This window comes from Pogona vitticeps, chromosome 2 (assembly GCF_051106095.1).
Source record: "Pogona vitticeps strain Pit_001003342236 chromosome 2, PviZW2.1, whole genome shotgun sequence".
Classification (NCBI taxonomy): Eukaryota; Metazoa; Chordata; class Lepidosauria; order Squamata; family Agamidae; genus Pogona; species Pogona vitticeps.
The window spans coordinates 304,214,818-304,334,427 of record NC_135784.1 but is presented as its reverse complement, the minus strand read 5'-3'; the positions used below and the strand labels follow the sequence as shown (position 1 = coordinate 304,334,427).

General features: G+C 45.5%; 3 protein-coding genes across 5 annotated transcripts in view; 2 read left to right on the top strand and 1 right to left on the bottom strand.

The window, feature by feature from the left end:
• Positions 1-6,550, top strand: part of SLC14A1 (solute carrier family 14 member 1 (Kidd blood group)) — a 41,726-nt gene extending 35,176 nt beyond the window's left edge. For both annotated transcript variants that reach the window (XM_072992981.2, XM_072992980.2), the window contains 2 exons: positions 3,723-3,772; positions 6,024-6,550. In XM_072992981.2, the coding sequence (XP_072849082.2) occupies positions 3,723-3,772; positions 6,024-6,203 (230 nt within the window). In that variant the 3' untranslated portion in view covers positions 6,204-6,550. The remainder of the gene's footprint in view (positions 1-3,722; positions 3,773-6,023) is intronic.
• A 16,024-nt stretch (positions 6,551-22,574) lies between these two features.
• SIGLEC15 (sialic acid binding Ig like lectin 15) lies at positions 22,575-31,495 on the top strand. The gene is made up of 4 exons (XM_078384164.1): positions 22,575-24,990; positions 26,417-26,776; positions 27,897-27,927; positions 31,295-31,495. The coding sequence occupies exons 1-4, from the start codon at positions 24,546-24,548 to the stop codon at positions 31,374-31,376; spliced, it is 918 nt and encodes a 305-aa protein (XP_078240290.1). The 5' UTR covers positions 22,575-24,545; the 3' UTR covers positions 31,377-31,495.
• A 4,332-nt stretch (positions 31,496-35,827) lies between these two features.
• Positions 35,828-115,741, bottom strand: EPG5 (ectopic P-granules 5 autophagy tethering factor). 2 transcript variants are annotated; one of them, XM_078384163.1, is made up of 44 exons: positions 115,493-115,741; positions 107,680-108,534; positions 104,986-105,229; positions 103,916-104,052; positions 100,602-100,709; positions 99,183-99,256; positions 90,813-90,921; positions 89,081-89,195; positions 88,388-88,538; positions 86,874-87,029; positions 85,380-85,537; positions 83,849-84,003; positions 82,020-82,160; positions 80,937-81,101; positions 80,195-80,314; positions 77,515-77,774; positions 75,775-75,915; positions 74,812-74,956; positions 73,028-73,225; positions 71,540-71,650; positions 71,241-71,360; positions 70,300-70,466; positions 69,000-69,227; positions 67,849-67,972; positions 66,621-66,765; positions 65,111-65,339; positions 64,168-64,330; positions 62,579-62,721; positions 61,179-61,335; positions 59,687-59,881; positions 58,528-58,741; positions 56,602-56,759; positions 54,939-55,146; positions 52,700-52,775; positions 51,556-51,659; positions 49,114-49,289; positions 48,197-48,382; positions 46,668-46,877; positions 46,394-46,538; positions 44,832-45,074; positions 43,183-43,402; positions 39,955-40,170; positions 38,928-39,042; positions 35,828-38,589 (listed from the first exon to the last, which is right to left on the bottom strand). In XM_078384163.1, exons 1-44 carry the CDS (start codon positions 115,547-115,549, stop codon positions 38,407-38,409), a joined length of 7,725 nt encoding a protein of 2,574 aa, XP_078240289.1. In that variant the 5' UTR covers positions 115,550-115,741; the 3' UTR covers positions 35,828-38,406. The 2 variants fall into 2 exon arrangements, with proteins under 2 accessions (XP_078240289.1, XP_072849080.2); XM_072992979.2 differs by having other exon boundaries at positions 65,111-65,282; positions 115,493-115,681.
• Positions 115,742-119,610: the final 3,869 nt, after the last annotated feature.

Below are 119,610 nucleotides of genomic sequence, written 5' to 3'. Positions count from 1 at the left end.
GCAGGAATCCAAATCAAAGCAGATCTGACAGACGGTGGACCCCGTTTCTCTTGAATGCCTCCAGCACTGGAGTGCTCAGTAACTCTCAGGGTAATTGATTCCATTGTCATACTGCTCTAACAGTTAGGAAGTTTTTCCTTATGTTCAGCCAAAATCTGGCTTCCTGTAACTTGAGCCCATTGTCGTGTGTCCTGCACTCTGGAATGGTAGAGAAGAGATCCTGCCCCTTCTCTGGATGACTACCTCTCAAGTATTTGAAAGGTAGTCATACAGTCATATACCACCCCACTTAGTGGCAAGCCACTACTCTGAGTGGTGAACAAGGAAGGGAGAAGATAAAACCACATCCGTCCGTCCGTCCGTCCGTCCGTCCGTCTGTCTGTCTGTCTGTCTGTCTGCGTTTTTGTTTGTTAGATTTTTATAGCAAACCAGCTACTCTGAGCAGTTTGCAGCAGTATACCTAGGGGAAATAGTTACACAATCAACCGGCTACAAACGAGTGCTATAAATAACTATAACTACTACTCAGCAGAACAAGCCACAGTCTATTGACAACAAGGCATTTTAATTCTTCTTCCTTTTCCTTCTTCCCTCCCCTCTCCCATTGCCTGAGGGGGGGCCTCCCCAAATGCTTCTCTCAAGAGTCCTAGTTTTAGGGGCTTCTTAAAGGTTCAGCGGGGGGGGGGGGGCACCTGGCCTATTTCCAGCAGGAGGGCATTCCGAAGGGGGGGGTGCCAATGCAGAGAATCCTGTGAGCGGCAAGATGAATTTAGGACCACAATACAAAAACAGAAAGAAATGATCTAGCCACATCTGGATACAGGTCCATAACTCTTTCCTCAGAGATAGCATGTTTTTAAAGGCTTCTTTGTAGAGTTCCGTCTTAACAGATTTTCTTAAAATATAGAGGAAGAGGGCCTGGTGACCTCTGGTGGAGGAGCATTCCACAATGGTGGAGTCACCAGCCCTGCATTCCGGAAGAGAAGCCTTCATTCTAAATTCTGTTCTCGGCTTTCCCTTCTGCCTTTCCCGTTCTTCAACTTGACAGAGTTCTCCGCAGAGCCCAATAAACAGAGCAAAAAGGAATCATTTACATTTTTAACACTTAATCAGCCTATAAACTGCTTTATAGCCTTTATCAGGGACTCGTCTTGTTCTGCGGACTTTTACTGACTAAGCATTTTATACCCAGATAGAGACAGGGTGCGCCTACATGGCCCATATATGGGTGTGAAAGCTGAACAGTGAAGAAAACTGTCAGGAAAAAAAATGGATTGGTTTGAAATGTGGTGCTGGAGGAGATCTTTGGGGATACTCTGGATGGCCAGAAAGCTGAACAAGTGGGTCTTAGATCAAATCAAGCCTGAACTGTGTCTGGAGGCAAAAGAAAAAAAGAAAAAAAAGTGAAACTGAGGCTGTATTACTTTGGGCACATCATGAGAAGGCAGGATTCCCTGGAAAAGACAATAATGCTAGGAAAGGTGGAAGGCAGCAGGAGAAGAGGAAAGCCGAATACAAGATGGGCTGACTCTCTAAAACAGCGGTCCCCAACCTTTTTGGGACCTCAAGTGTGACACGCCCCTCCACGAGCATGACACACCCCTCCGCAAGTGTGACACGCCCACCGTGTGTGCATGGGGCAGGGTTACGTCTCTGTGACCCAGTTCCGGCAAGCCCACAGACTGGCACTGGGCTGCAGACCAGGGTTTGGGGACCCCTGCTCTAAAGGAAGCCACAGGCTTGAGCTTGCAAGAGCTGAAGAGAGCAGTTGAAGAGAGGATCTTGTGAAGTTCACTGTTTCCTAGGGTCGCCAGGAGTTGGAGGGGACTTGACGGCACATAGCAACCATAGATGTCCCAATTATTCCTTCCTAGATAAGTCTAGAGTGTGCTAAACAGGGTTGCTTTCAGATGCAGGGTGATCCTTCCATCACCATGAAAGGACCAACCACATCACACCTCAAGTGGCGATGTTTAGCAACATCTAGAGGGATGGAAATGTCTCCTCCTGTCTCCTCCTCCATGCTTTGCCTAAGCCTCCTAACAAGCTTGAGAAATTGGAAGCTTTCCGTATCTTTGTCATTGCTGCTAACTAACACAAAGCCTCGGCGATGCACTGAAAGAGCTTTTTAACACTAGAAGAAATGCAAAACTTCTTCTCCCTTCCCCTACACAGGTGAGCGTCAAGGAAGCTTTCCATATCTCAAGGTTGTTAAGTGTTAAATCGTCTGTTGCCAGCCTATAGCTTCCCACACAGGTCAAAAATCTGTTTGGGAGGGCTGTGAAACTCCTCGGCTCCATGTATCAGGCAACACCGAGGGCTATGGGGAGGAAGGGGGAGAGATTTTCGTTGCACCACCAGTGTGACTTCTTTCGGTATCATCCCACAGTGACAGCAGATGATGGCAGTTTCATGGGACTGATGTGTCCACTCTGCATTTTGATCCAAACTTTGAAGAAGCTAACCAATGTGCTGAAATGATTTTTTTTTGGGGGGGGGGATACACTTCAGCACCTTGGTTAGCTCCAGGGAATTTCAGACAAAAGAAAAGAGCCAATTCACCTTCTCCATGAAATAAAAAATAATCATAATCTCTTCTAGGCTATGGACCCTAGCTCAGCTCTTCTTAGGTCTCATGGACCTGACTCTAATTCTTAAGCCCAAATACGTAGACTAGAGCCATTTGATTGATGAGGGCCTGGAAAGATTTATATAAGTTCCCTGATTAAATAGGTCCACTTCAGGCGAGGCGAAGTTGGAGTTGGCTGTGTTTGTCACATGTGTGAAAATCATTCCTTCCGAAATCAAACTGGACTTTAAAGTGTTGATCTTTAACTACATCATACCTCATGATTTTATTATTTTCTGAAGCAGTTGACTGGCGAATGAGCAGACTGAATGATTCGGGAGGGGGAAAAAACCTTCTTAAAAACCACATAAACATCAGTCATCATTGCCATCATCTGTTTTATTGCTTTGTCACGCAAGCTGTGGAAAACAACGTAATAAAGGATCACAATGACAAAGAGGGAAGGGGGAAATTCCAATAGGATTTCAGTTAAAAAATCCCCCAAAAGTTAAAATACGTTGCACCCTTGCATTATAATTAAACATAAAACTTTAACAAAAGTAATAAGAATGACAGTTGTTATGAACTAAATTAATAGTTCAATGTAGGTTTTTTAAAAATAACTGAAAATGTTCCCCTCATCCATTCTGATGACAATTTTAAAAATTCTTTTTATTGGGGCTTTGGGGGGAGCGAAAGGTGCTTCAGAGCCCAGGGCATGGCAGAATTGTCCCACACACCCCCTTAGAGCAGTGGTCCCCAACTTTTCCTAAACCGTGGACTGGTTGGGAGAGCGGGGTCCACATGAGAAGGTGCCCCCCATGCTCACGGGTGGGTGGGGGCGCTTGCGCTCATGCACGGGTGGGCGGGGCACCTGTTTGTGTGGGTGGACAGGCCGTGCGTGCATGCAGGTGTGCATGGGGGGTGCGCATGGGGGCGGGAGATCTGTCGCCACGGTCTGGGTTGTGGGGGCCCTGCCTTAGAGGACACACATGGAATTTCTGAGCAATAAAATTAGGTGTGTGGGCAAGATGGACTAATGGGGTAGGAGATACACGCAGACCGTGGCCCACGCTTTATACAATTTTGCTCTATACCCAAATCTCCCACCTTAAATTATGCAATGTTTTAATGGCCTTTCCTGTTTTCACAGGCCTGTTTACTGCCTATGTGGGAGAAACACTGGGAAATATGTTTTCTGTGGTAAGTTTTGCTGATTTTAAGGGTTGGAGTCACCACGTCTTGGGGAAGCAGGCCAAAGTCTTAGGGAATCGTTCTGTTTCGCTTTGTCTCCAAGGGAGGGGAAAATTTAAGTAGCCGTGAAGAAGGAGAATCAGAGAATAGTCAAGTTGGAAGGGGCATCCAAGGCCATGCAGTCCAACCCACTGCTCAAGGCAGGAATACAAATTGAAGGATATCTGTCAGGTGGTTGTCTAAGTTTCTTTTGAATGCCTTCAGCATTGGAGCACTCAGTACCTCTCAGGGTAATTGATTCCATTGTCGTATTGCTCTAACATTTCGGAAGTTTTTCCTGATATTCAACCAAAATCTGGCTCCCTTTAACTTGAGGCCATTGTTGTATGTCCTGCACTCTGGGATGATCGAGAAAGTCTGGTTTTTCTGTGCATGTGGTGGCTTTAATGCTTGGGTGCCCCACTCGGTCCATGCCTGTTGGCACCACAGATCCATGGCTCAGTTTTGAGAGGTGGTTTTAGGCATATTTTGCTTGTGCAAAAAAAAGGGCACCACCAATAAGCCCTGAATGGAGAGGCCCTGTTCCAGTCGAGTGAAATACAGGGCTGTGAAGATGTCTGACCATCTGACCTTGTCACTTGTAGCTTTTGAACACACTGGGACACTGATTGTGCTGCAGAGTTTTGAATTTCTGGTTAAATTTCTTTAGCCGCACAACAGAAGAGCAGGAGATTCACAGAACAGAATAGCTTCAAGATCCCCAGATTAGTCCACCCGTTTTCTCATCAACTGGCGCTTATGGTCTCAATAGCTCACTCTGAGACCTTCATAGGAGAAAGAATAAAAGGTTTCATTACTTACAGTTGAACAGATCAAACATCAAACTGACAAACGTGACTGCTTTCAGCAACAGACTCTCAAGAGAAAGAAAGCACTGAGCGGAGCGGTGGGATTCAGAGGCAGGAGGGAATGGCTGACTAGTGCTGGACAGGGACCCAGAGGGGTCCCTCCTAGCCAAACCTACTAAAGGCAGCATGCGAGGTTGGGGAAAAAACAACCCAAAAAGACCCTCCAACATTAAGGCAGGGAGTGGAAACACAGCAAATCTCACATGCTTTCTTCTTTCACAAGTGCTGTCAGTAGTAGTGCAAAGCCTGGGGGAGTGGAAATTTGCCCTTCCCAAACTATCCCTCATTGGGATCCAGCCTGTGGCATCAAAAATCTCAACCCCAGCCACCCATTCTTTGGTTTGGGTCCTGAAATTTCAGGGAACATGGTAGTGCCTGGCTGGCAACGCTAGCAAAGAGGTAGAAGAGGGATTGAATTTCTCAAGAAGCTTTCTTGCCAAAATGTTGGCCGTCACCTTTCAGAACGCTATAAAAGGCCAATAGGGAAATGGATGCATTGGGGAAAAAATGGAAGGAAAATTCTTGTGTTTATCTTGGCTATGAGTCTGGATGATCTCACTAAAAGAAAAGAAAGAAAAGAAAAAGGTCAAATAGGAATCACAGATGTAATCCAGACTAATCTAAACCAGCTGGAATACCAGGGAGCCAAATGGGAATTTTCACTGAGTCTAGGGTTCTTGTGTAGTCCAGGCTCGAGTTCAAAACTAGCTTTGACATCACTGGGCCTTCTACCTGCACACGCCGAATACCCCTGGTGGTCGTTCCTCTGAGGAGGAGATAAACCTGACTGGTTCAGCTTCCAAGAACCCATGAGACGGGGTGTTTCCAAGTCAAGCAAGCCTCTCAGATGAACCAGAAGGAGACGAATGTCACCACAGAAAATAAATGAACCGGACGGAAGAAATTAAAAGATAACTTTTCCGTCCTTCTCTTTTCCTCTACTTTCACCACTTACAGCCAGCTGAATGTACAGTAGGACTCCCCTTATCCACAGGAACAGTCTCCACTGATTCATTTATCCAAGGTCTAAAAATATTAAAAGAAAAATCCTAGAAATATATATTTCCATAGATGACATTTCTAGAACTGGCCACTATTGGGACCCAGACGCCATACTATGTGTAGCATTTGGTAGAGAAATATATTTCAACCTGGTCATTATCAGAACTGGCCACTAGAGGGGGGCAGAGACCATGCCATGTATAGCGTTTGATATTAAAAAGAGTGTTTCCTATCATCTACGTTTTTCAGCATCCATAGGGGAAGGGTGGGCTTAGAACCAATTCCCCGCAGATATGGGCGACCTGCTCTACTAATTCAACTAAGACATGGTCTGTTCTCTCCTCTTGCAGTTTGGCATGCCGCTGGGAACCTGGCCATTCTGTCTGTCTTCGCTCACCTTCCTGCTTCTAACCACCACCAACGAGGCCATCTACAGGCTGCCTCTCTCCAAAGTTACTTATCCAGAAGCTAACCGGACCTATTACTTGACCAGAAAGGAACAGTGCTCCAAATCCACTTGTGATGTGTAAGAGATTAAATCACGAGCACCTCTTTTCTCACCATGCTAGAGAAGCCATCTTGGCATTTCCTAGGGACGAGGAAGACTGTGAAACAGAAGGGGGGTGGGATCCATTCTGGCCGATGTTCACTGGGCATTTTTTTTGTCCATTTTACATTGTAAATACGTACCTTCACTGGGTTTCAGATAGCGTTGAAAGTCGCTCAATAGTTCAGTCAGAAGCTAGCACAATGTCTAGTTCCAGTTCCTTCGGAAAGGTGCATGAAGCTTGTGGAGTGAACCGAGGGGTGAGCAACAGGTTGGCTGTCTGTGCCCACCAGAGGCCAAAATGGGCCACTGGGGGAGCACAACTGGATTTTTAAAAAAAAATAAAAATAAAAACAGGATTTTTAAAAAATAAAAATAAAAACATGGGAGTGAACTTTACCCTCTAAGCTCCAAAGATGGGCCTGTGTGATTCTCAAACTTATGGAGATGGCCCTCCTCTGGTTTAGATCCAGAATGACCAGCTGGAGGAGATTCAGCTGGATCTGCCTTTGAAACATTTTTTATAAGATGTGGCCAGGTTTTCAATCAGGTCGGTTTAAGAACCTGCATGCCAGTCACTTAGAAAGACAGTCTGGGAGAATGTGACTGGGCTGGATCCATACTTAAAGCAGATACCCTGAAATGAATGGATTATCTGAATGATGATTATCATGTTTTGCACTTTATGGTCTGCTGATATAGCTACCTATAGATCCAGTCCAGTTAATCTACGGTGTTCGCATGAAGACTCACTGATTTAGATTTCGCATACAAAAGTCCAGCTCCGCTTGAGTGTATACGCTCCACTTGATTTGAAGCCCCACTGATGGATGATATTGACGTTATTATAATGCCTGAAAACTCGTAAGAGGTCAGTTTGTCTAAGAGAGAGCCCCAGTTCTAGAAACAGGTTCCAGACCTGAACAAAATTAAGCTCATCAGTTAAGGCTGGCTGCCGTTAATTTATTTAATCATTTATTTAGTCAAATTATACCCTACCCAACTAGTGATAAGCCACGAGTCTGGGTCGATACACAAATTCAAGCACAAGAAACAAATTAAAGCAATAATCCTATGAAAAATACTACCCCAACAAACCTAATTAACAATGCCTAAGTTACAAAATGAACAGAAACAAAACAGTTGATTAAACATGTAGCAATCAATGTAGGGGCATCACAAAAATACGAAGAAAATAACATTTTAAAGGGGGGAGGCTTTCAAAGACCTGGGTAAAAGCCAGGTTTTGATTTGTTTCCCAAAAGCTAAGGAGGGTCGGGGCCTGGCACACACCTCGGTGGAAAGTGAATTCCAAAATCAGGCGGCCACTACTGAAACGGTCCTGTTTCTAGTTGACAATTTCCAGGCCTCTCTTGGAGTGGCCACCCTAAACATCAAAGGCTGGAGAGACAGGAAGTCAACCTCAGAGAAAGATGCTCTATCAGTTAACAAGGTCCCAAACCATAAAGGACTTTATAAGAGAACATCAGCACCTTGAATTTGGCCTGGAAGCATACTGGAAGCTGTTGCAAAAACGCCAGCACAGGGAATATATATGGTCACATTTCAGTGTATCTGTGACCAACCCGGCCGCTGTGTTTTGCACTTTGCTGCAACTTCCGAACTGCCTTCAAGGGCAGCCCCACATACAGAGCATTGTGACACTCAATCCTTGAGACTGTTGTTGTTGTTTAGTCATTAAGTTGTGTCCGACTCTTCATGACCCCATGGACCAGAGCACGCCAGGCCCTCCTATCTTCCACTGCCTCCCGGAGTTGTGTCAAAGTCATGTTGGTTGCTTCGCAGACACTGTCCAGCCATCTCATCCTTGGTCGTCCCCTTCTCCTCTTGCCATCACACTTTCCCAACATCAGGGTCTTTTCCAGGGAGTCTTTTCTTCTCATGAGATGGCCAAAGTATTGGAGCCTCATCTTCAGGATCTGTCCTTCCAGTGAGCACTCAGGGTTGATTTCCTTCAAAATGGACAGGTTGGAACTCCTTGCAGTCCAGGGGACTTGAGACTACCCATGCTTGAATCAGTGTTATTGGGGATCTCCTATTGAGAAGTTGTTCTTCTTCTTCTTCTTCTTCTTCTTCTTCTTCTTCTTCTTCTTCTTCTTCTTCTTCTTCTTCTTCTTCTTCTTCTTCTTCTTCTTGCCTCTAATTCATGGCAACCCTATGAATGATTGCTCTCCAAAATGTCCTTGTCTTCAACAGCCCTGCTCAGCTCTTGCAGACTCGATTCTCTGGCTTCCTTTAGGGGGTCAATCCGTAAAGATAGGCTGTAAGTAAAACAAAATAGACACCACTTGCTTCAGCTTGTAAGAGGCAAAGGTGTGACCTTCCCCATGCCTCTGGAAGGCCACAGTTTGGGAACCTAAGAATAACCTTCTTGGATCAGACTAAAAAGTCTGCCTCGCCTAGCATTCTCCTCACACGGTAGCCCATCAGGGCTTCTTCTGACAGGGCAACAAAGTCCCACCTCCCCGGTGGTCACAAAGGAGCGTGTGTAGGGCTGGCAATCAGATCCAAACCTTCCTTTTAAGCAACACTTCTTTGAAAAGTGCTTCTAAGACCTTCTGACCTGGAGGGCTTCTGAGTGTGAAACTCAAAGCCTGGGACAAAATGAAACTAAAACTAAAACACACCGAAAGGAGGAACACCCCCCCCCCAAAAAAAAAGCATGGAACACCTTTTTTAGAGTTGCACAGAAAGGAACAAGAGAAGACTTAGTTGTACTACGGACAGCAGGAAAAATGCCAATAAAACCGGTGTGGAACTCAGTATTTCCACAAGGACCTTTGGAAGAGCCTGACGTTGCCACTGGGAAACCTATGAGTCAGACACGGCTGTAAAGCCATCTCCCTTGCTCAGCAAGTGATATACAGTACAACGCCTCTGACGCCCAAGGTGACGCACAGCCGTTGTGATTCGTTCTCCACTCCGCTTTTTGCCATGGGACTCAATATGATCTTGTTTCCCTTTATTTATCAGTACATAGGCTGTATCTGTAGCCCTTTTCGGTTGTATCTGGGGGCTCAGTCGAGGGCTAATCTCAAGTTCATGCTTCGGGTTCTTTTCTTCTTGCTCACTTCTGAGCTGTGGATTCCTTTCCTTTCCCCGTTTTCCCCTAACTGTAATAATTTCTCCTGACAGCTGTCCAAACCTGCAGATTCCAGGTAGTCCAGAGCTTGAAAGAATTTTGCTGGTTTAAAAAAAAAAACAAAAAAAAAACAGGAAAAGCAAAGGACAAAATATCACAGCACCCTAAAGACTTGCCAATATCTTTCAGGGTGCCTCAAGATCCACTTTCTCATCCAGGCAAAGATTTTTCTGAGTTCTCAGCTAAGAACAGCACTTGTCTATTCTAGAAATACCTCTCGGGCCTGTTGGTACATAAAAGGGGATTAACTGAGTAAAGAGGAGGTGGCAGGGCGTGCTTCTAGCTGTCCTCTGGCGTGCTCTGGTCCATGGAGTCACGAAGAGTCGGACACAAGTTAACGACTAAACAACAACAACATCTCGATGGGAGAGTGCAACCAAGAGGACAGCGATGAGAATGAAGAACAGCTATAGTGGCTAGAAACAGCTGGGGAATGATGGGAACTGCAGTTCCACAAAGCAAAGGCGTCTAAGCTCTTCAAGTTGCCATGTTATTACAGCTCGTGTCTCTAGCGTTTTCTGCTTGGGCACCAAGTAATTCATAGATGAAATTCCAGACTCGTGGCAGCTTCCTGCAATTTTTTTTCATCCAGTTGCAGCTACTGAGCAACTGGGAAATTGATGTTTTGTTCAAGAGGCTCGTCTTTCCCGTCCCTCTTCTGCACTCTGAGCTGTCCTCCGTGGATTTTCCTTCTGATGGAAAACATCTGCTAGAGAGCAGCTGAGAAACAAAATCAAACAAATACAAGGAACAGAAAGAAGGGCCCATTCGCTCCTAAGATATATTATTATCGAATCATAGACGAATGGAGTTGGAAGGGGCCTTTGAGACCATCAAGTCCAACCCCCTGCTCAAGGCAGGAATCCAAATCAAAGGATATCTGCCTGGTAGCTGTCAAAATTTCTCTTGAATGCCTCCAGTGTTGGAGCACTCACCATCTCCCGAGTTAATTGATTCCATTGTTGTACTGCTCTAACAGTTAGGAAGTTTTTCCTGATACTCAACCGAAATCTGGCTTCCTGTAAATTGAGCCCATGATTACGTGTCTTGCATGCTGGAGATAACAGAGAACAGATCCTGCCCCGCTTCTGTATGACTACCTTTCAAGTATTTGAAAAGTGCTATCAAACCGCCCCCGCCCCCAGTCTTCTTTTTTCTTTTTTGCAAGAAAACAAGAGAGAAAGGTCTCTCTTCCAGCAATCATACTCTGTGGTGGTAGAAAAGGCATAGAATAAGATCAAGACATGCAAGGATTCGCTCAGCAGCGCAGCACTATGGGTTAGGATTTTATAGTGTGATTTCGTACAGCGTAGCAACATCACACTGTTACTGGGGTTCAGAACAATGCCCTTTCTGTACCTTTGATTTAGCTTCTGCCAGCAGGAAGCCTGTTAAAGCAATTAATAGGAATTAGTTTCCAGCTACTGCAAGCATTATATGAAGAGGCTGCCAATTTCAACAGCAAGCAAAGAAAGATCATCTCCAGATGGTCAGTCACAGAATGTTGCAGGAGTGCATTGCTAGTCTAGCATATACAGGTCATACACTTGCGTGAGCATACAGTCATAGGAATCGTGTCATTATTGTGTCATTGCTAGAATATCTTGTATTAAAACTATGCAGCTATTTTTAACATTTGTCTTGCAACCAAACCTCTGAACCTGTGGCTAGAAGCAATGATGGGATGGATAAAGGTGAATAAACTAAAATAATCCAGACAATTTGGAGGGATTGTAGGTAGAGGATATTGATTAGCCTAAGTGGGCAGAATTGACTAGCTTAGGCTTGCAAGAGTCCTAGATGGGGTTGCCCCCCCCCCGAAGGACCAAGTACTGGACACAAGGGACTGAGCTTTCTCGGCACTGGCTCCCCACCTGTGGAACTCCCTTCCACTTGACATCCATCCCATCATTATAAGCCTCCACATTAGCCCCGAAGACTTACTTTGTCCTACAGCTAGATTAATCCTTTTTGGTATCCTTATATAAATGTTCAATTTTGTTATTTCAGTTGTACGATTTTCATGTTTTATTATTGTTTTACCATTGTTTTACTGTATTTTATTGGTTTTAATTTTGTACAGAGCCTAGGGAGCGTCCTCCCCCAAAAGGCAGCCTGTAAATCCTGTAAATAAATAATTGAAATTTAAGTTATCTATACATAAATTGCGTGTGTTGCTTCTCATACAACAAATCACACATGTTATAGAATACAGTGTGGGTTCCAAAGAGCTGATGAAAATATCTTTAACTGCAGACTAAATATAGAGTATCCTCAATCTGTTATGAGAAAACATTCATAGGGTTCAAAGTTAAGCAATTTTGAATAAATTGAGTGCAAAAAAAATGCCAGTGATGGGGGATTCCCGACAGATAGCAACAAGGAGCAAAAAGAGAGATTTGAAAGCGGAATTTCACAGCAGGTGTAGCAAACTTTTGTGTTCCGCACCCAAAAAGATCACAGAGATGATTAAATAGAATAATAATATCAAAGAATAGTGAAGTTAGAAGGGGCCTATAAAGCCATCAAGTCCAACCCCCTGCTCAATTCAGGAATACACATCAAAGAATATCGGCCAGGTGGTTGTCTAAATTTCTTTTGAAGGCCTCCACCTTTGGAGCATTCACCACTTCTTGAGGTCACAGGTTCTATTGTCGCACTGCTCTAACAGTTAGGAAGTTTTTCCTGATAGCCGAAATCTGACTTCCTGTAACTTGAGCCCATAGTTGCATGTCCTGCACTCTGGGGTGATCGAAAACAGATCAGCTATACTGACGTTCAATCCAGAATGGAAGGAGAATAAGTAAGTATTTCACCTTATTGCCCTAAATGAAACCTTCCAAGGTTGATGGATTCTTCCTAAAACTGAGACCTTAAGGTATTGGGTATGCTAAGCACAGTTTCTCCCAGTATCTTGGATTGGGGCATGACGCAGCTAAATTTAGAGTATGAATTTATAGAAACTTAGAATCATAGAATAACTGAGTGGGAAGGTGCCTATAAAGCCATTGAGTCCAACCCCCACTGTTCAAGGCAGGAATCCAAATCAAGACAGACCTGACCAGAGGGTGGTCGTGTTTTCTCTTGAATGCCTCCAGCGTTGGAGCGTTTGCCTAACATCATCTAACATATTCAACCAGAACGTTATCTCCAGGTTATGTTACAATGCAATGCACATTAAATGCTGTCAATTTCCTGTGTTGTGGTGCGTAGCCTCAAGTCACATACCGTTTCTAGTGACCCTAATAGGGTTTTTGATGTATGTGAGATATTTAAGGAGTATTTTTACCAGTTCCACTCCCTCAGTGAGTTTCCATGGTACTGCAGGGATTTGAACTTGGGGCTCCTGAGTTCTGACGTGGGGGCGCTGTGGGATAAACCCCAGAAGCGTCTGTGCTGCAAGGTCGGAAGGCCAGCCGTCGTAAGATCGAATCCACGTGATGGAGTGAGCTCCCATCGCTTGTCCCAGCTTCTGCCAACCTAGTAGTTCGAAAGCATGTAAAAATGCAAGTAGATAAATAGGTACCACCTCGGAGGGAAGGTCACAGCATTCTGTGTCTAGTCGTGCTGGCCACGTGACCACGGAAGATTGTCTTTGGACAAACGCTGGCTCTACGGCTTGGAGACAGAGATGAGCACCGCCCCCCTAGAGTTGGACACGACTGGACTCAATGTCAAGGGGAATCTTTACCTTACCTCCTGAGTTCTAGTCCAACACTCTGTCCACTACACCAGTGGTTGGGTCACCCAGGTGTTCTTGAACTGCAACTCCCAGAAACCCTGGCCAAGCAGAACTAGTGGCGAAGGCTTCTGGGAGTTGCCGTTCCTCCCAGTTGGGAACCACTGCATTATGCTACCGTGGATCTTGTAAATCTGCTACAGATCTCTTAAAAAGACAAAAGCACTGTGCCAAATAGAGGCAGAGAGGTCTACCTCTTTCTATCACACATTTTCCACCGCAATGTGAGAGCCAGAAATTAAGGAGGAGGTGCAGTGGCGATCAGCAGGAACGCGCAGCCAACAGAAAGCATTATTTCTTGCATTTATGCTCATCTGCTCTTCAGGCTCGTAAAAGCCTGCCAGGAAAGGACATTTGAAAGCAGAACGCAGCGTTACATTTTGCATTTAAAGCTTTGTACACATGCATTTTCTTTTAAGAAACAAAAGTCACGACGCTGATCTCAGAAGACTTGACACCGGTAACGGTTGCAACACAAAACCACTGCGAGAAACAGACCCCATAAGATTCCCGTCTTCTTCACAAGTTCCAGGACAACAATAAAGAGAGCAGAAAAGGGAAAAAAAGATGGCACATGGTAGTTCTGTCACCATGGCAACCAAGATCCCTGGATGGAATGCTGCCAAGCCTGGTAATCGTGAGCAAACTTTTCCGTTGGCCAAACCTTTCCAGTTCAACATTCAGCATTTCTCCAGCAGCGAGGGGATCAAATACACACAAAAAGGAAAGTTGGCAACGTGGCTTGCCAACGCTCCAGCTTCAGGGCGGCTCACAGCTCTGGTGGCTGGAATTTCCCCTGCTGGGAAAATTCCATTGCCCTTTAAAATATATATATATATTACCTCCTGCTGAACCACAAAAGGGCAGGACCAATTTTTATAGCACACAAAAACACCCAAGTCTACCTTTTCTGCGGCTTTGTACACGGGGCAGGTTGCTCTGTCAACAGGACTGCAATCTTTAAAATAGAAGATTGGTGGGGGGAGTGGGAAAGAACGCTAGGTAGATGAGGAAACCTTTGGTTTGGTCACCAAGGTCAAGGCGGGCCTCTATCGATGGATAAGTGTCCCAGTGATGCGTTCGGCTGAAGTACAACAGAGGGGAGAGGGGAGTGGTGTCATTGGGGTCTCGTAAGAGGTATCTGGGCAGATGTAACAACAATCTAAACACTTTTATTTCATGTGGAGGAGCTGGACTGTCTTTCAAGACAGGGAGCGACCAGAATGAAGTGCTGAGAAGAAGTAGCCACTGCTCTCTCTCTCTCTCTCTCTCAGCCTCTGCCAGTTGAGACAGGAAACGAGAGAAGGAAATTGGAGAAACAGCCTTGCTTGCAGCTTGTTAAGGTACCCTGTTTCCCCCAAAATAAGACAGAGTCTTATATTAATTTTTGTTTCAAAAAACACATTAGGGCTTATTTTCAGGGGATGTTTTATTTTTATTTTTCATGTACAACCATCTACATTTATTTTAATAGAGTCATGTCATCTTCTGGTTGCTGCACAGTGGTGGAGGGTGGGGTTTCACTTAACTGGGACTTATTTTTAGGGTAGGGCTTATATGACAAGCATCCTGAAAAATCATACTAGGGTTTATTTTAAGGTTAGGTCTTATTTTCGGGAAAACAGAGTAGTTCTCCTATAATCACACCTCCTGCAGGGCTGCAGAAGCTATGTTAACAAGCTGCAAACAAGGCTGTTGAGTTAATTTCCTCCTGTGGCCAGTTAATACAAAGAGACCTGGGGAAACACAAATTCCCCAGTGCAACTTCAGAGTGAGTGAATGTGCATGTCTCTCGCTGTGTAGTCACAACTTCACTTGGCCAAAAGAAGGGTGAGCCTTCCTGGGGAGAGTTCCCTACAGACATTATAATGAATCCACAGAAAAAGGCTGCTTTGTGTCTACATGTGGAGGAAGGAGCAGACCGGCAGACAAAGCTTGTCCTTGAAAAACAAACTTCATTAAACTTATTTCTGAATCAACTTACACAGGCAAGCATGAAGGATGAAAAACTATACATGATTAAGAAGGAAGGAAGCATAGAGATTGGATGTCTGAAGAAAATTCTCAATGAGTTTCTGTCTCTCTTTCTCTCTTACACACACAAGGTAGTATCCTGTTCAGAGCATAAGGGAAATCGCTTAAGGTTACCCTGTTCTTGCACACACACTCTACTGCAGAACTGATCACACCATGACTGCAAGAGTAAGCATGCAGGAGGGAGCAATGCCGGCATGTTTACACCATCGCCCTCCCACAATCATGGGATATTGGCTGTAATAAATATACCCAATACAAAAGTTATTTTACAATACAGTGGGGTCTCGACTTACGAACTTAATCCGTATTGGAAGGCAGTTCTCGAAAAGTTCTTAAGTCGAATCTGCATTTCCCATAGGAATGCATTGAAAACCATTTAATCCGTATCTGCTCTTTTCGTCCATAGAAACTAATGGGAAGCTGCTATTCCGCCTTCTGCCACTAGAGGGGTATATTTTTTTCTTTTTTCCTTTTAACCTAAGATGACTTAGCTTTTAAAAAAGGAAAAAAAGAGTTCGTAACTCGAATCTAAGTTCGTAAGTCGAGTCCACATATTCCTATGAGAGCGGTTCGTAAGTCGAAACGTTCATATGTCGAGCCGTTCGTAAGTCGAGACCCCACTGTAACATGTTGAAGGGATCCTGGCAAGTCAACTAAGATCAAACAGCCGACACAGACATGGAATGAAATGTTTGTGACCTTCAGTGCCACTGCAAAATCTCGTAATATACAAAATGCACGTGATATCTTCTGTATTGCTGTCAAGAGCTCAGAGTCGTTCCAACAAATTCAGCAAGTGCCCATTCAATTATTATGGATTAGGAGCTAAGGAAGACTCCTTGTTGCCTCTGAAGTGTTCTCTCTGCTCACAGCCTGAGTTCGATCGGACAGGTTCAGGTAGCTGGCTCATGGTTGACTTCCATCCTTTTGGGATCAGTAAATTGAGCAGCTAGCTTGCTTGGGGAAGGGAGGTATCAATGTGTATACTGCAGAATTAAATTCTAAAATGCCCAGAGAGAGAGAGAGAGCTTTAAAGTGCTACTTTTAACTCACTTTTCTCCTTAAAAGGACCTGAGGCAATTTACAATAATGGAAAGAGAGTATTGAAGATTAGTAACAACGAGTATTCCATACCAAGAGGATCAACAAATACAAAGCCAAAAAGCTGAAGTGACCACAAAACACATTGAAATGCCGTAAAGTACAACAATCCATTAAAAAAAGAAAAAGTAACAGTACACTTTGTATTTGCTTTGCTTACGTTATCATCCGGGCTATACGGCTTCATGTTGCTGGCGTTCTCTGCAATTGCTGAACGCCAATAAACCAGCAAAAATGCTCAGAACCTAGAAAAAAAATAAAAGCCTGGCATTTCATCCTGGCAGCTGTCTTAGCCTGTATTTCCAGTCTCAACTGGTGTCTGCCCTGACCCAGGTTTATCTCCTCAGTGACTACAAAGTCTGAGGGATGTCTCCTTAGCCCAATAAAGTCAGAACAGCTAACGAGCTTTGATGTAGGGGCCTTCTTCCTAGGTTATACCCTGTTTCCCCAAAAATATGACAGGGTCTTATATTCATTTTTGCTCCAAAAAACAAAAAAAGACACATTAGGGCTTATTTTCAGGGGTTTTTTTTCATATACAACCAATACATGAAAAAAATGTACATGTACAACCAATACAGACATATCATCATCTTCTGGCTGCTGCACAAGGGTGGAGGGCAGGGTTTCACTTAACTGGGGCTTATTTTGGAGGGTGGGGCTTATAAGACGAGCATCCTGAAAAAATCATACTAGGGCTTACAGTTGTGTTCAAAATTATTCAGCCCCCAATGCTGTAAAGGGGTTTAGGGACTATAGTGTACATTTGGAATTGTATTCAGAATGAAATCCTACAAGGACGTTTTAAAGAACCAAATGCAACTAAAATAACATCAATTGTTTATGTAATACAGTAGTACATGTTTCTTTTGTGGTTTCTTCATTGCCACAATTATTCAACCCCTTAAAGACTACCACTCTGAAGAAGAGAGGTTCATTGAGGTGTTTTCGATCAGGTATTGAAAACACCTGTGGATGTCACCGAGCACCAATCAAGCATAATAAGCACCAATTAGGCAGCTTTAAAATGACTGTGATACTCAGCTCCTTCTAGACATTTACTGGTGTGGTTACAAACATGGTGAAGTCAAGAGAATGGTCCAGGAAGACAAGAGAAGAGGTGATTTGTCTTCACAGGAAGGGCAATGGCTATAAGAAGATTGCAAAGAAGTTAAACATACCAAGAGACACCATAGGAAGCATCATTCGCAAATTCAAGGCAAAGGGCACTGTTGAAATGCTACCTGGTCGTGGAAGAAAGAAGATGCTGACTTCGACTGCTGTGCGCTACCTAAAGCGTAGAGTGGTGAAAAGTCCCCGTGTGACTGCTGAGGAACTGAAAAAAGATTTGTCAGATGTGGGTATAGAAGTTTCAGCTCAGACAATAAGGCGCACACTGCGTAATGAAGGTCTCCATGCCAGAACCCCCAGGCGCACCCCCTTGCTGTCTCCCAAGAATAAGAAGAGTCGACTGCAGTATGCCAAAAGTCATGTGGGCAAACCACAAAAGTTGTGGGATAGTGTTCTGTGGACTGATGAAACAAAATTAGAACTGTTTGGGCCCATGGATCAACGCTATGTTTGGAGGAGGAAGAACAAGGCATATGACGAAAAGAACACCTTGCCTACTGTGAAGCATGGCGGAGGGTCAATAACGCTTTGGGGCTGTTTTGCTTCTGCAGGTACAGGGAAGCTTCAGCGTGTACAAGGTACCATGAATTCTCTTCAGTACCAGGAGATATTGGATGAAAATGTGATGCAGTCCGTCACACACCTGAGGCTTGGGAGACGTTGGACCTTTCAACAGGACAATGATCCCAAGCATACCTCCAAGTCCACTAGAGCATGGTTGCAGAGGAAAGGCTGGAACATTTTGGAGTGGCCATCGCAGTCACCAGACTTAAATCCGATTGAGAACCTCTGGTGGGACTTAAAGAAAGCAGTTGCAGTGCGCAAGCCTAAGAATTTGACTGAACTGGAGGCTTTTGCCCATGAAGAATGGGCGAAGATACCCGTAGATCGCTGCAAGACACTTGTGTCAAGCTATGCTTCACGTTTAAAAGCTGTTATAACTAAAAGGATGTTGTACTAAGTACTAAGATTGAATGTCACTTGGGGGTTGAATAAAAACTAATAATGATGTGAGCACAGAAAAGACATTTGTGGTTATTTCATTATAAACTTAAGGTTATATTTCTCTGACCTACAAGTGCCTCTTTCATGTAAATGTAAGCAAGATGACTGAATGATCAAAATCAATGTCAAAATGGCCAAAACATTCAATTTCAGTGGGGGCTGAATAATTTTGAACACAACTGTATTTTCAGGTTAGGTCTTATTTTCGGGGAAACGGGGTATTACAGTATTAGACATGATTGTATGTTAGCGATGTGTCTTCCCCATCACATGCTATTGTTGCTCCATAAAATTTCTGAGACAGAGCTGGAAGACTGTTCTGTCTCTCTCTCTCTCTCTCCTTTGCTCTTCTTTTTCTTTTCTGTTGTTGTTGTTTTTGTTGTTGTTGTTTTTGTTGTTTTTGTTTTTGTTGTTGTTGTTGCTGCTGCTGCTGCTGATGATGATGATGATGACGACGACGACGACGACAATAATAATAATAATAATAATAATAATAATAATAATAATAATAATAATAATAATAATAATAATAATGATGATGATGATGATGATGATGATGATGATGATGATGATGATGATGATGATGATGATGATGATGATGATGATGATGTGGTGATTGTTAAAAAAATTCCAGGCACAGTCAATCAAAATTATAAAAACGCCGACCGGCATGATGTAACAGACGCAAGTTTTAACCAAAAACCAAAGTATCTGTTAAAGACGGACATCATTTATATGCTGTTCCTAATATGGCCGGGTGTGTTTTTTTTGTAGCTCTGTTGATGTCATCGTCGTGGTTGTTTGGCCTGCCAAACCCAATTGCTTGGGAAAAGCGGGGCTCAGATTCACCTTCTCTGTCTCTCCTCCAAGCACGGTTGCCCTCTTGTGGTGACAGGAAGCCTCTTTAAAAGCCATAACTTTGCTGAAATATGACCAAAGTCACCTATTTGTCCTCTTTTAAGAGCCCAAAGGAGTCTGTCAGAAGAAGAGGGGAAAACAAACAAACAGGGAGGGTAGCCGTGTAAGGATGTGTCCTCATTATTATGGGTTTTGTTTTTGTTTTTTAAAAGGGGGATTTTCCACAAGAAAAGGCTAAAATGTGCGATCTGTATTTCAAACAAAAATGGGATAAAATGGAAAGTTTTTTTATTGCAAAAGAAAACCACCCAAAAACACTGGCTGTACAATTTTGAGCCCATCAACAAGGAGGATTTCTTCAACTTTCCTTCCACCCGTGACCTAATAGGAGGTGGACGGACTCCCTAAATGAAGCCACAGGGTTGAGTTTACAACAGCAATGGAGGATAGGGCATTTTTCAGATCGGGCATTCATAGGGTCCATATAAGTGGGAAGCAACGTGATGGCCCAAAAGAGCAACCACAGGATCCCAGAACTGTCTCCTCGTCTCCGTGCAATGTACGAGTGAAAGTAAGGTCAAAAAAGTAGGATTTTTAAAGAAAACACCCTTTATGCTGGGGTGTTACACCACAGTCTGGTAATTGTGCTTTTTTGTTGTTGTTGTTCTGGTTTGCTCCAGTGCAAGTTCTGCTTATGTGGATGATCGTACTGCATTTCTGATCTCTGCACTTTGTGGGTGGATATAATTTGGTAGAATTTTTCTATGGGATGTTTAAGCTGGTTTCCAACGCTCTGCACCCCAGGGATGAGGTAAAACAAAGAAGGAAACATGAAGATAGTGAAGTGAGCAGAGGGAAGGTGGAGCAGAGACGCAAGACGGGAGAGTGATCTTGGCTGGGAGTGAAACATAGAATCGTGGAGTTGGAAAGGGACTATCCGGCCTTTGGATCGAACCCCCTGCTCAAGGCAAGGGCAGTTAGCGGAGCTGACAGACAGCTGTCCGGTTTTCTCTTGAAGGCCTCCAGCATTGGAGCGCTCACCACCTCCCAAGGTCATGGGTTTCATTATCGTACTGCTCTAACAGTTAAGAATTTTTCCTGATATTCAGCTTAAATCTGTCTTCCTGTAGCTTGAGCCCATTATTACATATACCGGGATGTAATTCAGGAAATACATGTGGACAGACAGTGCAAGGATGATCCAGAGCAGAATAAATCCTGCAGAAACACCATCCCCAAATGTAGGGGCAAATACTGGGGTGATCTATTCAAATCCTCAACAAACTAGAGACGACACCATGGCATGGATGAGCCCGTATTGAAACCTCAAGAAGCAATATTGTTGAAAGTAAAGAAGGCTGACCACCAAAGAATTGATGCTTTTGAATTGTGGTGCTGGAGGAGACTCTTGAGAGTCCCCTCGACTGCAAGGAGAACAAACCTATCCATTTTGAAGGAAATCAACCCTGAGTGCTCACTGGAAGGACACATCCTGAAGCTGAGGCTCCAATACTTTGACCACCTCATGAGAAGAGAAGACTCCCTGGAAAAGGCCCTGATGTTGGGAAGGGGTGAAGGGAAGAGGAGAAGGGGACGACAGAGGACGAGATGGTTGGACAGTGTCATTGAAGAGACCAACATGAATTTAACAAAACTCCGGGAGGCAGTGGAAGACAGGAGGGCCTGGCGTGCTCTGGTCCATGGGGTCACGAAGAGTCGGATATGACTTACCCACTAAACAACAACAACAAAGATGGCTGTCTTCCATATGGAGAACAGAAATCTTCTATAAAGGGTTGACCATCACACCTCGGAGCCACCGTACTGCTGGCTCTTAGGGCAAAGCTGAAAAGCAAAAGATAAAGGCATGATAGTACCTGGAAATGTGTACCCTGTGTAGCCTTGGGCAAGCTGATTAGTTCCAGACTGTCTGTAAAAGACTATCCGTAAACCTCTTCTGAGAACGTCATACTTACAAAAATGTAGAAAGGGCCACCATACATGAGAATCAAATTGATGGCACACTGTTATTAATGACTACTGGATCTATAGGTTCACATGCTCTCCCAGCCTTAGACACACCTCCAACAAAAGACAAAAATGTATACAAGGACAGTTTTCTTCTCATTGGTCTTGCAACTGAATTCATTCAATGTGAAACAGACTCGTGCCGTGTACTCTACAAGCAACCGGTTCTTGTGACATTGATCGTTGTGCTATTTCCAGTGCTGCATATTATCCATCAATGAAAGCAACCTGGAGTTGACTGCAGTTAAGCGAGGAGCACCGATCTTTAAAAAGAATCGCATCTCTTCGCCTCAGCCACAGTGGCTAAACAGACAAACAGGAACCAGATGACTCCTGGCTTTTCTACTCATCCCGGCGTGGAGGGTGAATCAGAAAAGCCACCAGTTTAGATCAGCTAAATGATCTCGTTTCTTCCAAGAGCACAGAAAGTCCCACTGCCTCTGAATTCTGCAAAGTGGAAAAGCTACGTAGGCATTTTAGTCTTACAGGATCCGGTCAAGTCAGGAGATAGCCTGGCTGGGGTCGATCTATTTAGATCGCCCGTTACGCAGAAGGAGTCCAGAAATGGGAGGTGCTGGCTTGCTTCTTACCTGCTTGCTTTGCATTGTGAAGGAAGGTGAGTTTTTCATGGATAACTTCCACCCTTCCTGCTTATGTTCAACCCCTCCTGCTTATGCTGCTTTCTTTCTAAGAATAGCTAAAATACCCACAGGCAGAGGGAGAACGGCTGGAAAGCTCGGTAGTTTCGGCATCTGGCTGTGGAGCCAGAGGCTGGGAGTTCGATTCCTGCCCCGGGCCTCCTTGACAGGGGCTGGACTGGGTGATCCAGAAGGTCCCTTCCAGCACTGCAGGTCTGCGATTATTTTTATAATTCCCAGTGCTGCTCTTGATCCAAAGCTCACTGCCTGAAGCCAAGTGTCAGGGCTTGATCTCGAGCACAGTGTTATCTGATGATCCAGAGATGGTCTCAGCCAATAGTCGGAAACAATCCAGGTGGGTTTCTTACTGTGAAATCCAGTGTTCAGAATGGCCTTTTTTGCATATGTGTGTCCAAAGTTCTTCTCAGAAGGAGGTCCTTTGACTGGGAGGCAGAGAAGGAGCGCTTCATCCTTTCCGAGCCAAATATTTCTCTTTGATACCTGCAGGCGACCCATCCCTGCCCATTGTTGATTTCATCTCCCTCCCCACCTATGTTCCAGATGGACAAAATTAGGTCAGAAAAATCATCCCCATTTGAAAGGAAGAAAAAAAAAAGTCATTGGATCTCTCTGCTATAATCAGGTTATGAGTTCAGGGTTTGACGTTAGGGGATGCACCATGAAATGGAAAAGCCCTAAGCGTGAGTGATTCTAGTTTGGGCCAGGTCACATCCCCGATGCCAATCTGATGAATAATACCCAGGTGCGCCATCACAAAAGGTTAAAGGCCATCTAGTGTCTCCCTACAAGCAATGGCGGAGATGCGGGGAAGCATGACTGTCACGCTTTTGATCCAGAACATAAACTAAAGCTATACAGATCTCCTGTGTGGAGAATTAGTGCAGGGAAATCGCCCCAGAGGGAGACCACAGCTGCGATACAAGGATATCTGCAAGCGGGATATGAAGGGCTTAGGAATGGACCTCAACAGATGGGAAACCTTGACCTCTGAGCGTTCAGTCTGGAGGCAGGCGGTGCATCACGGCCTCTCCCAGTTTGAAGAGACCCTTGTCCAGCAGGCCGAGGCGAAGAGGCAGTCCTGAAACCAGCAAAATCAGGGAGCTGGACAGGGGACAGATTGTATTTGTATATGGAAGGAATTGTCACTCTCGAATTGGCCTTCTCAGCCACACTAGACGCTGTTCCAAGACCTGCATACAGAGCACATTACCATAGTCTCTTGAGACTGAAGGATGCCTACTACTTTCTGAAATTACCTGCCATTGAATTTGGCAGCAGTTCTCTAATTTTTTTAAAGTATGCTTCATTGCATATCTAGGGGGGGAGAATTCATATTAAAATAGCTGCCATTTTGAGAACAATATTCGAAATGAACTCTGGTCAGAACATCCCTTAGGAGGGAAAAATCGCAGAAGTGGCAAAACTGTATATAAAAATGCAGGTATTGGGGTAACACATACAAAAGATGAAGGGTTTACATGGTTGGACTAGAATTCAAGGTGACACAGATTCACTTCCACATTCAGGTATGGAATTCAATGGGCGACCTACCTCACAGGGTTGTAGTGAAGCTAAAGTGTTAAGGACTGAAGCTGTGCAAGCTGGTGGACATTACCCATGTAGAAAAGAGGTGTTAAAAATGTAATAAATAATGAAGAGAAATCAAGAATGCCGAACAGTCCATCCCTATTCTTTGCCTCTGCCCCAGTTCAAACACTACCATACAATCTGCCCCACGATGTACTATGACCAGGATCTGCGGCCATTTTCAGCTCCTATACATGCATACTTGAAGAGAACCACTGCAAACACTTTGTACGAGAAAAGACCCTTGTCACAAACTCGTTTTCCAACTTTATATGTGTACCCATAAATTTGGTGCATAAAGCGTAGGAAGGACCATGCTGATACCCACTGAGGCACAGGCATTAAAAGTTATGTTTGCCTCGTTCTCCGTATAACATAGCTGGAGAGGAAACACGCCACGTCCCTTTTTGAACGATCACTTAAGCCTTTTATCTGAATAGATCTGCCTTTCTTAACAATTACAATAGTTAAATCCCCAAATTCTCATTTTGAGTACAACAGATCTCAGTTTCCTCATTTTAATCACATATTAAACAACGGCTTAATCTGTCTATTATCTGGAGACCCCGTTCCTAAATTAAAGGGAGGATCAAAAGCTAACAGCCTTTATCACTGGAACTGTGAGATCTATCTCCGTGGCCCGGTCCTGCCATGCCCACAGACTGGCACTGGATCATGGACCAGGGGTTGGGGACCCTTGGTTTACAGGATCCCCTCTTGTGCTGACTACCATTCACCAAGTGACTCCATGCAACGGAAAATCCCAGAAGCTGACTCCTTTTTTCATCAGTTAACTACCTCTTGTGCAAACACAAAAGACATTGAGTAGTCAGCTGACTAGATGGGCGGGGTAATAAATTCAATAACTAAATAAATAAATTGTTAGAGCTGTTTCTCAACAAGTGTGAAAGATTGCTCATGCAGATTCTCCTGCATCCTAGCCCATGTGGCCCAGAGTTAGAACTGATGGGAGCTATAGTCTAACAATATCAGGAAGGCTAGGTTTTCCTCTGCCTTATGGAGTGTTGGAACAAAAGAAGGCACCTCTGTCAACTGAAAAGCCCTGTTTTTTTCCTAGGCATTTCTTCCAAAGGCTGGTCAATGCATGTCCCCTCTGAGGTGACGGGAGAAATTGGCAAGACCGTCACCTTGCCGTGCACTTTTACACACCCGCACAACACGTTCGACAAGACTCTGACAGCTATTTGGCGGGTGAAGGAGCCGTACAACGGGACGGTGGTTTTCCAGTGCGTCGCCCACAGCTCCAGCGATCTCTGCAAAGCCACCGCTGGGACAAAGAACCGGTATAAGCTTCTGGGGAACCCAAGACAGAACAACCTCTCCCTCCAGATCGACAGCCTAGCGTGGAATGACAGCAACAGATACTTCTGCCGGGTTGAGTTCTCCGGGGACATCCATGACAAGTACGAAAGCCGGATGGGCCTCAGGCTGCGCCTCATCGGTAAGGGGATGCTGAAGCCAGTAAGGAAGATGGAAATTTAGTCCAGAGTCTGAAACTAGAAGTCAAGGGTTGGGTCCAGACTTTGTTGGACTTTCCTTTACAACCTCGCATGCTGCCTATAGTTTTGTTTGATTAGGAGGGTCTTTTCTGAGATGGGGGGGACGTCTATGTATCCAGCACTAACCAAACATTCCTTCTAGCCTTTGAATTCAGAGAGACCTCCGCCTCTCTGCTGAGTGCTCTTTTCCCTCTCTTTCATCTGTTGGAGGCCGTTGTTTGTTTGGTGTTGACCTGTTCAGTTGGTTGAGACTTTCAGTTAAGACTTTTAAGTGCCTGTTAATGGGAAAGGAGTGGACTCTGGGGACTTGTAGCTATTCCTCTTGGTGGGTCCTCTTGTGTGGCAAAGGGAATTTTACCAGAAATTCAAAACTTTGCAACAGGCTCAGCCACTGTGGCCTCCAGGCTGTATTGTTTTTAAACCACACACTTAGTTCATTTTAAAGCAATTCATTCATTTTAATCGTTTTTACAGCATGGCCTTTACTTAATATTATGGTTGAAATTATTTTTGTCACTGTTGTGTGGCATCAAGCTGACTCTACCATTGAGTCTTTCTTCCAGTGGGTTCAAGGCAATGTGGGTGACTCTCCTCAGACGACTGTTATCCTCAAAACAATCCTGAGGGGTAGGTAGATCAGGCTCACTCAAGAGGCTGGTGATTTGAACTCAAGTCTCCTGACTTGTAGGCCAACATTTCCCATCGAATCTAAGAAATGTATTTTCTAAGCTCTATTCCCTTGTATAATAATGTCTGGATTTCACATCTGGGCCTCTCTCTTTGCTAGAACTAGGGCCATAAGCAAAGCTCAAACAAGTCTCACCATTTTCTTTAGTCAGCAGGACTGCTTGAGAGGGTTCTGTTAAAGGTTTTTTATTTGTTTGTTTTGCAACCTCGCATGCTGCCTTTAGTAGGTTTGGCTGGGAGGCACTAACCAATTATTCCTTCCCTGCCTCTGATTCAAAGAAAGCTCAACCCCTCTGCTCCGCCTTTTCCCCTTTCCTTTGTCTGTCGGAAGTCCGTCTGTCGATGGCTGTTGCTGAAAAGCAGTCACGTTTGTTCTTAGTTTGCTGTTCTATCTGTTCTATTGTAAGGAAATGAAAAAATTTTTATTCTTTCTGCTCCTAATGTCTCAGTCTGAACCTTCAAGTGCGTTAAGTGCCAGTTTAATGAGCAAAAGGGGTGGAACAAACTGGAGGAATTGAAGCGATTCGGCTGTAGTCCGGGAAAAAAAGAGCTTTTCCAAGCTCTGCTTCCTGGCTCTCCTGAGATCATTGTACAGTGGGCAGTTGCTTTGGAGTGGGTGGGTTGGACAGGTTTTATCTTATTGCAAAATTTTATGAAGTTTTTTTTTTAAATTCCCGGTAGCTCCGCCCAGGATCGTGAACATCTCTGTCCAGACCGGGCAGGATCATGCCTTCCATGCCAGGTGCACAGCCGAAGGGGAGCCGCTCCCCACCCTGACATGGACTGGTCCCCAGTCCAGCAACCTCACGTCCGTCTCCAGTGCCGTTCACCAGGTCACCAGGGAACTCCAGCACCTGGCTCATGATGGAAAGTACACTTGCACCGCCGTTAACAGCCTTGGAGCAGCGGAAGGGGCGGTCTATTTTTACAAGTTCAAAGCCGGAGGGAGCTCCTGGCTCCTCGCCCTCTTGTTCGTGGCCCTGGGGATCAAATTGCTGGCCCTGGTGGTGATACTAGGGGTCGGCGCTTGCTGGAAGGGAGGTACGTCCTGCTCTTTTGTTCATCGAGAAACCACTGTGGTTAGAAAGCCGGGGAGAGGAAGAAAATGGGTCTTTTCTTTGCCATTAAATATGGGTGTGAAAGTTGGACCGTTAAGAAAGCTAAGAGGGGAAACCAATATTTGTTTTGAATGAGGGTGTTGGAGGAGAGCTTGATGGATCTCCTGGAGCGCTAGAAAGACCAACAAGTGGCTCCATAGAGCAAATCCAGCCTCAACTGGAGGCAAAAAATGCTGTCCTACTTGGGGCACATCGTGAGAAGGCAGGATTCTCCGGAAAATGCTGGGAATGGTGGAAGGCAGCAGGAAAAGAGGAAGACCAAATATGAGATGGGCTGGCTCCCTAAAAGAAGCCACAGGCTTGAGCTTGCAAGAGTGGAGGACAAGACATTTTGGAGGGTGGTCATAATTCGGAGGTGATTTCATGGCACAAAACCACAACAGACCAAAAAGAAAATTTTAGTCCTCCAGTATTTTGGGATTCGTTTCCTATCAATGCTAACCAGCATGGCCAGTAGTAACAGATGAAGGGCGGTAAAGTCCAAAGCATCCGATTCCCCATTCCTGAGCTGAAGTGGCTGTCAGGCAGCAGATTTGAGGGGAAGGGCAGCTTCAAAGTTTTGGAAAACAGACAGGCGTGTTCTTCACATCCTCTCTACGCTCTCTCCATGGAGACAAAACTAGCGCTGCCATTGATTCCAGGAAGCTCCACCTAGCTTCCTGTTCCGAAAGAAAACTCCCAGCTAACCCTGGGGCAGGAACAGGAAGCTTGGGTGGAGCTAGGCCTAGCTCAGCCAGTTTAGGCCTTTCCCCCAGGTGAGTCACAATTCCAGATCTCTAAGGTATGTGTTAAGTCCGGTAGAACGCCCAGGATAGGGGGTTATGGGATATGTAGTTCAAGAAATAAAATAAAAACCCTTCCTAGCACTCATACTTCGAAAGGGTTTGGTCCAGGTGTACAGTTTCTGCATAATTTCCTGTTCTAGTAAGGCTCTTGGCTTTTGTTTGGGTCACAGTTTTTGCTCACTTGAACATTACAGAATGGATCAGTGGGAAAAAAAAGTAATTCACTTCCCTCCATGTTTTTCTTCCTTTACCTTGCAGATAGCTTCATGGTGTCAAACAGCCTCTCACGGTAAGAAACCCCTGCAGCTGAGCTTCCACATTACAAATACAGTAGGACTCTGGTATAAGGTTCCAAGCACCCCACCCCGAGGATGCCGAAAAATGTGGAAGTATTTAATGTTCTCCATTGCGTGGTCTCTGACTTCCTCTAGTGGCCAGTTCTGGAAAATACACCCTGGAAATGCATATATGTATTTCTGGGATTTTAAAATTATTTTCAGGCAGCAGATAAGTGAATCAGTGGATACTGATCCCGTGGATAGGGTGGTCCTACGGTATGCTTTTTTTAAAAGTTCTGCTGATGTACAGATAGATCTCAAATTGTGCCAGCAGTTCTTGGCTTGAGTATCAGACCCCCTACCCTCTGAAGCCACAGAAAACATGCTTACTCCATCATCCACCGGAAATGTGATGGGCAGTGATGTGAGGCAGGGAGCAAGCTTGCTTTCTGCAGCCCCCGAAGAAAAGACCTGAATTGAAAGATGTAGATTACAAGAAGGGAAATTTCAAAGTTTGTTGAAGAACTTGTCAGTAAGAAATGGATGAAGCTTAGAACGTGGTGGACTTTTCTTAGTTGGAAGTTTCTAAACATCGGTTAGCTGTGGATTTCCTGACTCAGCCTGAGCTTGGATTTAGGTCAGTGTTGGGGTTCCTTCCAACTCTAAAATTCTATGGTTCCGTCAGAAACAAGATGATGTTTTCATGATTTTTGAGCAGCTCCATGTCTGCATCCTTGACAAAGTGTGTGACTACACTGGAAAATACTTTGCAGTTTGCTCTGGAATCGGCACTGGTGAATTTGAAGTATTTTTCAATGATCACACTACATAACGGTCAATGCAAATCAGCTTTTTAACCTTCCAATCCAGCCTTTTTTTTCCTCTGCCACTGGAGGGCTTTGGTTTTTTCTAACTGCATCGATTCAGGCGGTTTTTCCCTGTGCAACTGTTCGTTTTGTTCTGTCAAGGAACTGAGGAGAATGACTTTGGTTTTCTGGTGACATAGTAACTTGGGGTGTATGTGTTATTTTGGGACAGAAGGAATACCCACTCCTCTGATCTTTCCCTTTACTTGGTCCAAAGTATTTTGTGTTAATTTTTTTAAAAAAAAAAACAGCTATGGCGTATAGCACTAAATCACCTTATTGCTGCATATAGTTTAGCACTAGATCACCTACTCACAAACAAAAAGAAGATAAAAATTAATATAAGATCAAAACGTCTTCAACAAATTCCAGCAGACTAGAATCATGGAATAATAGAGTTGGGAGGGGCTCTAAGGCCACTGAGTCCAACCCCCTGCTCAAAGAAGGAATCTAACTCAAAGGAGATCTGGCAGAGGGTTGACCCATTTTCTCTTGAATGCTTCCCATGTTGGAGCGCTCTCCATCTTCCAAGATCATGGGTTCCATTGTCATGCTGCTCTAACACTTAAGATGTTTGCCTTGATATTCAGCCTACATCTGTCTTCCTGTCGCTTGAGCCCATTGTTGCGTGTTCTGCATTCTGGGATGATCGAGAACAGATCCTGTCCCTCAAGTATTTGAAATCTGATTATGTTTCCATGGTCTGTGCATATGTTCGTAGGTACAGTGGTGCCCCGCTAGACGATTACCTAGAAAATCAACGAATCTGCATAACAATGAGTTTTTGCGATCATTATAGCGCTTCGCAAAACAGTGTTTCCTATGGGCGATTTTCGCTATACGATGTTTCGGTCCATGCTTTGCAAGACAGTTTTTATCCCCGGTACTGATGCTTCGCAAGACGACAATTTTAACAGCTGATCGGCGCTTAGCAAAATGGCTTCCCTATGGGTGATTTTCGCAAAACAATGACTATTTCCCCCATTGGAACACATTAAATGGATTTCAATGCATTCCAATGGGGAATCACATTTCACAAGACTATGTTTTCGCTAAACAGCAATTTCAATAGAACGGATTAACATCGTCTTGTGGGGGACCACTGTATACGGCAAACTTTGCAAACTGTCCATTTTTTCTTGCTGCCATATAACCCTTCAAACAGCCTCAACAGCTTGACAGCATACCATAAAAGGGAGCTGGAGACTAGCAGGAAGGAAGTATCAAAGAAAGGGGGGGCATTGATCAAACTGCATCAAACGGAGGGACAGACCCTTATGGACAACCTAGACTCAAGGTTGGCAAACAGTGCTCTAGGAAAAACTGAGAATCATAGCGATAGAGCAGCAGAACAGAAAGGGATCTCCAGGGCCACCTTGTCCAGCTCCTGACAATAAAGGAAATCCACAGCTAAACCCAACAGATGGATATCTGTTTCAAAGCCTCCAACCAAGAACAACCATCATTTCCAATTCATTCCACCATTGAACAGCTCTTAACTGCCAGAAAAGTTTCCCCAACAGTTGGTCTAAATCAGTTTCCTTGTAATTTAAATGCATTCGTTCAGGTTCTACCATCTAGAGCAGTGGTCCCCAACTTGGGCCTCCAGATGTTCTTGGACTTCAACTCCCAGAAATCCTGGCCAGCAGAGGTGGTGGTGAAGGCTTCTGGGAATTGTAGTTCAAGAACATCTGGAGGCCCAAGGTTGGGGACCACTGATCTAGAGCGAAGGGACATGAGCCCGGTCCTTCATCCATGGGACTCGTGTCATATCCTTGTAGTGTTCTCTTCTTTAAATGAAACACACTCAGCAGAACACAGTGGGATCTTCTTTCCAGCCTCTCCTGTCTCCACCAGGTGGCATTTCCAGCATTATAGACACATGTATGGGGAATGACTGCTTTAATGGAGCAAACAATGCTTTAAACAAACAAGCAGCATTAGGTTCTGTACAGCTGAACCTAATGATTTGAACATCTCAAAAGTGAATATTTCCAGGACAATATCTTTTGTATCCTAAAAACTTTAGGGTTTGACTCATGTAGTTAGGCGTACATTTCTAGAGATACATTAAGGCCATGCTTAATTCTCATTGAAATCCATGGGACTTGCTGTATTTGTTCGTCTATAAGACGCCCCCAATGTATAAGACACACACATACGTTTCTAACACAAAGTTTAGAAATCTGAGTGGGGCTTAGCAAGTGGAGGGGGAAAGCAGGAATCAAAGTGCTTTGATGATTCCTGCATTCCCCCTCCACTTTCTTGCAAAGAAAGTCCCTGCTTCCCCCCCCGCTCAATTTTTAATCTAAAGATTTTAGACAACAGTATTGTCTTATACACGGAAAAATACGGTAAGCATCATGGGGGACAAAAGACTAAAACAGAATGTGAGTCAACACCACTCGTGAAGGCTCGCCAGCATTTTCTCCGTAATGACCTCTGGAAAAAAGCAACGTTCTCCACTTCCTCTCAGTCAGTATTAATGCAGTTAAGCCCTTTCCATTGGCAGGCAACCAACGCGGGAGTCTCCCTATGAAAACCTCAGTCGCAGGATCAACTCCATCAGTCAAAGTTTGCAGGAACGAATCTAGAGCAACCCAAGGGGGTTAAAGACCACGAGCCTTTTTCCATGTTATCCAGTAAAGGAGAAGGACTGCGCTGCATATGCCGGTCCCAGGGAGTTGAAAGACAACTCACAGCAGTGTGTAAAATCAGCAACAATCTGCACCGGGTGTCGCACAAAGTGAATGTGTACCTGTGTGGCCTGAGATCCCATAAAATGCTATGTTGATTCAAGCAAACTGAACTGTGTCCATCCTTTCTACGTGGCTACCCAGTTCTACTGTGAAGAGCTAACATGAACAATGTGTGTCCATACTGCAAATTTAAAACATTCCAGTTACTTAAGGAGCTCGTCCGTCAGAGCCAAGATTTGGAAACAATGCAATTCTTCCGTGTAACATGACCATCCAATGGGTGCCTCTAGAGCGTAATGGCATGAAAGTATTAAAATTTTGGTTTTAAATATTTTATTTTAAAACGTTTAGGTACATTCCTCTTAATAGCACAAAAATAGCCATTTTAGCACTGAACTATAAACATAGCTGCTTATTTTCAAGCTCTGGCCAATTTGATAGTGTCCCTACCAGTTTTCTGTACTGTATTGGCTAACAGGCAGCGACTGTGTTGATTTGGGAGCTGTTTCCCCATTTCTGCCCAGAGATGAAAAAGTGTTGAACGATTGCCATTTCCAAAAGCTACTACTTATAGGAGCCTAGTGGTTAAAGTGCAATACTGCAGTGAAGACTCTGGTCATGACGTGAGATTGATCCCAATGGGCTCAAGGAGTTGGCTCAGGGTTGACTCAGCCTTCCATCCTTCTGAGTTTGGTAAATACAGTATTCAGTTCATTGGAGAGGAAATGTGTAGCGTGCATAATGAAATTGTAAACCACCCTGAGTGTTTTTAAGTGCTATGGCACACTTGGTTTTTTTAAGGTAAAGGTAAAGGTTCCCCTTGACATTTAGTCCAGTCATGTCCGACTCTAGGGGGCGGTGCTCATCCCCGTTTCCAAGCCATAGAGCCAGCGTTTTGTCCTAAGACAATCTTCCGTGGTCACGTGACCAGCACGACTAGACACGGAACACTGTTTACCTTCCCACCGAGGTGGTACCTATTTATCGACTCGTATTTACATGCTTTCGAACTGCTAGGTTGGCAGGAGCTGGGACAAGCGACGGGAGCTCACTCCATCACGTAGATTCAATCTTACGACGGCTGGTCTTCTGACCCTGCAGCCCAGAGGCTTCTGCGGTTTAACCCACAGCGCCACCACGTCCCTGGTTTTTTTAACCAGTTTTTTTTTTTAAAAAATCCTTTAAAACCATTTTTCTCTCTCCCTGAAAGAGCTGCAAGAGACTTTGCCTCTTTTCTGAGCTATTTATTTTTTTGAAGAAATTGTTGAAAGCAAATAGCTATCTGCACCATCCTCCAGCAGGCTGTATGTTAGCAATGTAATGAGTAGCTGGATCACAGCTCTCAGCACAGCTGACCTCTGACCCAGCTGAGGCTGATAGGGGCTCGGGTTCATTTACGTCATTTGTATGCCATCTCCCCTCCAACAAGCTCAAGGTGGCATGTGACAGCTTTCGTGCTCTCCGTGTATCCTCAGAACAGTCCGGCGAGGTTGGTCTGGCTGAGGTGGGGTGGCTGGCTCAAGGTCACCCCAGAAAGATGAAGGGTCTGGTGGGTGACTGAAACCAGGATCACCCCTGTTGGAGGGCAAACCAGGTTTCAGTCTGTCTCTGATCGCTGTACTGCAACACTCAAGAAACCATAAGCTTGGCACGTATTGATTCAGGTCAGATTTTCATGGATGATGTGAACAGAGACGTATTTGTAAATTAATTCTGACATCAGTAACCGCTGAACTTGCACAAAGAGGGAAGCTCCCAATGCTTTAATCATCCTCACCATGAGCCATCAAGTCGATATTGACTCACGCTCATCCTTTTCTAGGGAGAGAGAGTATTCAGAAGTGCTTTACCATCCCCTGCCTCTAGGGGGAGCCTTGGGACGGTGCCATTGGCCCAAGGCTACACAGGCTGGCTCTTGTCCTGGGAGGCACAAGTGGGGAATCGAACTTCCAACCTAAGGCTTTGTGGCCGGGTCCTAAAATCATGGAGCTATCCAGCCACCTTGGTGTTGTTTTGTTGTTGTTTAGTCGTTTAGTCGTTTCCGACTCTTCATGACCCCATGGACCAGAGCACGCCAGGCCCCCCGGTCTTCCACTGCCTCCTGGAGTTGGGTCAAACTCATGTTGGTCTCTTCGATGACACTGTCCAACCACCTCGTCCTCTGTCGTCTCCTTCTCCTCCTTCCTTCACACTTTCCTAACATCAGGGTCTTTTCCAAGGAGTCTTCTCATGAGATGGCCAAAGTAGGTGTATTGGAGTTTCAGCTTCAGGATCTGTCCTTCCAGCTACCTTAATAACACCTAATTGCACAGCTTGTTCAACCGGTGCCACTGCAAAAGTGTTCATGGCCATGAAGAAAACCAGCCCACTTGTAAAAGCGACGGAGTCCCACATTACTACCACGGGAGAACTTCTGCGTCACAGCAGCTCCGACAGATACACTATTGGGGTTAAGTTTTTAATAAAGAGTTGGCAGTTTCTTTTTGCATATTTGGAGGAAGCTCTGTAGCAACTCTTTGCATGTATAAATACAGAGAAGCAAAACAAATAAAAAGATTGTTATCTGCTGGTTCTGGACATTTGCGCGTTTGGGTGTTCGATTTCTTTCAACAAATACCTGCACAAAATCAGTTCAGGTATTCTTTTAAAACAAAAGCCAGTGTTGCAGTGATAAACTGACTCATATACATATATAGATACATCTTTGCTGGAATACCAGGTGATTTCACTCTCAGTACAGTGGTGCCCCATATAGCGAGGTTAATCCGTTCCGGATTAACCTTCGCTATATGAAATCTTTGCTAAGCGGGAAGTAAAAAGCCATTGGAACGCATTAAACTTCATTTAATGCGTTCCAAATCGGCCCTAAACTTCCCACTTAGAGAAGTTTCCTGGCCCCGGGCAGCCATTTTCGCGCCCTCCCCTCGCTTGCCGAGGGCGCGAAAACACAGCGCGGGGCCATTTCGGGTCATCCGGCGCCCATTTTGGAGCCACCGAACGCGGCTCCAAAATGGCGGCCGGACTCCCCAATCGTCGCAATGCGAGGTGCGGCGATTGGGTGCTCCGTATAGCGATCCCAAAAAAGGGGATCGCTATACGGATTCTTCGTTATACGGTGCGCTCGCTAAGCGAGGCACCACTGTAGTTAAAACAGAATTGTTTAATTGCTTTTTGTTAGTGCTACTTACCTGTGACGCTGAATGGCAATTTTTAGAGTATATATTTTAATTGTATTTTAATTGTTTTATCTTTTTTACTATATTTTAATTGTAAGCCGCCCAGGGACCTTTGGTTATTGTGGGCAGCATATAAGTTAAATAAAATAAAATAAAATAAAATAAAATAAAATAAAATAAATAAATAAACAAACAAACAAACATTGTTTTAAATTGTTTGGTTATCTGGCGATGGGTTTGGCTGGTTGTGTAGTTTTGATTGATTGATTTTCTTGTTGGATGCTGTGTGTCTACGCACTGTGTTGTTTTCTACTCTTTTGTGTGCTTACGCTCTGAACGGCGCAGAGAGTGCTTTGCACGATGGGTCAGTATCTAAGTGCAAATAATGAATAAATAAATAAATAAATAAAAACTTGAGTTGCAAACCAGACTTTTGCTGGAAGTGCCTGCCAATTTTGGGCCCATCTTTAGTATTCCATCTTCTGTGTGATACAATTTTCAAAGAGGAAGCTGTGCAAGTCTATTTGGGGATAGCAGAATCCATGGCGTCAATATTTTAAAGACAAACAGAAGCCAGAATTGGCTATTGGCTCAGAGGCATTTAGCATAACCCAATCACACATACAAGTGACAAAAATGTTATGGCACTTTAAAGACTTACTGCTATGTTTTAATGTGACCTTAAATTACTTCAAAATTTGGCATAAACCAGTTACCTATCTATTGTCAGAACATTGTTATTATGCAACAAATTATCTGGAAGTTCATTACCCGTGTTAATAATTCTAAGGTTTTCTGCATCTCACTTCAGATCGATGGCCAGAACCCTACTGGGATTGATCAATGCATGAATTTTGTTTCAGCACCTGCCAGCCAGGTGCTATCTAGAAAACCAGAGTGGAACATGAAATCAGAGCTGGTGCAGAGATATAGAACATAAAACCATATTTTTTTTTTAACCTGAAACACCAGAAATCTTCCAGCCACCATGGTGAACCGTTCGCCAGGCTTGTGTTCTGACACCTCTTGGTCAGCTCAGAAGGGCCGACACTGGCTCCCCTTCAAACCTCAAACTGTCCACATACAGAGGCACCAGTTGGCCTCTCGCGTTGCTGGATATCCATCGTTTCAATGAGCATCCCCCCCAAAAAACAGAGCAGACAACTCTCCTTAGCACTCAGTGTTTTTCAGTGTTTTATTTCTGGTGCTCTTGGCAAACGCAAACCACTGTAAACAGATATTTTGAAAAATCCACACCCAAACCAATATTCCCTGTATTAAAAGGATTATGCTGGAAGCAGCCACATTTTTCTGCAGTTTCACAGGTTTGATTTGCTTGGGGCTTTTCCCCCCTAATACTGAGCCACGTAACATCTCAAAAGGGTTTTACGTCCTTGGCCCCTCCCTGTATAAAAAAATGAAGCAGCAATTCTTTCTCCAGTAATAAGTACAGAAAGTTCCTCTAAATCAAAGTTCCACTAATTCACTTACTCATTCACACTTTTACTCTCCCTCTCTCTCTCATTCTCTCTCTTACAAACGATGGTTTTCACCAATGCACTGAGCAGCCGAGGAAACATGAAATTTAATTCACAAAAAGGGAGTTCCGATGACTCCTCTCCCACCACCTCATTTGGCACAGGAAGAAACAGAAAAGTGGGCTGTGATGAGTTACTGCTCAATAATTCGGTTGAGATTCATTGGCATTTAATTCGTGGAAGGCGATTAACGTTTTTCTTGCCAGTGCGAGATGCTGGGAGAGTTGTGATACCATTTGTTAGGCAGGAGCTCTGAAGGTCAACAAAGCTAAGGTGTTGGTGTTGGTAAGGATGGAACTGGAAAAACTCCCAAAGATGCAATAAGGAAAACTCCCAAAATGTGCCAACAAGGAGCTTGCCAGGATTTGCTACAGCAAATAAAATCCCCACCAGGCAAGACAAGAACAATGTTATCATCTCAGTTGTCTCAGAGGCAGTACTTTTCAAGGACATCAAAGGTAACTGAGCATCTGTAGGATGGAAGTATGCGTTGAATGCACGCATGTATGTGTGTGTGTTTGCCAAAAGGGGAACAGGAAGAGAAAAATGCACTCAATTAAGGCAAAGATAATCAAATAGTCAGTAAGCCGTCCTCCCCAAAATATAGCTTTAAAATCTCAACACACAAGCCCGTAAGTATAAGCACCTCAAGCAGTTACTACAGCTCTGCATCCTATAAGATGCAGAGAGACCCTTCTGGAGGGTCATCTCAATCCAGTAACATGAACAGGAAAATCCACGTAGCTTTTTTCTTTCATATAACTGGAGCTGCCTCCAAAATACTACCTAAAAGAGTCCAACTGCTTTCTACAGAACTCACTTTCATGCGGAATCACAGCTTTCTCATCTCAATTTGCAAGATATGGGAGGTGTGGAATTCAAACTCATTTCGGGGTACCGAGAGAAAGAAATTATCCACATGATTTTTTGGTTGAAAAATAAGGCAGCGAGCTTTTGAGCTGCACAAAACTCTGTGCTACACAAGAAGAATCCTGTGATCCTTAAAAGCTTGCTACTCTAGCAGTATACACAGCATTCCTAATTATGTATCCTACCCCAATTAACATAATTGTTTTCTCCAAGCTGCTGAGATCCCGAAATCTTTGCTCAGTTTTGCCTTCTTGTAACTAAATCAAGATGAAAATAAATTATAGATGTATTCTAAACACATGATAAGGAAACAAACTTTATAACTTAGGTAAGGTCTCTCCCGCCAATGAACAAAGAAACCTAGGTTCTACCTATACAAATAAGGCAAAGTTGCATGAGGATTACCTAAGTAGGGAGAGCAGAGCTGGATTCATGTTTCAGATTAAACAGTCACAAAAAGTCCAGGACAGGAAGAAGGAAACGAATTAAGCCGAAGCAGAAGTTCAAGCATGGTCCAAAATTCTGAGTTGATGATACGGAAACAGGCCCACAAATTTCACAGTCAAAGGAAAAAGGCACAAAAGCAAACTTCAGTTCCCAAAAAGTGCCAGAAAATGCACACTCAAAGATACAAGGTATTATTATTATTATTTTTTAAAAAAGGTGACCATCAAGTTCTAAAGCTTGGAAACATCGCTACAACTTCCAGAATCTCCTGGCCACCATGGACTGTGGCTACACTGACGGGGGGATGCTAGCAAATTCTGGGCCGTGTACCCTTTTTTTTTTTTAAACTTTCCGAGTGCAGCCAAGATTCTCTCGAAAGCAGGTGTGGGCAAGCCAGCGGCCCTTCCAGATGTTCCGAGTCTGTACCATCCACCAGCCCGAGTTAGCCCGGCCAAGAGAGAGGGCTGTGAAGAGGACCAGTCCTGCCGTGTTGGGAGGGTTGCTCAACCCTATGTTCCAATCTTCATGTACGATGCCAAAGGAAGGTCTGGTGGGCAAGTTCCCTGTGGGATCAACAGGAATCCTGCCTCCCGTGGAACGTAGCCATCAAGGCTGGACGCTGAAAGGTCATCCTTTCAGCAATCCCTGCAGCTTTTAAAGCAGGACCCAAACTATGGAAATCCACATTTCCTTTCAAATGAGTCCGCCTGCTTTATTTCTATCCCTTCCCCAGCCACCCTGCACCACCGCCCCCCCCCTTGGATAGAGGGGGAGCCTATGAAAGACAGTGACCTGTGCAACATTGCGACTGAAAGTAAACTCAAACCAAGTCCATGATTGGAAGAAGAGGTGGGGGCGAGGACACACGCACACACACCCGGCCCTGGCGTGTTGCTATCGTATGGCATCCAGGTAATGCACGTCGGGGTACAGAGTGTTGAGCAGGATGGCCAGGAGGTGATTCCCATCATGAAGGGAATGGCAAGAGTCCTTGATGAACTGGGAAGCCTGGCAGATCTGCTCCTGGAATTCGGCATACTGTTTGTTCAAAGCGAGGGAGTCCAGAGTCTGCAGAGCCTGCAAAGAGAGAGGAAGGGAAGAGGACGCTCTGCCTCGTGAACTGAAGCACAGCATCCGTGTCTCAGGGGCTCCTATATAACATCTGTGTCAGGTTAGGAACCAGCCTTCTGCCTGTTCTACCAGGTGGAGCATTCCCCTGCTATTCAGTTCCCCCAAACCTCCACGAAAGTCAGATTTGACTTGCTCCTTGACCACTAATTCCACATCTGCTTTTTTCTTTTTCTTTTAAGGCACCCGGCAGGTTTTCCTTGCCCAAAATCTTGAGGCTGCTCTGACTCGGTGGCTACAGGTGATAACGTCTACAAGAAAAACAAGGGGGGGGGAGAAGCTCTTACCTGTTGAGCTTTGGCGGAGACCTGGAGTTCCACACCAGGCCTCAACCGGATCCGATTCTCCACAGGAATCTGTACCAAAAGAAAGGCCGACATACTCCGGGCGACCACCCGGAACCTAATGTGGGAAAACAGAAAGGGAAGCATCGGTATCGAACGGTCGTGCTTATCAACCTCCATCACAAGGGAAAACAGAAAATGTGTCCCTCACCGATACTGGGCTCCTCACAAACTCTACCACTGCACCACATTACACTGAATCAATTCCCTCATTTTACAGCTACAGAATACAGGGACGATCTGCGGCTGGTCGTTCGCTCTCAATCTCATCTATTCGATTAGAGTTAAAGGGAGGGAGGGAGGACCTCCTCTTCTCTAGTCTCCTTAGAGGAAGGATAGCATTTTAAAAAAATACAAAGACTTCAATAAGTTTAACTCTGGCATATTCCATCTTGGGTGACAAGTAAAACGAAAGAAAAGAAAGATACAGCGAATGGGAGACTTGGCTTCGTGAGACCAACGGGTGACTCTCTAGCTTTTATGAGGGCTAAGAAGGCCGATTTCTAACGTTGTGGGTGCCTTTGACAGCCAGTGGGGCAAAGAGGACAGGACGTTGGACTAGGAGATTTTTGGCTTCCGAGTTCCTGCTTAGCTGAGGGAAGTCACCGTGTGGGGGGAGGACAGCAGTAGCTAAAACATCCCGGGAATCTCTCACATGCTTTGAAGACTCTGTTGAAGTGGTCACAGATCAGAAGCCACTTGCCAGAACTCACCAACCGATGCGTTTAGATTGGAACTTGGAAAATTTAGGGTTTTTGACTCCCGGGATTTTACAGCCAGTATGGAAACAGGCCATATTAGCTAAGGCATTCAAGCCGCTGTCATTCAAAAAAAGGAGTTTTTTCCCCAAGCTCTGGTTGAGATTACAGGACTACTCTATACTCTCCCGTGAGCCTGAGGTCCTCTGTTTTTTTTTAAGCGCTGTTATCTCTAACCAGAGTGGCTTCTCCTTCCTCTGGGCTCCTCCTACCTGTTTGACAAAGGAGATCGGCGGCCCAGACCCAGAGCACCGAGGATCCCGGACGAGATCTTCTCTTCGGCCAGCACGCTCTGCCGGCCTTGCAGGGCGGTCAAGATCCGGATGACCGACTCCAGCAGGATGGCGTCGTCCTGCTCCACCTGGAGGAGGCACAGCTGGAGCACTTTGTGCCACCAAAGGAACAGCTTGGCCTCATCCTTGGCAGAGCTGCAACACGAAAGGGAGTGGGTTAGGGTTGGTTGGTTGGTAGGGCACGGGGAGCAACACACCAAAGCCAGCCACAGTTAGAAACAGGTTGTCTCTCGGACGTGGCTCCTTGTACGCCAGTATTGGAGCCTCAGCTTCAGGATCTGTACTTCCAGCGAGCACTCAAGGTTGATTTCCTTCAAAATGGAAAGATTACCCACCACATTTGACAGTGATATATATTTCCCTCTCGGGAAAATTGTACACCAACCCACATCAACACACTAGGATTTAAATAAAAAACCCACTTCTGTATTTTCCTTCTCCCTCCTCTTCCCTGTTTTCCTTTTGTGCCGTTTCTTTTTAGATGATAAGCTGGAGGGCAAAGGCTGGGTTTCCTTGCCTTGAGAGATATGCAGGCTGCCCAGAGAGCCAGCTGAAGGGCAGTGGAAGCATCAGACGAGGAAATACCTCATATAAGCCTGAAGCTGCCAAAAACACAAGAGGTCCTTCCATGGTCTATGCTTAGCCGGAGGCCGCAGGCTCTCCGTCGCCTCCTCTCCATGTCAGTGCAGGGGCCTCTTGCTGCTTTCCCCAACCCAGCAGGTGTTAAGGAGGCTGAGCTGCAACTCAGCCCACCTTCTTTGTCAAGGGGGGGGGGAAGAAAAAAAAGATGCTCTCTCTTCAGAAGGCCTCCAGGACAGCTGTACATCTTTGCAAACAAATTGAACCTGGTAGAGAAATTTGGAAAACTGAGTCCATTTGATCCTCCAATGTAATAACTAGATCATCTGCAAAAGCTTGCAGCTTAAAAGCTTTTTTTTACTTTCAGTCCTTTTATTTCCTTTTTATCTCTAATTTGTTCAGTTAATATTTCTAGAGTAAGCATGAATAGTAATGGAGAGAGAGGGCACCCCTGTCTTGTACCTTCCTGTGTTTGTATTTCTTTCGTCAACTCTCCATTGGTTTAAACTTTTGCCTTTCGCTGGGTATAGATGGCTTTAATTAATTTCAAAAATCTTTCTCCAACTTGTAGCACTTCCAACTGGTGTAGCATAAAATTCCAATTTAGATAATCAAAAGCTTTCTCTGCATCCAAGAATATCACAGCCATTTGCTTTTCCGGGTGAGCTTCATAGTTTTCCAAAGTGTTTGGAAATTTGGAAAATTTACTTTTCATTTTTTTTTTAAAAAAAAAAAGATAGCAAGTACATCCTGCAGCAGGTCCAGGATGGTGTGTGTGTGTGTGTGTGTGAGTGTGTGATTGTGTGAGTGTGCACAGGTGCAAAACAGGACCCTGGGCCCACCAAAGTTGACCACTCTGACGTAAAGGCTGTGTTTCAAAGCCATACACACATGAAGAGGGTAGGGACGGATGATCCAACGTGCTTTAACTACCAGCGCTTGAAAGAGAACGGTGCCCATGATCTGTGCCCTTGCAATCTTCCGCTTTCAATGGAAACCACAAGGCTGTACAATATGGGGAAGATGTTTCCTGGGGGACTATTTTTAAAGCCCTCCTAAAAATACCCTGTCTTGGTCAAAGCCACAACATCCAGGGGCCAGAGGAAGAAAGGCACATGAGATGGGCCTGCCTTACTCATTGTTGACTGCAAGAGAGGGTCCTTGAAAACCACATGCAGGTTTTAGACGTTGCATGCCTTTTTTGTAGGCATGCAACATCTTTTTCTGCTTAGAGCTCTGGAAGTAACTTTGAGAATGAAAGCTTCTATGGTTAAATGCTCAGCCTTTCAAGTTCTTGGAACTAGCCACATGCTATTTATTAAAGAATTTTTGTTGTTGTCTAGTCAGTAAGTCATGCCCGACTCTTCGTGACCCCCTGGACCAGGCCCTCCTGTCTTCCACTGTCTCCTGGAGTTGGGTCAAATTCATGTTGGTCGCTTCGATGACACTGTCCAACCATCTCGTCCTCTGTTGTCCCCTTCTCCTCTTGCCTTCACACTTTCCCAACATCAGGATCTTTTCCAAGGAGTCTTCTCATGAGATGGCCAAAGTATTGGAGCCTCATCTTCAGGATCTGTCCTTCCAGTCAGCACTCAGGGTTGATTTTCTTCAAAATGGAGAGATTATCCACTATATTTGACAGCGATATATATTTCTATTTTTAGCCCATGGAACAAGGCCTATATGGGACAAGGCCCCCAGACAGAGGACAAATGAATTTCATGCGATATATACTGCTGAGTTACAGTTGCCATGTGTGGGTGTGGAAGCTGGACAGTAAAGGACACTGACAGGGGGGGAAAATGACGCGTTGAAATGTGGTGCTGGAGGAGAACTTTGTGAATACTTTGGACTGCCAGAAACACTGACAAATGAGTCCTAGATCAAATTAAGCCTGAACTCTCTCTAGGAGCAAAAATTGAGGTTGTTATAATCTGGGCACATAATGAGAAGGCAGAATTTTCTGGAAAAGATAATAATGCTGGGCAAGGTTTGAACGCTATCACATGCCTCAACTCATGCAAGAAGGCCCATGTTTTAAAAAGTAGGAGCCACAATGGTGGAGGGGAGAAACTACGGACTCCGGGGTTGAAGGACTCCAGACTGATTCACATTTCCCTTTGTGTTGTGTGATCAACACTGGGGGGGGGGGGGGACGGGACAAATCAGTCTGCCCCAAACTTGTAGTAATTCCTGCATTTTTAAATCAATGCTCTCACCCTCTCAGGCTACCTGTCCATGGTAGGCCATGTGTGGCCCTCCTGGTGTTTCTGGAACCACAACCCTCATCCAGTCCTGTTTCTGAGCAGTGGCGGAGTTCATGGTGTACCCAGAAATGTGAGGGGAAGAAAACAGAATTTGGGGTAACTTTTTACACCCCAAATTCTCCAGACAGCATCGTCACGATTAAGTCATCTAAGCTCTCGGAGAAAAAGTGACCAGTCACGAGCACTTTTTTAGGACGGTAGAACCTAAGAAGGTGTCCAGCCATCCCTCAAGTTGAGGTCAAACCTGTTGGGGGTCCCTTCACGTTTTGTTGACACTGGAAAAGGAAAAGATGACTGTTACCTGGGGTACACCTGCTCCAGCCACTTGCTCAATGTCAGCAGCACTTTCATTTCATTGTTCAGGGTTTGCTCTGTGTTCAGCCGCTGTAGTGTGTAGACGTAGAGTGTGAGGTAACTGCCCAAGGACAGGCACTCCTGCAGAAAGTCTTCAGCGGTGAGTTCGGGGATTTGCAAGGAGGCCAGGATCGGTCCCCAACCCAAATCATGGCTGACTGGAGAGTCTTCGGGCAAAATGGGGTTAGAGGGAGGGAGGGAGAGAGAAGGAGAAGTCCTGTTAAGATAAATCAAGCTCTGAGCCTCTTTGGCAGATTCCTAGAGGGGCAGGATCTCTTCTTGATCATCTCAGAAGGGAGATACGTAATAGCTACAGGATGTTAGGCTGAATATCAGGAAAATGTTGCAATTGTTAGAGCAGTACGACAAGGGAACCAGTGACCGCAGGAGGTGGTGAGCTTTCGAACGTTGGAGGCATTCAAGAGATTATTGGACCACCCTCTGTCCGATCTGCTTGGACTTGGATTCCTGCCTCGAGCAGGGGGTTGGACCCGATGGCCTTACAGACCCCTCCCCACTCTATGATCCTAAGATTCTATAAATCTAAAACAGCTCCTCTGAATCTGTCAAAATCAACCAGTTCCAGAAGTGTAAAAAAAAAACAGGAGGAAAAATTACAAAGCGCTGACGCTACACAGGGCATCAAAAAGGCTCAAAATCTGTGTCCTGAATAAAGGATCTGTCTTTAAAATGACAAACTTTTTTGTGCACCAAAATATGTTTAATTGTGTGTGGTTTTGAAATTTTGTTGTCTAAATCAATTTTCTACCAAAAGAGAACAAGGAACTGTATAAAGCCCTGCTGCCTCCCATCATGGCCAGGAAAAACTGTGCTCGGCAACCCGGCTACTGTTTACATTTGGCAAGCTTATCTTCAAGAGTATAATGACTTGAAGTTAGAAACCTATTGGAAATTTAGACTTATGTAGGGGCAACTGTTTGAGTCTTAGTGGCAAATTGCTACTCGTTAATGAGGTACTGCTTGCATTCCTGGGTTAATGAGTCTTAATTAACCTTGTTAATGAGTAGCAGATGGCCACAATGACATACATGGTTTCTCTTATGCCAGCAAAAGCTATGAATAGGACTCAAGCCATGGAGGTCTCTCTCTCTCTCTCTCTCTCTCTCTCTCTCTTACTCTCTAAAGGCAATAGAATTTTCAGGATGGTGATATTCACAACTTGATTGAACACCACCAAGTCTCCCATGGCCTATAAGGTAAAGGTAAAACGTTCACGTGGACATTTAGTCCAGTCCTGTCTGACTCTAGGGGGCGGTGCTCATCCCCGTTTCCAGGCCATAGAGCCAGCATTTGTCTGAAGACAGTTTCTGTGGTCACGTGGCCAGCGCGACTAGACATGGAACGTCGTGACCTTCCCACCGAGGTGGTACCTATTTATCTACTCACATTTGCATGCTTTCGAATAGCTAGGTTGGCGGGAGCTGGGACAAGAGACGGCAGCTCACTCCGTCACGTGGATTCAATCTTACGACAGCTGGTCTTCTGACCTTGCAGTACAGAGGCTTTTGCGGTATACACGGCTCCCTCCCTGTGGCCCATAAGAAGCTACACATAAAAACAATGATTCTCCCTCACCTTCATTGAAGTAGGCCATGACACAGGCCTCTGTGGTCTCTGCCATATGCCGGACTGACGCTAGACTCTGGCATGCAGCCGTTAAGAGCGGCATCGCTCCTAAGCCATGCACCGTGGCATCAACCCAGCCTCGTAAAGTGACCCGGAGGGACTCTGCTGTTGACACGCTCGCGTGATTCAGCATCATCAGGGCTTCAGCAAAGAGGCTACTCAGGGCCAGGTGGCGAGCTTGCATTTCTGGGTCTGAGAAGGCAGAAAACAAAGCGAAATGTTGATCAGGAGAACTTCAAGATGACAGGAAGCAGAGAGGAAAACTTCCCTCCTTACATGAAGCCCACTTGGGAACAGCCAGTGGCCAACAGACCTTCTTTTAAATGCCGAGTGAGCAGTACACATTTACCTGAATGTCTAGCTCACTTATCTGTGAGGATTCTCAGTCATCCAGGTGTGGCTATCTGGAAGTTGACTCATGGCAACTGGACTTCTTTCTTATTTGGTTGAAACATTTCACTACTCGTCCAAGAAGCTTCTTCAGTCCGAAGAAGCTACTTGCGTGAGTAGCGAAACGTTTCAGCCTAACAAGAAAGAAGTCCAGTTGCCATGACTCAGCTTCCAGTCTAGCTCATTTACAACATTTGGAAATAAACTGGCCTCGTATTGCCCAGAGCTTGGTGGAAGACCCATTTTTTTGGACGACAGCCTCCAGAATCCCCCAACCAGTGCAGCTGCTCATGAAATGGGCTTGTATGGAGCTGCCTCCTACACAACTGGACATCATGGCTGCTTGGCTTGATTACACTGTTGTCGTTGCCACTTGAAACGCGTCTCTCTTCTCGTGAGCCTTTTCGGAAATCAAGATCAACTTCAGAAGTTCTTCTTCAAGTGACCTGACTATCTGAGCGGATGGCAGGTGGCCACTAGAGAGAGCAGTGCTTGGAAAAGTTACATTTTTTTCTGGATTTACAGCTGCTGCCAGCCACCACGGACACGTCCGGTATCTGTGATCCAAAAAAAATTAGAACTTTCCTAAGCTCTAGAATCATCCGTTCTGACTGGCAGCAGCTCCTGATTAGAGACGGGGGTATCTGTATATGAATATCCCCGCACAGGTGGCGTTCATGAGGGTTCAGCCCCACGGGGCCGGACGGTCCACTCACCGATCCGACGCAGATGGCGCGATTCTACCTACGGCTCCGCAGCCCGCAATCCACTCACCACTCTTTGAGCTTGCAGCGAGTCTTATCCTCCCACCTCCAGTCAGGAGTGGTGAGCGAATCACGCGCTGCGGAGCCCTTAGTAGAATCGCGCCGTCCGTATCCATGGCGGATCGGTGAGTGGACCGTCCGGCCCCATGGGGCTGGGCCCTCATGAATGCCACCTGTGTGGGGGTATTCATATACAGATACCCCCTTCTCGACTCCTTATCTTTTTCAGGCCTGCTCATAACCTGGAGTTGCTGTTGGGACCTTCTGTACAAAAAGTATTTCTGCCAGCAGATTCTGGCTTCCACCAAGCCCATCCCCGCTCCCCATCAGCCCCAGGGAATCCCCTGCATCGCCAACCTGGAGGGTTAAATAGGACAATGTCATCTAGCAGCCTTGACATCTCCTGTTCCAGAGCCGACAGGGCGATCTTCTCGTTTTGTTCCAGGATGCTTAGAAAATGGACCATCTGGCGGATGTACGCGCGGCACTTGAGGGTGCCATCCTAGGGGAAGCCGAGCAGAGAACAGTCATTCGTCCCCCGCTGCTCCTGAGACGGTTAAACACGGGTAGCGGGAAGGGGGCCACAGACCAAGCGTCCCCCAAGGATACCGCTAACCAACGGTGCACTTACAAGGTGCGCGTGGCTGTCCGAAGAGGCGCCGAAGCCCGCAGACACCTTCAGGAGCTTCACAATCAGTTCAGAGGTTGGCTCCTTGGCCAGGAGGATGGAGGGAGGATAGTGGCTGTTGAAGTAGCTGAGGACGCTCTCGTAGGACAAAATGCTCACCAGCTGCCAGGGGAGGGAGCTGGTCTGGCCGAGCAGATTGAGCAGAGGTGACTCCTGGAAAGGTTTTCAGAAAGAGACATTTTGGAAGAATCACGTAAGCAAGAAGAAGAAGACGCTGTGCTTGCCAGCAGGTCCAGAGCTTGGAAAACCTGCTGCCTCGAATTCCTTTACCGGGAGAATGGCAGCATAAAAATGAAAAGAAGCAGACCAAGTAACTAAGCAAGTAACTTTGGGACTACAAACCCAAGCCAGGTAACTCGCTGACTTGTGTTTTTAATATTGTTCTCATTATGAGTCTTACTATGATGGTTGTTTAATGCTTTTTTTTAAATACTGCAATAACTTATTATTTGGCCTTTAACTTTGTTTCTTCTAAATGCTTTAAGCTGCCTTGGATCCCTCAGGGAAAAAGTGGCATGTAAATATTCTAAACAAACAAACAAACAACATAAAATAAACTCATACAAGTCTATTCGGTTAGATAAGCCGAAAAAAATACACTTCAGGACAAGAGAAGGGGCTGTTATTCACAGGTGACCACTCAAATATATAAGAAGCAGTGAATAAATGTTATTCATAGAATCATAGAATTGTGGAGTTGGGAGAGGCTTATAAAAGGCCATCGAATCCAACCCACGGCTCAAGGCAGGAATCCAAATCAAATAGCAGAAGGTTGTTCAATTTTCTCTTGAATGCCTCCCACATTGGAGCGCTCCCTGCCTCTAAGGTAACTGGTTCCATTGTTGTACTACTCTAACAGTTAAGAAGTGTTTCCTGATATTCAGCCTAAATCTGGTTTCCTGTACCTTGAGCCCATTATTACTGCACTCTGGGGCGTTTGAGGACAGATCCTGCCCCTCCTCTGTACAACTACCTTTCAAGTCTTTGAGAAGTGCTATCCTATCTCCCCTCTTTTCCCAAGATTAAAGAATGCCGAGTTCTTTCAGTCTCTCCTCATAGGGCTTGGCTTCCAGTTCCCCCGATCAACCTTGTTGCCTTCCTCTGATCTTGTTCTACTTGGCTGGCCACCTTTTAAAAGTGCAGGCGTCACATTCACCGCATTTTAAAAGGAAATAAAATCATTCTTTTCAAAAAAAGGAATGCCATTCCCAAAAAATGACACCGGTGTGCATTCACTATCCCAAAGACTAATGTGTCACAGGAATGTCGTCATTTGCAATGAGCCCTGGGAAAAACACATACTTATTTCTTGGCAGGAGGGGATGGCGAGTAGATGAACAAAGGTTTGCAAGAGCAGATCATCAGCAGCAGCATCTCTCAGTACTGGAAGAAGCCTGAAAAACTCCACCTTTGTGGTCACACGAGCACTGCTAACCCTCGGAAGTGGGTCGCCTGCCCCCTTGCGGACATACCTCCTTGGTTAGCAGCTGCTCCTCCTTGGCCAGCAAGACCACCATGTAAAGCAGACACACAATCATGTCGTGAGTCTCTGGAGGTGGGTGGGGGCTCCAGGCGCTTGAGAGGACACTGACCCAGTTGACTTCACATAAGACGGAGCCCAGGAAAAGGAAACAGCTTTTGGGGCTCCCTCTTTCAACCTAGGAAAAAGGAAAAGAAAAGAAAAGAGAGTTCTTCCGAGCTCAACGCCAGTTGGCTTAAGGATGATACTGTCCTAGCAAAGAGTCTGGATGATTTTCTCCTAATGGTTCTTGGTTCTTCTTTAGATTAGACATCCTTCAGTCTCGAGAGACTATGGTAACGTGCTCTGTACGGAGGACTTGGAACAGCGTCTAGTGTGGCTGAGGCAGTTCGAGAGTGACCATCCCTTCCACACTGAAGACAAACGCAATCGGTCCCCTGTCCAGCTCCCTGGTTTGGCTGGTTTCGGGACTGCCTTTTTGCCCCGGCCTGCTGGACAAGGGTCTCTTCAAACTGGGAGAGGCCGTGATGCACCGCCTGCCTCCAGGCTGAACGCTCAGAGGTCCGGGTTTCCCATCTGTTGAGATCCATTCCTAAGGCCTTCAGACCCTGCTTGCAGAGATCCTTGTATCTCAGCTGTGGTCTCCCTCTGGGGCGATTTCCCTGCACTAATTCTCCACACAGGAGATCTTTTGGAATCTGACCATCAGCCATTCTCACAACATGGCCGAGCCAACGCAGACATCGCTGTTTCAGTAATGTGGACACTTAATTCAAGCCAACCCTTCTGTCAATTCTCCAATAAGGGGGGGGGGGGGGCTCCATGCTTCTATCTTCCCAGAGCAGGTGATCCTCCCATCCTGCCCAGGCCCTTTGTTATCCTTACATTTCCAAACCTTTTGGCTCTTACTTTAAAGAATTCTTCCATCAGCTGCTGGTCTGGGTGCATCTCTTTCCAGGGGAGTGAACCAAACTCCGTGTGGAATGCATAGAGGATGTGCTCCGGCATTTTGGCCCCGGTGAACCGTTGGCAGTAGTGCATCAGATGCAGCCAAAGTGCCCCACGGTGGCTCAGCAAGAGCTTATCTGGAGCAAAAGGGAAACAGCAGACAGGAAGGTTAAAAGGTAGGTTTGGGGCCATACGTCCCAACCTGAGCTCAGATGAAACCATAAGAAAGCTACAGAGCTGACAAGGAAACGTGAGACCCCCCTCAATAGACCAGGGGTCTCTCTCTCTCTCTCTCATCTCATAACATGCCAGAAGCCTTCAAATGACTACTTCTGTCTACTACTCATTCCCGAGTGGCTTTTTCCCAGGCAAATTCACTGCCAGAAGATTGAGAGGGCGAGAAAAATAATGCAATGTAAAGCCAGTCACCTTTTAATCACAAAAAAGTCCCTGAAACCCCCCTGGTCTGAATGGTTCTAGGACAGTCAGTCAGAAGGCTGCCATTATCTGGTTTCCAACGTACGACAACCCAGAAAGTCCTGTCGTGATCCTTTTTAGTATTTTCGTACCTTTACTGGTGTTTTTTTTTTTCATTATAGATTGTCTTTGAATGATGTGAGCCACCTTGGGTCCTTCTTAAGGACAAAGGCAGGGTAAAAATATTTTTAAATAAAATAATGTTGAACCTTGATTGCTGCCATTCACTGATTCAGGTCACTCGTATGTCTGGAGAGTCTTGCCCCTGAAGCTTGTGGCTTCCTTTATTGAGCTAATCCAACCCATGTTAGATAAAGGTTCCCCTTGACATTTAGTCCAGTCGTGTCCGACTCTAGGGCGCGGTGCTCATCCTCGTTTCCAAGCCGCAGAGCCAGCGTTTTGTCTGGAGACAGTTTCCGTGGTCACGTGGCCAGCGCGACTAGACACGGAACGCCGTGACCTTCCCACTGTGGTGGTACCTATTTATCAACTTGCATTTTTACATGCTTTCCAACTGCTAGGTTGGCATGAGCTGGGACAAAGAGACGGGAGCTCACTCCGTCGCGTGGATTCGATCTTACGATGGCTGGTCTTCCAACTCTGCAGCACAGAGGCTTCTGCGGTTTAACCCGCAGCGCCACCCATGTCCCTAACCCATGTTAGGTGCAGGGTTTAAGCTTCCACAAGGCACAGAGTTAGCTCTGAGTGAGCTTCCGAACAGGATGTGTATCGCTCCCTTTCCTCTCGGGAGCAACAGGGGATATTATTATAGTGGTTCGTTGAGCCACTACTTTGAGGAGTTACCCGTAGGCCTTCATGATACAAGCAGACATGAAACTAATCGGCATCTGCTCTCTCTCTCTCTCTCTCTCTCTCTTCTGTTCGCAGGTTTGGACTGGAAAATGGAACCAGAGCACTTGAGCAGCAGCATACCAGAAAATAGGAAAGAGTAGTGACTTTTTCCCATGGCCGAAGACAGAGATGATGATGACGGTGATTTATTGGATTTATACCCTGCACCATCTGGCCACCAGGCTGCTCTGGGCAGTTAAATTAAATTCTTAATTTAACACACATATGCCTTGCCCATCAGAGCCAGTGGGAAGGGTAACCCCCTCCCAAGATTCCACCCTCTCCTGGAGTCCAGCTGGAGAAGAGATGGGCACGAACCGCCAGTTCGGTGGTTCATCTTGGTTCGTTTACCACTTTAACAGGTATCTGGTGGTTTTGTGTGCTGCCCCCTCTGGTGGGCGCCCCCTCAGGGGCAGCGGCCAGAGGAGGTGGGGCAGGAAGCCAGGACGCTGCCTCTGACTGGGCATCCGTCAGAGGGGGCGGGGCACCGAACCACCAAAACACCTGTTGCTGAGGGAAATGAACTGGGCCAAACCACCAAGGATTGGAAAGTTACTTCTTTTTTGGAGTTAAAACTCCCAGAATGTCCTAGCTGACAAGGCTAGGGACTATCCTAGCTGGTGGATTCTGGGAGGTATACTGTATTTTTTTCCATATATATAAGACACCCCATGTATAAGACGCCCCCCTTTTCTAACTCAAAATTAAGAAATCTAAGTGGGGCTTAGCAGGTGGAGGGGAAAGCAGGGATCAAAGCCCTACAGGATCACTTTGATCCCTGCTTTCCCCTCCACTTGTTTTTGTTCTCTCCTCATCTTACTTCCATGTATAAGACAACCCTCAATTTTTAGTCTAAAAATTTTAGACAAAAGTATAGTCTTATACACGGAAAAATACGGTAATTGAAATCGATGTTCAGACATTACTTTTCCGAGGTCTCATTTGTCCAAGCTTAAAAGAAAACCCCACAAAGGAGGTGCGATTGAGAGACAGGCCAATTAGAAGGTTTTACTGATCAAGAGTGACAAAGCGAAGGAGCAATTTCAATGGAGTTCATCTCGACTTTACTCTTACCTTTAAAACTCTCGTGCAACACGCCTATGCTCTTGGCATAGGACTGTACCATCTCGGAAGCTACAGGTGCGTCACTTTCCAACCACGGATAGCAGGGCTGTTTGCTTGAAAAGATAAAAGGTGATCATGAAGGCTTTAGCCAACAACCATTTTTCCTGCTAGTTTCTCTTGAGTTTTTACCCAACCCTCCAGGTCAGTCAGCCCAAAGGAACATTGGGTGCTTCCATACACTGATCTAGACCACCGATACATTGACGCCAGTTCTGTTTACACTGGTGGCCAAAAAATCCCAAACAGGAGACATGCCAGGCCACTGCATCAAAAAACCCAGAGTCTTGTGGTATTTTAAAGAGTAAAATTTTTTTATTTGGCATATGTTTTCATGGATTGTAGCCCCCTTATGCACCACTGGCCTGGCTGGGGGATTCCATGAATTCTGCCCCCCAAAATGCAGAACTTCCAATCTATGGTAGAAAAGTTGAGGGTTTTTTTTTTAATGACTCCTCTATAGATCTGGAACTCCCTTTCTCAACCAGGAAGTCTGACAATTCTCAGGTCTCTTCTACCAGTGAAACAAGTTTTTTTCATAAAAGCAAGGATTTTGCAGGATAGGACAACTGCGCGTGGGCAGGTGCTACTGGCAGAGTATTTGAAAATCTAAAAGTGCTCAAGTTTTTTGATAATGCACTCCTTGATCAACCACACTTCTAAGCCTCCAGGGAGAAAACAGTCTAAAAATCTTTGCTACTAGAGTCTCAATTGTCTGCTTCAAAGAAAGGAAATGAAAATATAAGAGTAGTGAAAACATTTGTTGTGGTTTTCAAAATTTCTAAATAAATTTTAAAAAAAATGAATATTGAAACATAAGAGGAAGAAATTGTATGATCTGTGAACACCCAAAATTCTTAGAGAACTGTAGATACAAAATGCATGTTTTTGCACAAATTGAATAAAAGGGAGTGCCAGACATCATAGAAACAGAATTCTGCTCCATCATAATCACATCGCAAGCATTTAAAACGGCGTAATTATGAACAGGCATAATCCTGCATTATTTGCAAATGTCAGATTCAGAGTGCGCTCCTTCTTCCAAAAGAGCATGCCAACAAGAGTATGTGAAAGAGCCTGCTGGCTTCCTACATACCTTGCATCTTCTCTCGCTAAAATTTCCACCCAAGGCTTAAAGAGTTTGGTGATGACTAAATGCAAAGAACGCAGTGCTGGGGGAAGGAAGAAAAACCTGTGTAAGTTATTTTGAATCGCAAACTCTCAACCACTTTTTGGCAAAAGGGCTGTGTTGTCAGGAAGAACACTTACAGAGACCCAGAAATTGAACTGAGTTATAGGAACAGTGCCAGCTTTCAAATGTTGCGAAACAAAATAAATAAAATATAAACAATCTTTCTAGGCCTTAATACGGCACAGGCAAGTTCAAAAAGTGATGGGAAATGCCAGTGAAAACCCCAGAAGTGGGCTAAGCAGCACATTTAGGTGTCAAGAAACAGGACTCTGAAGTTTTCTGCATGAAATATTACTCTTTGCTATTCACCGTAATCTGCCAATTATAATAATCTAATAATAAAAATACACAGAACTATAGAATTTGAAGGGAACCCTAAAGGTCATCCAGTCCAACCCCTGTTAAGGAAACACAATGGGGGAATTGAACTCCCAACCTCTAGCTCTGGCGCCAGAGACCATTGAGCTATCAGCAATTCACACTAATTCAATTATGAACACCCTAGCAGTTCAATTATGGTCTACAAAATGAGTAAACATAAGCTTTACATGTCACACTCATTGAACCCGGGTAGAAGCCCTGTCAAATTTAAAGGGAGTTTCTTCTGAGTAGACACACAGAGGACCATACTGGAATTTGAGCACACAGATCTGCCTTGGAATGGGTCACATCACCAGTCCTCTTAGCCCAGCACGGTCTATTCTGCTTTGCAAAATTTTGCTCATGAGCCCAGGTAAAAGGTACTCTCAAAATGGAGATGGCGGAAATGGAACTTTGGACTTTCAGCATGAAAAGCACATGTAGAGTAACTCTGCCCCACTGAAGCTAAGCAGCTTTGGATCTAGGTGGTGCATATTCATGAGACTGGCTAGAGGTCCTATAGGAGCCGTCTTGAAAATCAGAGAAGCAGCATGCTAAAGAGGTGACAGCAGACATTTTCCATTGGCGTGGCACAGAGGTTAAACCGCAGTCCTGCAGCCAAAACTCCACTCACCACCCGGATTCAATCCCAGGGAGCCAACTCAAGGATGAGTCAGCCTTCCATTCTTCCGAGATCAATAAACTGAGAAACCAGCTTGCTGGGGGGGGGGGGGGAATGTTTGTAGTCTGCATAATTAAACTTGTAAACCACCCAGATAGTGCTTTAAGTGCTGTGAAGTGGTATATAAGCAGCACGCTTTGCTTTGATGCTATACAGAAGCACAGGATTAACACTGGAGAAATAAGGAGACTGGAAGCAAAGCCGTTCCAACAAGTTTTACTGATAAACCACTTCCTCTTGGCCCTTCCCTCCCTCCCTCCTGACCTAGCAGCAGCAGCATCCCATCAGAGGGGTGGCCGGGAAGACGCTCTTAACAAGTATTAAGGATCAGCGCTTGTACTTGCTTGTATCCTTTTTCATTCTTTATCTCCTTTTCGACCTTCGTGCCATGGATTTGGGATTGGAAGCTTATGAGCATAGGGAATGTCTTGTGCTTACTGATCTTAGGCAAAGCACGCTGGGTCTTTATAAGCAGCATGGGGTCTATATAAGCAGCACACTTTGCTTTGCTTTTTCCTGCTGAAAAGCGGGGTAAAATGCTCTGAGCCCACTAGAAAAGGAAAGGATGCAAGACTCTCCTTCGATAGAAACTTTCCCAAACTCTTGGCGCTGACCCTGGATGTTGGAAATTCTTTAGCTCTGCCCAGAGTTCCGGAATTTAGTTAATATAAAGTATGCAAGGTTGAAGAATAATGAAAAGGGGGCAGAGCCACCGGAGAAGAACAGCACCAGTTCTTTCCACCTCCCTGAATGCTGATTTTAACTATGTTCTAAAAGCCTCAATAGCTGGCTGGAGAGCTCAGTGGGTTAGCTCTCTGGCTGAGGAGCCAAAGGTTGGGAGTTTGATTCCCCCGCTGTGTCTCCTGAGAGTACAGCCAGCCTGTGTAGCCTTGAGCCAGCTGCAAAAAGATCCCAGGGCACCCCCAGAAGAAGGGGATGGGAAACCCCTTTTCAACCTCAGAAACCCCGGGAAGGGACTTCCATAGGTCAGAACCGACAGGCCGGCACATGGCTATTCTTTTAAATGCCTCCATGGATTTTTTTTTTAACTTAACGCCTGCCATGAATACATCCCGCCCACCGCCAGGTGAAGGGAGTTACCTGACAAAACCCTTTTGCTTCCCACCGGCTCTTGCGATAGGCTGCTGACTTCCGAGTAAATGAGCTGGTTGACCAGATACTCCACAAACCGCTTTACTTCAGGGATGTACGGAGCCCATTTTGAAAACAAACCAAAGCTCTGGAAGTCTTGGGAAGACCAGCGCAGCTTGACGAAGTAGTCGGAAAGCCATTCTATCGTCTCTGCCACCTGCCGGGAGAAGAGGGAAAGAATAAGGCTTGGGAAGAAGGGGCGCCGCCTGCCCTCTCCGCTCCACGAGAACGTGTAACCATCCTTCTGAGATAGGCCACATAACACTCATTAGGGCTCAAACGGCCCCTTGACTCTCCACTCATCAGTGTGTGGGCTAAAGGTTTTTATTAAGGACCTAGCCATATTTTTAAAATCTTTACTCTTTACCACATACCTTAGAGTGATTGATGGGTACATACACACCTCACCATACCCCCATGGCTGTGAGATGGGTTACTTAGTTGTCGCAACAGCCCCAAAGCCACTCAGACTGGCTGAGCAAGGATTTGAACCCAGGTCCCCTTCTTGATCTACTGCTATACAACAGCAGGTGGCCAAAATCCACGGGCCATCCCCACCCCAAGGTTCGCTATAGTAGACATGGTCAATGAACCCCCTGCCATCTCACTGGCGAGTATAGATCTCCCAGGGAACAGAAACCCTCATGAATCCCCAAGAAATCACCTTACGAGATCAACCACCTGCAGATTCTAGCCGCTCTCCCTGCCTGATGTCATGCAATGCCTTCCTTCGGGGGAGAAAGGGAGTGATCTTGTGACAAAGAGGTGGGAATGACCCATCTAATTTTCTCCTCCTTGACTGAACAGCATTTTGGCAGGATCTTCCCCACCCCCTGCGACTCCCTTAAGGTCCCCCTCCCTAGACCATCCGCATATGTAACCTCAGTGCTTCAGATGCTCAGCTGGGGCTATTTCTCAAAATTCCCCCATGATGGGAAAAAAAAATCAGGGTTTTCATCCTACGGAGAGGCTACGTAAGTAGAGGGCCACGGCCTCTTCCGACTTTTCCTTTCCATGTGAAGGGGGAGAGAGAGAGAGACAGAGGTGTAGGCAGGGCCAGCCTGCTCCCTTTCCTCCCCACACCTTTGGGTTTACCCCATTCTTAGCCTCTGAGTGCGGTTTCTGGGTTTTTCCATCGACAGATAGGAGATCAGGGGCTGAGTTAAGCCAAAAATCGTTTGTGCCAAGGAGAGGATCTCTGATGCCGCCTGAAGACATCAAGGCTCAACGGCAGAGGGGTGGGGGAAGTAACACAAAACCCACGAGACAACTGCACCGATCCCGTCATTTTTTAAACGACCGATCTAGGGGGAATGGGATGGCACCCCTGATTCTATCAAGGCCAAGACGGGGATTTTTTTTCCAAAACCAGAAATGACTAGATGGCTCGTGTTAAGACCAGGAGGGACAGCACAAAATGACACATTTAGCCTTAAAGGATGCTATTTGGAAGCCTCTGGAACCAAGGTCAAAAATAAAACTTAAATCGAATGTATGTCTCAGGCACGGGGAGTGAAGACGGCATAACCCTCCAAGGGTGGGGACGTGGACATGGCCCCCAGGTTTCCACCAGTTGCCTGTTCCCGTTTGACAGCCAGCGACAGCCACTCACTTGTTCCGCTGAGAGAAATGGCTCCGCAGAAGCTGGCAGTGCGACGTTCTCACTGGCCTCTTCTTTACCAGCGTCTTTTTGAGGTGCTGCGGAGGGGCACCCCAACGCTTTCAGGGACGCCTTCCAGCATTCGGGGCTGAGGAGTTGATCCGAGGAACCTGGGTGGGCAAATCCAGCAAGCGGACAACTCAATAACAGACCACAGTCCTCAGACCTGCGCCACAGCGGCCTCCTCTTAACGGCACACATCCTCCAGATGGGGGGGGGGCGGGCCAAATTTCCATTACTTCCAAGCAGCGCGGCTGTGTTGGGGGTTCAGCTGCCTTGCAGCTTAGGATAAAGGTAAAGGTTCCCCTTGGCATTTTGTCCAGTCGTGTCTGACTCTAGGGGACAGTGCTCATCCTCGTTTCCAAGCCGTAGAGCCAGCATTTTGTCTGGAGACAGTTTCTGTGGTCACGTGGCCAGCGCAACTAGACACGGAACGCCATGACCTTCCCACTGAGGTGGTACCCATTTGTCTACTCGCATTTTTACATGCTTTTGAATGGCTAGGTTGACAGGAGCTGGGACAAGCGACGGGAGCTCACTCCGTCGCGTGGATTCAATCTTACGACTGCTGGTCTTCTGACCTTGCAGCACAGAGGCTTCTGCGGTTTAACCCACAACGCCACCACGTCCCTTTTACAACTTAGGATACTTCAAGGCAAACCAATAGCATGACTCTATGCAAGCGCAGGGGGGGGGGGGAAGCAAAATAGGCTGCGGAGTGGAGAATCTGATGCTTGAGGATCTTAACTTTCCTCCATTCCTTTTTGAAAAACAGATTTCTAGACACAGAATCATAGACAACCATGTTGGAAGGGGCCCATAAGGCCATCGAGTCCAACCCCCTGCTCAAGCCAAGAACTCAAATCAAAGCAGATCTGACAAGAGGGTGGTCCAATTTTCACTTGAATGCCTCCAGCATTGGAGCGCTCACCCTCCACATGATTAAGATACGCTTGAAAGAGTATTGGCAAAACACATGCCAAAATACCGCAGTGGAAAGCATGAGTGGCTTGCATTACTCTTTCTGACCCCAGAGCCAGTAACCTCCCTTGAGGAAAACAAGAAGTGTAGTGTGAGTTACCCAAGTAAAGGAAACTGCATAGTTTCTCTTACTGTATATGAGTTATATTATACATGATAGACAGGGGCCCACTGAGTTTTTATACAAGCAGAAGAAAAACCACAGAAACTGAGGCAGTTCATCGTAGCTGACAAGTTCCCAGGTATGTGATCGGGCCTCCACCCAGAAGCTTGTCAATATGTCCTGCGATCCCTATGAGGTGCATAAAAAAACGCAAGAGGTTCCTGACATACAAGTTCGCATAGGACACACTTCATGTTCATATTCTGCCTATGACATAGATTAATCTATGAAACACTTAGGGGGAGTGGTTCCCAAGATCACACAAATGCAAGAATGAGTGATTTGCTTTATTGGAGCACTAAAAAAAAAAATTCAACAAGTTGCATCTGTTTCTGCTCAGAAAACAGAAAGTTTGAAGGTTTGTAAATTTTTTGTTGTTGTTTGGGTTGCCCCTGTTTTGAGAACCGCCTTGTGGAACGCTGGATTTGCTGGCGCGGCACAGTATCAGTCGCTCCCGTGCAGCAATAACTGTAAAAGCACCTCCCCATGGGGAGAAGTTATGGTGCAGGATTAATTCTCTCTCTCTCTCTCTCTCTGTGTGTGTGTGTGTGTGTGTGTGTGTGTGTGTGTGAGAGAGAGAGAGAGAGAGAGAGAGAGAGAGAGAGAGAGAGAGAGAAAGTTATCCACAATGTGGAGGAGGGGAGGGTTAGGGTTCTCCCTGTGCTCTCATTGGATTCTTACCTGCAGACCAGCCAGGTAAGTTTCAAAGGACCCTTCCGTGGGGTGGCACTTACTTTGCATGAGCAGCCTCAGGAAGCCGCTGTAGTGGTCGGGAAACTGGTACCGGAGGAGAGACGTCCAGTGCTTACAGAAAATAGAAAACGGCATCAGAACCTCTTCCTCGGGGTCAAAGCCGCAGACCTTGAGAGCCAAGTGGATGGCCTCCAGGAGCCGGGTCCGCTCCGACAGTGGGGGCCTGGAACTCTGCAGCCACTGCTGGAGGTCAAACTAAATGGGAAGGAGGGGGTGGGAGAGAAAAAAAAGACTGGTTGGCACAAAGGAATCTCACGGCAGACGCTGAGTTCCAAGCTGGAAGAGAGGAAAGGAGGTCTGTGCCTCATTTAGGAAGTGCCTTGATGTTCCCTATCGGGTAAAAGAAAGTGTCTCCTTTGTTTTTCATTTCATTTTTGATTTATTTTATATTTTACACAGCTCCAAGGACCTACGGATCAATAATTTTAACATGGGCTTCAAACCAAACATCTCAGAGAAGGCCAGGAGAGGTAACAGACCCTTGATGCAAAATTGGGAGCAGCCCAGGAGAGCTGGCACGTTCCTTCTTTTCTCCCCCCCCCCCAATCCTTTGGGAATCCCCTCCTCCTAAAAATACAAATTCATAATGAACAAAGGAGTAAGAGAAAGAAAAAAAGCAGGCAAGAGGAGCTGAGGTGTGGCTATTTGACACCCACTCTGAAACGGGTGGCCTTATGCAAGGGTTACGTCTGCAGAACAATTCTGATCGCTGCTTTTCTACAACCCCAGGATTCTCCAGCCAACGAGACCAAGGAGCAACTCTTGATTGAGGGATGCTAAGCATTGCAGTCAAAGGGGGGGGGGAAGCAACATTTCCAAGCTCTGAGCAGGCCTTGCACTGGCTTGCTTTTGCATTGTAAGAGGAGCATTTTTTACACTCAAAGTCTTGCTCCGGTAGATTAAAAGAGTGCAGCCCATCAGATACTGTTCTCACTGCAATTCTTCTGCATCTTTCTCCTTGCTTAAAAGGAGGAGAAACCCAGGTATGAGATTGGAAAAACTGGGTGTAGTGCTGGCAACAGCTTCTGGAACTTTAGAGATTCTGCCAACTGCAGTCCTCCCCCCCCCAAAAAAAAGGAACTCTCCCACGTTCCCAGGGACACTCCCCAACCCGAAAGAGAGCGTTTCCCAGCCTCTTGCCTTTGTGAGCAGCATGAAAATGACGTCGCTGTTGTCCTCGCAGTGGACAGACACCACGGCCTCGTACAAGCGGACAAACTGCTCCGGGGAGGCAGCCGGAGTGAAGTAAGGAGACAGGAGGGTGCAGAGCCTCCGGTTCTTCAGAATGGTCTTCAGCACTGGCCAGCATTCGGATTTGGTTCCAGCAATGAACACCTGGAAAAAAAGAGGCAGGGGTTGTCTGTATTTGCTTAGGGAAAAAAAAAAAACACACAGCGCTGCGTGGTCCCTACGTGCTACACCTGATTTTGCCACTCCTGATGGAAACGTCACCTGTTTTTATGCAGCTGCACCACCCCGAACACAGGGATCCTCCAATTTCAGAAGCTAAGCAGGGCCAAGCCTGGTTAAGACTTGGATGGGTGGCCAGCAGAGAATAACAGAGATCCCTAAGTTAGCCTAGCTAAAACAACAACAACAACAAACCCCTGGCTGAAAACCTGGAGACCCACAGATGCCAGTTAAGAGTTGACTGCATTGAGTTAGACCAGAGGTTCCCAACCCTAGGTCCCTATGTGTTCTTGGACTAAAACTCCCAGAAGCCTTCACCACTAGCTGTGCTGGCCAGGATTTCTGGGAGATGTAGTCCAAGAACATCCAGGGACCCAAGGTTGGGAACTGCTGGGATACGGGTAAGACAGCTTCCTACAAACACTCAGCATCAGGTTTAATGTGTCCATAATATATGTTCATATCAGAGTTGGGGAAATGACTTTTTGGACTTCAACTCCCAGAATCCCTCAGTTAATGGCCACCCAGGCTGGGGATTCTTGAAAGCTGTGAATCAAAGCAGTAGCTTCTCTTAAGTTCTGCTTTACACCTAGGCTAAGACAGTGGGCTAACGTACAGAATGCTCCTGGGAGAAATCCATCATTGCTTTGATGAATTATTCCATGGATTAGCAAATGCTTGCACTTGTGGCTTTATAGAGATAATTGTCTCCGACTCTCAGCTAAACCTACTCAGCAAGATTTCATGCAGGGTTATTTCATATTCAGATTTAAAGCATTAAATTCCATAGCTGGATGGATTATCTTCAAGACCCTCTATGGTGTTAGGAAGTCTCTACCATGAAAATATAGTTCAGATTATGATTTAAAAAATATTTCTTAGGAGGAAGCAAAGTTGGATCTAAAGAAGAGGGTTTTTGGAACATCTTTCCCCGTGGAAGATTCTTATGTTATTATGCTTAATTTTTATTATCCTGCTGTCATCGCTACTGGGGTTTTTTTATTTGGATTTATTCGGATTGTTTATCTTTGGGGTTAAGGCGGAGGGGGACTGGGTGTTTTTATGTATCGGAAGCCATCTGGAGTAATAGCTTGTCGCTAGACAGACAGTATATAAATGCAATCAATCAATCAATGAATCAATCAATGCAATAAATAAACCAAGCGGATAAAAAGTTCCATAAGCAACAGCAACCACAGAGTCACATCTCTGAACAACCCACCTGGCCGAGGATCTCGATGCAGGAGGTGAAGAACTGCCGGGTGGGCGGGTGGCGCTGCGTTTCCTCACACACAAACTCCACCACAGAAAAGAACATATTGATCCCCACTCGTTGAATCCCAGGCACAGGCTGACGTTTATAAAGATTTATTAAGGCTCTGGAGAAAAGTGTGAAAGAACAGAGAAACAAGTCAGCAAAACCTTCTCAAAGATGCGTTCAAGAGTTATCCCTGCCTTGCAGTTAAACAGTTCACACGACCCCCACAGACAGTGAGGAAGAGGATGCAGGCAAGAGGGCTGGAAGTGGCAAAGCCAGGTTTGCTTGCTTGCTTCCTTTGCCCGTCCATTTGGCTTCCATGCCAGCCAACAGAGAAAAGGGCTCTCCTTGACCACTGCCCATCACAGAGGGCAGAATGCAGTTCTCCCTGCAGGAGAATAAGGAAGTGTGTCGGCAAGGCATCAGTTGACGGGACGCCAATGAGAGTCAATGTACTGTAGCGGCCAGTCCTATGACTTAGGAGGCTTGGGTTTGAATCCCCACTTGGCCCCAAATCCCATAGGGTATTCCTTGGGCCAGGCTCATTCTCACAGACTCGCCGACCTCACAGGGTCATCGTGAGGATAAATCGGGGGAGGGAGAAGAATTAGCAATGCCATTTGGTGTGCACTGGAGAAGAGGCAAAATATAAATAGGCAAAGGTAAAGGTAAAAGTTCCCCTTGACATTTTAGTCAGTCGTGTCCGACTCTAGTCGTGTCCAAGCCGTAGAGCCAGCGTTTGTCCGAAGACAGTTTTCATTGTCACGTGGCCAACACAGCTATACATGGAACGCTGTTTTACCTTCCCACCGAGATGGTACCTATTTATCTACTCATATTTTGCATCCTTTCGAACTGCTAGGTTGGTGAGGAGCTGGGACAAAGCGATCGGAGCTCCCTCCGTCACGTGGATTCAATCTTACGACTGCTGGTCTTCTGACCCTGCAGCACACAAAGGCTTCTGCGGTTTAGCCCACAGCGATAATTATTAATTCATTTATTAATTAAGCTCTCTGATACAGAGCTTACTTAAGATGACGGAAGTGCACACAACACGGAAGTCATCTCAGTGGCCAGGAGACCCATAAGATCTATACAAAAACGGACAGGACCATCTGGAGGACGTGGGGGGGGGGAAGTGGTCAAACAACCCTGTTCCGGGGGATCCCTGACATTCAGAGGCAATACTCTAAAAGGGTCCAGGAAAGTCCCAGTGTGAACCCGGGATCCTGAAAGTCTTTAGGTCCAGGTCTGTTCTGATTTAACCACGCTGTGTTACATCCACCCGATGAAAAAAGGCACAGTCTGCAACCCCAGCTAAGAGCCCGCCCCGGCTCGTGGTAGAGACCAGAGATGCGGCTTACGTGATGAAGTTTTCCATGTGAACTGCGGCTTCCACGACACCGAGCGAAGGCAGCCGGGTGGCTTCCGCTAGCAGATCTTCCACTTCTTTCTCCAAAACGTGAAGCTGCTGAGCGACCGCTTCGTTCCTGTGCTTTCCTTCAAACTGAAAAGGAGATCAACTCGTTAACAACGGGGCCCTCGCAAACGCTCATCCAACTTGGATCGCAGACACGCAGCAGGAATGGAAGAGAAGGCCGCCCTGCAGAACCCCAGCTCCTGGTTTCGGAGAATTAGAACCTCATTTAAAAAGTCAGGGGGGGAGGGGCAGGTTTCTAGTCCTCATGCTTGAATAGGAAAAGACAAAAAGATTTTATAAAGTGGAAGGCAGAATTAAATTAATAGTTCAAATCATGCAGTGGTGGAAACTTCCAGAGCTGCGCACAGTTTTCCCTACACATTGGAGGGCCATCCTAGATCAAACCCCAATATTTTTTTTAAAAAACACAATTTTTTAAAATTTTAAAATGGCCTTTTGCAGCCTCTAGTGGGTCTAGAGACGATTTTGCCTGTGTTTTTTAAAAAACAAATAATAAACCCCTCAGAGTAGCCCTTTTGGAAAACTCTAAATAATTAGCGGTCACTTCTTCTGATGTACGCTTACCCTACATAACATCACATGGTTCCATTTTGACCTTTTATTTACTCATCTTTTGAAGAGTGACAGGAGACAAGGTGACCTTAAGGATACATTTAAGGCCCCGGTTCCACATTTTGCCCATTCTCACCCTCCTCATGGGCCATCAAGTCAACTCTGACTTACGGTGACCCTTTCCAGGGTTTTCGACATAAGGAAGACTCAGGAAGACTCAGAAGTAGTTTGCTGTTCCCTTCCTCTGGGAGTACGGACCGGCTAAGCCTCTGAGAAAAGCGGGGGGCCACCGCCACATGCTTAGGCGCATGCACGCGCATTCTCGGGTGCGTGCGTGTTCTCGGGCGCATGCGCACGTGTTCTCAGGCGCATGCGCGAAGTGGTGAGGGAGCACGCCTCCGCCGGTGTGAGCGTTCCCCCACCCCTTCGTGCATGCGCAGGAGTGCCTGCACACCCACACAGGTGCTCGGGTGCATGCATGAAGGGGTGAGGGAGTGTTCATGCCGGCGCTGGGATGCACACACATACGCAGAGGAGCTGTGGGAAGGGGAGTGGGGGGGCGGGAGGTCTGTGTTCATGGCCCGGTCTAGCTCAGGCCACGGACCAGCATCGGACCACAGACTGAGTTTGCCGTCCCCTTCCTCTAGGGGGAGCCCTGGAACTGCGCAGCTTGCCCAAGGCCACACAGGCTGGCTCTTCTGGCATGGGGGACACCGAATTCCCAACCTCTGGTTTCACTGTGCTATCCAGCCAGCTTCGCTCATCCTCATCAACTCCAACGATCACCTCCTCCAACCGGCAGTAACTCTCTAAGGCCTGAGGCCGCCAAGGGTCTTTCCCATCCCTTCCTGCAGCCTGATGATGCTTTAGCCTTAGAGCTCATCCCCGACAAAGAGCAGAGACCTTGGGCAGGGGAGGCCGACCGAGCTCTTCGAAGGTGGGGATTTTTTTTCTTTGTACCTGGATTGTGACAAGCGCTGCTCCTTGGCAACCTTTACCAGCGCTGCCGCGACACTCCAGCGAAAGGGTGATTTGTTCTTCTCGATTGCTAAAAAGTTTTGGCAGTGTGTCCAAGATCTCATTGTTGAACGCCACTTGCTGGGACTCCCGGAGGGCTGCTGATCTGAAAAACCAACCATCCATACATTTAGGAAAGAAGAAGGGTAAACAGAGAAATCACAGAAGAGAGAGTCAACATTAAATATTATTCCTATTCTTTTATTTAATAGGCTCTAACTTGCAAGCCAGGGAAAACCACTGCTCCTTTCCCTTAACCCTTCTCCACAACTGACAACTGCAAGTCCAGTCTGCAAAATCCAGTCTGCACAAAGAGGAGGAGACAACAGACTGTTTAGAACTGAGGTTCCCAAGCTTGGGGCTCCGGAGATTCTTGGACTACAACTCTCAGAAGCCTTCATCACTTAGCTACGCTGGCCAGGATTGCTGGGAGTTGTCGTCCAAGAACGGCTGGGGATCTCACGGTGGGAAACCGCTGGTCTAGAAAATATATGTCTTGACTGCCCTTCCTTGACTGCGTAAGTCAACAGGATTTCAGCCAGAATTTTCATAAAGGCCCAAACAAGGGGGATCTTCCCAAATACCAACATCACACACAGGCGAAAGGCATGACTCTGTGTAATGCACCGTACTTCCTCAGAAGGGTCATAGACAACACCATGGACTCTTAAACACAGCCCTTCAGGGATTTCACCTAGGAAGAGAGGGAGTCTGGTTGCATTTAAGCAAGTTTTGGAAGACTTTGTGGTTTGAGTCACTACAACTCCTAGTCAAGTTTAAAAGGAAAAACAACAACTTTCCTACGCTTTCTATTTGAAGGCGCAGTGACTGAACACAAGATGGGAAGAAGACCGAACGGCGGCCCCCACAGAGATGTCTCTCTCACTTGGCGTGTTGCTGTAGGATCCGGAGGTTGGCCCGAGCCAGCTCTTGGGCTTCGCTTGGGCTGACCAAGCTTGCGGAGGCGATCACTGGGACGGGCGCTTTCATGGGCTGGAGAGGAAGAGCGGGCTGAGGCAGGTCGTACTTCTTCAAGCTGCTGAGAATTCTCTCTTTGGCTGGAAGAGGAGAGAAGCAGACGCCGTCACTGCCAACATCAGTGCCTCCCTGGATGGCTGACAAACGTAGAAAGTTTGCTTTGGCGTGCTAAGAACAACAACAACAACAACAACAACAACAACAACAACAACAACAACAACAACAAAACCGCCCACCCACGTCCATGTTTTCAGATCCTCTCCACATCATGTTCTGAATCTCCTTCCAGTGAGCACTCAGGATTGATTTCCTTCAAAATGGATAGGTTTGTTCTCTTTGCAGTCCAGGGGACTCTCAAGAGTCTGGCAATGTGTAGCCTGCAGAATTAACTTGCAAACTGACCAAAGAGTGCATTAAGCGTTATGGCGCGGTATATAATCAGCTGGCTTTGCTTTTGGCTTTACATACCACCCCACAGTGTTTAAAAGTTCTCTCTGGTGGGTTTACAATTTAATTATAAAGGTTACACGCTGCCTCCCCTCCAAGAGCTGGGTACCCATTTTATTGACCTTCAAAGGATGGAAGGGTGAGTGAACCTTTTGAACCAGCTACCTGGGTCCACTGGGACCCTAACCCAAACAGAACACATTCCCTGGCTTCCAGGCCTGATCTGGTTCACCAAGGAACCAGACCTGGCTTTCCTAAAATCCAGGTCTCCTTGCCTGTCCCAAACTCCCACCTGCTTATCTTCGGATTCCTCTGGGAACCCATAGACAAGCAGAGCTTCCTGGTGCAGATGTCCTCTAGCCTGCAGAAAGCTGGAAGCAAGGATGTCCAGTCCCTTATCCATTTCAGCTCCCCATCACTTCCAGAAAACACAGCTCCATGTTGGAAGGAGCCTCCAAGTGCCTATAGCAACTGCAGTCATTCTAGCAGCTGCTACAAGCAGCCACACAAATCACCCGCTCAGTAGTTTGAATGTTAAACAGACTGACTGATCGAACTAATTACCGTGTTTTTCCGTGTATAAGACGCCCCCACTTTTCTAACCCAAGATTAAGAAATCTAAGTGGGGCTTAGCAACTGGAGGGGAAAGCAGGAATCAAAGCCCTGCAGGATCACTTTGATCCCTCCTTTCCCCTCCACTTGTTTTTTCTCTTCTCAAGTTACTTCAATGTATAAGACGACCCTCAATTTTTAGTCTAAATATTTTAGACAAAAGTATAGTCTTATACACAGAAAAATATAGTAACTAACTGTTGGCTTGCCTACTCATTCCCCTGACTTCAGCCAATGCCTTTTTTTCCCACCTGGGAGCAGCACCTAGCAATTCTAGCAACAAGTACGGTCACCTGCAGCCTAGCTCTGTCCTGAAAGTTTTCCGCGCATATGTAGACTCGATCATTGATGCAACTTACCCAACAAAGGGTCGGTGAAGTCTGTTTGTACCGACAAAGTACTTGAGGCCGCATGTGATTCTACCCTGACTTCAAACCAAAAGTCAAGCGCTTCCTGGCATTCGTGCCGAATGCGTTCCATGTCCACAAACTCTATCCACAAATCCTATGGGACCAGGAGGCAAAAAAAACCACAACCTGTTCAGTAGGCAAACATAGACTAACGAGAAGGCACAGTCCCATGCCCCTGTAATGGATCACATTGTTGATTCAGACACAGGAAATAGCAGAAAAGCAATGCAATGGGGATCTGGCCAACTATATTTGGACAGAAGCATCGACTTTTTTAAAGAGCTTGGAGAAATACCATATTTTTCCGTGTATAAGACTATACTTTTATCTAAAACCTTTCGACTAAAAATTGAGGGTCGTCTTATACACGGAAGTAAACTGAGGAGAGAACAAAAACAAGTGGAGGGGAAAGCAGGGATCAAAGCGATCCTGCAGCACTTTGATCCCTTTCCCCCTACACTTGCTAAGTCCCACTTAGATTTCTTAATTTTGGATTAGAAAAGTGGGGGCGTCTTATACATGGGGGAGTCATATAAAGCCCTAAATGGCATGGGCCCTGGATACCTGAAGGACCGCCTCCTTCTATATGAGCCTACCCGGCAGTTAAGATCTAGCCAGGGGGCCCTTTTGAAAGAGCCATCCCTCAAGGAGGTAAGAGGGAGGGCTTGTAGACAAAGGGCCTTTTCGGCAGCTGCCCCCAGACTATGGAATGCACTCCCGACTGAGATTCGTCTGGCACCAACACTGATGACATTTCGGCGCCAGGTCAAAACCTTCCTGTTCCAGAAGACTTTTAATTGAAATAATATCAGCTGTGGGTCTGATAGCAATTTTTAGATTATGTATTTTTAATTGCATTTTAATTATGTTGCCCTTTTATTTTGCCTTTTTATTGTATTTTAAATGTTGTAAGCCGCCCGGAGACCTTCGGGTAGTTTTGGCAGTATATAAGTTAAATAAACAAACAAACAAACAAATAAATAAATAAATAAATAGTTTTCTCTGTCTGTAAATTTCTTTGCCGTGGCCAACATATGCTGTAAATACAGCTGGGCTTCAGCAGGGAAGGAGGTGTCTCTAGTACGTCTCCAATAGACCTCCAGCTGATTCAGGCAGAGGGCGATGAGCCACCCCAAGTCCACCATTCTGGACCCACCAGGCCCCCCACCCGTTTTACCTGCTGGTTCTGCATTATCTTGGCAAGCCTGTGGGCGTCGTATTGTTTCGGCAAGGAGGGAATGTAGATGTTCCCTTTCTGAAAACTTTCCTCTTCCAGCCACAAGATATACATGTTGAAGAGCCTGAAAGCAAGACCAAGAAAAGCCAAGTTGGCAGGAAAGGCCTGATCCGTTTTCTTTTTTTAAAGGTCTTCTGCTTAGGACTCCAGAGGATTTGACTTAAGGTTCCCCATTCCGCTCTGAAGACCCTGCCGGCGTTACTGGAAGTCTGGCCTCACCAAATGTGAAGATCATCCTGAGCCCGCCTAAAAACCGTGCCGGATGGGAAGCCACAGCAATCCATCGGCCAGAACTTCCTATGTTCCAAACCAGCCTCTGCGTGGCCAGGCCCGAAAGGCAGCTGGCATGAGACAGTTCAAGAGGGACATTTCAGTGGATTACCATTTATTTCCAATTCAGGACTAGACACAGATCATTCTATCTATTGCAAAGCAAAGCGTGCTGCTTATACAGCACTCCTTAGTGCTTAAAGCTTTTTCTCTCTCTCTCTCTCTCTGGGCCGTTTATAAGTTACTTATGCAAGCTACAGCGAGCTGGGTAATCACTGTATTTTTCCTTGTATAAGACTATACTTTTTTCTAAAATCTTTAAACTAAAAATTGAGGGTCGTCTTATACACGGAAGTAAGCTGAGGAGGGAACAAAACCAAGTGGAGAGGAAAGCAGGGATCAAAGCGATCCTGCAGCGCTTTGATGCCTTTCCCCCCCACCCTTGCTAAGCCACACTTAGATTTCTTAATTTTGGATTAGAAAAGTCTTATACATGGGGCGTCTTATACATGGAAAATACCGACCTCGGAAGGATGGACAGCTGAACCAAACTCAAACTAAACTCAGGGGACTAAACTCAGGTGACGAGCAAAGTCTTCACCGAAGTACTGCAGTTTAATCACAGCACCATGAGGCTCCAGTGCTTGGGTACAACGTTCATCATCCAAGATTCTGTAAAATGGGGCCAAATTGCCCAAACCCAAGCTTGGAGATCCTCCCAGTTTAGCCCAGATAGCAAACGGTTTGCTCACAGAATCCTCATCCGAGATTCTGTTCAGGAACAAGAAGTTGACCGCAAAGCCTTTTGAGTTGAGGATTACCTGACAAGCTCCTTATGCAGTTCAGGGGAGGGGAGGTAGTCAGGTTTGCTGGGCCCTTTTTCCGGTGAGCTCTCGGTGCCGTAAGCCGGGCCGTCCACGCGGAGCGCTTTGCTGGCTGCGTGGTGGAAATCCGCCACCTCGATCAGGCGCTGCTTCAGGTCGCTTAACAGACTCAGGTGAGAAGGACTTTGGAAAAAGCGCTTCCCAATGCAGCCGTCTACGGGCAAGCTTAGAAAAAGAGCCCACGTCACTAACAACCAACACGAGCGGAATCCCTTCGAGAGGTGGTCCACAGTAAAAAGGAAAAAATGTCTGATGTGTCATTAATCTAATGAGATACAATGAATTAAGGATGGGCATGTGAGCCTGTTCCTGGACTGCACCGTCATGCGCATTCACTGAAAAGTCCTTTCTGTTCTGTTTCCACACTGATCCACCATTTTTGTTGTTTATTTTATTTTTAAAGATTTAACTATATACTGTATTTCCAGATGTATTTCTCACCCACTAAAAAACACATTTCGACTGCCAGAATGCCTCAACCAAGAGGGTCCTAGAACATGTGAAGAAAGCCTCCACAAACTATCCCTGTGCCCCCCCCCACCCCAGAAAGGAATAAAGATCCTCTTGGGCCAAATATCAGTTTGATTCAAGGCAGGCACCAAACGGGTACACACTGGACGCTGTCCCGAACGGATCAGACTCTTTGTCCCTCAACACAACGCTTCCCAACCTTGGATCCCCAGAGGTCCTTGGACCACGACTCCCAGAAATCCTGGCCAGCACAGTTGATGGGGAAGGCTTCTGGGAGTCTCCCTCCAAGAACCTCTGGGGACCCCAGGTCGGGAAGCACAGCATTTAGCACAAAACTCTCTACACAAATTGGCTGCAACTCTCCGGTTTCCTTCCTTCCTTCCTTCCTTTTATTTCTACTCTCCTCTTCCCTCCCTCCCTTCTCTCTACTTCCTTCCTTCCTTTCCTTGTTTCCTTCCTCCTTCCTTCCCTCTTCTTCTCCCTCCATCCCTTCGTTCGTTCGTTCCTTCCTTCCTTCCTTCCGTCTCTTTCCTCTCTCCTCCTTTCTTCCTCCCTCCTCTGCCCTTTCTTCCTTCCCTTTCTTCCTTCCTCCTTCCCTCCTTCTTTCTCTTTCTCGTTCCTCCCTTCCTTCTTTCCTCCCTCTCATCCATCCATCCATCCATCCATCCATCCATCCACCTACCCGCCTGCCCACCTAACGAAAGATGCCACTGCTCTGAATGACTCCCATAATTCAATCAAAAGGCCCTGCAAAATGCTAACTCACCCATACTGTGGGCCCGGGCGATGAAGGTAGAGAAGGAAGAATTTCTGCCAGATGAGGGGCAGCAGAGGGTGATCGGCAGGCGTCGCAAGGGCCTGGTGGGCCCAACGGTAAATCAGCAGGCGCTGAAGGGACGGCACAATGGGGAGCTTCAGCTGGCTCTGGGCTTTCTGGAAACAGAATGGGGAAGGTTGGCTGCATTTCTTGAAAAGCCTTGCAAAACAAGTCAACTGCCAAATCAGAGTCTCTCTCATGGTGAGGAGTGTAGCCTGCGATGTTGTTTTTAGGCTGGGGTGGGCAACCCAGGCAGGACTACAGGACCACCTGTCTGCCTTGGGATCTTAAGAGGGACCCCCTGGACTACTTAAAAGGCCAAGAAACAAGAATTTAAAAAACTCAGTGAAGCCGGATGTCCTTGTCCTGTTTTAAATTATATATCTGCCTTTCTTCTAAAACAGGACCCAAAGTGACTTATATCATTTATAAAGACACTATATTGAAAGCTAAAAACAGTAAATTATTCAAGTATTTTAAAAAGTATTAATCATATTAAATTTAAAAAAATAGGCAAAAGCATTACAAAAAACAAATTCAGAAGCAACAAAATATAAGCCATCCCGTTTATTGTCTTCTAGACAGTCAGTTCTTATGGAACAGCCTGCCTGGTCTCTGGCTGTTTGCGGAAGGGCAGCGAAGATGGGGCCAGCCTGGCCTCCAGTGGGAGGGAGTTCCAAGGTCTGGGAGTAGCCACAGAGATGGCCCTTGTTTCATTACACTGAATTACATGTATCTTTCCATCTTTCCTTCAGTATTCTCAAGCACCCTCCCTTCTTTCTACTCACAGGCCTCCTGCGAGGTAGGCCAGGCTGAGGGAAAATGACTAGCTCAAGGTCTTCCCAAAAGGCTCACAGCTCAGCAGGGACTTGAACACGGATCCTCTTTACCTTCAGAGCCTGATCGGGAGTCAGAGAGCCGGCGACCAACTCCCTTTCCACAACTCTACGAAGCTGAGAATCTTCCTCAAAGAGGGACTCCATGTTCAGGACAGTCCACGCAAACCAAATCTGTAAGAAATGAGGGGGGGGAGGGATCGATGTAGAAAACTGATGAAAGCCGGGCATCATCTCTTCCTCCTCCTAGTCCTCCAACCCACTGGAGCCACCTGAGACAGGTGTTTCTCGCCCAGTGAGGAAACCAAGAGTGGACTCCGTCCTCCGAGTCTCAAGGTACAGCCATTCCTCACCTGGGAGGGATTCGCATTTCCCTCAGTGAACGAAGGCGTCACGTTGCCAGCCACGATCCAGCTGACGAAGGAAGACAGCAGCCCCTTGTCGCAGTGGTAGCCCAAAGCGTTCTGGAGAATGGAAAAGAAGAAACACAGGTGAGATACAGAGACCAGAGAGAGGATAGCCATGCCCCCGTGATCCAAGGGGGAAGCCCAATATGACCCCCACACAGAAAAGACTTGTGAAGAAAGAAGCGATGTCATTGTTCTACTTACTATAAGCAGGTCATGTACACAGATGTTAAAAAACGTAAACGGAGCACTCCCTAATCATACATGCTTCATGCAAGCTAGCAGCCTATCAGGAAGGGACACACTGCTCTTTCGTGAGTTGCTTTATCAGCAGTTAAGGCATGTAATCATGCACATGCGCAACTGCTTGTTCTGGAACTTTCCACTAGAGACCCTATCAAAGTGTACCTATGTCTTTGTTCAAAGGGACCCTCCCTCTGTACTTGTTATACTGTGTTGGGACTCTCGTGATCTTCAAAGTGGTAATTTTTTAAAAAACTGCAATATGGCCATCTGCTGTGTGACCAGCACCCCCCCCCCAGGACAGCAAACTCCCTCGGCTGCAGGGCCACCTCCCTGACGCCTGTTATCCTCATGAGATCTGAGAAATTCAAAATATTAGGCATGTGCAAGTTCTAAAAGTACAGTAGGACACCCTTATTCACTGAATTATTATCTGTTGCTTCACTTATCCAACGTCTGAATATATTAAAAATATTAAAAAGAAAAATCCCATGTTTTTAACTATGAAGTTATCAGAACTGGACACTAGAGGGAGCCAGAGGTCATACTATGTCTAGTGTTCGTCGTTACACTGGTGCCCGCTTGATGATGACCCTGCAAAAAGACAAATCCGCATGACGATGAGTTTTTGCTATGGCCATTGTGCTTCACAAAACAGTGTTTCCTATGGGCGATTTTCGCTGCATGATGTTTCAGGCCGTGCTTCGCAAGATGGGTTTTTCTTTTTTCGGGACTGATGCTTCGCAAGACAAAGATTTTTACAGCTGATCGGCAGCTCCGCAAAATGGCTTCTCTATCGGTGATTTTTGCAAAACGGGTGTTTTCAGGACCGATGCTTCGCAAGACAGCGATTTTTACAGCTGATCGGCGCTTTGCAAAATGGCTTCCCTATGGGCGATCTTCGCAAAACGACGACAATTTTCCCCACTGGAACGCATTAAACAGATTTCAATGCATTCCAATGGGGAAAAGCTTTTCACAAGACGATGTTTTCGCTAAACAGCGATTTCAATGGAACAGATTGACATCGTCTTGCAAGGCACTACTGTATTATAATAGCACTAGGTATAATCCCCATTTTTCAGAATCGTCAGGAGAGCTTGGAACCGCTCTCCCACACCTACGACGGTCCTAACTGTACTTCTATTCTATCATTCCATTATCCTGAAAGAAAAAGGGCCCCATCTCTACCTTGTGTTGCTGATAGAGCAGTTTCTGCACACAGTCTTCTTGGTTGAGCTGAAACGCTGCCTGGCACAAGCGATCCATCAGCGAGAGGTTGGCTTTCTCCTTGTGCCAGAGGGGCTGGCTGGTGAGGGCCTGCACCCAGAACTCCAGCACGGCGACGGGCCCAACAGCGTTGGGATGGCTGCTTATAAAAAGGTGACTCTGTCAAGACAAAACGGAGGAGGAGGAGGAGGACGACGGGAGGAACAGTCAGAAGGTGCCCAGTAAGGACACATACCAAGAACAAAAAGGACCTGGTACGTCCACTGAAGCTGCCAAGCAAAGAGAGACGGCGGTCTCAGGTTGCAGAAATGGGTATCGATACTTTATTCAACGCGTTTCGGCTATTTCACTTTCAGCCTTCTTCAGGGGCTACAATATAATAAATAAAACAGAAAGAGCATAGCGCTGATATTTTTGTGGACCATCTCTCACTCCTTTTTGGATAAATGGTGCCGTGGTGGCAGAAGAAGAGGAGTTTTATAAACAAACGACTGCCCAGATGTGGACAAAGGTCAAACTAGTATGTTAGCCTACCTTCTGGTCTCAATGAAGAGATAGGCTACATTCCCTTGCTGTCGTTTCATACTATTTCCCTCAGATACTTTTTCTAAGGGTCATTAGCGAAGGAAAGCTACTGGAAGGTACTGAAAAAAAGGCCTCGCCTGATGATCTTAACACCCAGGCCAGCTCATAATGGGAAATACGGTCTTTGAAATAGCTTGGACCCAGGCCATTTAGGGCTTTATAGGTTAAAACCAACAGCTTGAATTGTGCCTAGAAACAAACCAGCAGCCACTGGAGCTACTGTAATGGGGGGAGGGTGGTTTATGTGATACCTGTGACTCACACAACCCCTCTGGCAGTCATGTTTTGGACCCGCTGACGTTTCCACTTTCCACAGACAGCCCCACATACAGTGTCTTAAAGCCATCCAGCTGTGTTCCAACTAAGGCATGCGTCCCTGTGGTGAAACCAGACCTCTCCAAGGTGTCTCTTTCATGCTGCCCAAGACATGCTGCTGCCTGAGGCGCAGGTAAACAAGAGTAGTCTCCTCAGTTTCCTCCAAATCCCCACTACCTAACCTAGCAAGGGCATCCGGGTGGGGGTTTTTTAGCCCTCCACCGACTCCCAGTCCTGCTGTGACACTGGAGGTGCCGTGTTCTGCCAGCTGAGCATTCCGCCATGTGGGTGCCATCACAGAAACAAAAATGCTGCTCCCTCCTCAAGGGAATCTCAGTGAGGACACGAGGAGCAAAAAAGACTGACACAGACTGGGGTTTGCAACCAGCAGCAGGGAGTGGAGGGAGGGAAGTCCATCCGCTGTGCATTTTACCCTGAACTTTAAAAGGCACTATCCAAGGTGCTGAAATTATACTCGAAGTATGATTCAGCCCCGGGAGGAGTTCAAATTCAGCTTCGCTATTCCTTTATGAATCACCAAGCGTTCTCTGTTTGCAGGTCAGCCGGTTTCCCCCTGGATGACTAATTCTTTGGCGTCTCTCCATTAGCGCTGGGACGTTCACAAGAAATTGCCTTTCCACACTCACTCTGCGTTTCTGGGAGCACCACAGTGACCAAGCCCCACCGCTCTTCTGAGACACCTTGTGCTCTGCAGGGTGTGAGCTGATTTGTAAGGGTGCGGAAGGCCCCCCTATAATATGCAGAATGAGGGCCATTTGGTTCCATCTGTCTCAGAACCCACCCCCACCCCCCGGATTGAATGGGACATTCTTCTAACTCCTGACCTGAATCATGCAGCTGAGCAGCTTGATGTTTTCACCATAACTCATCCCGGTCAAGTGCTGCGCTACTTTCTGGGTCACCTGCTGGGTCATCCCTTGCGGAACACCACTGTCCAGTTGCAGGAACTGGTGGAGGCAGGACAAGAACCTAGGAAAACCAAAGAAGAGTCATTGACTAAGGAACAGTCATTTCTCTACACGTCTCCCATGCAATATCACCCTTCCAAAAAATAAAATAAAATCCATTGGTTCATCTGCAAGGTTAGGATTTGGCACAAAGACTTCAGGATGAAAATACCTTCTAAACCAGAGATTAAGAGACGGATTCTGTAAGCACCACCCTGTATGGGAACCTTCTCCATGAGCCAACTGGCCGGCCAAATAACCGTATCGTTCACCAAAATAACCACTGTCTCCCATGCTCAGAGCCGCTCCAAGCAGTATGAACACCCAGCACTCTCTCCCATCTATTCCATTTTGGTGCCTGTGGAAAAGTCCCCATTTGTTCCACTTAAGGCACTTTCCTTTCCCTATTCGTATCAGTGGGTCGCACAATTTAACATTACGGACGTACACGTATGGAATATGGGTAGATTAAAAACAGATCAAAACGTTTATTTATTTGTTTGTTTAAAATATTTTTACCCCACCTTTCTCCCAAGGCTGGGGCAAATGAATGTTAAAACGATTAGATTATTTTGGACCAGAAGCAGGCTACTTCAATAGTGTCATCTCAGCCATTTACTAAATCTTCTTTTGCACGCTTGGTGGGGCTTGAATTGTACACACATAAGGACTGTACTGATTGAATTTCTCCACAGTTGGAGAAAATTTGTCCTGTGTCCAAAGAGCCCCCTTTTACTTGAATTGTGGCCCTGCTTCCACCTGTTTGTTACACATCAGATTGTTACTCAAAGCATCTCATTTCTGCACCGTATCAGACCTCTTGATGAGTCTGATACTTACTGTTCATTCTTCAGCAGATAATACTGGCAAGGGTAGAAGAGAGGTAAAATTTTATCCAGGACGTGGACGACGGTCCTCAGATGCCGTGACTGCACGAGATTATTCAGGAGAGAAATCCCTTCAGTACAGAACTTCTCAACACTGCCAAGAGGTAAAAGGGGAAGTGGGGAGAAAAAACTCATATATCAAACAAAATAATAAATCAGTAGAATCATTTGAGGCAAGGCCCATTAGCACCCAAGCACCTAATGGGTCCCTCACCATGAGAGCCCAAGGTGTAAGCATTTCTGTTCTGACAGCTGGCCAACTAAAAAGTCATAGAATCATCGTAGGATGGGAAGAGACCTCGGAGGTCTTCTAGTCCAACCCCCTGCTCAAGGCAGGAGACCTCAGACCCTCCTGGACCTCAGGCAGAGCCTGCAAGTTGTCTGGTGGCGGGGAGAAACTGAACAGCGTTTTGTGATGGCCTGATCAAAAAGAGAAAAACTTTGATTAAGGGACACCGGATCCCAGGTCAGGGCAGAGGATCTGTCAAGCACCTGTCCTCGTGGAAGTTCTCAAGAGGAAATTCAAACCATGCCATAGTTAGATGGCAAAAAGCTGTCACACTCTAGCAAGTGGTCACTGGTCAATTTCAACTTGCATCTCCCCCGAAAGAGCCCACCGTAAAGGGCTCAAAAGGACCTCCGCCCCATCTCCAGGGTCTGAGCAATACGAGATGAATCATCTTGAAGTTAAACCAGAGCTCTTCCCCCACCCCACCCTTGGTTTGCACTATCCTACATGTGTTCCAACTCAAAATCCAAAACTGGAACTTTCTATGCCCACTCATCGATGCTCTGTACAAAGTACGAGCATTAAATCCGAGCAAAGGACTGAAAGATTACAGTGAGAAGTGAGCTACATTTTTTCTACATATTTTAAAAACATCTTTCATTTTAAGATTATGAGCTAAGGAAGCTTATCACAAGCTTCTGACGTTGCAAATGGGCCTCTCCTCAGGTCTCATGTTCACATTGCAGAGTGCAAGTTTATCCTCATTTGATTCTGGACACCATATAACTGCCTTGTGACTCTAATTATGAAAACAACTAAAGAAGGTCTCCCAACAGTCTCCATCTTCCTGCTGAGAAAACAATTCTTACAACTGTTTCGGGGGGGGGGGGGGTTCGATATGTAAGCACCGCAGAATTCTTACTGCACAAAGGACAGCCTTGCAGCAATTTCTTCAAATAGCGCATGTTTGCAATGGCACCAGAAATCTTGACCGGCAGATTATCGAAGCTGGGAGTGATCAGTTACCCGAGGTTCTTTTACCAGTCCTTTCCTTCTCCCAGTGACCACCACCACCATGCAATCATGGGGCAGGGTCTCGTGATTTCAGAAACCCAAGGGGTCTCTACAGTGTGGCCGTCTGGCATCCTTCTGCACCTGCAGACAGCTTCTGCAGAGGCCACCAAAGTTCAACAGCCGTTGCAGCAGAAAATGGCCATTCTATTATAATGCATCAGGAAGGAAAGCTGTTAGCAGCACGCCTTTTGAACTAATGTCCCCCTGTGGTGGTCAAGGAAGGAGGTTGGCAAGGGGACTCCTTCCGTTCCTCCATTTCTAAATGCTTGGCTTTCTGTTTAAATGTGAATGAATTTTAGACACAGAGAAACACTGTGCTTTAAGAAACCTGGAAATGCACCACAGGGATGCCTAATTGGGAAACCCAGAGATAATGTTACAGTCGCCTACCTGTGTCCCACCGTCGTCATGGCCAGGGCAAGGTAGCAGCCGATGGGGAGGCCCGACCTGACCGCCTTCAAGAGGGGGTGGAATGTGGGCGAGTCTGCCAGGTCGAGCACTGTCCGGGAGACGGGAGCCGACGGCCAGCCTTGTGGGGTACCAAAATCATTCATGTGCAGCTTTAATCTTAGGACCAGTCCCCACGCCCACTGGTTAAAGGAGGTCTCTGGAGTCTCTCCATAACGGACAACGTTGGCCAAGTATGAGACCTAGAATGGAAACACTACATCACTCTCGGTTCATCCACCCTGGGTGGCTTTGGGCAGAGGCGGCTGGCCACCAGAAGGAGGATCAGATGAGCCAGTTTCTTAGTACTTTATATCTAGCAAGCCCTGCAAGGGCCACCCCTAAGTCAGATCAAACTTAACAGCAAACAATGTGCCTCAATCTTCCAGGACTCCAGGAACTCGGCTCCTAAGTTTTTCACTGTGGGCAACGTCTGAAGCCCATCAGGGCCATTTCTGTCTTAGCACCTTCGGAAGACTCTGGGAAACGACAGCTGAAAAAAGGAATTTTCCGAGTTCTGTCACCCTACAGCTCCTGCTCGTTTACCAAGTGTGGCTTCTTCGGGAGACAAAAGTGGCACCCTCCGGGCAAGACAGCAGCATCGCCAGCTTCAGGAGAATGCCAACTTTTTTACAGAAGGAGACCCAACGGCTGAAAACGACGTTGCTTCATTTCAGAAGTGGAAGGCAAAAGGAGTAACCAGTCACTCATTCCTAGCCGGCCATTGATAAGACCCTGCTGAGATTTTCAGGGGCGCCCACATCCGCTGGCTCTAGCATGTGCTTGAAAATTCCAGCAGGAATTCTTCAATGGCTGGTTAGGAAGGAGTGAATGTTATGCCTTTTCTGCAACACAGCAACACGATTCTCACCAACACGTATTTTTTATATTATGCATTATACACGTCTCCCTTCAACAACACTGGGGTTAGGGGACCCCGATCCCCATGTAGCTCAAAATCCATATATAACTCTTATGCCACCCAAAGGTTATAGTTGATTAACACACACACAAAGAGAGAGAGAGAGAGAGAGAGAGAGAGAGAGCACCAAAACACAGGAAAATGCCCTATCAGAGGGGAAAAACAAGAGGCGTGATCTCTCCTCCTCCTCCCTCAAAAGAGCAGCATGCTGCCATGGCCTCCCCAAGCTGCATCAGCTTCCGATCGCCCTCCCTGGCCAACAAGTGGAGCCACCGTGATGATCGGTTCCCTGCTTCAGGAACCGATTCTTCACATTACGATGATCAAAACAGCTGATCGTCGGGGTTTCAAAATGGCCGCCGGCTGCTCAAAATGGCTCCCCGCTGTGTTTTTGGACGGATTCCTCGCTTTACAGGCACCGAAAATGGCTGCCCCATGGAAGATCTTTGCTGGATGTTGAGTTATTCAGCCCATTGAATGATTTTCAATGCATTTCAATGGGCTTTTTTATTTCGCTTTACGACATTTTCGCACTACAGCGATTTCTCTGGAACGAATTAATGTCGTCAAGCGAGGCACCACTGTATTTATTTATTTAGTAAAATAGGTTTTTTTTGAAAAAGAAAATCTGGGTATAACCAAAACAGTGCTGCTCCAACCTGTGCCATTCAAGGGAAGAAGTGTACAAAGGTGTGTGTGTATGGGGGGGCAGAGGAGGGGCAGAGAACCTCAAAATAGCTTGACGAGGGCTGAGCGTGCTCACTGATCAGGGAACGACTGGAGTAGCTGCAAAACGGAGAACTAAAAGTGGCAGAAAAGGTGGGATGGGACAGAACGGATCCCCCTGGAAAGAGAAGGAGAGCCTCCCATTATAAAATCTCCTTGCAAGCCCTGCTTAGTGCAAGAACAAAGCTACATTTTTGCACAAAACGTATGCAGGATTTTTGAAAATCCACTGCCCAGTGGGAAAGCGGGAACTTCTATGTTCAGGTCACCGATATCTCCGGTTCAAAGGACGTCAAGCCGTGGGAAAGAGAGTCTGCTTAGGAAGAGCTGGGGGAACCTCTCACTGCTCAGAGGGGCCAGCACTAAGTCAGGATGGATCCCATTCCCTTATAAAGGGCACTCGATCCTGCACCTCCAGGGCTCCTGTCTCTTTGAGAACCTGCTCTCGGTGCCAAGCGTTTCTCCTTCTCCAATGTTTTTAACTTCTCTGCAGTGTGTGACGCATTTGAACCATATGTGTTGTATTTATTATTATTGTTGCAAACCACAATGCACTGCAGTTAATGGGGCAGTCTATCAATTTAAGAAATAAACAAAACAAAACAAAATAAATAAGCAAGTGCTTGGTAGAAAAGATGGAAGCAACGGTTGTAGCAGAATATCACCCGATACCCTGGTCACCCCAACATTGCTGGATTTCAGAAAACTAAGCAAACTAGAAAACTAGGCCACGGATCTCCAGACAGGGTTCAGAAAGAACCCTTAGTGAAACAAAAGAAAACAAACAAACAAACAAAAAGATCACTCCAAAAAAAAGACACTAGAGATGGATCAAAGGGGGTCTAGGCTCAGTGGGAGAGAACTCCCTATCAAGGCAAGAAGCTTTGAAACAAACAACAACAAAAGAAGAACAGGAGGGCTTTTTTCTTAATTCTTTGCCCATCGTCCACAGGAGACATTCAGAGGGAAAGGTACCTGCTTGATGCTTTCAGAGATCAACCCGCTGTACGGTTTCTGAGAGAGGTACTTCTGATAAGCTTCTAACACCATCAGAGCAACTTCGGCATGGACGGCTGGATCGAGATGAAGGTGACCCTGTTTCAAAACAACGGGTCTACTTTTCACAAAACAAGATTTAACTGCATTTTTATTTATACACTAGGAGCCAGAGGTGAGCAAAAGACCTGCAGCTGTCCTGGGTGCCTCAATATGTCCCCCCTCCCTTGAAAAGCAAATGCAAAGTATGTTGCTTAAATACCACATCAGAGCATGTAAAAAGCACTCTCTGGTTGGTTTATAGATGATGCAGGCTACACATCACATACACCCATCACTGCTAGTGAACTGGGTACTCAAGTTGAACAACCTCAGAAGGATGGAAGGCTGAGTCAACCTTGAGCTGGCTACCTGAATCTGTTGGGATCAAATGCAGATTGTGAGCAGAGTCTTCACTGCAGTACTGCAGTTTAACCGCTGCACCAGATTTTCTTTTGTACCCATCCATTGCAGCGCCTGAGGGGGGCAAATTCCCTTACGTGTCCCTCCCTGGCCTGTCTGAGGCCCAGGGAGCCTTTTTTTCAGAACCAGAAGAGATGAGACTTCGCTTTTGGGTTTCGAGAGAGGGCCATCCTTCAGCCTAAGCAGCTTCTTAAAAGCAACCCCCCCCCCAAAAAAAATCTACAGATTAAATGGGGCTGCCAGGATTCTTAATACACACGTTTTCAGAAGGTCCCCAGTTCATCCCTTCCAGGATGATGCAGGCCAGCTTGTTCTCCACTTCGCTCAGGTTGTAATTCAACAGCCAGTCGCGGATCAGGGCCACCTCCTGGGTAGAGGGCTTCCAGAGATGCATGGGCAGCTCTTTGAACAAATAAAGGGATACCTAGTTAAGGAAGGAAAAAAAGAAAAGACAGAGGGGGATATAAATAGACCATAGACCTGCTTTGCTTTTTTCACGCATTTCTTTGGAAGCTGATGCACATTTCTTGTATGCAACCACCAGAAACACTATCAACTCAATGGTTCCACGGCAGTATGAGTTTCCATGCTTGTACCTCATGGAGTCCTGTACATATCCTGCAAATCAATGCAAGTTTCTACTCTTCACTGCTTCCCCTTAACAGATGAAAAATAGAGGGGCAGGGGGAATCATAACTAGTAGCTGAAAGACTGTCTTGTCAGTGGTTCCCAATCTTGGGTCTCCAGACGTTCTTGGACTTCAACTCCCAGAAATCCAGGACGGCACATCTGGGAGTGAAGGATTCTGGGAGTTTTAGTCCAAGAACATCTGGAGACCCAAGGTTGGGAACCACTAATGTAGACGATGGACCAAATCTGTCCTCTGATGCACCAACCCCATATGTTCCCACTAGGGTCAGAAACAGAATTTTAGTTCTTTAATACCGTTTCCCTGGAAATAAGACCTAACCTGAAAATAAGCCCTAGTAGGATTTTGCAGGATGCTCGTCATAGAAGCCCTACCCCACAAATAAGCCCCAGTTCAGTGAAACCTCACCCTCCATCCTTGTGCAGCAAGAAAATGACATGACTGTATTTGAATAAATGTACATGAAAGAAAATAAAACATCCCCTGAAAATAAGCCCTAATACGTTTTTGAAACAAAAATTTAAAGACCCTGTCTTATTTTTGGGGAAAGATGGTAGTAAAATCCAACTCATCCTGACACAGAATTTTTTTCCCTGTAATTTTTAAAGCCCCATTTAAAGGCACAACCAAGGGAGATTTTCCAGCCAATAAACAGGCTTGGGCTATCTATAAGGATGTAGCGTTCCTTCTTACCATGCCGACCTTTTCTATCGTCTCCCTGACTCGATCCAAGAGAACAGAAATCATGCTCGTGTGGACAACGGTAATGGCTCCCAGGAGTTCCCGGCCCACTTTTGAGAACGTTTCCCTCGTGGAAAGGCTGACGTAAGAGACCTGAAAGGAGAAGAAGAAACAGAAGGGGGTACACTCACCCTCCTGGAACTTCCCAACATCTGTAGATGGAAGTATTTTGAAAGCCCAAGTCTATTTGGTTCACTCTTGGTCTAAACCATGAGGAAACACCGGGTTCTTACACCGATAGAAAGAAGAAAACTCTTCACAGAAACATGGCCAACCGAATGCGAAGCGGCTCTTACACGTCGGGGTTCTCCCCTCTGGCAAGGATGGGATACACTGTCAAACAGTGCCCTCCCAGTCCCATCCCGAAGAAGCAGAGACGGTCCAGAAGGATGATGCGGTGGATCGTCTCGAAAGCTGCCGAGAGGTCCAGCGGAACCAACAAGGCCACGTTCCCTGAGTTCAGTTCTTAGACCAGATCATCTACCAAGGCGGCCAAAAGCTGTCTCCGACCCACAGCTGGGCCTGAAGCCAGATCGAAACCGGTCCAGCTAATCCACTTCATCCAGGAATCCTTGGAGGTAAGAAACCGCCACACGCTCCAGCATTTTTATTTTATTTGTTTATTTATGCTATTTATTACCCCACCTATCTGGTCATTTCGACCACCAGAGATGGAATATTTGAAACTGGCCAACAGTTGCAAAATAAAGTGGGATTTATCCCCCCACCCCCCAATAATACTGCCTCCTTTAAACAGGCTGGAATCCCGCAAGGAGGCATCCTTTTACTCCGTTGGCCATTCCCCCTATGGCTGCTTTTAAAAGCCAGGAAGGACAAGGGTCTAAGTCCAAGGATCCTGTCCACATCCTCATTAATTGAAATATATCCATTATAACGGGGCAAGCAGGGGCCAAAGTTACATCCATGGGATGTGTACCAACGACAGCACCAAATGTCAGAGCAGATCCGAGCAACGGTGCCTGTGAAAGTCCTGTGCCAATTCCTCGAGGGTCCTTTTTTCTTGATTATCTTTGCCTCTCTCCTCTCCTCCCATCCCTTTTGCTGTTGTTTGCCCGGTGCTGAATCTTAAAACTCTTCTAAGTTCCTCAAGACAGAGACCTGTTCTCTTGTGCGCTGTAATCCACTAGCACAGGGTTATATCAACAAAACAACAGCATTCATTTCATATGGCAGATGGGACGGTGGAAGACCTCTAGAGCTGGCACACTGCGGTTTGCAAAAAGGGATGGACAAAGGGAGGAATCCACAGTAAGCTCACAACAGAGCAAGATTGGCGCGAGGGTGATCGTGCAGCCTCACCCTCTCGGAATGAATCGCAGAATTACAGAATCCATGAGTTGGAAGGGGGCTAGAAGACCATCAAGTCCAAAACCCTGTTCAATGTAGGAGTTCAAATTCAAGCAGATCGGACAGAGAGTTGTCCAGTTTTCTCTTGAATGCCTCCAGCGTTAGAGGACTCACCACCTCCCGAGGTCATTCATTCCATTGTTGTACTGCTCTAACAGTTAAGAGGTTTTTTTTTTCTAATCTGGCTTTCTGGAGCTTGAGCCCATTGTTACGTACATGTCTTGCACTCTAGGATGACTGAGAACAGATCCTGCCCTTCCTCTGTAGGACTGCCTTTCAAGTCTTTGTAAAGAGCTAATCTGATCTCTCCTCACTCTTCTCTTCTCCCCGTGTGGTCCCTTCCCAAAGACCTACGTACGCCTCCCTCCTGCCTCTCCACGGCCTCTTCAGCACCCAAGCTTTCTTTCGCTCACCTCGTAGATCTCCAGCACGATGACCTTCACAAAGTCTTCATCCGCATCGTCTCGTTTCGTCTGCGCCATCTGGGCAAACGTCGTCAGCAGGCAGATCTCCTCGGAGCCATTCAGGGCTTGCAGACACTTTGCGAAGCTCTCCAAGTGGGCTGGGTCTGCCGGGGGCGAGAAGAGAGGGTGGGTTTTCTTTCTCGCAAGAAATGCGCAATTTTGACGCTGTGTGTCCTGATGGACAGAAGGGCGACATACGCTTCTGAAGAGCTGAGCAGCCTCGGCGGTCCTTTCACCCTCTGCACCAGCGGGCAAAGCTGCCCACCAGGCATCTGGCAAGACCAGGAGGTACATGTGGCTTTTCTACCTGCAGACATTTAGGGGTGGAAGGGCACAAGTCGCTTGGTCTAGAGCAGTGGTGTCCAATCTTGGCCCTCCAGATGTTCTTGGACTTCAACTCCCAGAAATCCTGGCCAGAAGAGGTGGTGGTGAAGGCTTCTGGGAGATGTAGTTTAAGAACATCTGGAGGGCCAAGGTTGGACATGCCTGGTCTAGAGTTTTCACTGGCTCAGAATGAGTCGGAAGCCGCCTAAAAGCAGTTTTCCTTGCCCAAAGCATGACTAACCCACAAAGGAGCCTTCTGGAGATGCCTCTGAGCCAGAAGCGCACAAAATGTGGCCTGTCTCAGCCAAAGTATTTCAAGTCCCCTGCCAGCCAGATGCTGAAAAAACGCCCCCAGACACACAACGAATTGGGGGGAGGAGCTTTAATGAGGTTATTTCTCACTTCACTAAGAGCGGTGGCTTTGCTCTAAAAGGAAGTGCAAGGCTGCCAAACCCACAAAAGCCCTCAAATGAATGAAAGAGGTTAAATAACAAAAACGGCAAGTGGCTATTTTTTGTACTTAAAACCACACATTCAGGGCGAGTAGAAACTGAGAAGGATCTTGGAGCAGAATATTGGATCTCAGAGCCTTCAGAGTTGCCCACTCCCCCTAAGCTATCCAGATTATGGCAGCAGAGTGGACCACTATTTAAAAAAAAATGTGCAAAAGCAAAATCTTCCATAAGAGACATAAGCAACAAGGTGCATTCCTCACGCCCATGCTCTTCAGATGTGTCAGACTACATTTCTCATAATTCCCATTTTTCATGGCTACCGGCCACACTAGGTGTGAGTTACACCTGGAGCGCTCCAAAATCAATGTGTTGTTAGATGGAGCTACTGGGGTTTTCTCCAGGGCACTTTGGCGCCACTACTGCAGGTGGTCAGAAAGTGGTACTGCAGTTATCCACTCAGACGGCAACGAGTTCCATTCAATGTCTATATAAAGTTCCTGACTCTTGCCTCTGACTTTTCACTTTGAGTAACTTAGTGCTCGAGCACAGACGGAATTATTCTTAGACTGATCAGCCACTTGCATGTCTTCCCATGCTCCTGATTACAGATCATCAGCGCTGGTAAATGCACAGATTACGAACGTCCTAATGTAAAACTTCCTTCCACTCCCCTTCCCCCTGGTGAGGAAAAGGAGCCCTACCTTTGAGATGGCGCTTGCAGTCTGCGAGTTGCACAGTGCGGCACAACTTCTCCAGCTCCTCGCTCTCCGCACAGTGCATGAGAAAGAAAAGCTTCCACAGCATGTTTCCAGACAGAGTCCCGTACGGCATCTCCGACATGAACAGCCACACCCCCAGCCTGTGCAAATTTGAAAGCCAAGAAGAAATGTGTTGTTTACAGTAACCTGGGTAGCGACCTTGGCAGAAAGATTTGATTGTATGGCAAAAAATGAAACTCTGGAGAAATACCGAAAGACACAGAGTGCCCAAAATCCTACTGGCACTATACATTTATGAAGTCACAGCAGCAAATTACCTCTAAAGAACTAAATTCCCCCCCCCCCAAAAAAACACCTCTTGTGGTTTAGGAATGTGGGCTATTGTACTTCTGTATCCACAATACAGGGAGGGAGGGAGGGAGGGAGGGAAGGAAGGAAGGAAGGAAGGAAGGAAGGAAGGAAGGGACTAGGATGGGAAGAAGGAAGGAAGGATTTTTCAAGAAGTTGAATAGATATATGGTCACCCAAGTCATTCCAGGGAACAGGACGTAGGTAAAAACCTGTGATGTATAAATGCAGGAGCAGGTGACACCTTTATTGGCCCACTAAAAAAATTAAAACCAAATAGCAAGCTTTTGATGATCATTCATCTTCCTCAGGCTCGCTGTTTGTTTGTTTTTTTACTGGTCTAAATAAAGGTATCACCTGTTTCTGCGTTTGTATTGTTTTGGGGACAACGCGGCCTTTTCCTGATTTTTTATTTTGGAGAACTATAGGTATTGTAGTGATGTATGGAAGTGAGAGCTGGACCATGAAGAAAGCTGACCGCCGAAGAATTGATGCCTTTGAATTGTGGTGCTGGAGGAGACTCTTGAGAGTCCCCTGGACTGCAAAGAGAACAAACCTATCAATTCTAAAGGAAATCAACCCCGAGTGCTCACTGGAAGGACAGATCCTGAAGCTGAGGCTCCAATACTTTGGCCATCTCATGAGAAGAGAAGACTCCCTGGAAAAGACCTTGATGTTGGGAAAATGTGATGGCAAGAGGAGAAGGGGACGACCGAGGATGAGATGGCTGGACAGTGTCTGCGAAGCAACCAACATGAACCTGACACAACTCCGGGAGGCAGTGGAAGATAGAAGGGCCTGGCATGCTCTGGTCCATGGGGTCACGAAGAGTCGGGCACGACTAAAAGACTAAACGACGATAGGTATTCCACTGGTTGTGAGGCAAACAGGAGGCATTAGTGTACTGATGAAGAATGCAGGGAAAAAAATGAAAAAAACAAAGAAACCCTAACTTGGCAAATAAAGGTTGGAAGGCCGAGGATAATGAGGAAAGGCAGGAAACAGCCAGAGGCTGCAAAAACCACATTTTGTTCTGCTACGTCCTGAAATCCCACCGCTAGCTTTCTGTCCCACATGATTTCACAGCTCACCTGCCTTTAATGCCCACTGCAACCCACGGCTCCTTACCTTTTGGCTTTCAGCACATGGAGAACAGCCCTCAGAAAGAGTTCATCAAATTCCACTTGCAGTTTCTCAACAGAGTAAGGTTGTGACGCATAGCGGTGGTCTTTTGCATGGTAGACATACTGGGCCCAGTGATCACTCACGTAGCAAAGGGTCATTCTACAAGATGAGGTGGGGGGAAAAGAAACTAAGTTAACCCACATGAAGCAAAAACCGAACGCCTTCAAACTAGAGATGGTTTCATGCCGGTTCCGTTTTCATCTGAGGAGGTCTCCGGGGTTTCCTGGCCCCTCCTCCTCCTGCAGCAGGCAACAAGTCAGAGGCAACGCTTTGGCTTCCCTGCCCTGCCTCCCCCAGGCACTACCTTTGGGTGGCCGCCTGCCAGTGGAGGCAGGGCTAGGAAGTCGGCAAACACCTCTTCAGACAAAAAAAAAAAAAAAAAACAGGGGTTCATGGCGATCTCTACTTCAGACTATTCATGGGAGACACGAAGCTCGCCGTGTAGATGATTCTGAGCTGGATGCACTAATGGTCTAAATCAATCTAAGATAAGCTTCCTATGTTTCATGTTCAGCCTCTTCATCCAAAAGTAATTGGTTAGATAAATACGGAGGCTTCCAGATAGGGTAGGGATGAGTTGGGACATCAATGACATGGGGGGGGGACAGGGGACGGATACAAGGGACCCGCTTTTAAGCCAGTGCTTAAAAGCGTAATTTTAGTAATACTTAAAACAACTTAGAACAGAAGCCAAAATAAAAGCAATGTCATGAGTGATTACCCTTCTCACATTTAATGGGTACCTCTCGGTTTATTTTTAATACTAGATCACAATAGCTGGCCCCATAAGGGCTGAAATAATAGTTATATAGTCACTTTTGTGACAACAAAACTTTCAAGAAATGTTACACTGTAGGTGGAGTTGGGGACATTTTACACACAATGTTGGAAATAAAGCTAAGGTCACCAAGTTGCACCCTGGTGCCGTCTCAATTCTATAATGGTAGGGTCTGTCCATTCTATGCCCATGGGGGGGGTGGCCCTCCTCACTGACATGAAAAGATCAGCTGCAAACCTATGTGCTAGTCTAGAAAATCTGCCATCTAGTGACTGAAGATGGTACTAAAGGCTTTTAACAAATCTGCAGACACCATTTCAGTTGCAATTCTAACTTCTACAATTCCCCAAAGGGGAAAAACCTTCAGTGTAAGGTAAAATGTTATAGTTGGCGATAGACTGCCAACTATAAGACAATCTGGATCAGCCACACTCCTTAGTCAGGCATTATTTATTGACTTTCTACCCCAAGGAGCAACTGACATGCTGAGGAAGAGCTTAGGAATGTCATTTTTGGACTCTAATGCTCAGAACTCCAATGTCATGGCCAGTGTAGTCCAAGAAAATAACGCTTCCCAACTCTGTTGAGACAACTGGCAGATCAGCTGCTTTCTCCAACACCCCACATCATTGCCACTCAGCCCCGCATGGAGGACCATCAGGGGAGGAAAGCTTCTTGCCTTATCAGACGGCCAATTCTTTTCACAAACTGCCTGTAACGGGCTCGGTTAAAGGTCTCCAGCCCCACTGCTAGAAGCTCCAGTAAAGAGTTTGCAAAGGCAAAGATCCTCATCATCTCATGGGGTGTGGTCTTCTCAGGAACATAGAAACCTGTGCAACAGAAAACACGTTGGAGAAGTACAAGCAAACCAACATGCTCTTAACACTTGCAGAAGACCTCTGCATGCAGCTACTATTCAGGGACGTTATCGCCTCCTAAAGTCAAGCAGCTTTTTTAGGTTTCACTACCACTCCAGTTGCTGGTTCTACCCAATAAGCTGTGCTTCAACACTCCCCCTTCCGTTCCTGCCCCCCTTCCTATGAAGTAAAGGCACATCCTCTACTTTTGAAAAGGAATCATTAATGTTGACATGTAAGGCACAAAGCAGGGGGCAGTTGAGCTTTCTGATTACATTCACCCAACCCATTAACCAAATGATCATTGTTCTGTTACATGCCGTCAAGTCAGAAGTGACTTATTGTGGCCTTGATTTTGGAGGATGGGGGTGGGTTTAGAGCCCTAACACAAAAGGTGTCCAGGAGTCGGGTGAGGGTGGATTATTTTTGCTGACCACCACCCCAACCCACTTCAGATTAGGGGCCAAAAGGTGGGAGTGTCACACTCTTCCCTTCCGCTGCAGACGTTTGCTCACCTTTAGAATCAAAGCCAAGAATATGCTGGAACAGTTCATGAAATGGGAACTGGGAGAGAAGCACAATCAGGTCGTCTTCGAGAAGAAGGACCCAGCTGGTATCTGGATCTTCATCCTAAAACAAGAGAAAACCAACCAACAGGTTGCTTTTTCTACGGTTAAAGACGGCGGTAAAGGAGAGCATAGGGATGAACCATCATCCCTGCATCATTCTTAAGATGGTTTGATTTGGATTGACTTCTGCTGAACAGGGAGAACAGACACTCAGAATGGGAAAGGTTTCTCACTCTCAAAATGAGTTTTAACTACAGTAAACCAAACTTCAGATTTAAAAATTCTCTGACAGAGCTGACTTCATGCTAGTCGTTCCTGTTACAGCCTTTAGTTGTAAAATATGCCTATTAACTCTTCATCTTAGAACTGCAGAGCTGGAAGGGACCCGAGGGATCCTCGAACCCAGCTCCTCTTAAGGAGGCACAATTGAACTGCCAGCTTCTGGCTCCGTAGCCAGAAGCCTAAACCACGGAGCTCTACACCAGTTTTAGAGTAGTGTATTAGAACCTGCAACTTGGATTAGGAGCAAAAACGGCGTAATGTGATCAACTGTTTTACATTTACCGCCAAGTCATTCTCACCAAGTGCATCGAGGAGAGCAGATGGAACTTAGTGTTAAAAAATAAAGTGAACTCTGGAAAGCTGAAGACAGGCCAGTTCAAAGCCAGACCTTTTCGTTCATCCTCTAAACCAGAATGTGCATTGCCAGAAAACAATATTAAAAAAAAAAGATCAGTATCACCAAGGCTTCCAGAAGTCCAGCTGATGGGAGGAACACCACCTTGTTGTTGTTGTTGTTGTTGTTGTTGTTGTTGTTGTTGCTGCTGCTGCTGCTGCTGCTGCTGCTGCTGCTGCTGCTGCTGCTGCTGCTGCTGCTGCTGCTGTTGTTTAGTCATTAAGTCGTGTCCGACTCTTCATGACCCCACGGACCAGAGCACGCCAGGCCCTCCTGTCTTCCACTGCCTGCAGGAGTTGGGTCAAATTCATATTGGTCGCTTTGATGACACTGTCCAACCATCTCCTCCTCTGTTGTCCCCTTCTCCTCTTGCCCTCACACTTTCCCAACATCAGAGTCTTTTTCAGGGAGTCTTCTCTTCTCATGAGATGGCCAAAGTATTGGAGCCTCAGCTTCAGGATATGTCCTTCCAGTGAGCACTCAGGGTAGATTTCCTTCAGAATGGATAGGTTTGTTCTCCTTGCAGTCCAGGGGATTCTCAAGAGCCTCCTCCAGCACCACAATTCAAAAGCATCCATTCTTCAGTGGTCAGCCTTCTTTATGGTCCAGCTCTCACTTCCATACATCACTACTGGAAAAGCCATAGCTTTGACTATGCGGACCTTTGTCGGCAAGGTGATGTCTCTGCTTTTTAAGATGCTGTCCAGGTTTGTCATCACTTTCATCCCAAGAAGTAGGCATATTTTAATTTCGTGGCTGCTGTCCCCATCTGCAATGATCATGGAGCCCAAGAAGGTAAACTCTGTCACTGCCTCCATATCTTCCCCTTCTGAAACTTGGAAACCACCTTGGAAACTCTGTTTTCTCCTGTCAGGAGCAGCAGTAATTAAGAGGAAAACTAACAATGTACCTGTCCTAACAGAAAAGTATACACCCTCCTTTTCCCCATTTCCTTGAGAAACACTAGCTGTCTCAATGACAAAAACCGTATTTTAAAGGTACCTCTTCTCCGCCTTCATCAACTAAGGTCCAGTTTCCAGATTCCTGCCCAAAGGAGGAGCTGGCCTTCCGTTCACTTGGCTTCATATGGCACATGAATTCTGCTCGATTTCTGTAGATCACAAAAAGCAAAGCGTCACAAAAAGTATTTTGACACACCAGAAAAGGGAGAGTCTCCATGAATAGCCCAGGACAGAGGGACCAATCCTCTACGGCATCAACTTTTCTGTTCACGTCTAAAGCACAGGAAGCCCCAGTACAAGGAAAATATGTCTGAATTGCCCAGTGGAAACAATGTTTTGGAAGTTGTGCGTGGTCTCCTAGAGCAAAGGTTGGGGACCACTGTCCTAGGGGACACAGCGTAAGACTGGAGAAAGATATTCATAAAGATAACCTTGAAACCAAGTGGGGTGACAGCAGAACTGCTTGCTGGAAGGAAGGGTGAGGAATAAGTCATCTCTCCTAACACGGATCCCAGTAGTGTGTGGGGAAAGCTTCCACCTCACTCAGAAGAGCAATCCAGAAGATTGACCTGGGTGGTCCAAGGGAAAAAAGAGGGCATACCTGAGAACCTGGAGGTGTGTGCCTGTTAAGTGTGGGTACCAACATGAGTGAATTCCAGAATTCCACTGGATCGGCACAGCGCAGGTAGGCAACTACACAAGTAGGCCCCCCCATCTGTGCTGCTGGCTGTCTACTGCCCTCCCCGGCTTTCTAAGGTGAGACGACTCCTGCCATTTCCCCTAAATTTTGAAAACTGGACTGTGTTGATTATGTTCCAGGAAATGGTTGCACAGGGGACAGCAAAGCATAAACTAAAAGCTGGTATGCCACTGGGCACATTTTTTTCTTAAGAGGGCACAGGAACACAGGAAAACTGGATCATAATGAGTCACCCCCATAGTCTATCTAGATCAGTAATACCAATCCTGACCGGGAGCAACCCGTCCAAGGTTTGGGGCAGGATTCTCTCTTGAGCCAACTGCAGACTACCTGCTATTTTCATCCAGTCTCCCATTCAACACAAACTACAGTCGTGCCCCGCTTTACAACTGCCCCGCATTACGACGAAACCGCATTACGATGATCTTTTTGACAACGATCTCTTTACGACGATGGTCTGAATAGGGTTTTTTTTGTTTGCAATGATCGGTTCCCTGCTTCAGGAACCGATTCTTCACAAAACAATGATTTTTGGACAGCTGATCGGCGGTTTCAAAATGGTCACCGCGTAAATAAAATGGCTCCCTGCTGTTTTCTGGGACGGATTCCTCGCTGCACAGCCACCGAAAATGGCCGCCCTATGGAGGATCTTTGCTGGACTGTGAGTTTCCAGCCCACTGGAACGCATTGAAGGGGTTTCAATGCGTTTCAATGGGCTTTTTATTTTCGCATTACGACGTTTTCGTTCTACAGCGATTTCGCTGGAACAAATTAACGTCGTAATGCAAGGCACCACTGTACATTCAAAATCAGGCAAGGCTGGGTGTATTCAGAGGAGTGAGATGAAAACATGACCTGCTGTGGCGCACTGACTTCTTCTGAAGTCCCTAAAAGGTGCTTGGTTTTCAGTTTAAAACCAACACCTTGAACTGAACGTGGCAACAAACTTGGAACAAATGAAGGCAAAAAAAATCCATGATATCTGATCTCAGTTATGATTCAATGTTCTTATCATCTGCTGGGCAAATCTTTGTTTCTACATCCTGAATTAACGGAGGGCTTCCTCCTGAAACATCACGGCTGACCGGATCGTCATCCAGAGCTCCACGAGTGGTCCACCATGAGATCTCCCCAAAACTGGGAGGGGAGACGTCACTTCCGCTCGGGGGGATGACCAGCTAGGAGCGAACCCTCCGTATCGCCTAGCAAGGTAAAAAGCTATTAAAATGCATTTCTTTCTTTAGAAGAATGTTTTTTTTATCATAAATCCTTGGAGTGAAGGATAAGGAAGGCATATCGCTGATTAAAAGCCTTAAGGACTATGTTTTTTTAAAGTTATGAACTACTTTCACTTTCATGGCCGATTAGCTACTGGCGTTTTCCAGCTGCCCTGCTCCTAACGAAAAGCCTGAAACAACAATAATTATTTTTAATTAGAACTCTCTATGTCAAGGAGGAGGGATAAAACTGCCAAAACCCCCTCAGATCGCAGTTTGGAAAGATTGACGACACAACCAACTGAAGACGATAGGATGGACGAGGTTACAAGGCTTATAAAAGATCTGTCTTGTAAAATGTCTGAAGGCTTTGACAAAACAGAGCAAAGATCTAAGTCCATCGAAAGAAGCATTACTAAGCTTCAAGACCAAATTTCAGGGGTGTCACAGGAGTTAAAGGACATGAAGAGCAAAATTAGGGACCTTGGTGATACAGTTCAAGGAAATAAAGAAGAAATTGTCTCCATGGCTCAGCAAATTTCTGAAACCAATAAAAAGCTCATATTTATGGATGATAACCTCAGAAGGTCTAATATTAAAATAATGAACTTCCAAGTGCAACAGGGCCGAGATCTCAGAAAGGAGATAATGGCTTGGATAAACTCTATAATGGGCACGCAGCATCTGATTGAAACAGATATAGAAAAGGCATATTTCCTGGGAAATCCAAGTAGTCTCGGTATTAGACCAGTGGTTGTGAAGTTTTTGAATCATACAAAGAAAGATCAATTTTTAAAAGCAATCAAACAAAAACAAGACCAGCTGGTTTATAGGGACAGAAAAATTCAGATTTTCCAGGATTTTTGTAAAGAGACTGTGAAATGGCGAGGATCTATGCAGCCAGTTACAGCAATTCTGAGGAAAAATAACATCAGATATCAATGGGGCTACCCAATTTTTTTGAAAATCTGGAAAGACAAGATTTTGTTTAAAATCCACTCCTGCGAGCAAGGTTTACAACTGCTGAAAGATTGGAACATTTATGAAGGAGAAAGTCAGGAGTTAATTCCAACCACAAGCAAAGAACTAGAAGGCTGAACCAGAAGGAAGAAGATGGACCAGTTTTTTCTTATATTTTTTTATTATTTTATTTTATTCTATATATCTTTTTTTTTTTCCTTTATCTTTCTCCTAACAAAATCTTTCTTATATATATGTATGTGTGTGCATATATATATACATATATATGTTTCTCTCCTCCCCTCTTTCCCCTCTTCTAATTTTTGAGGTTCTTTTTTGTTGTTTTTTTTTTAAATTAGCTTTATAGAATAATACCATTTATTTTACTCTTGTTCTAATCATACTAAACACACTAAATTTAGATAGTAAAAGGGGTAACAAAATTAAAATTACTAAAAACTAAATATAAACTCTTTAAAGGATTCCAGTAAGGGGAAGGGGGGAAGGAGAAGGGTATTCTTATTCTTATTCTTATTTTGTTACTATTGTAGTATTAAACATTAAGTAGAAATGCAAAAGTTAAATGAAAAGATCAGAGGCAAGGCTCCGGTCATGGTTCCGCCGGACGATGGTGGCGTCTCCCCCCCACCTTTTGCTCATGCCAGTGGTCATGGCATGGGACCATGGTGGAGAGGATACAAATGTATATGTTCACAAAATTGGTGAAGATCAATTATGGGGTGTTGTTTTGTCTGTTTTATGTTTTAGTTTATGTTTGGTAGGTTGGTGGGAGGTAAGGTTACACACGGGACCTATTGGAAAGAAAACTTTTGAACACATATGGGTAGAAAAATAAGACTTGCAACTTTAAACGTTAAAGGCCTCGGATCAACAGTGAAAAGAAGAAGAATAGAAGCATTGTTGAGGAAAAACAAGCTGGATATTGTCTTTCTACAAGAGACTCATCAATCAGAAAAAGGAGTCAATGAGTTAAAGATGAACAATATCGACATTTATGAAAAAAACTTTGGAACTTCTAAATCTAGGGGTGTAGCAATTATAATTTTCAAAAACTGCGAATTTAAAGTAGAAAAGGTAGTAAAAGATTGTAATGGTAGATTTATAATAATGCAAGGTAAAATGGGGTTGGAAGAATATACTTTGGTAAATATGTACACACCTAATAATAAACAAGGTGAATTTTATGATTTGGTTTTTAAAGAAATGGAAAAGGTAAAGAAAGGTTATGTTATTATGGCAGGAGATTTCAATATGGTTATGGATAAGATAAAAGACAAAACTGCATACAGTCGGAATGATATTTATCATAGAAACACAATATTAAGTAAAAAGATAAAAAATAACCATTTGAAAGATATTTGGAGAGAAATGAAAGGTGATGAAAAAAGATATACTTATTTTTCAGTTGTGCACAATACTTACTCTAGAATAGATTATATATTTACATCTCAGGATTTAATTTCTAAGATTGTTGATACTGAAATAAACCCTATTAAAATAACAGATCATGCATTGATGTCAATAGAGATTGAAATAAAGAAAGATTATAAAGACTCCAAAAGATGGAGAATTGATAATAATATTCTGCAGCATCCAGAAATAATAGAAAAGATAAAGAAGGAATGGCTAGAATTATGGACAATAAATGAAACAGGAGGTGCTAACCCAGGCCTGTTGTGGGACACAATGAAAGCAATCACAAGAGGAATAACGATAAGAGAATCGTGTAAATTAAAAAAAATTAAGGAGGGACATGTGAAAAAACTAGAAGAAGATTTGAAAAACTTAGAAAATAGATTTTTTACAGAAAGAGATAGAAGAATATTAATAGAAATTCAGGCTAAGAGAAAGGAATTAGATAATATAGAAATAGAGAAAGTTTAAAGAGATCTGATGTATTTAAAGAGACATTTTTTTGAATTTAATAACAAAAACTCAAAATTGTTAGCTAAAATGTGTAAAAATAAAAGAGCAAAAAATTCAATAGGGATAATTAAAGATCAAACAGGTAAAAATTGTAATATAATGAAAGAAAAATTGAAGATTTTTCATGAATTTTTTCAGAAACTATACAAAGGAAATAACATAAAGAAAGAATGTATAGAAAAATATATAAACGATAATTTAAAAACTAAATTATCGGAAAATGATAAAAGAATATTAGAAGAAGAGATCAATGAACAAGAGATTGCTGAAGTCATAAATAAATTAAAAAATGGTAAAACACCAGGTCCTGACGGATTGGGTCCAGAATATTATAAACACTTTAGCACCATTTTGATACCTAAGCTAAAAATGATTTATAATAAGATAATGGAAGGAGAGACAATACCAGCTTCATGGAAACATTCATTAACGATTCTCATTCTAAAACCCAATAAGGATCAAACAGATCCAGGATCCTATAGACCTATATCTTTAATAAACCAAGATGCTAAGATTTTTACCGCTATATTGGCAAATAGATTAAATAGATTTATAGCAAATTATATTAAAGAAGACCAATGTGGTTTCATTAAGGGTAGACAAATGGACAATTTAACTAGACGAGTATTAAATATTATACATGAAATAGAAAAAGAAAAAATAAAAGCAATGATTTTATCATTGGATATATTTAAAGCCTTTGATTGTGTTGAATGGTCAACACTAAAACTTCTTATAAGAGGTTGGGGATTTGGTAAAAAGTTTAGAGGTGTTATAGATCAATTATACTTAGATAATACTTCAGAAATAATAGTTAACGATGGTATAACGGAAAAGATCTTTCTAGGCCGAGGTACTAGACAAGGCTGCCCACTTTCACCAATATTGTTTTGCATGATTATAGAATTATTAGCTAACGCAATAAGAAATGATAAATTAATTAAAGGAACAGGTAAAAATGAAATGATTAAAATTAATTTGTTTGCTGATGATTCCTTACTGACTATTAAAAATCCATTAGAGAGTATGGAAAACATTAAAAACCATTTAGAAAAATTTGGGGAAATAACAGGTTTAAGGATTAATTGGCAAAAATCACAAATGATGATGTTTAATTATAATATACAGGAGCAAGACATGTTTGTGAATAAATATAGCGTTAAAATGTGTAATCTTATCAAATATTTAGGTATAAACATAATTAGAACAACTCAAAAATTAAAAGAGAAAAATTTTAATAAATTAAAAAATGAAATTAAAGATAAATTGCAAGAGTACGCCAAATTGAAACTATCATGGTTTGGGAGAATCGCTTTAATTAAGATGAAAATATTACCGAAGATCACTTTTTTATTTAGGATGCTCCCAATACGATTAGAAGAAGAGGATTTTAAATATTGGCAGGGATTAATTAATGGATTTTGTAATCAAGGCAAAAAATCTAGAATAAATAAAAGATATTGGTATAAGGCTCAAAAAAAAGGAGGTTTAGGTATGCCCAATGTTAAAAATTATTATATAGCAAATCAATTAAGAGTTATTGGAGATATTATATTCAATAAAGAAAAATTAATTTGGTGGGAGATGGAATCTTCAGAAATAAATGGAAATGCTGAAGGATACTTGTTTAATATACTAAAGAGAAGTTCAATAAATCAGATTAAAAACCCCTTTTTAAGAAACCTGTTAAATATTTGGAATAAATATAAAGAGAAGTTTTGTCCCTTAACTTCACCATTAAAACTAGTGACTGAGACAGAAAACTTTCCTATAAATTTAAAGGATTTAGTAGAATTATTTAAGAATAAAAGGGTTGCAAGATTGAAGGACTGGATGGGTAACATGAGATCGAAGGAGTTGATTATGTCTAAACTGCAATCTAATAAACTATCATGGTATAATCTTATTCAGTTAGACACCTGGACAAAGGATTGGTTGAAAACTAATGGTAAATGTAGAGAACTTACTAAGTACGAACAATTTCTGTCATCACATGAAGATATGCAAGATACAATTTTGAAAGGAATAGTAAGTAAAATATATAATATAATTTTGGAACAAGAGGAAAAAGAATGGGGAATAGAAGGTTTAAAATTAATTTGGGAAAACGATTTAAAAACAGATATTAAAATAGAGGATTGGACAAAAATGTGGAGGATGAGAGTGTTAAGATTAATGTCAACAAGAATAAAGGAAAATTTTTTTAAAATCTGTCTAAGGTGGTATTTGACTCCTGTAAAATTGAATATAATAAATCCAACATACTCCAAAGCATGTTGGAAATGTGATGAGGAAATTGGTACGTATTTTCATATGTGGTGGGAATGTAAAGTGGTTAAGAAATTTTGGGAATTGATTTTTAAGGAAATGTGTGATATATTTGGTAAAGATATTGATTTTAATGCCAAAATTGCTTTATTGTCAATTTTTGATAATACAGATCTGGACCATCACTCGAAAGAATTAATCACTAATTTTATGACAGGTGCTAGAATATTAATAGCTAGATTTTGGAAAGACAAGAAGGATATTAAAATTGAAGACTGGTATTGTGAAGTATGGGACATTGCATTAAATGATAAATTGACTATGGAACTTAAAATAAAAAGAGGGGAAATAAGATGTAACAATTTCTATGATATTTGGGGTAAATTTGTGGAATTTGTGTTGGTGAAAGGAAGGGGGAAAGCCTCTAAAGAATACTCAATACAATTTTGGAGAGGTAAGCTGTAAGAAAAAAATTATTATAGTAAATAGAGTCCCGTGGGTATGGGGTGCACATTAGAATTTAGTTTATAATAAGCACTATTACTTGTATTTTTTTGTATTTTTGTTATGTATGTGTTCTTTTGTGTATTTTTTTGTATAAAATAAATTTAAAAAAAAAAAAAAAACTGGGAGGGCAGCTTCCTCACCTACTCTCCTGCCTCCCTCTTTCTGTTCCTCACCTGGAGCCCTTGCCAGGTCAGGCAGAGGGAGAACAGGTGGAAACAGACAGGTGAAACCCGTTTCTGCCTTTCATTTCACTGGAGGGTTTGAAATAGAGATGGAGGTATTCATATACGAATATCCCCGCATAGGTGGCATTCACGAGGGTCCAGCCCCATGGGGATGGAGGGTCCACTCACCGTTCCACCGTGGATGTGGACGGTGCGATTCTACCGATGGCTCCACAGCGCGCGGTCTGCTCACCACTCCTGGCTGGAGGTGGGAGGACAAGCCTCGCTGTAAGGTCGAAGAGTGGCGAGCAGATCGTGCGCTGCAGAGCCATTGGTAGAATCGTGCCCTCCACATCGGTGGCAGATGGGTGAGTGGACTATCCGGGTCCATGGGGCTGGACCCTCGTTAACGCCACCTGTGCGTGGATACCCCCATCTCTAGTTTGAAAGCAATCTGGCAAATCCATAAAGTAAACATGGGCACATCAACAGAGCATGCCACATATTTCTCCCTATTGGGGGGGTGGGGAATGGTCCCAGTTTTGCAATCTTCTCTATATAGCTAAGCAAAACATTCCTAGCCTCTGAAGCTATATTTTCTTTCTCTCTCTTTCTCTCTCAATCTCCCCTACCCCTCTAATACTTACTTGGCAGGGGACATAAACAAGGCGAGCGACTGCATAAAATGAAAGACGCCAGAAGGGTTGCCCAGAACCTGAATCTGAAAATAAGCAAGAAACATGAGTTTTTAAAAACTTGGCATTAATACAGAATCGAGAATCATTACAACATCATTCTGAGAACAAACAGTCAAATAGCCACACCGTGAAGTTCATTTACTGAGATGTAAGGGACTACTGGCAATCAACGTTTCGGCAATCATCAAGGTTTCGAGCACACAGTGAAAATGCTGCAGAAAAAGATCATACAGTGCAATCCACCCCCAAAGGGACCTGTTCTATGGCAGAGGGGGAATCATACTTTTAAGCCTCACTTAAGAGAGAAAACTCATTTCGAGCAGAAAATTAGCACACTGGGGGGGAAAGCCAGGACTCAACCCCTTTTATTTGAAAAGAATATTACATTTCTATATGCAAGGAAGCATCCAACATTTTTGTTATCTTCCCTCTTCTCCGTTTGCTATAAAACAATATGTTCCCAGGAGGATGCATCTGCCTTGGTTTCCCCTTCTAGATCATAAAAATCGCAGAATAATTGAGTTGGAAGGAATCCAAACCCCTGCTCAAGGCAAGAATCCAAATCAAAGCAGATCTGGCAGAGAGTGGTCCAGTTTTCTCTTGAAGGCCTCCAGCGTTGGAGCACTCACCACCTCCTGAAGTCATGGATTCCGTTGTTGTACTGCTCTAACAGTTAAACAGGGGTGAGCAATTCATTTCTATAAGGGAGCCACAAGAAAAATCTGAACTGTGTTCGGAGGCCAAACCAACTTTACTTAAAAATAAAATCAAACAGTGATGTTATGATCATTTTTATTTTAAACTTGTTAAATCTTCACAAATACTGAAGAGGTTTTTTGCGGTATGTTAAAGATAAGCAACTGATCAACTTTAGAGAAAAAGCTATAAATGGTTTTGATGTTCAACTTGTTTAGTGAGGGAAATCCAGCCTGTCTTGGGCTTGAACAAATGGACTGGACTGGAGTGACAACCGGCGGGCCGTATGTGGCCGCACTTTGCCCAGGCCTAAGAAGTTTTTCCTGATATTCAGCCAAAATCTGACTTCCTATCGCTTGAGCCCATTATTATGTGATCTTCACTCTAGGATGATCGAGAACAGATCCTGCCCCTTTTCTGTATGACTATCTTGCAAGTATTTGAAAAGTGCTAACATCTCTCCTCTCAGTCAGATATTTGAATTAGCTGTTGCTGGATCTCTTAAGAATGGGTTCTCTCTCCCCAATATGCCACATTTCTACATGCATCAGGGAGTTTTTAAGCTCCTGAAAAGCATTCCATTGCATCGGCCTCCACACGCAGGAAAACTGTCGCCAACATAGGCACAAGACCTCCAGCACATCATCACAAAGGGAAGATTAACAGTCGCACCTGAATGAACGGGACAGCCCATTTGCTGACGCCAGCCGGGCAACGGAGGATGTGATTCAAAACGAAAAGATGGTCCCCTGGAGAGCCAACCCTCTGCAAGACCGATACCTGAAGGCAAGGAAGACATTTCCAATGGGAATCCAAAGAAGGAAAGACACCCACCGTCATGGTTGAGGCGAAACAGACACACCCACCCCACCCTAATTTTCTTTCTATGGTCATTTTTATTATTCTTTTCTGTGCATCAGTGCTACACAGAAGCTGCAGAGAAAGGCCTCCCCTACGTTGCTAGATAACCACCTCTGTCATTTTCCGATTATCGGCCAGGTTCCCTGGGAACCTCTGCTAAAACCGAAACCCCTGGGTTACCCTAGGTTGGGAACCCCTGGGTTTACGGTTTGAGTTCTGAGGTTAATATCCTTTATCCAGAGTTCTGCTTACCTAAAGGCACTTTGGACATTTCCAGACAGGTAGCCACATCCGCCAGTAGGGGCCAAACCAATGAGGAGTCTCGCGATACCCTAAAGACTCGTTTTGTTAGTTGGAAGCTTTTGTGCACTATAGCCCCCCAAACCTATTCCCAGTAAAACACCTTGAGGCACCGTATGTTTTCTTGCGGCATCTACTCCCCAGGGCCAAACAAGGTTTCTTCATTTAATATGATCAACAGCACCCTCCATTCCAAACCAAAACACACAAAGATAAACAAGGGTGGGAATGTTCACTCTGCCCAGAATCATACACATATAACTGCTCTGCAATGAGTCATCTTTGGTCCTTGAATTCAAGGGTGCCCAACCCCCAGTCTGCAGCCCGGTACCGTGGTAGGACCAGGCTGCGGACACAGATCCCCCCGCACATGCAGAAATGCACAGATGCACACACGCCCTCCCACATGCATACACGGACACACACACATGCATACACGGACACACACACATGCATACACGGACACACCCGCATGCACGCACACACAGATGCATGCACGCCCTCCCCCATGCACGCACGAACGGCCCTCCCCCAACATGCACGCATGGACACACTTCCATGCATGAATGCCCCCCCTGCCCCTCCCACGCATGCACAGACATACCCCCGCACGCATACACACATACACATACATACACACACACACACACACACACACACACACACACACAGAGAGAGAGAGAGAGAGAGAGAGAGAGAGAGATGCCCTCCCACTGACACAGTTATACCCTGTGTCTGAAGATCAGCTTGAATTTGTTTGGAAGTTAATCTGGGTTCTATATCCACCCTTCGAACAACCCTTTATCATTTTTCAGTAATTTTGCTCTTCTGTCCATGTCCAGGGAGGTTAGCTACAGTGCCATGGGCTATAAACCTCTTGATATTGCGCACAGTGGACACAAGAACATTAAGATCTCTGGAAGAGGGATTTGTAGTCTCAAGATTGTTGATGTTTTTCCACAATTTTTTCTCTCAAATTCACAGACAACTCTTTACACTTCATTCTTTTCTCCATGCTCAGTGTCATACACAACACAAAGGTTGAGTCAACGTTGCTCCATCTTAACTGGCTGCAAGTGTGATTACTATATTGCCCACACTTTTTGCTTGTGACAGGTGTGTCTAAATACGAATCAAAGGAGCATCACATGCTTGAAAAGCAATGATTTCTCACAATTTAGACAGGGTACCAATAATTTTGGCCAGTGCATTTTTGGAGTTTCTGTGTGGGACTGAATCAGATTTGACTTTTCTTCTCTTTGTGTGTGTGTGTGTTGTTCCAATGTAAACCAAAGAAATGAACATGTGAGTACCAAAACATTTGCAACTGCAACAGTTTTCTGAGAGAAGGATTGCATTTTCTGACAGAATTGCAAGGGTGCCAATATTTTTGGCCATGACTGTTAAGTCTTGTCAAGTGAAATGAAGGATACTGTGGAGGGGATTATTATACAGTGGTGCCTCGCTAGAGGATGATAATCCGTTCCACTGAAATCGCTGTTTAGCGAAATCATCGTCTAGCGAAAAGCATTTCCCCATTGGAATGCATTGAAACCTGTTTAATGCGTTCCAATGGGGAAGAATCGTCATTGTCTAGCGAAGATCGGCCATAGGAAAGCCGCTTTGCAAACCACCAATCAGCTGTTTAAATCGCTGTCTTGCGAAGCTTAGGTCCGGAAAACACCCATTTTGCGAGCATGGAGGGAGCTGTCAATATCACTGTCTAGCGAAAATTGGTTTGCCAAGCAAGGACCAAACATTGTCCAGCGAAATTCCCCCATAGAAATCACTGTTTCGCGAATTGCTATAGCGATTGCAAAAAGTCAATGTCTAGTGAAAAAACTGTCATGCGGGGTAACTGTCTAGCGAGGCACCACTGTACAATAATAATGCCTGTTTTAGCTTTTGCTGCATTTAATGCACTGCTTTTTTAAAAGAAAAAAACACCAAAATTGTTATTTAATAACATTCTTTGTACTGCAGAGGTGGAAGAGATCTTATGAAACTTCAAATCCAACCACCATCAAGTGACGGAACTGAACTCCCAGCTTCTGCCTCTGCAGTCAGGACACCTAAACCACTGAGCTAGCCAGCAATTCTATATACAGTCAGCTTTTTAATGATACGTTATCTGAAAACTATTGCCTATACAACCATCAGTAATTCTTAACAATATACCAAATGCTCTCATCAGCTCCACCAGGTAAAATGAGGGGCAGTGGAAATAAAATTACAAATAGAGAGGGAGTCATTTGGCTTTTTTGGATTCCAGCTCCCAGAATTCTCCAAGAATGGCACGTGCAGAATTCTGGGAGTTCCAGTCCACAGACTCACACTTACACGCACCTAGGTTTGGCAAACCTGGACTAGGGGTTATCCCCGCGGCTGTACGGCAGTATCAGGACTGTACTTCCTTTTGTGTATGTAAGAAAAAGGAAGCTGTTGCACTACTTTCTGGGGTGGTCATGCTGTCCTTCAGATTTTATGGAGGACACCTCCCAAAGAACTATGACTCCCAGAAAGGACCGTGGCCGTTTCCTTTTCCGTACCTGAAGAACAGGAAGTACATACCAAAGACAGTCATGCAGCTTTGTCGACAGACCTTGGTCCAGGCGAGCAAAACTGAGCCGTCTGTAAGTGAGGGTCTGTGGACTGGAACTCCCAGCATTCTGCATGGGGAGCGCTTGGGAGTATTCTGGGCGTTGGAAGCAGAACAGAACACAAAAGCAAAACCAAGTGGGCCCATCCCACTGTGCACAGGGTCGGTTCTCTTTGCCTGGAGAACCAACTTTTGGGGACAGAACTCTTGATGTTCAGTCGCTCACCAGCCTCCGGAGCCACGAGAGAACATCGTTCTGGAACTGCGCGTCTTCAACGAGTCTGCGGGTGAAACTGAAGAGTACACTGATGCATTCTTTCAAGGCGCCCAGGTCTGAGGATGTGCTTTCTCCTTCTTTAAGGGCTGTAGAGAAGAGGGGAGGCATAAGAAAATACATATATATAAAAGAGTTTTAAAAGGGTGGAACATAAGGGCGGCCTTGGGCCACAAGTGTGTGCTGGGCTCAGTCCCCATTCAGCCCTAAAAATTGCTCAACGGCCTTAGTCGAGTTGCCACCTTTTGGTTCAGCGCACCTCACCGCGTTGTTGTGTCAAGAAAAAAGATCTCGTGCTGCTGGTTGTGTCAAGCACCACTTTCAGGCGCTTACCAAGGTTAGCCAAATGTTGTGGACCGCTAGTGAGAGATAACCTTCACAGTCTGGAATGTTGTATTTGGGTTTGGGTCATGAAGGCCCGGGTTCAAATTCTGTTCAGGCTGGCCCTACCTCACCAAAGCAGCTGTAAGCAAACAATGGGACAGCCATTACCTCCTTGCTACAAATAACTCACTTCTCCTCTCTTCGACGAGCAGAAACAGGCAAAGAGGTTAGAAATAAAAATGATATTAAATTAGAATGATATTAAATATGGTGAAGTATGGGACATCGCATTAAATGATAAGTTGACTAGTGAACTCAAGATGAAAAGAGGGGAAATAAGTTCCAATGTTTTTTATGCTATTTGAGGTAGATTTGTTGAATTTGTGTTAGTGAAAGGAAAGGGGAAAGCCTCTAAACAACAATCTATACAATTTTGGAAAGGAAGTTTGTAATAAAAGTATTGTTCAATGGGGTCCCATGGTATGGGGTGCACGGTAGAATTTAATGTATTATAACCATTATTCTTTGTATTATTAGTATTTTCTGTTGTAATTTTTTTGTTTTTAAAAATAAAATTTAAAAAGGAGCAGAAAAGCACTATTTTTTTTGAACCGAGAACCACCACACCACACCCACAGGGCGTAACGTCTTGCCGACTCCTCCCACGGGACGCGGCAACCGAGCTAAGGGACACAAACCTGGTTCTTCCTGCTGGACGCCCATGGCCCTCAGTGAGGGAGAGCCACTGAGCAGTCCGTAAAGGTAAGACTCCACCTGCAGGCGGGACAACACGGAGGTGTAACAGTGCAAGGCCAGAGTCTGATGGACGTGCTCAGCCTGGGTCTCAAAGAGACGCTTCAGGTCCCCCAAGGCCCCCTCGTTCATCGCGACCGTCTGGTAACGATGATGGCCGGACACTTTGCACTGGTCGGCGCAGACTGCCTGCAAGGGAAGGAACGGAGGTTGTCATTCAAAACGTGAGAACCGTCCACTGAAGAGAAGCCATGCCAAGAAAAAAGGGGGGGGGGGGATGCAGAATCTCCATTTTAAAGATGCCTCATTCCATCTGTGAGCGGCTGCTCCACAAGGCTGTTGAACTGCAGCTCCCATCGGCCTTGCCAATGGCGGATGGAACCGATACTCCAACAACATTTGGGTGACCCCCCACATGCCGCCCCCCCGAGTCCCGAGATCCGCCGTGATCAAATCCAGCCCAAAACCTGTGCACATACACAAGATGATTGTTTACCACCAATGCACGGTATTTTTAAACTATCACCTGCCATCAATCAGGCACAACACATGTCCTGAAGAATCACCCATCTTACAAGGGCACACCAACTGGCTCTGTCTCAAAAGGATCACTGTTCCCAAACTGGAGTCCTCAGGCGTTCCTGGACTATAACTCCCAGAAGCCTCTGCTACCAGCTGGGCTGGCCAGGACTTCTGGGATTTGTGGTCCAAGAACATCTGAGGATCCCAAGGCTGAGAATCACTGATCTAAAGCAGTGGTTCTTAACCTTTGTTACTCAGATGTATTTGACCTGCAACTCCAGCCAGCACAGCTAGTGGTGAAGGCTTCTGGGACTTGCAGTCCAAAACTCCTGAGTAACCCAAGGTTAAGAATCAGTGATCTAAAGAATCCTGACCTTTAAAGATATGAAACAGACATATTCTGCCCCACCCAGTTACAGTGGTGCCTCACTTAACGATTGCCCCGCATTACAACAAATCTGTTTTACGATGATCTTTTTGCAATCGCAAAACGATGGTCTAAATGGGGGAATTTTGCTTTGTGATGATCGGTGTGATGATTTGTGTTTTTATGAGATGCTAGAATGGGTTTTGTAGTCATAATATTGTCTTCACAGCATCCATCTTGATTTAAAGTCTGCTCTGTAGTAGGAAAGTTTTTCATGCTGTTTCAGAGAAGCTTCGCTCTATGGTTATCTCGTTGCTAAGATGGGTAGAGAGCAGAGACTTTCGTAGTCAAAATAATTCTGCCACAAAACATGATAACAACTCTCAAGCTCTCATGAGAAAGTTAGGTGGGACAACAAGACCCAGGAGGGGGTGTTCCTTATGAAGAATTCTGGGAAGAAAAAGGAAGTTAGTAAGAGGTTGGAAAAAGATGGAGTTGGACTGAGAAAGGTCAGACACGTGCTTTTTCCCATAATGGATTATAACTTTGCTATGGACTATTTTTCCTACCATGGACTGATGGAAGTCAACTGGATTTCATCTAGCGTCAGCCTGTGAAGACCCAAGACACGTGAGATGGACTGTGTTATGCTTTTTATTAGTTAGCATAATTACATTTCTTTATTTTTATAGCTGGAGTGGGGAGGGGAGTGTTCCGTTTGTCTTGATATGAAAATGTACCTACTGAACTATTTTACCATCAACTGAAACCTTTTCTAAAGCAATTATTTTCAATAAAGCAGTAATGATTTGATCTGCATGCATTGGTTCTTGTACAGACTAGCTGAATGTCTAATTGGCCATGTGTGTTTGCTACCAAAGATTTAGAGCCAGATTATTCTGAGTATAACTCATGGACTTGTCTGTGTGTGTTGCTTTCTTAATAAAGGAGATTGGCTTTTGAGGAAGAAGTTTAGACAGGACCTTGCTGAGACCTAAGGGCTCTGCTCAGCAGTCAGAGGTTTGTCTGGACTTTGGACTCATCCCAGTCTCCGGCACCCCCGTAAATCTCTTTGGAGATAAGGGGCTGCTTACAATCGGTTCCCTGTTTCGGGAACCAATTCTTCGCAAAATGATGTTTTTTAAACAGCTGATTGGCAGCTTCAAAATGGCCACCGGCTTTCAAAATGGCCCCCCACTGTTTTCTAGGAATGGATTCCTCGCTATACAGGCAGTGAAAATGGCCACCGTATGGAGGATCTTCGCTGGACGGTGAGTTTTTACCCCATTGGAATGCATTGAATGGGTTTCAATGCGTTTCAATGGGGTTTTTATTTTCGCTTTACGATGTTTTCACTTAACGGCGATTTTCCTGGAACAGATCATCATCGTTAAGCGAGGCACCACTCTACTTTCCATACGTCAGGAGTTCTGGGAGAGGAGAATAAAAACCAGCCTTTTCCCATCATCACCTATGCTATTCTACTTCTGCTACACCCGGCACAGGTTGTGGTTATAATGTTTCTCAGAACACTTTTTTTTCTGAGAAAAGGACAAAGGTGCCCACTAATTTAAATATACAAAAGTTAATTAAGAGATACCAAAAATATACCAAAGTTACAAACAAAGCTTCAACTCCAGTTTTCCCGTTTCGATTACACTCCTGAACAAATGGAGATCCGCAAAACGAACAACAGCGTAAGTCTCGCTCTGCTCGTGAGCCTCTTAGAAACGAAATACCCACACGGCACCTGGACAGACTGCTGCTCGTCCTGAAACGTCCACAGGCGCCCTTTTGTGTTTCGGCAGTCGGCGGCTAAGGCCTGCTGCTCCGCCTCCGCCAGCAGCAGCTGTTTCCGGCAGCGGCAATAGTTCAGCAGCAGCTCAAAGAACTCGTGTCGGTCTTGGTGTGCGAGGCTCCCAAACTCCTCCACGTAGGCGTTGACGTTCTCCAGCCAAGAGCCCGGCTCGAAGACCTTCAGCTGCTCTTTGGTGAACGGGGCCAGCTCGGGTTCCGCCGGGATCTCCGGATACAGCCTCCTCTTCGGGACGGGGGGCTCCAGGGAAAGATCGGACAACCTCTCGCTGAACAACTCCAAGGGCAGCTTTGGATACAGCGTTTTGAAGCCGGAGGCCTGGACGCGTTCTTCATCGGGGACAGAGGCGGTGGCGAGAACCTCTGTGGAATCAGGCAGGGGAACTGGGTGCTTTACAGAGCGCTCATTCGCTGTCGCTGGGTCCAGCCCCAATGGCAAAGGTGCACTAGGAGCATGACTCACTGACGGGCTAGAGGTTGCCGTTTCTGACTTTCTGGTTTCTCCCACCTCTTTTTCCCCCTTCAAACCTTCTCTGGATTCGTCCACCTGTGTCGCAGGCTTTGACACAGGTGCTGCTGGGGGTCCTTCATGATCAACAGTGCGCACTTTCTCCGGGGCATCCTTCCCATTTTTTTCTTCTTCCTTCACTTTAGTGCAAGGCTTAGGCTCTGAAAGCCGTTCCCCTTGGGGGCTGCCAGGCCGATAAGCCCCTCCTTCGTGTGCAATTCTGCTGGAAAGGGGCAGCGGAGATGGAACCCTCTCCTCCTCTTCAGCTTTTTGCTTTTTTTCCTAGTGGAAATAAAGTTAGTACCAGTAAGATATTGCATTTAACCAGTGACTGCATGCTGGAGAATCCAGTCGAGAGATTGGCACGAACTGCTGGTTATGGGGTTCAAGCCGGTTCGTTTTACTGCCACCACAGGTGTTTTGGCAGTTCAGAGTCCTGCCTCCTCTGGCAGGTGCCCACTCAGAAACAGTTGCCGGAGGAGGCAGGGCAGGGCAACCCGGATGTTGCTTCTGAATGGGTGCCAGCCAGAGGAGGCGGAGCACCCAACCACCAAACACCTATTATGGTGCTAAACAAACCAGCACAAACCGTGGATTCGTGCCCATCTCTAATCCTGTCCATACAAACCCCACAGATGTAATCCAGAATAGCTATTAGTATGCTATTCTACATCTCTTCCTATACCAGGACTAGCTAACATTGTTAGTATAATGTTTCTCAGCACACTTTTCTCCTCAGAAAAAAGAACCCTCTAATTTAATTATACATAAGTGAACTGAACCATACAAAAATCTACAAAAGTTAAAAACAAAAATCAACTCCAGTTTTTTATTTTGACTACACTGCTGAATGAATGGAGATTTGGAAAACAGACAATAGTGTAAATTCCACTGTGGGTTGTTCTCTAGTTAGGAATTAACAACTGGATTTAGGTTGGGGAAAATACCTATTATAGCTGTGTTTCCCCACCCCACCCCAAGGATCAACCAATTATAAGGTTTATTAAGTGGCATAAAGACAGTGTATTTAAAAATCTCATAATTATGTCTTATCAAATGCCTGGGGGTAGAAAAATGTCTTCAACTAACACTCGGAAGATGAAAATGTTGGGACCAGCCTGGAAAAATGCAATTCACAAGTGGGAGCCTCAAATCAAAAAGCCCCTCTCCTTTGTCATCATCCTCCAAACCTCTCTCAGACGAGGTCCATGGATAACCCAAGTGTAAAGTAAAGGTTCCCCTTGACATTTAGTCCAGTCGTGTCCAACTCTAGGGTGCAGTGCTCACCCTCGTCTCCAACCCATAGAGCCAGCGTTTGTCTGTAGACAGTTTTCTGTGGTCACGTGGCCAGTGCGACTAGACACGGAATGCGTGACCTTCCCACCGAGGTGGTACCTATTTATCTACTCGCATTTGCATGCTTTCAAATGGCTAGGTTGGCAGGAGTTGGGACAAGCGACGGGAGCTCACTCCGTTACGTGGATTCGATCTTATGACGGCTGGTCTTCCGACCTTGCAGCCCAGAGGCTTCTGTGGTTTAACCAGCAGCACCACTACGTCCCTCTCCAAGTGTACTGCAGGCAAATGGCCCAGCATGGGCATGTCTGGACTAACACCTTGTGTAGGCTTTCTTTACCCGGTTGCATACAAGAGTTCACACAAACATTTTCTGTTTGCACAGTCAATATGAGATGCTTCACCCGCCACATATATGGAGTTTTCATTTATTTGCTTACTTTTACAGTGCATACATACCAGCCTTTATTACTTGTTCTGTGAGTAGATTAGACACATTAAAACAAAAACACACAGCAAAATATAAATACGACTAAACAGCAGCAAAATGCAGCATTTTCAAAGGTATTCTTCATAGCATAATCTGCACATCTGGAAGAATCTTTTTAAAAACCTTCTGCCCTTGAGATAGCAAAGTTGACACGAGATCTTGCTTCATCAGGGAGGGAGATGCAGACAGGGGTGCAGGAGCTAAAATCACAACTACACACAGACACACTTTCTCTCTGCCTCCGCTAATGAGGCAGGGTGTTGCAAATGAGGACATTTTCTCTCTTTTTAGCATCTAGCTTAACCCCGATGGTGTAGGCACATGGAGAGCAACAGCAGACAATCTTAATACGTACATGAGCAGGCTGGGCACATTAGCACTTTTAAGGAGTGCTATACTCTCTTCTGACAACCAAATGGCTCAGGGGTTAGGAATTCCATTCTCCACTGTGTCTCCCAGGAGAAGAGCCAGTCAGTCGTCTGTGTGACCTTGGGCAATCTGCACAGTCTCAAAGCGACCCCAGAAGAACGGAATGGTAAAATAACTTCTGATTGCACGATTCGGCAATGAGAATGGCTGGATCGCTTAGTTGTTTAGGTATCTGGCTGTGGAGCAAGGGGTTGGGAGTTTGATTCCCCACTGTGCATTGTTGACGGGCTGTATTCAGTGATCCACTGGGTCCCTTCCAGCTCTGCAGTTCTAAGAATATGTCAACCCAGTGTTTTCTAAGGACATACCGTATTTTTCTGTGTATAAAACTATACTTCTGACTCAAATCTTTAGGCTAAAAATTGAGGCTCGTCTTATACACGGAAGGAAGCTGAGGAGAGAACATAAACAAGTGGAGGGGAAAGCAGGGATCAAAGCGATCCTGCAGCACTTTGATCCCTTTCCCCCTACACTTGCTAAGCCCCACTTAGATTTCTTAATTTAGGGTTAGAAAAGTGGGGGTGTCTTATTCATGGGGCATCTTATACACGGAAAAAATACGGTAGATCTTTCTGGATGAAAAATGTGTTACTGTGAAAGGCAATCAGATCCTGAAGAAGCACATAGGTCAGGAAGTAAGACCCACAACAATATGCATCCCAACCATTAGCAAGATCCGAGGCTATGAACCACAGTTCTCCAGATGTTCTTGGACTAAAACTCCCAGAAGCCTTCACCACAAGCTGTGCTGGTGAGGGGTTTCTGGGAATTGCAGTCCAAGAACATCTGGAGACCCATGGATGGGAACCAGTGGGTTAGACTTTAACTGTCAAGAGCAGACGTTGTGTCCTGACCACACCCTTCACAACAGTTCCCTGGCCTCTCCTACAGAAGCTGCTTCTGAGGGCAGAGAGAACTTCCAGAACAGTGTGGAGCTGCAACAGGCCGTAGCACAATGGGAGGGCAATGGATAAAATAAGAATGGATCCCAATCAAGCAGACACAGAATCATCTGCCTCTTACAAAGGACCCTTTTGGAGTTTGAGCTACAGATAAATACTCCTTAATAATTGACTAATCTATTTTATTTGGGATTTTGCTCCACATCCCATCACCTGTGAGCTCATCATGTGGATATTTATGCACCTGTACATCAGCTGTGCTTTTATCGGGGAGGGGGGCTTTGTCTTAAGTATCAGCCAATTTCTTGTGTGAAATCGACTGCTTTATTCCACCGCTGTTTGATAGATGTTTATAAATGTTTTGCTGCTTTAAAAAAAAAAAACCAATCAGTAAACCACTTTGAAGCTGTTGTGACAAGTAAAAAAAGACGACAAAACAACCACCTCTTCTTTCTGCAGATATGTTCCACTTGTTAATTAATTTAGAACATTTTTTTTTTAAAAGTCAATGAAGCAATGGAATGAACACCAGCCAAAAGTCTAAGGAAGTACCATGTGAGAGTCACATTATTCTGAAGCAGAGGTTAACTGAAGCTAACACATCTGATTGGCACACAGAACAGCATGATCAGATTGTTTTCTTTTTATGCACCAAATAATTCCTGCATGACCCACTGTGGCATTTCAACGCATCCACCCAACTCCCCCAAAACCCACGTATTCATTTCTTCAAGGGAAGGGGAAGTTTAAATCCACGGCTGAGCCATTTTGCAGCGTCCGCAAGGTCAAGCTGCCGAGCACGCCAAGCCAGACATGTCTGCCCAGGGAACAGGCAAGACTGAAAAGGGCCCAAAGCAATTATCCATATCTATATTATTTTCAAAAGAAATGTACTACAATGATGGCCAATTCAACAACTAACGTTTTACTCAAGTGGAGCAGGGCCTATGTCAGAGTCTGTGTGGTCTCAGTTTTCTGTTCTTCATGTTTTTTTTAAAAAAGGAAGCTTCTATGGTGTTTCCTGGAAGTCCTAGTTTTGATGCCCATTAGAGGGCACCTCCCAAAAAACTACAACTCCCAGGAAGCACCGCTTCCAGGAATTTCAGGAACTGAAGGAATCAAAAAGACAGCATGACCCAACACCGGGTGGGAGCGTCTGCCTTTGTTCACGTATGCTTCTGGTATCCTCTGACCCATGCTATGAATTATTCTAGAGTTGTTTGCCCGTGTAGTAAAACAGATGGAGGACTGGGAAGTCAAGAGATAAGAGAACAATAGCAGATCAATGTGTGATGGCTACACCCTGTCTTTCAAGGCAGACGACGGACCTTCCAAGCCTCTATCCAACACCCTAATCACTACGCCGGTGGTCCCCAAACTTGGGCCTCCAGATATTCTTGGACTTCAACTTCCAGAAATCCTAGCCAGCAGAGGTGGTGGTGAAGGCTTCTGGGAGTTGTAGTCCAAGAACATCTGGAGGCCCAAGGTTGGGGACCATTGCACTACGCTATACCAGACCATCTCAGGTTCATCTGCTTACCACCTCCTCCAGCTGTTCTACATGAGGATCGCTACCATCTTTGTATCCTGGCCCAAAACATTTCAGAAGATTTGTTCAGGGCTGTAACCGGCACAGGACAGTTTGGATTTTGCCCCAGACACCACCACTTTGACTCCCCCCCCCACAAGGCACAGTGCGGTCGGCTGTATCCAAATTCTGGTGCATCCATATCCAAAGCCACCCCTACAAGTCACAAGACCTGACCATTTTCAAAAATTCCTATTCTGGCAAATATGAGTTGGGGGAGAGAAAGGCACAGAAGGAGTTCCTCAAACATATTAAAAAGTCAAGAGAGAGAAAGCAGGGTTTTGTGTCTTTTTATCTCCCTGTTCTGCCGACGGGTTGATGCCTCCAATGTGCAAGAAAAAGGGTCTTCTGCAAGAGCAGAAAGGAGAGGGAGCAGAAAAGGGGAGAATCAGCATCCTTCAGATGTGCTCATCTCTTTAGGTTTGCTGAGTTGAGGGCGAAAGGATAACCTTTCCTCAAAAAACCCAGACTGCTGTGTTTCTCATCCTAGAGAAGTCGCTTACGGGCAGGCTTCATTAAGGATCAACAAGCCCTAAAAATGGTGCCGTGGCATTGAATAATAACCAAGTGTCATCAAGTCCGTTCTAACTTAGATCTTTCCAAGTTTTTCTAAAATACTCAGAAGTGGTTTACCATTCCCTTCTTCTGGGGGCAACCAGACGGTTTATCATTCCGATACCCCAATTCATAGCAGAATATCCAAAAGCACAACAGAAACAATAAGAGACCATCTTCCCTACAGTGAAAAGTGAAATCCGCTGGGGCTATCCAAGGCATAATAGGATGAAGATGTTCAAAGAACAGCAGGGTCTTTCTCTCTTTGTGCCAGGCATGTTTTCAAAGAGATAGGCGTGTTCCATGTGTCTGAGGAAGGAGCGTTGCAACTCACTAGAATTCCAGGCCAAAATAAATCTTTAAGGTCCTGCATCTTTTCTGCTTTTTCTCTCCAGGCCTGAAAACGTCCAAGGAAATCATTAACACTGACCGACAGAAGAGTCCAGTGGAAAACGGGACTTTGACACAGCGCATGGAAAATGTTGTTGTGAAATACAGGGACCGCTGATTTCACCGACTTCGAAATCATTCAGAAAAATCCACAGAAGAGAAACAGAATCATAGAGATGGAAGGGTCCTATAAGGCCATCAAGTCCAACCCCCTGCTCAGTGCAGGAATGGAAATTAAAAGATATCTGCCGGGTGGTTTGTCCAGTTTTCTCTTGCATACTTCCAGCGTCGGAACGCTCACCAATTATCAATGGTAATTGATTCCGTTGTCGTACTGCTCTAACAGTTAGGAAGTTTTTCCTGATATTCAACTGAAATATGGCTCCCTGTGGCTTGAGCCCATTATCGCATATCCTGCACTCTGGGATGATCGAGAACCGATCCTCCCGTTTCGACCAGTTTTCTTCGTGTCTACCAGTTGGGGTGCTTTACACACAACCTTCACATCTGCAACACCAACTGCTTGAAAAACGAAAAGATGGAAACGGCTCTCGTGGCACTCGGGATCTGCCTTCCAGTTTCACAAGGGCCACTTTTCTGCCACGGTGATGGTGAACCAGCACGCTGGGCCACGGAAGCTTTACCTGGATGTGGGCTGCAGGCCACGAAATGCTTTCCATCAAATAAATTGCACCAGCTTCCAAGTTGTCACTAAACTCTTTGCTACTATAATGTGGCCGGAAAGTGACTTTGGGGAACGGCGAGGCTCAGAATCATCCCCCTACCAAACAGTTTTAACCCGCTGAGAGGGAGATTTGGGGAACCAGAGTCTTTTTTTTTTTTAAAGTAACTTAGAAAAGTAACTTTCCTAAGTTCTGGCCCAGAAGGCAAGACTTTCCCAGATGGCCCAAGTCAGAAATCAGAGTTTGGAAACAACACCGGTGACAATCTCTTGAGTTTAGAACAAAGGCCAGAGCTTTGGATGACAACTCCCATTCTCCCCCAAGCCAGCGAGTTTTGACACAACCCCCCCCAAGCTGTGCTGAGATTTTTGGGGAACTTTTTTCTTTAAAGTAACTTTTTCCCAAATTCTGGTCCAGAAGGCAAGTCTTTCCCAGAGGGCCCAAGTCAGGAATCAAGAGGTGGAAAGACACGCTGGTGGCCCAGAGCTTTGGACTACAAATCCCATAACACCCCCAATGAGCGTTGTACTCCAAATATATATCTTTCTCCCCCCCTTTCTTTTTTTAATTTTACAAAAAGGATCCGGTCCAAACTCAGAAACCAGAGCTGGGAAGCCACGCTGGTGGCCCACCTCTCAGGGAGAACCAAGGCCAGAGCTTTGGACTACAAATCCCATAATACACCCACCCACCCCAAAAAATGGGAGTGGTACTCGAAGCCACGCTGGTGGCCCCACTTCTCAAGGAGAACCAAGGCCAGAGCTCTGGACTACAAATCCCATCATGCCCAGGGCAGCGCCGCTGGCTGTGGCGGGGTGATGGGAGTTGTAGTCCAAACATTTGCCTCTCTCTCTATAATTAAAGGACCGCGTCCAAACTCACGCCAACCCGGGCGGGGGGAGTTTACCTTGGCTCTGCCCCGGCTGGCCTTGGCTCGGCTCCGGGGTCGGACGGCCTCCGCCATCCCCGCCCCGCTCGGCCCGGGGGCAGCCGGCAAAAAAGCACCACCTTCTTCCTCCGCTTCTTCCGCTTCTTCCGCCTTGTTGTTATTGTTGCTGTTGGTGCGGCGGCGGCGGCGGCGGCGGCGGCGGCGGCGCCCCGCCCAGCGGGGGAGGGTCACGTGAGCCCAGGCCACGCCTCCTCCCCGCCTCCCCTCCTTCTCCCTCCCCCCAGCTTCCTCCCTTGACCATAGAGCTAGGAAAAAGAGAGAGAGAGCGAGAGAAAAGGGAAGGTAGAGCCTTCCGAGGCCAAAACGGGCGGACAGATTTATGTCACTGCGAGCTTTGCCGTCTCGCCCCCCCCAAAAAAATCTCTTTCTCTCAGACCCGTGGAGGAGAAAACATGGGCTGCTGTCGTCCAGGCCTATCCCTGCACCCCCCTAAAAGGGAGGCCTGAGTGTAGTTCCTTTCTACCAACCCCCCTCCCTTCCCCATCACAGCCCCAGAAATATAAAGGAACCCGCTGAGAGTCTGTTCTTTCAATCAGCCATCAAGAGCCACTGGCTTTGCAAAAGACCTGCTCCCCAATTCTTTAAAAAAAATGGCCCTGCTCTATAGCTTTTAGAGACGTTCTTTAGCGAAAGGGGGTTCTGGAAAATGGGGGACGCTGAGCACCTGCCCTTCCAAACTCTCCGCTGCCCCGCCGAATATGAAGGGGACGCCCATGAACAGCTTTCGCTTGTTTGAACGCCCTTGGGTCAGTTTTAGGACCTCCGTTGAAAGGAGCAGCAACTCCTGGTTTTGGTCCCCTGATGGGCTGGTGGAGGGGGGGCGAGGAGAGGGGCTGCCCCCCCCGCGCGCGAGGAAGGTCCAGATACACAGTAGGGTCCCTTTTGACAACGGGTTGGGAAGAAAACCAAAGGTGTTCAAAGTGTAACCCGGAAGCATCGCCTCCCTACTTCGAGCACCGCCTTTCTATCACTTTTGTTGAGTCTACCGCTTCTTGGTTTTTTTTCCTCCTCCACCAATCGCGATCGAGCTAGCTACGGGTGGCGAAGAGGTTGAAAATGCTTTCCAGGCAACGCCTGCGAGTTAAGGAGCAGCTTGCGACAAGGACCCCTAGCGGCCGAAAGTGGCAAACCGAGTCCAAATCTGAGTTGAGCAAACAGCATTTTAGTCATTACTGTACTGTATTTCCATAAGTCACAGCTACCACTTTGGCGGTGGCTTGTTTCCAAAAAAAAGTTACAGCTGCCAATGCTCAGAGTGACCTGGAAGTCGTGCCTTTTGACCCCTAAATTCAGCCCCATCTGTAACACCAAATGTTAGGGAATGATGGGAGTTGGAATCCAAAACTCCCAAGAATTTTTTTGGGGGGGGAGAAACTCGATACTTCCTCCCTGTAGATTTAAATAGGGATTGACAGAGGACCTGCTCATAAGAATGTTTAGGCTTCTCATGCATGGAAGCCACCTGGAGCCAAGAATAGAATTCCAAAGTACAGGATTTATTAAAATATTCATGCGACATGAAGACAATTCTTATTTATGGGGACCCCTTTCAGGGTCTTCCAGGTAGAAAATATTGAAAAGTCGTTTGCTCTTCCTCTTCTTCTGACGCCACCCAGGGATGGGCAGCTTGCCCAAGGCCACCCAGGCTGGCTCTTCTGCAGAGGGGAATCGAACTCCCAAACTCTGGCTCTCTGCAGGTCGCAGGGAAAGTGGAAGGATCACTGGGATGAAATCCGGACTGATTCTGGGGATTAATCTGCCCGGCTGAGGCTGTCACTACCTGGTCAAATACTGCAGATTGGCTTTGGGTGCAAAACAATGGATTTGGATTATTTAGAATAGTTAATTGAGTTGGAAGGGGCTCCACAAGAACATCCAGTCCAACCCCCGGCTCAAGGCAGGAATCCAAATCAAAGCAGATCTGACAGATGGTTGTCCAGTTTTGTTTTGTTTGTTTGTTTGTTTAATGCTTCCAGGTCACTGGTTCGGTTGTTGTACTGCTCTAACAGGAAGTGTGTTTTTTTCCTGATATTTTGGCTTCTTGTACTGTAGCTTGAGCTCATTATTATGGGTCCTGTACCCCGGGATGATCAAGAGCAGATCCTTCCCCTGCTCTGTAAGATAATCCTTTCAAGTATTTGAAAAGCACTATCCTATCACCCCTCTGTCTTCTTTTCTCAAAGCTAAACATGCCCAATGTTTTCAGACTTTCCACAGAGGGCTTAGTTTCCAGTCCCCTGATCATCCCTGTTGCCCTCCTCTGAACTAGTTCCAGTTCATCAGCATCCTTCGGATAGTGTCCAGAACTGGGTAAAGTATTTTTGATGAAGCCTTACCAGTGCTGAGATCTTGAAACTGTACTTTTGTTGTTGTTGTTGTTTAGTCGTTAAGTCGTGTCCAACTCTTCGTGACCCCATGGACCAGAGCACGCCAGGCCCTCCTGTCTTCCACTGCCTCCCAGAGTTTGGTCAAAGTCATCTTGGTCGCTTCAGTGACACTGTCCAACCATCTCATCCTCTGCCGTCCCCTTCTCCTCTTGCCTTCACACTTTCCCAACATCAGGGTCTTTTTCCAGGGAGTCTTCTCTTTTCTAGGAAGTACTTCTGTTAATACATCCTTAAACTGATCACATGGCACAAAATCAATTTGAATTAATCTTGCCCTGAAAGAGTTTTATCTTTCCGCTACTATCTTTCTCTCTATATGCCCCAAAGTATTTCTCATAAGCTACCAAGTTTAGTGCTAGATCACCCTCTGACTTACTAGTTTAGCGCTAGGTCACCTGTGCACAGACAATATATAAATTGATATGAAATAAACACAACTTTGATGAACAACAGCATACAACAATGTTTCTACAGCATGTCTGTATATCACTTGAATATTTTTCCCACCTTGAACTATATTACTACTGTTGTTTTATATTTTATTATATTGTTTTTATTTTAATCCAAATTTGTACCTTGTGGAGAACTGCCCCTTTCCTTAGTGCAGTACAACAATTTAAACAGCCCACCCGCCTTTACAATGAGTTATAAAAAGGAGAACCAAGGATTGGCAGAGGGCAGGATTAAAGGAAGGGAGACTGTGGTCAAACCGCATCAAACGCAGAAAGAATGGGCAGGCTCCATGTAATCATGTAATCTGAACAGAAGCATAAAATGAGCTGTGGATCGAGACACACCATTCACCTTGCCAGTGTAGTCACAGCCTGAGTGAAACCCTGGACCATCATCCTCAAATTTATAGGATCACATGGTCCTTCAAAGGCCTCAGGCTAGCTAGTGATCCCCTTCAACCACCCTGTGACACTGGCTGTGCTGAGTAACTTGCTCAAGATCCCTGGCTGAGCAGGGATTTGAACTCAAGACTCTTGAGTGCAGGATTCCTAGCCACTAGACTATGGAGAAATATTACCAGGCAACTCAAATGAATGTCCTTCTTACGAGAAGCGCTGATATCATCAGACCAACCTATTTCCTCTAATTGAAGTATGTCCCGTTAAGCTTCAAGCAAACCAGACTGGTAGGTGGTGAAAAGATCCGGGTTTGCCAGTACAACTCTAGATATTTTGGAGGACACCGAGATGGCAAACTGACTCCCAACTGTCCAGAATACCGATACCGTAACTCCCACCGCCACCACCGTCCAAAATGAGAGCACTACAACGAAAGAAAAGGAGTGGACTTTTGTGGACCACTCTTAGGGCAAATGGAATCTATTCATTCTGATATTCAAAACAAAATCCGGACTCCGAAGAGTCATTTCACTCGATTTGTCTTTTGCTCCAGGATCTGCCTCGTGAATTTCAGGATTCTGATGAAAGCAAGCAAGACCAATGTCATTCCACCAGCGTGACGTCTGCCCATCCTTAGTGGAAAGGATGCCATAAGATGCCTCTTTTTATATACATATTTCAGCCACTGCTGCTTCAACACTTGGGCATTTCATATCCAAGTGCCGTGCCCGCGTTCAAGTATGGCCATAAAAGGTCAAATTACGTGTATGGCAATGTGCATTTCCTGCTGTTACAGTGTTTAGGAAAACAGTTTCTTCAGAGAAGAATCCAACTCGCA

Bases quoted from the DNA above. Each gene is read 5' to 3' on its own strand.
- SIGLEC15 (XM_078384164.1), top strand. From the start codon at position 24,546: ATGGAGTGTTGGAACAAAAGAAGGCACCTCTGTCAACTGAAAAGCCCT. The intron at 24,991-26,416 runs GTAAGGGGATGC...AATTCCCGGTAG, and splicing joins CCTCAGGCTGCGCCTCATCG to CTCCGCCCAGGATCGTGAAC. The intron at 26,777-27,896 runs GTACGTCCTGCT...TTTACCTTGCAG, and splicing joins CGGCGCTTGCTGGAAGGGAG to ATAGCTTCATGGTGTCAAAC.
- EPG5 (XM_078384163.1), bottom strand. From the start codon at position 115,549: ATGGCGGAGGCCGTCCGACCCCGGAGCCGAGCCAAGGCCAGCCGGGGC. The intron at 104,053-104,985 runs GTTTGTGTCCCT...TCTTCTCTACAG, and splicing joins CGTCCAGCAGGAAGAACCAG to CCCTTAAAGAAGGAGAAAGC. The intron at 49,290-51,555 runs GTAAGAGTAAAG...CTTTTGCTCCAG, and splicing joins GTTGCACGAGAGTTTTAAAG to ATAAGCTCTTGCTGAGCCAC.